The sequence below is a fragment of the Cyprinus carpio genome, chromosome A14, assembly GCF_018340385.1.
Source record: "Cyprinus carpio isolate SPL01 chromosome A14, ASM1834038v1, whole genome shotgun sequence".
Taxonomy (NCBI): Eukaryota; Metazoa; Chordata; class Actinopteri; order Cypriniformes; family Cyprinidae; genus Cyprinus; species Cyprinus carpio.
In genome coordinates, this window is record NC_056585.1 from 24,674,587 (window position 1) to 24,818,765 (window position 144,179).

At 36.2% G+C, this 144,179-nt stretch overlaps 1 protein-coding gene across 1 annotated transcript; it reads left to right on the forward strand.

Annotated features, from left to right (window-relative positions):
* The first annotated feature begins 24,985 nt into the window (after positions 1-24,985).
* On the forward strand, positions 24,986-121,461 carry pcdh11 (protocadherin 11). Its single transcript, XM_042770333.1, is given in 6 exon segments — positions 24,986-25,374; positions 32,470-33,054; positions 38,318-40,379; positions 40,382-40,803; positions 90,783-90,842; positions 121,117-121,461. Coding segments are annotated over 5 exon segments (3,297 nt in total). The 5' UTR covers positions 24,986-25,374; positions 32,470-32,514; the 3' UTR covers positions 121,330-121,461.
* Positions 121,462-144,179: the final 22,718 nt, after the last annotated feature.

Below are 144,179 nucleotides of genomic sequence, written 5' to 3' on the forward strand. Positions count from 1 at the left end.
AGACAGTTTACGTACCAAACAAAAGTAGCAAAATTTAGAACACCTAAAGCAAAAGTTCGCTGGTTAAAGTGGATATTTACCTATAGACCACAGCAACTAACCTAGAAATGCATCTTATCGATTGGTGAAGCTTGTCGAGGACCCTGTAATGCAGGTAAAGGCACAAAAACACTAACATATACAAAATTAGTACATTACCAGAAAGTGTTTTTTTTTTTAGGCACAAAAACTTCCCCCTTTTGTTTGGGGTGGGGGGGGGTGGGGGGTGGGGGGGGGGGTGTGGGGGTGGGGGTGGCTATAACCTACAAATGATCTTTTTGATACAAAAATTGTTTTAGTACATTACCAGAAGTGTTTTTGTGTTTAGCATATGCCATGCATAAGCTAATGTTATCTTTCTTTTTTTTTTTTTTTTAGCTAATGTTATCTTTCTTTTTTTTTTTTTTTTTTAAGAGGATGGGTCAATAATTATGTGAACGTATGTATTTATTTATTTTACATAATGGGGTGCCTACTCTTCTGAAGACATATGATAGTTAAGATGCTGTCCCAAATTAATTTTGCTTGACACAGTGGCCACCATTTACTTCAGTTGAATGGAAAACAGCAGTGTGGATATTCTGCTATAAATAACTCTGTGTGGAAAAACATACATGTTTTGGAAAACATGAGGTTGAGTAAATAATGACAGTTGCATTTTTGCATAAGCTATTGCTATCCATTTGAGATAAACACAGGACTATATTTGCACAAAGCCTCCAGAAGCTATGATGTTTTCAAACAAATATGTCACACCATGAGAAGAATTATACAAATTTAAGTAAATGCTGTAGGTCATTTACATGTTACATGGGAGTCAATCAATCATGCAAGGAACACTCCAGTGTAGTGCTGCTGAAATATACTACAAAACACAAATAATAATGCAGCCATTTTTAGATTTGGAGTTTGTGTTGATTAAACCAACAATCAAGCTTGCATTTGCAGGACTCTTGACAGCCACTGTACAAGCTTTGTTTACATGTTTGTCAAACACTAAAAGGATGAGGCAAGGGAAGCCAAGAAAAGTGCCACAATCTCATCAGCATTCCAGAGATCTGGCTGGTCATGTTATCTTTGATAAAGAAGCCTGGAGTAATTGGGAAAGATAACTTTTATTTCAGCCATCATTATCTCCCCCTCCTTTCTGTTGAATTTTAATTGTAATCATTTCCTCCACAAAATACAATTGACCTTCATATTGTCTATGAGGTATCTGCAGCAAAATCTGAATAATATTAAGGTGTCCGACAAGGTACACTGGGGAAGAAAGGTTTGGGATTAGGAAAACTGAATTGATTGTGTGTTTGGAAAGGAGACAGCGTGCAGCAAATGCATTTTAGCTGTGTATATTGCATTTTAAATACCTTTGTCTTGAGACAAACGTTTTCACCCAAAAATACAAATTTGGTCATTTTAGGAAGATTTTTCGAAGAATGTTGGTAACCAAACAGGTTTGTCTACCCGTTTACATTGTATGGAGAGAGAAAAAACAAACAAACAAAAAAAAATTATTTTTCTAAAAACCTTGTGTGTGTGTGTGTTCCATAGAAGAAAGTCATACAGATCTGCGACAATGTGAGGGTGAGTAAATCATTTTTCATTTGAAATATTTTGACCATCTAACTTTCTAAAAAACTAAATATAATTCATTTTATCAAAAAAAATAGCCAGGTTATAATACAAAATTACATGCAAAACAGTGGCCAGGTTATTATTCAAAAGTTCACCATCTGTATTCCATAGATGAATGAAAGTCATACAAGTCTGACATGAGGGAGAGTAAATGATGACCAATTTTTTCATTTTTGTTGAACTGATCATTTAAAACAAAGCTTTTATGCATGTACAATTAAAAAAAACAATGCCCGGTTTATATGACTCATATCATAAATCACTTCAGGGGTAGCAAATGATCATAAAAGTCACGCCAGGCTCTGCGTGAGTGCTTTAGATATGTCTCACCATATGAGCAAAATTTATCAAGGTACTAAAAATCATACCAGTCACCTTCGACTTCGCCCTGCTGAAATATGCACATGTCTGGAGGACACTATGTAAAGCACAGGGACAGTAAATTAATCTAAAATACCACCTAGAAAACTACCACTAAAAATAACACTAAAAAAATTAACAACAAACACTATACAAATAAGAGATCCTCAGCAGAATTGAGATGGAACATATATTGTAAAACCTGATTACTTGAGCTAAGTCAACTTGTGGAAAAGAGGATTGTTTTGACCTTTCTCACCTCAGTTGTATACTCATAGCACAAGGTACACATACGCAGTGAATGGGGTTACTATGGTGAACTGCAAGGTTTTTTCCAGTGCTTGGCAAATAAAATAGACAGGCATTTTCCCACACAGAAACGATGCTTTAAAGAGGGAAAATTTGTTCTTTTAGGTTTCTAAATATGGGTTGAATGACTAATGTACATATATCTACACCAAGGACATTTTTTTTCCCTAAGGAAGCGAGGAAGGCTATGGAGGACTAAACTGCACAAATTGAAAATAAGTTAATTAATATATAGATAAATAAATAAATGTAATAAAAGAAAAATAAATAAATAATTAATGTGATAAAACAAAAATAGTTCATTTGTAATAAAATTGAATCCTGAATTTATATATTAAAATACTTTTTTCCTTTATGTATTTTATGTATTTTTTTCCTTTATGTATTTTTTCCTTTATGACCATCTCTAAGGTTACATACATCATTGGTATATGCGTTAGATTTTTTATATTTATAAAATAAACTCAAATCATATGTAAATATTACTGAAAATACCTGACTCGTAGATGAACACTTTACAGTTGGTTTTGTGACTGTAAGCTATTTCTTAAAATGGTATTGGAATTAGAAACGTGTATACTAATGTTGTATTTAACTTTAGAGATGGTCCCTGGAATTTGCAAATACCGAGCGTCTAATATCAAGCCAACTTTATGCTAGTGGGTCACGTTTCCAAAAAGCAATGTGAGCCTGAGTAGACCGTAGAGACCTTAGGTATAACTGGTTTATGATAAAATTATGCTCACAATGCTTTTGGGAGTGAAGATTTTCTCTGTGATTACAAAATGAACACACGCCATAGAAACCTCCACCGAGTGTGTCTAGTACTATTTTTATACAGTCTATGGTCTAGTAGCGTCATCAACTTAGACCATTTACGATGTTGATGGTTCCGGGCTAAATGATGTAACTGAGGATAAGTAACTGAATTCAGTCACTATTAAATAATTCAACATAATAAATGGGAATCTGTGAAAATATATTGGATCTCTCCAGTTGATCTGGCACATCCCACTCTCAAACTCTGATCTCTATTATTAGTTTAATCTGAGTTCTTAATTCTGCGTGAGCTCTTAACCAACGATTCACCTTCTCTCCACAAGGACCGCCTCCCTCATTTCCATGTTGCACATGGAAAGTAAAAAGAAATAAATAAATGAATAAATAAATAAATCTGGAAATAAATACATCTGGGAATAAATAAATACATATAACAAATAAATAAATGCAGGAATAAATACATTTTAAAATAAATAAATTAAATATAAAAATGAATGAAAGTAAATAAAACTTAAAAAGAATAAAAATAAATGTAAAATAAATACAGAAAATAATACATAAGAAAAAAGTAATTTAAAATATAAATTCAGGATTAAATTTTATTACAAATGAACTATTTTTGTTTTCATAACATCTTTTATTTATTTATTTTCCTTTTATTACATTTATTTATTTATCTATATATGTATTTTTAATTTCTGCAGCTTTGGTCCTCCATAGGGAGGCAGTGCATCCTTAAATAAATTGTATACCATATACTGCAAAAACTGTATATAAGTGTGAAAAGTGTTTTAACCACTAATATTTACTGAGATTAAACTTTCCAACAGCAACACCAACAAACAGCCAATTCTCATTGCGGTATATCAGACTAATTGCATTAAACTAAACAAGTGAAAATGAATAGAGAAATACAGAATTAAGAACTCAAGAGTTTTCTTTTCATCGCTTTTGATCACATCTGATTGTAAATGGCCTTGTTATATCTCGAAAAACAATAAGATTTGTGAATGAATCAATTTTATGCAGCCAAATTAAATTGCAGCTATAATTCCATTTTCTGTGTTTAATAAGGATTAGTAGAGTAATGCTTAGAAAATAAAAGTGACTATCATTAATAATAATTGGGCAGCAGCTAGTAGTAATAGTAGTAGTAGTTAGGCTATTTAACCCACCATTATTAGAATTCCAATGTAAATCATATTTTTACCTCATACATGAGTTAATACTTCTAGATCATAATTATATTGAGTATCTTTACAAAGAAAAGCATTTTATTTTAAGTCATCATAAAATGACCACAGTGATGCACAATTAGCTGACTGACATCTCTGTTTGTTGCATGGCATAAAAACAATAAATAAATAAATAAATAAATAAATAAATAAATAAATAAATAAATAAATAAAATGATTTACAGCACAGTAACAACATTTTATATAAAATATAGCATACATAAACCTTCACTGAATAAATGCACAAAATTCCTGACCCTGACACTAACCCAGCGGCTATGTAAAACAAAAACCTCCAAACATTGAAAAGTACCATTCCAAAAAAGATGACCTCACAGGCTCAACCCAGCATTTGGGTAGAAAGGGAACTCCTTCAGTCCACTACACACCACTGATCAGCAGATAAGGAATGCACACTTCTCCAAGTATGCAAATCAACTCACCACTACTCATCGGGCGCAAGGGTGCAATGCTAAAACAGTCCAAAAAGGTCAAAACTGAAGGATGACTCTGACATTTGAGACCTGCGGCTTGGACCAGCGATACCTACGTACAGTGCTTAACATTTGCATGGGCAGAAGTTCAGAAATATCTTGGTGAATTCGATTACGCTTGGCTTTCCCACCTCCCCTGTTTTGTGAGAAATACTGTGTGTTTTTCCCTGCATTTGAATCCTTCCCTTCAACTTGTCAGCACTTTGATTCCTTGACAGATTTCCTTGCTGCATTTTTGCTTCAGTGCCATCATGCTCTGTTTTCTCCGTACTTTCTGGATCTGCCTCATGTCTCATCTGACATGTGCGCAGAGACAGCACTCTGCTCATCTGCTATTTTCCATATACCGTGTACAGGATTTGGCGATCTGCTATGCAAGCAAAAGTGTAAACGTCTTTCCTAACAAGTGAATCAGTGCCAAATAACAACTGTATGCCATGTCTTACAATGCATCCCGTTGTTGGACTTTTTCAGGGAATGTTTGACGGGCAACAATTCTATTTTGGTCTTTATAAAAGTTGTGTTTTGTTTATAAGATTCAATTTTGCTCAGCAAGAATCTGTGATATGTTTCCACGCTGCTTTCATCGCACCACATCAAATAATAATCTAAGGATTTGATAAAAACAAAAAGATGTCTATGTTTTTTCCCCCAAGCAAAACCATTCTTTCTATTACATGTCATTTGACAAGTATTTGCTCCAGAATGTTGTCTCGTGAGATTAGGAAGGAGAAGTGAGAAATAGTCACAGCATCGAATCTGGGGCACTATTTCACCTGCTGAAGTCTGCCGTCCCAAAAGTAAAACTTTCTTCTTTTGCTCTCTTATTTTCTTTTAGTGATTACGTGGATTGGGGTAAACGACAAAAAGATGCAACTAATGCACTACTTCCATTTACAGTGGAAAAACCAAAACCTGTAACAGCAAACCCAGATGTCAGTTAGTGATGTATTCTGTAATGTTTGGTTTAATAATTTGAGAGCAAAGAATAGGACAATTTCAACTAATAAACAACAAACTGACAGAATCAGTGCGCTTTCACTAATAATGAACAAAGCCGTGTGGGTGTTCTGCGATGAATTCATAATGAACTGGCAATAACACGGGGTCAGTGAGGTGACTGTGACAAATATAAAGGCATAGCAGCCACTTTTTATGGACAAAAGGAGTATTTCAAGAAATAGGGTGGTTGCAGAGAGGTAGGAGTGAAAATAGGTCCAAAAGAACTTGTCAAATGATTTTTAGGATGCATACTGTGAACCACAGAATATTATATAAAATGAAAAGCTTATTCAAACCTAAGCACATAATTAATATGACTGTCGATCAGTTTGCATGTCATTTGGTTGCTTTGCTGTTGTCACTTCTTATATATTAGAGTTATGTTACTGCCAAACATAAGAGAAGGTTTAAGGCGATGTAGCACAATTTTACACAACTGCAGCTGTACCGCAGAGAGCACCGCAGAGCGGGTGAGGGGTCAACACAGCAACAGTTGGGGAATGCTGCAGGGACGTACATAAAATTGAATCTGTCATTTCTGAAAATTGTAGAGTTGATTTGATCCTCCTCAGGCTAGAATTTGTGTAACCAGAGATGTCCATACAGGCTGACGAAGACAAATTACAGGTATTCTTACCATGTAAAATAACATAAAAACTCTTGCTTTTAAATGCCTATATTAAAAGTTAATGCCACTTGATGATGGAGTAATAGGCATGATTCGCATTGTTGATCAAATGATTATAGAGAAATAAAACGAACTTGATTATCTTGTTATTTCCGTAACTCATTAATTATAATCATCTGTGTTCACAGCGGTAATTCATCAGACGTGGCTCTACAGAAAATATATTATAATAAAGCAATAAGCCACAAAAGTGATTTCTTAGGCATGACAGAAGGGTTTTATAAAACGGTGGCAACAGGAATATGATAAAAGCCACTAATGTTAAATAGACGATTAACTTTATTATTAGTGTTATTATTAATCATGATCACAATAAACAATTGTTTCACAAAGTAATATAGTTCTTTAGTTGTAGGTTGTTTACAGATTCCCTTTATCGTTTTGTGCATTAAAGGGAAAATTCTCTCAAAAACATTTTTTTATAAAAAAAATTTCTCCATGAAACATAAAATTATACATTTTGAAGAATCTTAAGGCAGATTCATATAAGGAGACTTCATTGAGACTGTAAAGACTTTGGGCCCTATTTTAACGATCTAAGCGCATGGTCTAAATTGCACGGCACAAGTGCACTTAGGGAGTGTCTGAATTCACTTTAGCTAGTTTAATGACAGGAAAAATGGTCAGTGTGCCCAACGCATGGTCTAAAAGGGTTGTCCCTATTCTCTCAATGAGTAATGGGTGTTTTTGGGCGTAACATAGAATAAACCAATCAGAGTCTTATCTCAAGTTGCAGAAATCTTTAAAATCAAACGTAGGAGCCCATCCTAAACCTAACAGTTGTTACAATTTCTTGTATACACTGTAATCAAATGTATAATTTCGAGTATGTGGTATAGAAACTGACAAGTACAAAGCTAAATTACATTGAATTCAACTGATGCTGAGTTCACAGGTGTGCATATAACGACTGTGTTATTATTATGGCTTCGAATGTAGTTTAACCAATCAAAATAGTTCATACTTACAACTCAAATCAAGCATACAGTAAGGGTGGTTTATGGTTTATTCCAGTATGAATGTCTAGATGTGTTTTGGCATTCCTACTGCAGGGCATGAAACATCCAAAAATTCTGCACTGAAGCTTGACTAAGAAGCCTTTCCACAAGTCACATGTTTATCTGTTCAAGCTGTCAGTACCACATGCTGCGGCCCAGCCTAACATATGTACAGCATTTACAGACATTCTTCTTCATCTTTGTTCTTAGAGTTTTCTTTTCTTTTTTTTCTTTTTTCATTTGAATGCTTCAACCAATGTGCAAAACAGAAGTGACAGAGAGGTGATGAGAAGAAGTGTGACATAAATGTGCAAATGGGGTGTGGTTTTTGGTTTTCTGTGCATGATGTTCTTAATGGCTCCTTTAAAACATAATATAATAATGGGTATAATCTTTCGTAATATTTTATCATCATTTTTCCTTTTTTTTTAAAATGAGAATATTTCACAGAATTATACATTTGTTTATTGCAATGGACACCGTGCATAAAGGTTGTAATGTAAGCCAATAGCAATTTTTATATATGCAAAAAATAAATGTTGCACTTGATGTGAACTTAGAAAATAAGCTTATGCAATGAATTATGATCTGAGAACTGAAAGCTGCATGCATATGCAATCCCTCTCCCCCCATATGCAAACACACACACACACACACACACACACACACACACACACACACACACACACACACACACACATATTATTGTGCATCTATGCTGTATATCCTTATTTCTTTTTATTCTACATAACATGAACATTATAATTTATCAGTTACAAGTCTTTATTTCCAACTAATTATGGTTAGTATTGTTTATTTCAAATATCCATGGAAAGTTGCATCATTATTTAATTATAAACAGCCTTAGTCACAGTAGATTTGACTGTAAATTCCCTTTGAAATGCAGTGAACAGATACACTCTTTATGCATGGCATCCACCGTAATAGACAGATGTGTTTTAATGTGTATTCACAAATATACTAATAATACCAGAATCAAATTTTCCTTAGATCTTATTAGACGACTCTTGACTAGAAAACTTTCTGATTGGTCAGTTTAGGAGTTGAGTGGTCATCCCTGCATAACTGATTGCTCATACAGAAAACCTGTTTCTTAGCTGCATTCGATCACTTCAAAAGAGCATCAAAAATATATTCATCTGTGAAGAAAATGATGAGCTAATTATTTTGCTTATTAGCAGGGTAATTCTTATCTGTTGACAGAATAAAGTAAAAACAAGAGGAACAGAAAGAATGGAAATTCATGTTGTTGTGTTATTAGGCCAAACCTCTAATTAGAATAAATGTACAGAATGAGGTTAATACTAAGCCGCAACAGAATAGAACTATGAGCTGTTCAAGAATAAGAATGCATAGCATTTGGAATATTCCACTTTATATCTTTCAGATTTATAGAGTAGACTGGGGCAAGTTGTGACAGTCTTTGAATAGCTAATAAACATGTAATTCTATGAACCTCGGGAACTTTGGTGAATACAGCTGTTAGATACTCTGAACTGTGCATTTGTAGCCCTAAAAATGTGTCTACTGTTCATTTGGATGCTGACATTACAGACTATCCAGTTGTCTGTGTCATATTAATTTTGTGTACCATGGGAAAAATTAGCACTGTCTGTTTTTTATTTGAGAAAATATGATTCCCAGACAGTGTACACAGTCCCAATTACTGAGTACACTTGTTTTTTGTTTTTGTTTTTTGTGAAAAATAATATAATAGGATTACAGAGTCAAGAAGTTTCTATGTAAAGTAGAAATCATAATGATATAATCAATAAGGCAAGTCAATATAATTTTTTCCATTACTTTCAGTTTCAACATTAAGTTATGCAGTATTCAACTCAGTTATTTTTAAATTCAGTTTAATATAGTTTAAACTGAAATGAATTGCACAGCAAATTTGGTTATACTCAAACATTTAAGGTAGAAACTATTTTTTTTTAAGTTGAAGTACAGTGTATATTTATTCATTTTTCTAATTATTCATTTCTATTTTAGTAATTATATAAAATGTGTATACATTTGATTGCAACAGTTGTTAGGCATGTTATTTATTTATTTATTTACTGAATAATTATTTAGTAATATGTTAGGTAATTATATACCTAACATATTTATTTTCTGAATAAAATGGTGTGATATCACACATATTCAATAACATGCTCTCTAAGATATTGGCATCGACATTTGCCGTCAGAAAAACCATATTGGTCGATCAGTGGCCAAAATATGCACATGCTGCTTTTCATTTTAAAGAGTGTTAAATAAAAAAAAAATATTCTTGTGAACTCTGTACTCCAACCTAAGATCATGCTGTAAAAACACTGCATTCAGGTTTTCACATTTTTATTGAGACAGGTCGTCACATTTAATAGCCTGTAAAATGTATTGCAGTATTTGTTGACCAAACAGTTTGATATTTTTTGTTACCTTGTAAACTTTTGCTGTTTAATGAGTTGATTTGTGATAATGATATAACTACTAAATTGCATAATATTTTTTTTTATATTTACAGTAGCTAAAAGCCAAGTAGGGTGTTTAATGGAAGGCAACAGCCCCGTATAATGCGGCAGCATGCCATGCTATTGTGTGTAGTAGGCTACTGCATCTTTTTTTCCTGGGCACTAATGGTGGAAAAGTTCAAAACATTTTTTGTAGTCAAGGTACGTGCCTTCAGAGAAATTGACTTTCAAAAACAAACCCTGAGAAGCATTCAGCAGAGTGAAAGTGTGATAACTAGCCCAGCTTTCTCCTATATTTTTCTTAATTCGTGGAGTCTATTGCTATGGCAACATATGGACGATTTTTTGATCGTTGATGACGTGCCATGCAGGTCCCGCTCACGCTAAACAGAGCGTCTCCTCGTTTCCATCTTATCCTTTAAAACACAAACGTTTCAGCACATGATTTATTGGCGTTTTCTTGTGCGGGTTTAAATGGGCTTACTCTATTAGAATCACAGAGGGCCGAATCTTTTCCTCAGTAGTGCACATGCGAAAGCGAAGCAGTCCCCAGAGCCTCTGTTTACCAACCAAGTCGGATTTACTCCTTTCATACCCAGACATACGGAGGCTCACCTTCTCCCCCGAGGCTTTCATTTTGTCTCACATTCTAACTCCACTCCAGCCACAATCCGCTCAAAACTTAGCAGACTGAGGGGCATTTATGCAAATCTCTGCACCAAAAACATAGTCACAAGCCCATTCCTCATTCTCAGAAATACACACTTCAAAAAGAAGCCATTTAATTCTCTGATGACAAAATTGAGAACAGTTCCATTATTGCCTGTTCCAGCTAGAGGGGACAACTTAAGAAGCTTGTCTGTAAACATAGCCGTGCAAAACCGCTCTCAAGGAAAGCTTCATCAGACAGGGAATCATTTGCATTCTTTTAAACAAACGTTTTGATGGTGAAACAAACAGGCCCGCCCTGCCATGTTTGATTGCCATCATTTTCACAAAGCACTGACACTAAGTACAAAAACAACTTAAGGTCATTTCTCCGTGACTATGACAGACAATTATTCAGCTGCATTTTGTATGAGGAGCTATGGGGGCGGACACGGGTGATGGGTGAATGGATACTGAGATTACCACAGCGTTTCAGCAAACTGACCAAAACAAAGCCAGATTCCTCTGTGTCTAATGGTGGCCAACAGAAAAGCTTTTGAATCAGATCACATTGAGGATAAATGAAGCTTCTTGAAATGGAATGGTGGAAATGTGGCATGGATTGCAAAACGGGGACCACGGGGAACGGTAAAAAGGGTTCGAATGGCAGCTAGATTCATCAAGTCATTTATGCCATTCCTGAAATATGTCAAACGGCCATTAGGAATGCTGTTCTGATTACTAAAAGGGAGAATTTTTTTAATGTATGAATTTGGGATAGTGGGTGTGGGTTGTGAGCACTGCATTTAAAATAAAAAAAAAATGGACTTGTAACTGTCCTAATCAGCCAGATCAAAATACTAAGTATATTCAGACTCCACCAAAAAATGTTATATGTTTAAATTCATTATAAATAAAATTGTCTTACCCAATTAGCACCTTTTTTATGGCATAAATCTAAGAAGCTAACTTTTTAACCAAATGTTACCTGATTAAGTATGAACTAAAGTAAGTAATTAAGTTCATAGTTCTAAAAGTAGAAGAACCATTAGATGGATGAAACTTTAACATCCATGGATCCTTTCCATTGCACAAAAGGTTCCTTAGATTCTAAGATTCCTAGACTTTTAAAGTATTCTTCTCACTTAATTATTCTTGTTTTATTTATTTAAATAGAAGCCGACAAAAATTCTGATTAAGAAAATATTAAGAATATGATTTTTGTGCTTGTGTAACATGAACATAACATTTAATAGCATGTGTAACATGTCTTTTCCAGTCCAAAAGTACTCATATGCCATTTGTTTATCAATATTGTGTATATTGTAAGAATCAGCTCTTTGTACTGAATGACTGACGGCTGCCAATTGCAGCTTGTGTCACCAGGAAGCTGAGCCACAGCCTATCACTTCCAACTGTTCTTTCTATGGTCACACGACATGAAATCAATACGGTGCGTTCTGCAGATGATAGGGACACGGTGAAAAAGAAACATTCCTGCAAACAGACTGCACTATATTTAAGTCCACTGAAGCACATAGCATGACTGATTTGACAGAACAAACCGTAAATTATGCTGAAGATCAGCCTTTTTGTTTTTTTTGTTTTTTGTATCTTTACAGAATAATTATCTGACGCTAATGTTGGTGGCTAAAAAACATGGCTGTAGCACAAATCTGTTAACATCGCAACAACATCAAAATTTTATAATTTGACACAAGCAACTTTAGAGATGAACAATTGTTCATGAATCCTTTCAATACATCACATTTATTTAACCCATTTTCCTAATTTGATATTTATAATAGATTTATTCTTTAAACAAACAAACAAACAAACAAAAATCTATATAATAATATATTGTACCTAATGATTGTCACTGTTTTCTGCACATTAGGTTTTCAGTATTGTTGATTCAAGTATTTTGTCTTAGGGCCTCAGACATGTTTGTATATGTAATAGTAAAATAGAACCACACTGATGTATTCAAAATATAAAGGATTTTTTTAAAGACATGTTTGCTTCTAAAGCCTTTACATTTTAAATGCTGTCAAGGCATCCTTGTTGTACATTTCAGAGTACAAGCATGCAAAAATGTGTAAATATATGTATGAAAAAGAAAAAACATTCTCAATTGACAGCTATTTAAAAATAACTAAAAACTGTATGGCTTGCATTGAGATTGGAATGATAGCAGATAACTTTCTCCATCTATTATGTACTGTTTCTGTCAGTTTAGGTATCAAAACTATTCGCTTTTTTGTCACATTTGTACCAAAAGGGTCCAAATTAGTGCTTCTTTTCTCACATGTATGCTATTTGCTCAGATAACACATTTTAAAAAGTGACGAAAGTGAAAGTGACGTGACATACACCCAAGTATGGTGACCCATACTCAGAATTCGTGCTCTGCATTTAACCCATCCAAAGTGCACACACACAGCAGTGAACAAACACACCGTGAACACACACCCGGAGCAGTGGGCAGTTGGGGGTTCGGTGCCTTGATCAAGGGCATCTCAGTCGTGGCTTTGCCGGCCCGAGACTCGAACCCACAACCTTAGTGTTAGAAGTTAAACTCTTTAACCACTAGGCCACGACTTCCCCCAATGTATGATTTTTAAAAGATTAAGAATATGGTATGATCACTATATATGGAAACACTGAACATTATAGGCGGTCTATTTAAGATATTTTGATCATTTGTGTATTGGCAATGTTCTGGAAGTTTAAAAGAACCACTATATTTATGTTCAAAGGCTAGAAGAATTAAGATGTCAATGAATTCAGTGTTTAATGTGAGCAACATCTGTCTGAAGCTCTGATTTATTTAGTAGTACACATCGATGGCTCATGTGAAAGATTTTAAATGTCATCGTAAGCGTCCCTCTGAGCATTACATGAGACTGTTTCTTAAAAGCCGAAAGAAACATAAAAGAGGCTAAAGTGATTTCAAGAATAAGACAAGCAGTCCCAGAAGACCCAGTTTAAGTAGGGCTCCTTTGGTAGAGCACTCATACGCGATACCTACAGTTGTGACCATTGTTCAAAATCTTGCTGCACCGAGCTCACTGTCTGTGACTAAGAGCCTTTGGAAAGCAGTGGCTTATTTCATGCGTTCCTGAGGGAGTATGCGTCACATATCAGATTTAAAATCAGATGAATGTTATTCTGTAAGGAGGAAACCTCGACACATAGTAACCCATAAAGATCTCAGAACTGCAAAACAGACTTCATTTCTTTATTTTTAAGTTCTAATAAAAGCTTATCAACCACATCTTATACAAAGCGTGGGAGAAGAACTAGCTTGTGAAAAATTTGATAGCAAAGCCTTAAGCCATTTCAGAGGTCACATGCATGGCACCGCTATCCCTTTAGTGCTGCGCGTGTACATCTTATGAACCTGTCACTCACCCCTTTGGCCATAATGACAGAGAAAAGCGAAGCCTCGAGCTTCTGGTAATATCTCAAAAGGTCATTCTACAGCTGATAATGCATTCATCAGCACTAAAGGAAATTAACTATATAATTTCACATCCGTAGTTCTAATGTGGAGATGAATTTGTGCCACAGACCATGGGAGAGAAATATGCCATTAGTTTTGGTTGGCCAAGTGAGAGTGCTTTCATTGTGTCTAATGCATACCTGAGTCTAATAATTGTAAAAGTTTAATCTTACTGAAAGGGTTTGGGCTTTTTAAACAATGTGTACTTCATGGCATATGACTTTTTACTGTCGCAGTGCCATGATTTGCAGGCAATTGGACATGAAAAGCTGTGCGGTGTAGAAGATCCTTCTATTCCTTCTTTTTTGGGTGGTTACAGGTACGAAATCATTAGTTCATTAGCTGAAAAATCACATTAATCTTATGAAATGGACGTTTTTAGAAAGCGCCAATGAATACATCTTTCTGTTTTGACACTATTAACTCTGTTTTCTTCAGAAAAGGCAACCGGAATTTCTGCTGGAACCTTTAGCTAGAGTAAGGGTCAATTTCATAAGTAGTCATTAGGCTTTTCAAAACCTCACAGAATTCATGGGTGCTAGAATCATGAATAATGCTACTTGGAGCACACTATTAATCTTACCCTCTCTTTGAAGTATTCTGCTAAACTAATCCACAGATTTTCTAATAAAAGTCACCTAAGGAGTTTAGATTGATCTGAAAAGTCAGTAAAGACATTTACAAATGCTGTTGTTTTAAACTTTCTAACAAAGATTCCTGAAAAATTCCATTCAGACATAAAGACATACAAATGCTGGTTGTTTTATGCTGTTGTTTTAAACTTTCTAACAAAGATTCCTGAAAAATGCGCATCTTAATGCGCATCTTGTCAGTAAAGCCGGTTCTCTAATCAGGATTCCTGAAAAATGCGCATCTTAATGCGCATCTTGTCAGTAAAGCCGATTCTAAAATAAAAACTGTGCAAATCCACGCTGATGATTTCACATAGAGCAGCTGTTACTACACAGAGCCGTTGTTAACTGACAAGCTGCGCAAATCCACGCTGATAATGGATGCACATTAATTATCGGCCGATATTTATCGTGCACCCTTAATTTAAATAGTAGTATATTTATGAGCCTTTGTGAACGTTCATCTCAGGGCAATAGTCACTAAAGTGTGATTTTGTTTTATGAAATGAGACCTGGTATGTGAATACCATTCATAAAATGCAGAATTGTTTTGCAACTTTCATTTAAAAAAAATATATTATTGTCTCTTTTTAAAGTACAAAAAAAAAAAAAATGCTAGTACAAAAACATGGAAGATTGCTAGATTTGATCCAAAAGAGTCAGCAATGGTGTCTGTAGGCAGTGACCATGATGTGTGGCATTGGCATGCTAGACTCTTGTAAGTGAATATTGTAGTGGCAAATAGGCATTATTTCATTGCTTTGCAAATGTGTTCCAGTTAGTTTCAGTAGGTCTCAGAGGATTCACAATTAATGCTACTAAGTCTACTTTTACTTTCTTAATAAAGTAGGCAACTGAATGGAAATAATGTCAGTCACTTTCTATGAGGATCAATGTTTTGCAACCAGTTGGTCCTGCAAAGAAACACTGGAAAGGTGTTAATGAATTCAGGATGGGGTAATAACCAAGATGAAGGCCAGAAGAGCTGGTGGAGGTCAGTCCACATGTGTTCCAAATCAGTCATTATTCTTGGACATAATGAACAGCAGGTTCCCGTGAAATATTATATATGCAGATTCATATTCACCTTTGAAGAAAGGAAAGCGCATAATCCATGAGATAAATATAAGTAAAACTCAACAAGCAAAATCAAGTTTTTTTTTTAATTATACACTTAATAATATTAGCTAAAGTACACTGCAAGATGCATATATATATGGTATTTTAAAATGCATATTCGTTTTGATCAGTAAAATGATTTGTTTATTTACAGTAGTCCCTTTGTGTAACCATTGCAACTGAAAGTTATGGGGCCACACGCTGTACCTCTGAATTTGTGTATTGTATTACCTTACATATCTGCTGTTCTCTCTCTCTCTCTCTCCTTATTTACAAATTCCCAAAAGCCACAAAAACAAAACATTCACAAGCTCTCACCGCACCATATAAAAAGGCTATGTTCTTCCTCTTCAGAGGAAATTTGCATATCTTGCAGGTATTGTCTGTCAGTTTCTGGATTCCTAATGTGCAAAGTACGTTAAAATTTAAAGCAGGCGAATGGAAAATAGATTTGAGACTAGTACTTACATGGTAATTCAACTGGTGCAGGAATGATTAATCAATAGTCTAGCTGTAACATCTTTGACAATGCTCTCATCTATAATGCATAACTCATGCAAGTGTAATGAATCAACAAATAATTTGTATTATATTACAGGTCTTGTTGCTCCTTAGTACCGTGCAGCAGTTACAATGCATTAAGATGTCTTAGGCAGCGTGAATTATCGGATTGTTGCATGAATATATGTAGGCTGTTGCGTTGTTAGAATATATATCACACTTTAAAACGGCAGTGGCACCGACTAAAGAGCTACAAAATCAAATAAAGTTGCAGAAAACTCAAGGGATATTAGCCAGTACTAAAAGGGTTGACCCCATAAAGAGTTGTAGCCTAATTATGATTTCATTAAAGTTTTTATTCAATAGAGGAATAGGGACGAGATGAAATTGAAATGTATGATAAGATGATGACAGTGTTATATTGAAGCTCAGAGTTGAGTTGGGGTTTCATCCTATTTCTAGGTTAATTACATGGAGCCTTCACTTCAATTGTCAGAGGAGGAGCATCGCTTAACCTAAATTACACCAAAACCCTGAAGAGAAATTGTCTCATCCATGTAAACCCAAGTCCTCTCCCTCTCGCTCATCCATCTCTTCCCCCGCCTAAGACGCGCCACCGTCTCGATCCCAGCACGCGCTGCAATCATTAAGCTTACTTCATTCGCAAAACCTACACCTCAGAGGCTATTCGCGATCGTCCCGTGCAAATCACCCCGTTTCCTGCATCAGACGATGACGGTTTACACGGCATGCCTTCAATTTTCCTCCTCAAACAATGGTTGTGTACACAGCTCATTCAAGGTTTGGAAAACGCAACAAAACGTGATTTGAACATCAAGCGTTGGACCATCTGGGCCACATTACGAGCGACAAATAATGACCAGTCCTTCATTGCTCCTCTAATGTGTGTTGTGTTTCACTCATATAGAGAAATATTTCCATGTGATGATATTTTCAAGCAGTTGTTTGTATATGCGGCCGCCTTCATCTCATCTGTCCCTAAACCACAAAGAAAATGCTCCATTAAAATTTCACACACACAAAGACAGGGCTGCCAGGCCTGAGGCTCAGTTGATGGAGAATCTCCAGTCGCCACATGCCATTCATTTCACCAGCTTTTGTTGTTATCAAGGCCAGTCTAATCCCTGATCTTAGAGAGGTTATTCATAAAGATTGAGATCTTCAGCACATAAAACAAGTATTTAAAATCAATTTGGTGTCCTTCCTATGCAAAGACGGGTCACTTAAGTTATTTTTTTGAGCCATACGCAAGTTAATTGGCATCTCCCGGGCACATTCTGAATTAAGCGTGTTTATATCGAATAGCTTGTTAATTGTAAAATGATTATTATTATGCATGCTATTTGTTGGTGTTTTATGCTGCAAAATCATTATGTTCAAGCATTTTTTCTGTCTGCTGTAATTTAGTCAAGAACCACTTGATAAGTTCCTTCCTTCATTTACTTGTGATTATCAGTGGGAGTTTAATGCAGCGGTCTGAACCCTTTAAATTCATGAGTTCCCTCCAAGAAAGAAAAGCATTTTGCTTACAATTGGTACACTGATCCAAAAAAAACAAAAAAAAAAACAACATAAAAAAGACAAAAAAACAAAAAACAAATACATATTTCAAAAGCAAAAACACAAATAGAAACAACTCATATTAAAAAAAACCATTTTCTCTAACGTTCAAACCCAACAAATAAATGCCGCAACCAAATGCCTTGATTTTTTTTCAAACATGATTCATCAAGACAAAAAAGTATTTTAATGTAACCCCTCCTATCTTCAATTGCTCTTTCTTGCTGTCACCCTCTCTTTCCTCTCCCTCTCTCTCTCTCTCTTGCACGCGCTTTAGTTCTCTCAATCCTTCTTTTTTACCCTGTGTGTGTGAGTGTACACTTTTCATCATCCTTCGCAGCAGACAACAACTACGGGGGGGAACAATGTGATAAATTAGTTATGCATGCACACAACAAATTGATCCTGCTCTGCTCTGTCACAGAAAGCAGATGTTGCATGCAGTGATGTATGTGGATGAGCAGCATGACTACAGTGCATTAATATTATTTCTTATTCAAATGTAATGCAAATTAAAAGCAATATCTCCAAACAATAACAAGATGTACAAACAAATATAATCAATAATTAACCAACACATGAAGTATGAACTAATACATCACAGATTCAGAGAGACAAATTTGTTTTTTGCCTTCTATAAAGACACGTTTTTAGGACAAGCCATTTTCTCACTGAACGTATTTTCCTCTTCATTAGAATTAATTTGTTTACGTGGCACACTAAGTTATTGTCTGTTTTGCATTTCCCTTCTGATTTTTCCTATTACTCAATACATTGTTGTGAGACGTTTTGATGAATACCAGCAAAAAAGAGATATTTTCTATATATTAACTCCCATTTACTGCAGCCAGAACTGATATTACAGGAATAGCACGATAGCTCTCCTGCCATGAGTGTATTTGTCAATGTAGCGCATATACGGCATATAAAAATCTGAAGCAATCAGGAAGCAAGAGCTGGTATGATTTGACTTACAGTCATAAACCAAATGAATAGCCTCTTGTCAGAATCTACAAAACCTCTCTGAATAGCTGTTAAAAGGACGAACAAACATTCCAAGGTGTTTTAACATCTCATTAAAAGTCCCATCCAGCAACATCTGGACAGTTGGCATAAGGTGTCCTTGGTATGCCATAATAATTGGTCCATGTACATAATTTGAAGCCTCTTATTAGTCTTTGAGGCTCTTCCACACGTATCCTCTACAGTTCAAGCCCAGGATCATGGAGAACATCCAGTACAGCACAAGCATAGCTGCCACGGATTGGTGGAAGCGGGCTTCGGGACAGATGCATCCTTGCTGTCAGATATCTCCTTGGCCTCCTCACCTCATAATATTCCCCAAGGACATGGCATAGATCCACTCCATGATTCCAATCAACCTTGACTTCCACACAAACAAACAACTATCCTTCACCCAGACAATCGCCAAGCTTGCTCATGCCAGGCAATTCACCGAGCACCAGCATTCAACTGAATCGCTTCATCTCATCTAACTGAGAAACCCCATGGCCTGTGCAATTGACTCTTCCATGAGCCGTACAACAGCTCGGCAAGACTCGGAGCTGACAATAATAGAGAGCTTTGTGAAGCTAGTGTGCATCAAACTCTGAAATCTTTTATTTCAGACTCTCTCCTAATAGCTGGATGCATACCCCTAATGCTCACCCCCGATGGTAGCAGTCATTGACATTTTGAGAGGCAGGCAGGATTACCCTCACTCCCGTTCTGCCTTCCTCCTCTTTTGTAGGCAGAAATGCATTTCATACCTACCTGACAAAAAGACAGTATCCAGCTCAAATGGCTTAAATCCTTACATATTTCATTCGATTCCAAAAGCCCTTCATAATTCATGGCCCTGACCATATTACCGCCCACTTTTGTTTTACGTTTTGCCATTTTCCACCATGGTGGAACGACAAGCCAGCGATCATCATGCCTAAAGGGCGCTTTCATTGAATGCTGGCTTACTTTGCCGGGTTGAGCCAAGGTCTTGAATGTTGCATGTTTTGAAGGCAAAGGGCAAGATATGGAGCTCCTTTCAACCTCAGACACCTCCGTGTCTTTGTTCATCATGTTCGGTAGATGATGGCAGCTAGCCAGTGTAGGATAAAAGTGTCAGCCTATATATGCAGGCATGTCTTAATGTACAGGAAATAAAGGACTTCAATTACAGTTGATGATAATTTAATCATCCCGTTAAGATGTAGAAAAAAGCAGTGGGCCAAAATGTTGTATGCGAGATTAATAGACTAATGATCGCTAATAACGAACACAAAGATAATGTCCTAAACATCCTTTGAATACAAGCCTGTTTATTCGACCCGCATCCATCAGTATGCTAACAGAGAACTAACGTTGATTCGTCTGAATAATACGTATCCTCTGCATAGCATGACAGGATTTTTAAGAGTCAAATGAATGCCTGGAGGAAGAGGGAACAGTAACAGGTCATTCTTTAAAGGCAGGTTGGATAATACAGAGGCATGGTCATGTTTTATAGGGAAGAAAGATCAATCCTCTCTGAAAGAACTTGAATGTTAATATACTGAGACACACCTTGCAATTTACCTCCCTGGTTTTCAGCACCATTCACTGCCAAGCTGTGCTAGACTGATAAGGTATATTAGTGTGTTCTTTCCTCCAATGATCTCTCTTTGTGCCGTTAGTAATGAGTCATGGATCCGGTAGGGGGGCCAGTCGCATGCAGACTAAGGGATGAATAGAGGAAAACCCCATTTGATCATATCTGTGAAACAAAACAAAACCAAAAAAAAAAAAAGAATAAATAAACACAAAAACATCAGTTTCAATACTGTAGACTTTTTATTCACAGGATTTCATATTATACACAGTACCTTTTTATCACATTAAAGAAACTGCATAATCACTGAAACATTAGTTTGGATTTTAATACAAGAGGTGTAATTAACACTCTGTGTAGTCATCTTGATTACATGTGTTGGTTCGATCTGATTTGCCCATGGGAAGTCGCAGCTTGATGTGTTTTATACCAGGAAAAACCACCATGCACCACTGATTGTAATGTTAAAAGCTTTTATAAAACTTGCTGTTAATGTTCCTGCTAAATTATGATGCAGAATTTTTATTTTAATTTTTTTGCCATATATTACTGTACTTATGTGCTATATCCTGACATACCTTTTTGTACAGTAAAGTATATGAATATTGTAAAAACATACAAAAAGTATAAAATGCATGGACCATGACAATTCAGTTTTATTAAGCAAGTTGGTATATTAACATTCACAGCTTTTAATGACATACAGTTATAAACTCTATAAGTTAGGGATAGTTAGTCTTTATGCTTGTAATTTCATCAGTATATCAGCTTAGTTATTTTTTTACTGTAAATTAGAAAAATCTATCTATCTATCTATCTATCTATCTATCTATCTATCTATCTATCTATCTATCTATCTATCTATCTGTCTGTCTGTCTGTCTGTCTGTCTGTCTGTCTGTCAATCAATCTGTCTGTCTGTACTTGTTTATGTATTATAATATTATTGTTAAAATTGTGTAATGATGATGTGCCATAAATAAATAAATAAAGCAGTGGGAAATATTTAACTGCAGGCTTTTGTACTTTGGAAATGAATATGATGTTGAATTCTGAACCCAGCACAAGTTAACCTGTGAGTTTTTAATTACTGAGCACAAAGCAAACACTTCACATCGTTAAATATTGTAATTCTGTCCTTTATGTGGCCCTGAAAATTCAGACACAGGTATCCAGTGTCACACATCATTAGATTATCATGGTTGAGTTAGTGGAGAACAGCTATCTATAAATGCTTGGCATACAGTTCTCTTGAAAGATAATATGCAGAGACGCAACAAGGACAACAGCAACGACTCAGAAACTATAAAATCATCATAATTCATTCACACTCAACACACATAACATTTAAGATTCAAATCACATACCCCACAAAACAAACCCTCACCTCACCGCCCCATTTACAGCAGGAAATAAAACAATGTCCAAGATTAGATGGGCAGCATGACATTTAAACTGCTCTGTGCATTTGGTGGATTCTTTAGCCCTATCAGAAATGCATAACTGGTTTCTCTAAAAGTTCATTTTGAGGGTGGCAAAATAGCCCTCTGAATAATTCATGAGGTATTTTGTGCCTTTCATATTGCTTTAAGGCTTTCAGATTTGCATTTCTTTAACATGCCTAGGAGAAGTCCTTCAGTGACAAGAAGTATGAATCTTAAAAATATCAAGGGATCAACCCTTTTAGGTATAGCTCTCGGATAGCTACATTACTTGATGAAGGAGAGAAGCTCCCTGGACACTCCAAATTCCTCCAAAGATGTAGGTTTCCCGGAGTAGATTGTGCAGCTTAGCACAAATATGTTATCTAATTGGGGAGCCATTTTTCTGAGGTGCTTCGAAGGAAGCCATTGTAAATGTTGCCCTAAAATAATGTCTGGTAATAGGATGTTAAAGTAATGCAGCTATGATCAAATATGCATTAGCCTTAGAACAAGTTCAAGAAATAGCTTAACTGTAAACATGCAATTGTACACCAGAATTTAATGTTTTTTTGTTTTTTTTTAATGCTAACTTTCCAAGCTTAAGGGCACGTTACACTCAATTGAAAGCGTGAGCATTTAAAAGCGTGCTGAGGTGAAGCATCAGGATGTGATTGATGTTACGAAGGTTATGGCTTTTGGTAAGAAAAACTAGCTTGAGGGGACCACTCAAAGACTGTGATTTGTTACGTTGCAGCAGTGTAAAAATTAATGGGAAGATCAATGTGTACATGTTGTGTGGGTGACCTTTATTGAATGTGGGACTGTGCAAGATTTTCAGCCATCCCTGGCAATAGAAAGTGTTAGATTGTGCTGACGAACCATTGCTCTTTTTACATAGGTAAATTGACCGGTGTTCCTGCTTAAATTTCTGGTTGTCTGGTTTGAATGCTTAGTGGAAATGGAGCATGCTGTGCACATTTTGTTTAAAACATCTGTAACTTGAGTTTTTGAGTAACTTGTCTCAGATTTTGATACTGACGCCAGTATGAGTATTTAAAGCTGCAGTCTGTAAGTTTTGCCTCTTTGTCGCCATCAACACAACACAGTACCCCACACACACAGCCTGGGTTCTTGGTTACGTTTATCTATGTTTGCACAGTTGTGCAGCATTGGTTCCTTGGTGGGAATGATATTCATCATCTATGGCTAAGTTTTGCCTCTTTGTTAAAATTGATTGCAATAATGATAACAAGTTTAATAGTAAAACCTTAGCAATAGGCGTGGGCAGATCTTCTACTGTGCTAGAATTCTGAGCGCGAATCGAATTTGTGAATAAATCACAAAAACAAAACAAAACATAAAACAAAAAATAATAACCACAATATCAGAATTCTGAGCGATAAACGAACAACATTTAAAACATAAAAATTATTTTCAACAAACCAGGCTGGTAGTGTACTTGTACTTTGTTAAACAACATCCGCCACCAGCTGGTAGGTACTTGTACCTACTTGACATTCATTAGACAATTAAAGCCCCTGAAGTAGCCGGAACAACTTCTTTATGTTTACAGACGTGACGTGATGACGCAGCAGCATGCTCGAATTTCCCGCTAAAACCTACCCATATCAATCAAATTAGAAAACATTATTATAAGCTAACCGTTGTGAATCGGGCTGAAGTAAGGCGGTAGTTTTGAACACTGGCTGGTTATGTACTTGCTCAAATATTGATTTTGGATAATTTTTAAACAAGAAAAATTATAGACTGTAGCTTTAAATTTTGTGCATGAATTTATTGTAGTAATCAAAGTACATTTAAAATAATTGTTATGCCTATGTTTAAAATAATTGTTATGCCACATATTTAATAATGATTTGCTCTCATAATTCACTCCCCCCACCCCCCCACCCCCTTTTTTTACTTTATTAATCACATGGAGGAGCACAAAAATCTTTCTGCTGTCAGGTCTTCATCAGTGTGTGAAGTAATTAAACAACTCCACGCGCTATTTATACAATTAATACTTTATTATCACAATCAATTAACAAGTTTACAAGTTTAAATCAATTAATTGAATTGCTATAGCTAGTTAGTCTCTAAAATCACAACAGCCACAAATGATGAATATCGTTTATCACCATATACACAATACAACTGTACAAAAAATAACCAACATACTTCATTTACATAAAAGACGTAAAACACTCAAAAATTGAGAATTTATTAATTAAATATCAGGAATAGACCAACATATATCTCACCATAGATATACACATTTTTTGTCCTTGTTAACGTGTTTATCCATTATTAATACAATGGCCTTCAGGAATTAGGTAGATATTTACATCTGTCTGTCTATCTTATCTGTCTGTCTGCACATTAGTAAAGTGTAATGAAGTAGTTTGACGATGGACTTTGCACACAAGCTGGTGGTTATAAGCAAAGCGAACAGTGCCCCCTTTTCCTCGCAGGCGAGTCGCGGCGTTGGTGTGAGGTAGGCTATTAGTCCGCGGTGAGTGCGAGCGAGCGAGCGAGCCGGGATCTGACTCCAGCAGCAGTGCGGCTTTAAGATGATGAAGGCTGTGAAATGTATCACTGGCTCCTCCTCCCACGATGATGTCAATCGGAGGTGGAGAGGTGGGCAGTACTAAGGAACTGAGTTCATACAATACAACAGAGATTGCTAGAGCTCTGCGTACAACTACGGCTAAAAATCTCAGTGTGTGGAAGTGATGCTGCACCTATAGGCACACCGTCCACCTGCTCCGTTACACTGACAGTCCATGAGTATTTCTCAAAATAGATATTTTGCTCTCCATCACTCTGCCAAACTACGGGATGACATTAAATGGCGTGTCCGAGGATACGATTTAACGTTACAAGTTTTTATACCCTAAACAAACAAAAAGAAAAAAACAAAAACAAACACACTAAACAACATTCCCATAAGCCTACACACGATTAGCGTTCCAACCTTGATTATTACATTTTTTTCTCCTGTGATGACTGTATGAATGCACTGAAATAAGAAGTACTGCACACTGACAAACCCATTTGGAGCAGCACTATCTCTCCGCGCGCGTGGGATTCAAGCAGTAGCCAGGCGCGAGACATCTGAGGAATTACATCGACTCTCCTAAAAAGTCATTCGCAGATGTTTTTCGCCGTTCGTCAGTGGACCGTGGACTTTTTCATGGACATGGATCGTTTTCTCTAGTTGGATACCGACTGGTCACTACGTGAAGCTGTTTAATTCTGGGATTTTCTTCGGTCTGCTTCACGGCACTTCATCTCCTCTAGCAGTGATGCCGATACGTGACGGGAATTGAGAGTTTCCACATTCACAGAGAAATCCGAGGTAAGACGAGTCCTCTTTATGCTCATTTATGGGTTATTTGTTTATTTATTTTTCTATTTTATGCTATGTTTGCGAAGGAAATTTTGTTGAATTTCGCCGCGTTCCCTAGTTCAATGAAACGATCGATCGTAGCTACTTTTAAAAAAACATCGCGAATTAGATTAAATATGCACTTACATGCACTTGCACTGTTCGAGGAAAAAACGCAAAAGTCGAAGGGCCTTTGCGCACAAAAAAGTCGGTGTTATTTTATGAATAGAACAGTTTGCCTGAGGAAAAAATAATAATTGTAATATTTACAAAATAATAATAATAATAATAATAATAATGACACGAACTGCAGAATTTCCAAAAGCTATCCTACGGCTTCACTTTCCGACTGAAGATGCGCTAGTCTAGTTTGTTAGTGTGCTGATATAGCTTTATGGCAAAAGCAACGCGTCCTATATAACGCAAAGGTAAATTCATGTTGAAACGTTTCATACTGAGAGAACATCTACAGCCAACACGTGAATAACAGCAAAGCGACTGCTCTGAGATGCCATCTAACAACTTCTGAAGCGTTCTCCTCAATCTTCTGGCTTCAGGAGGCTTTGTTTTGTAACTATTCAGAACCAATGAATACAATATTAATATATTCCATAGTTTGCTTTTTAAGGAAATGGCCACATCGCATAGTTTAGGCTACTCAAAATGCACGGCTGTATGCAGCTTGCGAAGCAGAAGAGCATCAGCAGATGAAGTCGGAAGCTGATCCAGGAGGATGCGTCATTTTCTGAACCGGTGTGCCGGCCGAGGCAGAACAGAAATACTTAGTTTTGAACAAAAATCCGGTCCTTTACAAAAATGTCATGGTAGCAATACTTTTCCGCTTGAATACCATACCCTCTTGAGAGAGAGAAAAGATTCTTACATGATTTATCAAAAACCGTTTTGTGCTGTGTAGGAGTTATTGATGAATGCACGGTTTTCATTGGAGATTTAAAAGTTATTGATGTTAAATTATAGGTTCTTCATATCAGTGTATAATCAGTGTAAATAAGTATATAAATAGTTTTCTCAACAATTAGAAAATAATAGCTAATAATAGGCTAATACGAAGTTTAGCTTGTTTGTGTAGGCTAATTTAAAATGCTCACCAATTAGATCATGCTAAACCTTATGGTTCTAACTGGATGCTTTATTATTAAAAGTGTAGATACTACATTTATTGTTACTTCTGAAAATGAGTTGTATCTTAATATTGTTAAACTGTAATAGCTACAACAACAATATAATAAAATAACAAATATTCTTAGTGCGTGCAAGGATCCCACATTGATAAATTAGACTTACCTTGGTAATAACTGTAGTAACATTGGTATTTTGGTGCAAACTACTCTAGTTACCATGGTAATTTTAAGAGAAGTGTCCAAATGTAGCATACGAGTGCACTGGGGAGCACAGTGTAGATGTAATCCATTCTGCTTGCATTGTTCACATTCTGTTATGCACCAGTTGACCTTTGATGACAGGTATGAGTGTCAGATCTGATTAATTTCTAATTTTGATTTTCATAAGGACAAGATTCAACATTGTTTCATGCTTTAAGGCAAAATGATGCAATTGGTTTTCAGTTTTACAGTGCATATCTGGTGGTTGGGCAACACTCAGATATGGAGAAATTCAACAGGCCTTTCTCTATATAACCAATTGTTAATAGTAATTTTTTACTAGTTTTCACATTTCTTCTTGGAGTGCGGAAAGCACTGAGCCCCTAGAGAAAATCATTCATTCCCTCTAGACAATAAACAAAAAAAAAAAAAAAAAAAAAAACAACAACAAAAAAGATACTACCACAATCAAAAAAAATATATAAATTTATTTATCAATCTATTAATTCACTCACTCCCTCTACACTCTTGATCGGCTGCTTAAAGTATGATGATGTCATCGAACATGAAAGCAATGTACTGTACAGTTGTGACTGTAATATAATTAAAAGTTAATACAAAAAAAAATCTCAAACTGCACACAATTCAATATAACATAATAAATAGCAAAGAAATAAAAAATCCTCTAACTGTTAAGACTTAGTAACATAAATAAGTCTTGATCGGCCACTAAAATAATAAAGTCAACGAAAAAAAAAATAAATTAGCATGAAGTAGTTAACAACAAGCTACTAGTATCGTCAATGATAAGTAAGAACAATTTGGGTGGAGAAGTTACCTAGCTAAGACTGATGATATCAATATTATATCAATTGTACAGTTGCCCGCAGCAAACTTAAAATGGTAGTTAATACTAAGTTGGCAGAAAAATAAAAAATAAAATGTGCATCAACAATTTTTTATGTCATTGCCGAATACTGAATGTGCACTGCGGTGCTGGTCAAGGTGGTTACACTTGATACAGTGTGCTAATATATTATACAAAGTGATCTTGCATCATCTGATAATTAGAATAAGATTAAAATGAACAACTATGTAACCAAAAATAATAATTTTAATTTAAACAATACAAATTCCCTATATTTTGACCACACTACGTCACCACTACATATCCATCTATTTATTTATGTTATTTATTTATTTATTTATCTTGCCTATCACTTTCAATATACAGATTAGTAGCATAATTTGTCTCCTTTTACATTTCAACAATTTACAATCTGTGTTTGTGTGCAAGGTGAGCTTAAACAATCTAATTTAAAATTTTAGAGCAAGGTGAGATTAATTAAATTTGTTTAAATTATTTTTTTCTTCATAACTATGTCCTTTGAAAAACAAATATTGACATGTAGTTTTTATAAGTACTCTAAATATATAAATCATAAAATGTTTAGTGGAAAAGAAGTGATGCAAGCATATATGTCTGTCATCTTAAAGCCTGCAATAAATGTTATCCTTAATTTGTGAAATCCCCTTGTGCTTTAAATTCCTGTCATTCATAACTTATAGACTTAATACATTTATGTATTTATTTATTTATTAAAGAGAAAATTCAGAGGGGAAGAGTGAAGATGAATGGTGCATCGCAGGCCAAATACCAGCCTTTAAGATTTAGAGTTTCATTGGCATGTTATACACTTTGCAATGTTTGTCCATATAAAATCAATTTGGGAGAATGATATATCAACAACTGACATGTCGTTCCACTGAAAGTGCCCACAATAAATTGCCTGATGTTGGTCAAAAAAAATAAAAAAAATCAAAATATCAACAATTATTACACAAAGAAACATAAAACACAAAAATGACTTGCACCATTTTACGCAAACAAAATCACTCTCGGTTCCTTCTTGGCTGAAGTTAGCCATAAGTTATTTTGTCATCTGACCGCATGGAAACTTTGATAAATTGATAAATGACAGACATGACTGTTTGGATGCATAATCTTTGCTGACAGACCTAAATCGACTCCATCACGTTTGCTACATCTGTTTATCCATTGCGACTGGCAGCCTGTTTGGTATGTTAATACCTCCCTATTGATCATTCAATTGATCATTGGTTCTTAGGATCAGTGTAGTCGTCATCAAAGCTACTCAAAGCCAGACTGTGTGTTTCAAAAGGATCCTAACTTTATATGACACATCAGTCTAGCCTGTTCAGATACATATGAACAAATAACAAATAAGACATGAAAATACAATAGTGATGTTGCAGAATAACAACACAACAGTAGTAAAAGTAATATTCATGTTTAATTATAACACCAGATGTTTTTCATTACCACTTATTTGATTTTAAAAAAAGATGCCTTCCTGATACATAAAGCCTGAATAAATTATTAAAAAACATGTTTTCTGTTGATGAAAAGCCTGACATCCTGACAACACAAGAATGACAGCAGGTAGGCTGGCGAACAGCTGGCAGGGGGGTTATGGGTCTCAAGCTGCTGATGGCAAAAGGTGGAGGGCGAACTCAAACAAGACATCAAAATGTCAAAGAATCGAGCACACACAGGGTTTCTTTAAACCGATAAAGAGAGCGATGCTTCTGATAAAAATGAGTTAAGTGACACGCTTCAGGCAGTTGTCCCAGTTTAACTTCCATAAGCGGCTTTAATCATTATTCGAAATGTCATTTTGCTTTAATTACCGTTCGTATTAAATTTGATCGTTTTAATCTGATGCCCATTTGGTAGGTTGAACCGTATCGATTTTTCCACCTCTGATTTGGTTCCTGCCGATTCATATAGACAGAGATTCAGCATGAACTTGCGGTTGACATGTAGAATTATTTTCTTCCTTGACAGCTCAGCTCGAAATCAAAAAACAGGCAGGCTTGTCCATCACGTTGTCACGTAAAGCGCTCCAAAGTCTGTGTGCCGCTCACTCCAGGCTCCAGAGGGAAGGACGGCTTTTGCATACTCCCTGGAATGCATGGTCCGCTGCTCAGAATAGATCACTGGAACCCTGCGCAAGCAGGGAGGAAGTCACACCGATACCCATGTGCGCAATTTTCCCCAGCTAATTCTCTTTATTCACTCTCGAGCTGCAAGTTTCCAAAGATTGGGAAAGTTGAAACTCAAAGCTTTGCAAATTCATCCAGAGTATAGTTTTGAAAGAATCGCTCCCAGGAGTAAATCTGAAAATGGCTCCGCAAGTTTTCGCAACAACATAAACTGTCCTAAATATGGGGAGGAGTGACATGTGATCTCCCGTGTGGAATTGTCTAATCCCAGCACCACGTCCCTGGGTAGCAGAGCTCCATACAAAATGCCAGACATCACTTACTGAGAGCTGGAGCTTATACTGTCTACACTATTTGGTGCTATTTTGGGTTATACAGGTTCATCACCATTCTCTCTCTCCCCAGGACGGCGTGATTCATTATTTTTGACAGTAAACTGATTATTTAAAAATGCAAGGGAATTTGCAGAACAAGAGACCCATCACCCTTATTGCGCATCAAGGCCTGTCTGCGTCATGGCTAATGTCAGTTGGAGTTATTTAGATGTAGATCGTCTTTTCATCTTTTATGCACTACTCTGCAATGCACTCCTTAGCCAGTAAGTCCTCTTCATTATGCATTGTCGGATACAGCCTTGGACTCTTTCAGGCTTATCAGAGTACAGTAGGTGAATAGTAATTGCTTTGCTCTAGCCGACTCAAAAATGTTGCAATCTTCAAAAGCAAACCAAATCATTTTTCACTACTTTATTCAAATAACAACATAACAGTCTGAGAATATGTGCAGATAGTAAGCTGGCCATTGATCACTGTCATGTAAATACTCTGAGTGGTGCTCGTCTGCCCAACAAACCTTTAATGAGTCCCTACAGTCCAGCCGGAGTGTTCACTGTGAAAAAACAGAACATCTTGTGAAAAGACTTGAGAGGCTAAAAAAATTGGGGCCTTTAGCTCTCTGTATGTTTAAAGGAAATCAGCCTTTGTGATGAATTTTTGATGTGTGAAGCAAATCTTCAAGGTACACGATCGTGTATCTCTGCTGCGTTCGGCTTTGCTTTTAAACAAACATCCTTTTGGCACATACTGTAGAAATTACACATTAATGACTTGACGAATGGGGAGTCACTGTTAACAGTATTTTCAGGATATCCCATTTCAAAAACATTATGCCATGAGCTGTAATTTTTCTTTGTCGCTCTAGTAACGTGCTATATTTGAGTAATTAATTTGCTGAAGCTATATTGGATACTCCTACTACTAAAAAAAAGTTTAACTTTTATTAATGTTCTAGTTGTATATTATCACAATCACTTTGATTTAAAAGAAAGTCAAACTCTTTTAGTTTGGAGTTACTGATGTGAAAGGCACTACATTTAAACAGAAATAGCACTGCCTGGACAGTTCTGTAAACTAACAAAACCCGGAGTCTGGAAGTGTTAGGCATCTCCCCCACTAGTTCTCTGTGACCTAGTTGAGTTGTTGGCACATTGTGAAAGCCTCAGCCCTCTGGCTACTCTTATTTATATAATGCCCTGACAGGATTTATGTGGCCATCGAGCAAGTTGGCAACAAACACTGAAATGCTGATTCATAAATCATGTATTGGTGCTTTTGAATTATGGCTTTGTCAAATTCTTCTGAGGGATATTGACAGTCATTTGGGACTCATGTCTTTATTCTTAAACTTTAAATCATAAAACTCTTACTCACACTACAATTACATCTCGGCTGCTCAGAATATCAACATACTGTAATCTGATATCATGCATTGTAGCTCTGTTGAGTGTTGCCAATGGCATACAAGAGTCCATTATGTGCAGTAAAAAATCAGAACATCCCCAATAAAACAATATTATGTAGCATTTGGTAGAATTTCACCAATTTAAACAATTGTAAAAAAGTGGTTAAAGTGGTAGTTCACCCAGCAATGTAAACAGTGTCATTTACTTAACCTCATGTTGTTCCAAACCTGTATGACTTTCTTTCTTCTTTGGTGTTCAACCTGTACTTTCTTTGGTAGTTCAAAACCAGAAAAGAGTCTCTGAAAAATGTGTTTCTGTGTAGTTTCCCTCATGTTGGCAAATAGTGTTGTGAGTTTTCATTTGAAAACCTATCCAAGATTTCAATGAAAAAAGTATTTTTGTTCACATTGTTTTGAGATGTTATATATTTTTAATGGAAAGACAAAGATTTTAAAGGATTTCATTGCAATGTCATTAGTCTGTATGCAATACAATGGAACTTGTGAAGATCCAACTCAAGATAATTTGTTCACATTGCTACTCCCACTCACAGTGAGAACTTGAGAACCGAACAAGTCCAGTGGCTCAGTTTTGTGATTCATTTGAAAAGATCCAACTCAAGATAATTTGTTCACATTGCTACTCCCATGCACATCGATAAAGACTTAAAACCTCAGTCTCCATTATTGTAAGTGCATGGAAGAAGAGCAACCAGCACTTTTTTTTTCTTCAGATTTTCCCTTTTGTGTGTGTTCTCTTTCTTTTGCACAGAAGAAAGTCATACAGGTCCCCAACCACAAAAAACAGAATTGCTATATAGGGCTAAAAAATATCAAAAATTCAAAAAAAAAAAAGAGTTAATGTTTCAAAGGATCAAAAAGCTATTTGTATCAGAACTTTTTCAAAGTTGTGAATATGACCATCTTTCTTTTTTCCCCACTTATCTTCCTCCAGCAGACCTTGCAGATCTTTGAAGAGAGTGCAGCACCTACTCTGAGTATGGACTTGGCAAGTGAGGCCCACGTTCTGGTGGTTTTAGTCACCTGCCTGTTCTTGATGTGCCGGGCTCAAGAGAAGGACTACACCATAAAAGAGGAGCAGCCGGAAAATATGCGCATCGGAAACCTGCGCAAAGACCTAAACTTGAACCTAGATCCAGACATTAAACTGTCTTCTGCGCTGCAGTTTAAACCTGTCTACAAGACGGGTGATGTGCCTTTGGTCAAGGTAGAAGCAAGCACGGGAGAGATTTTCACCACAGCCAACCGCATCGACCGTGAGAAACTCTGTTCCAGAGTCTTCAATGATAAGCGCTGCTTTTACGAGATTGAGGTCGCCGTGCTACCTGACGAGATTTTCCGACTGGTCAAGATCCGCTTCCTAATCGAAGACATCAACGACAATGCCCCGCTCTTTCAGTCGACGGTTATCAACATCTCCATTCCAGAAAACACAGCCATCAACAGCCGCTACCCTGTCCCTTCCGCATTTGACCCTGATATAGGGATCAATGGGATTCAACACTACGAGCTTGTCAAGGTGAGTTCAACGTTCAGCTGTGATTTATTACGTGACATCACAATTTAATGGGCCCTTAATGTCCAGAATAAAAATAGCACAGTAAGCAATAAAAATAAGTTTTTGGCTCAAGGTTTTAAAAGTAATTTCCTCTGTTTTGTGTTAGGTAAGTTGTTAATTGCACCGAGATAGATATGAACAATGGGGAGAACAGTTCTTTCTTCAAATTGATGTCTTCTGAGAAACTAGCGTAATATTCTCAGAGGCTTAATATAGTCCGCTCAAACTGAAAAGTAGGATAATGGTATGCGTGCTATTAAAATATATATACAGAAGGTGATATATTGCATGCGTATTTAATTTAGCATTTTATACAGTGTCAGAAGGCCCATTAACCCCAGAAGTGGTAAAAAGTCACTAAGCACACTCGCATGCATCTGGGCTGTCAGTCACAGCACGGAAGATTACGACACAGTATGTAGTTCAATGAATGAACTAGTATTCCCTAGAAAGATCGCCCTGTGTTTTAATTAAAATTCAAATACAGTGTGAAATTCAAATACAGTGTCAAACAATGAGTCCAAGACTGTCATTAAAGTGTGAAAGAGTAATTTGTACCTTTTCTTTTGAGAATTAGGCGAATCCTTGCTTTTCATGTCTGATTAAGTTACCAATTTGCATGTTTAAAAAGTCTCCTTCTCTCCCTCTCTGCCAAGCCTGCTGTGGCTCTCTCAAATGCCTGTGCTTGGAAAATGACCAGTGCATTGCCTCATAAAATTACAATAAATATGTAAAGGCTCTATTGCCTTTCAGATGATTTCATTTGTTCTTTGTCTGCAAGTGTAGTGTTTCTTTTTATGAATCATGCACAGAGTTTTGGTGAGGGTATATCTAAGTAAACAGAAATGGAAAGGGAGGATATGTTTCATCCTCTGAGATTGTTGAAAGCATCCCACAATCAGCATCTGGCCGTGAATCCACCTCTTGGACTGCGTTTGCATGGTCCTGTGAGAGTTCGAATCTCTGAAGCTCCCACACAGTAATGGTTTAGACCGGCTCACCGTCAGCATGGCGCTGCACGATTAGCATTGTGGACCACAGCTGCTGCGCGCATAGCTTTGAAAGAGCTCTGATAGCAATCCCTCTTCTGCTCTTTACTTATTCCAGTCATGTCTCCTAAAGAGGAAGCCCTCGCTTATGACACAGAGGGCCGTTATTGCCTACCCCGGTTTTAATTGCGGTGCCATATTAATTGTTCCATCAGCATTAGTGTTGCCATGTCACCTGGAACGATGCACAGAAGCACCTCTGGACACTATCAAGGTCAGCCTACAGAAAGTGATACCATGCATGGCTAGAGGAGTGCTTTCCATTAGAAAAGATTTTATCACTCAAAGAGAACCTCTTTACAAGTCCTATCTGGAGGCATGTGGATCAGATCAGGCTCATGGGATGAGGATATTGACTTTTCTGTTGTGGGTTCCACCCAACTCATTGTTATTTCACCCTGCCGTTTAAGCACTCTAACCTCACATTAAGAAAGCCGTTTCTCTCCTTTTGAAGCCATTTGTGTGTTTTTAATCACCTGGAACCACTGGCATTGTCATTTTAGATCTGCGCCACATTTTAGATCTTTCTAAAGGACTTTCATTGCTTCAAAGTCTCCATAGGATTGCTTATTTGGGGAGTCAAGGTCAGCCTTAAAGTTGTTATCATTTAATTTCAATAATTCAAGAGTATTTTGGTTTTCGTCTGTGTCTGATTCTGATTTGAAACTAGCTCGGCTTAAATAATTTATCCTAAAAGTATGATTTTATTTTATTTTTTAAGCTCTCACTTCTCACTTCTCCAGTTATTTCACTTCAAGACAATGAGAAAAGCCAGCTGAATGATGCATTAATGATCAAGGGCTGACAAGTAACATGTCATAAAGAGTTTCCTTGAATATTGCACCACAAAGGCTTGCGAATGATTCTAGAGAAAGATATCATCGTCTTAGAACAAAGTAATTGTTCTGCCTGAAGTTGAGCTGAAGGATTCTGACACTTCTCACAAAAGGTTTGTTTGCCAGGAAACGCTTACAGTTTATAAAATAAATACTATTAATTATAACAATTAGCTTATGAGAGTATAGATGCTCATTAATCCAAATGTTTATTTTTTTTGTTTGTTTGTTTTTTTTCTTGGGAATCAGTCTGAGTAAAAGACCATTAACTTTAAGGATGAGTGGATAAGGTAAACTGATTCCTTCAACTGTTCGGGACAAAAGTGGATGCTGGGGATATATTAGAAGATTCTAATCACATTACTACCAGTCATTTGGTTCCAGGTTTCATTTGTGCCTAATTTCTGGCTGACTCTTTAGCCAAAGTTTCACCAAGGAGACAACGCTTGTGTGTTGGTTACTGGCAAATGGCTGATTATAATTCATAGTGAATCAAAAAAGGTGACAACATTTTCAGACAGTTTAGTGTAAGTGAAATATTTATGGCTTTATATGTTGTATTATATGTATTTAACACTTCATACAGTGTTCCAACACAATACAATGGTGCAAGGATCTAAAATATTCAGTTTCTCTGTTGTTGATACTGAGTTCATTCTGAGTCGTTGCTGTAGAAGGTCATCTCATTGATTCATACAGCAGATACATCAGCCAGTCTCCAAAGCTGAGAGAAACTCTGGGGTTGAACTATGCAAAATGAAGCCCACTGATACCTAATATTCTACTGTAAAGATACCACTCTCTTTGGGTTATTTATAACCGACATTCGCTTTTTCATATATTTTTTGATTACACCAGGCAATTGGGTTCAGTTTAAGCAAGTTTTTTTAGCATCGTCTCACACCCCAAATCATCCCCTGTCAGTCTCAATGTGAACAAAAGAGATTCATCCCATGTGTCTCTCATAATGCTCTATGGGTCAGTTGGTATGAATATGTAGATTCATATGCACTACCTGTATTAATTTCAGACATTTGCAACTTCCCTTGGGACTGTGATTCATGTTCTTTTTACTCTACCTGAGTCTGTCTGAAGATAATCAGAATTCCCCAGCCTCATTTTCTATGGGCCTGGCTTGAAAAATTATGATTGATCTCCTCATTGCTAGGCATTTTAAAACCAGACTCATTAACTAATCCACGTTTAAGCTCCCTGTATAAATCTGAAACAATCCAAGATAACTAGTGAAAAAAAAAATAAAAAAAAATTAAAAAAAATTTCCCTTATGGTCAGCATGCATGCATTTGTAACTGACAAACTGTAACCCACCTTTATCATAACCACATGTGCACCAAACAGATCCGCTTCTCCGAGATTTTCGTGTTGATTCTTACATAAACATCTTCACGTCAGTCACTTTTGTTGAATTTTGACTTTTTAATGAAGAAAAAAACTGTTTTGCATGTGCTAATATATGTAGGCATCCAAATGGTTCCTTTTGTAACCTTTCCATTTTAATGCTTATTATGTACTTGGATGCATTTTGATATGTGTGTTTTTGCATGTGTTGGTAGTACTGACAGTAGACCACAGATGGTCACAAAAGTGTGCCAAGAACCACCAAAGGGGGATATTACATGATTTTAGCATGTACAAAGCTTACTTTGTCAACCCAAAATATAAACTGTAATTTGCCATTGTAGTTAATTTGAGGCTGCATGCAGTGTTCCAATAAAAGATGTTTTGTTAGTGCCAGACTAAATGATTCAAGATTAACCATGGCATGGGAAATGCATATATGTATCGTAATCACATTTGAAATATGTGCCTAGACAGAGTAATCTTTCTCAGCTTTATGTGAGGCAGGAAGCTTATCTCTTAAGGAAGTTGCCTTTTCTTGTTCTAGCATGAAATGTTTTTGACTGAAAGAGCTTCAAAGAGCCTCTTTGTTTCACAAATGTGCTTGACTCTCATTCAGGCACTGTTCCCCTGTCTCCCTCGCTCACCAACCGCGGAAATATAGAATATGCGTGATATTTTGCCATACCATCCAGCCTGATCTGTAATCATAAATATTAGGGCTAGTTAGGTAGGAAGGCAATTATTTTAAAACAATCGAATGTGGATTCTCAGAGGGATTACATATGCATTTGTTTTAATTTTCCTCAGGCTTTGCTGTTGCCAAGATTTAGCTCCTTGCTGGGAGAAAAGCTTTTTTAAATGTTCAGATTCTTCACTTTTCTTTAATCTGTGGTGGACTTGCAGTATATTTAAAATGGAAGCTTATCTCTTTGACTCCTTTTTCAGCTTCTTTCTTCACATATGAACTTGAAACTGCACAAGCTGTCTTCCATATACTAAATCAGAGTCATGCTAGTTGGATAAAACAATAAGTTGTGTGCATCAAAGCAGAATACACAAGAGAATAGGGCTAGAACTCACTGTTTCATTATTATACTTTGAGATGCAGTGTGGCTTTGTTACTTGTAAACGTTGATAGAAAATATTGTTTTTGAATGTTAAATCTGCACTTTTCTGTCAGACTGGCAAATGGTTTTTACATTTTTAAGAAAAGCGTGCTTATTAAGGAGTCAGCAAAGGTCAGGGAAGAAAAAAAAAAATTCATAAGGGTCAATAAAAGGCTTGCTGTAATATTTCCAGACAGGAATATTAACATTGATTTATAAATTGACTTATGCCCACCCAAGTAAATATGGAATGACACAAGGTAATTTCCTCTCCAACAAACAATTTTTTATAACCTATCAACGTATCAGAACTATAACTTATAGCTACATGAACCCATCACCCGCTTTATGGCACATAGCTTAGTTTTCAGGTGCTCGATGAAGCGGTTTACTGTGTGGGGATCCAATGTTTGCTTTATAGGATCATAACCCCCGGATGGGCTTTTCAAGTAAATATTTTGAAGACCTTGCGCACACACTAACAAAAAAAAACAACCCCAAACCCAAATTCTAAAGCTAAAACCAAAACCAACATAAATCTAAAACAAATAAAAATCACAAACACAAAAACATTAGTATTTGTATGTGTTTTACTTCTGTACTTCTTAAGTTCTGTCTGAGAGAATATCATAGCATACATTTCCACATACATTAAAAGTAAGAAAAATTAGTAATAGACACAATAATTACAAAAATATTAATAACAACTGGAACAGAAGGAAAAATGCACCATGGGATTTTTAGTTCAAGTATAAACATCAAGTGGAGGTGTTCTCCTACTGACTTTTAGCTAAACATTTTAAAGATTTACTGCTCTTGGTCAAATATACTGCAAAGAGTTTACATGGCTGCTATTTTTTTTATCTTCCAGAGTGTGAGCGAATTTGGCCTGGACATCATTGAGACGCCTGAAGGAGACAAATGGCCCCAACTCATAGTCCAGCAGAGCCTCGATCGGGAGATGAAGGACACCTTTGTGATGAAAATTAAAGTAGAAGATGGTGGCACCCCTCCAAAGTCCAGCACAGCCATTCTGCAGGTCACCGTCTCAGATGTGAATGACAATCGGCCAGTGTTCAAGGACAGCGAGGTGGAGGTAAACGTTCCTGAGAATGCCCCAATGGGAACATCTGTCACTCACCTTCATGCCACAGATGCTGATCTGGGATCCAATGCACAGATTCACTTCTCCTTCAGCAACCAAATCTCCCCTTCCACCAAACGACATTTTGCTATTGACAGCACAACTGGACTGATTACCATCAAGCAGCCATTGGATAGGGAAGTCAACCCGGTGCATAAGCTTATAGTGCTGGCCAGTGATGGAAGCTCTACCCCTTCAAGGGCTACAGTGACAGTCAATGTTACAGACATTAATGACAATGTCCCCTCCATAGATACCCGTTATATAATGAACCTCGTTAATGGCACTGTGCTGTTGTCTGAAAATGCCCCCCTTAACACAAAAATAGCCCTAATTACTGTGACGGACAGAGATGCGGATCTGAACGGTAAAGTGACTTGTTACACTGATCATGATGTACCTTTCCGACTGAAGCCGGTCTTCAATGACCAGTTTTTGCTCGAAACCGCTGCACCCTTAGATTACGAGACCACTCGAGAGTATGCAATTAGGATAGTTGCATCTGATTCTGGGAAACCACCTCTGAACACTTCAGCAATGGTTCTGATTAAAATAAAGGATGAGAATGACAATGTCCCAGTTTTCCCTCAGCCTGAAATCCAGCTGTCCATTCCGGAAAACAATGACCCGGGCACACAGTTGATAAAAATCAGTGCAACAGATGCAGATAGCGGTTCTAATGCCCTTATTATTTATAGTCTTGGCCCAGATGCTCCTGATGGGTTTAACATAGATCCCCGATCTGGAATCCTTTCTGTTGTCAAAAGGCTGGATAGGGAGAAGCAGGAGAAGTATTCATTCACAGTCATTGCCAGGGATAATGGTTCTACCCCTCTCCAAAGCAACGTCACAGTCAAGCTAATAGTCCAAGACCAAAATGACAACAGTCCAGCCTTTACCCATCCTGAGTACAACTTCTATGTGCCTGAGAACCTGCCTTTGTATGGGACAGTGGGTTTGATCACTGTCACAGATGCAGATGCTGGCGACAATGCAGTCGTCACTCTCTCGATCATAAATGGGAAGGACAATTTCATCATCGACCCCAAAACCGGGGTGATCAAACCAAACATTACCTTTGACAGGGAGCAACAAAGTTCCTACACATTTGTTGTCAAGGCTGTGGACGCAGGTCAAATGCAAACCACCTCCTATGCCAAGGTCACCATAAATGTTGTTGATGTGAACGACAATCGACCAGTGTTTGTCATCCCCTCCTCAAACTACTCCTATGATCTAGTACCTTCAACCACCAGTCCCGGATCAGTGGTGACCAGAGTATTTGCCATTGACAATGACACTGGGATGAATGCTGAGCTGCAGTACAGTATTATTGGAGGGTCACCGAGAGGACTGTTTGCCATTGACAAAACAACAGGCAACATTACTCTGCAGGAGAAGATTGTAGCAGCAGACCAAGGACTTCATAGGCTAGTGGTAAAGGTCAAGGACTTGGGACAGCCTGAGTCCTTACACGCAATCGCCCTTGTTCATTTGTTTGTAAATGATACTGTCTCCAATGCCACATTCATCCAGGAGCAACTTCGCAAGAGTTTGGAGACTCCTTTGGAGCGTAACATTGGGGACAATGACGTGACACCCCAGAACAATGGCTACGTAATTGTTGTTATTGCCATAATAGCTGGAACTATGACCGTTATCTTGGTGATCTTTGTGACTGCTTTGGTACGCTGCCGACAAACACCGAGACACAAAGTTGTCCAGAAAAGTAAACAGAGTGGCGAGTGGGTATCACCCAACCAAGAGGGACGACAGATTAAAAAGAAAAAAAGAAGAAGAAGAGATCCCCAAAAAGTTTGCTGTTGAATTTCGTAACCATTGAGGAACCCAAGACCGATGACCCTACTCATGAGCACATCAATGGCACCTTAGACCTCCCCGTTGAACTTGAGGAGCAGACAATGGGAAAGTACAACTGGGCTACCACACCAACTACCTTCAAACCCGACAGTCCTGACTTAGCCAAGCACTACAAATCCGCTTCCCCTCAGCCAACATTCCAGATCAAACCAGAGACCCCTGTTGCTCCCAAGAAGCACCATGTCATTCAGGAACTCCCACTGGACAACACATTCGTGGTGGGCTGTGACTCACTCTCCAAGTGTTCCTCGAGCAGCTCCGACCCCTACAGCGTTTCGGAGTGCAGCTGTCAAGGGGGCTTCAAGGCACCTGGACAAATCCACACCAGACAGGTAATTCACAACTTCCTTTCTTAAACCACTCGCTGCTCCAGCTCCCATTTGTACTGTCCTTCTGATAGAAAGATGTAGAATGGAAGGTGACAGCCACATGTGCTGAGCTTCAACAAGGGCTCAAAGATGCATGCATGTCAGGATGCAGTATGCAAATGTAAATCTGAAACTTAAAAACTGGGAGGTTGTTGGTTTAAAGCATTTCACATCAAAAACAAAGAAGAACAAATTAAAAAAAAAAGACAATAAAAAAAAAATGCCACAATTTACCACCTGAAGGAACATTGACAAAAATAGGAAAACATTCACAAATACCTAGATTATGGAAAGCTTTTATTTCTTCTTATTCCAATCTCTTCCAATCAGGTGTTCAATTCTAAAGAGTAATTATAAGCAAAACAATTTTTTTGTGTGTACAAAAAAACAAGAGTGCTAGCTTGAGATTACAGCTATGTTCACTCTTGATTGACATGCCAAAACTCAATCATGCTTGACAGAAAACCAAACAAGATAGGGTTGCGTTCCACAAGAACAACTGAACAGATGCACACTGCTGAAACAATTGTTTCCCACAGAAATGCTTGATAGAACTCGTTAGAGCTAAAACTTGTAACATAGTAGGGAAAGGCTGATTATTTTTAAATAGAATTTCGAACTCAGTCCAAAGGAAACATTATAAGTTGTCTCTGAGGAAAATGGCTGGCATTAATGAGATGAAGGTTCATTTGAATACTAGTATTCTAGTCTATGGTTCCAGAGGAGATGCGCCAAATGCAAAATAGCTAATAAATAAAAGCAGGTGAGAGACATAAATGTAAATTGGGGTGGAGAGAGAGGTGGCCTCGCTGCGGCGACTGGTCTTTCTTGCGGAGTGGAAGACTGAGCTGTGCGATTGTAGGTCAGAGAGATCAAGGTGAAGACAGAGCTGTGGGACCGTGAGACTTAAATAGAAGCATATTCACTAATAGCTTGAAACACCATTCATTTTACCTATCAACTGCATGTTTCTAATGACCAGGCATCGAGTCTGCACCGTAGCCATTTTCTCAGGCAGGTTAGAAAGCACAGGACTGGGGTCATGAATTTAAGTTGAAGAGACTCCAGGGGCCTAAATTCAAACAAGACTGAGCATGTAGATAGTGATAGAACATATAGGACACTGTCTACATGATCAGTGACTAGCTGCTCAAAACTCATCTTCTTTATAAAAAAAAATATATATATATATATATATATATATATACAATCTTGTTTTTTTCTGTAATATCATGTCATCCACTGTGAGCTCTTGTCCTTATTGAAGAAATATCATGTCATCCACTGTGAGCTCTTGTCCTTATTGAAGAAAATCCCCCTCTGCATATTTCTTACAAATTACAGTATATCCACTCAGATACATTGTGCGCATGGTAATTTAAGGTGACACCCACACATAGCTGATGTTACATTTTCACCATGAGGCCTTTATTTTAAAATGCAGTTAAAAGCAACGCTCTGCCATGGTTCATTATACATAAGCCTGCTTACATAGTGAGATTATGGAATGACACATAATTCAGGTTAGATTTGTAATTCACCCTGCCATAGTTGTCGTCCTGCTTCTGTATATTTTGAAATATGCAGAAATATTTGTTGAAATTTTTGAAACCTTGCATCAGACTCTTGAAATGTTTTGATTAAAATCCTATTCAGATGGTGCCTTGTGGTGCCTGGTATTGTCAATACCTAGCTGCAGCAAATTAATGTGTGTGTGTGTGTGTGTGTGTGTGAGAGAGAGAGAGAGAGAGAGAGAGAGAGTGTATATATATATAGATTTTACTCACTTACTTATATTTTAACCAACTTACAAAAATATATCAATCTTAAAAAAACGAGACCATTCCAAAACACAATGACCAGTTCAAAACAGCAGGTTTGGACCGCATATATGATTTCTTTCTTTCTTTCTTTCTTTCTTTCTTTCTTTCTTTTCTTTCCTTCCTTCCTCTTTCTTTTTCTTTTTCTTTTTCTTTCTTTCTTTCTTTCTTTTTATTTTTTTTGCAGAAATAAACCTAAAACTTTTCAGTTAACATTGAATACTTTAGACAACCTAAGTCTCATGTATGTTTCTACACATATATATCCTGTATGTTTTGACACATATATACAATATAAAAAAAATAAATTAGAAACAATTTAGACAGTGCTAAATCATACACTCTGAATTAAAAAGCAAATTACTCTTTATCTTACAACTCAACACTCCAAACAAACATAAAATCTAACTTTTAACTTTCATATATTAGCTATTGTCTATAATATTTATTCTTACTTAGTCATTTTAAACCACAACTTGGATATCAGCTCAGAGCCATTACTGATAAATATACAGTGGAAGAGAATCTAGAACATCAGATCATGTCTTGTACCCACTGGCCCCATATTTGGTGAAAAATCTCTAGTGTCTTATGTTTGCTATAAAGCAGTGACACAAATGTCAGCATTATTTAACTTTAGCGACCCCATCTCGATGTTTGAGAAACATCATGTCTGAATTGGCCATGATGAATAGGTGCAAGAACATTTGTAGGGACCATTAAAGGATGCATTTCTCCCAGGAAACACTCACTGATGAAGGTCAATGGGATGCTTAGCAGGGCTGGGAATGATGTCAGCATCAAAGAAAAGCTCGTCAAAATACAACATATTTATGGGCCATATGGCTCATAATACCATCAGAGGTCCATTCTGCATTCCAAGCACCACCACGAATAGTTTACCCCACCCACCCAACTATCCCTTCCTTTCTTCTACCTCTCCTCACACAGTTCACATAAAATGACAATCACATCTCAATCCCTCCGGTGGTGGTGATGGGTGGGGGGTGGTGATTCTTATGTCTGAATACACACTTTAGTTGTGGCAGATCAAGTAAATTCCACTGTACTTGACTGATCCCTGGCAAGGCCATGAATATGCAAGAACTTAGTCAAATCAAACGCTAAAAGGCCTCTATATTCAGAGCAGGGGTGTATTTCAGGTCAGTAGCTTCGCCATTCTAACCTCATGTTACTTGCAAACCCGTCTCCATTTGAATTGGTATGAAAATGCCCTCACAGTCTTATGGGGCCTCACAGTCAAACACATTTTCTTTGCATCAGGCTTCATGGTGCAATTCAGCAATTCAAAAACATCATAAAATATGAGAGTGCATGTCCTTGAGTCCACAGTTTGTGCTCTCAACCACCCGCGTTTCAATAATTCAAATTCTACTTCATTTTTGAATCTCACCGGGTTTAGGGCAGATGTGCCTAGATTTATAACCAAACACATTTTTTAGAACATGGAGTGATTGATCTCTCTCGAATTTCTCTCTCTCTATTGATTACATCCAGTTGTGTCAAACCCCAGGCGATTTCTGCAGCGTTTAGCCCATCAGCAATTCTTGTGCATCTTGGCCTTTAGTAATATATTCTGCATGTTTGCTTAAAATTCTCAAGTTTTATGTATGTTTATGCCTTTTTTAACCATCTGATTGTGCCACAGATAATCCTAAATAAAATAAAATTTTACTTTAGGTTCAGCCATATATGTATGCATGTATGTGTGTATGTGTGTGTATGTGTGTGTGTGTGTGTGTGTGTGTGTGTGTGTGTGTGTGTGTGTGTGTGTGTGTGTGTGTACGTATGTATATTATGAAAAAAAAAAGGTGATTCAAATTTTTTCAACCAATTAACGCACCTGCCCCGCCCCATATCTGTACATTATCTTACATTTAGGGATACATAAAGGGATAGTTCACCCAACAATTTAAGTTCTGTCATCATTTACTCACCATCATGTTTTGTTAATTACTAACTGTCACTGTGTGAAAATTATAATGATAATAATAATAATAATAATAACACTGAGATATTTCTCAAATTATTCTCTTTTATGTTCTATAAATTATGTTAGGCCACTGTAGCTTAAATGTGTAATACATTTAAAGTTGAATCAAACTAAATATTTCTTTCTAAAGCTACTTTTTGTAATGTCTACTTGATACTTTTCTCATTTAACACAATAACGGCTTTACATGATCTTTTGGGGGTATTTTTACAGACAAATTTAATTTGCAATTGATTAGATTAATAAAACGGCACATAATGTAATTCATTACATCGATTGACAGCCCATATATATATATATATATATATATATACGTGCTACATATATAATATATACTCCATATACTTTTACTCAGCAAAGATGCATTAAACTGATTAAGAGTGAAAGCACCGGCAGTTATAATTTTACAAAAATAAATGCTTTTTTGAATTCATCAAAGAATCCTGTTTGTGTTTTTGCATTTCTAACCCCCTAAAAGAAACCTGAATTCATTCGTATACGTTTTATCGGCATGTGTGTTTCCTAGGAAACGAACCTGAATTTATTCGTATACATTTTATCGGCATATGTGTTTCCTAGGAAACGAACCATGACCTTGACATCACTGCCATTGTGTTCTACAAGTGAAGCTGCACCGTAATATCAGTTTTTTAAAAGTCACTCATTGTTAATTTAACATTGCTGAAGAGTGAATCTACAGTACAAAGAGCTCTGAAATGGTATTTTCCTCTTGCACATGCTCATTACTGCTTGCTGATATATTTCAATGATGAATTTAAGAGACTGATTAATAATTAAGTAAATAAAACCTTATTAGCTGAGTATTATCATATTTTTTAAAACATGTTCATTAAAGTGTTATACCACTTATCCAGATATCTTAAAAAGAAATGTATTTTAGTCACATGAGCGTCCTGTTGTCATCAATGAATGAGTGTTGCTGTAGTGTGGTGGCTGTCACGGCACTTTTGGAGCAAAAAGCAATTTGGTTTACCTGCATGCACTGACTAGTCACTTTTTCCCAGCATTCTCCAAGGTAAATCCGACCAGAAAAAAAGAACACCAACCTCTCTCGGTCTGTTCCTTGAAGAATGCTATTTCTCCCCCTCTCTCTATGTATGCACGTGAATGTATATGTCCAGAGAGAGAGGCCTTCATTATCATCTTACACAGTACATAATGCAGCTTAGCAAGCCAGATGATTTTGTAACTACAATCTCCCTATATCTGTCTGTCTCTCTATATTACAGGAGACGGCACTGAAACCACCACTCTATGGCACACTCTGTGGCACAGGTACAGCTCGCTCCCACAGGATAAAAATCAATCTCTAGCTGCCATTTCCTAAAGAGAGGGAGGGAGGGAGAGGAAGGCACTCACAGAAGAGGTGAAAACACGAACTGTACACATTCTCCAGCCTCAAACGAGTCCTAGAGAGTAACGGCAGACTAATTTAACCATCCGAAACTCTGCTTGTGACATGTAGGAGGTTTGAAATGCTTTGTTTTCCCCTTTTGTCCTCATTCACCGGTTGCACCGAATAGGGCACGAGAGACACCTCCACTCTGCTTATCCAAATGGAATATGAATATGGCAAAGACCTCTGTATAGGATGTTTATATAGATATGTATTTATGTATAGCAGCAGCAGCAGCACACTCCTTGTTGTCTGTGTGTCTATTTATTGATTTTGTTCACTGATTTTCTTTATTGACACATTAGACAAAGTTCGATGAAACTTCGATGTGCCTGGTGGTTGGTTCTTTTTTCTTTTTTTTCCGTTTTCATATCTTTTGCTCACCTGCTTTTACTGTTTCATTTGTTCATTCTGTGCTCGTATCTGATAGATCACTCCTCATCACTGATTGCCACGGCTCTCCTCGCACCATCCCAATGCTTGTTAACATTGAAATGCATGGCCCTCCATAGGAGGTACCAGCACTTTTTAGCTCTGTCACTGAATTTGGGATGTGGAAGATTCAAAAAGAGCCCTAATTCTTTGCTAAGCTGCAATCATATTGGACAGCACTCCCGCTTCCTAATCAAAGAAACCCCTTGTATGCAGTAGAAAGGGACACCGGGTCTGACCTTTATATGTTGTCTGTTGTAGTCAGCTTTTACCAGAGCCAGTATAACTTGTGAGATGTGTTTACTGATTTTGAATAGAAAGCCTCCGGCAATCTTGTCATACAAGATGGTAGGTTTTAGTTGCATCACCTGGGTGTTTGTATATTCTGAAACTGACATGCTATGTATTCTTACAACCGAGACGACAAAACAAAAAAAAAAGTATATTAAAAGTAGAAAATACAGTACAGAGCACGAGAATGCAAAGTGGACTATTCAGATTTTATGTCAACAGCAATAAATTTACGATAAATCGAGAACTCACCCTACATGAGCACTTTAAAGTTGTGATAATAAGCATCCCACAGCTAAAGCTCTCTTCTGTGGAACTCAACAGTCCATCTTGAATGACTATTACATCACTAATAAATAGCTTCAATGGATAGCACTTTTGTTCGAGCAGTAATTTACTCCTTTTTAGCAAATGGACTGATTTGTCGAAGTGTCTTTGGGCCCAAATGTTTGACCTCTTATTATTGCGGAGGTATCAGATGTCTTAATGGTGTCAAGTGTAACGCTCTGGAGTAGGAAAAACAGAATGACTCACACAGAAAACTGTAGCACTGTGTAAGAAACAATTAGACATGCCTGGATATTTTCCATTGACAAAGAATGAGAGGGGAGAAAAAAAAGAAACACATTGACTTTTTTCTTTTCATGTAAGGAGTTGATTAAATCACTTTCATTATAAATGAAGCACCTTACATTATCTTTGTATCCTCTGTTTATTTGCCAACATGTGAAGTAAACTGTATATAACTGTTTTATGTATGTTCGAGCTTTGGAAGTTTATTAAAGTCTTTTGCATTGTACTGCACATTTCCAAAAAATTGTGCGTCCATATATTGTGGGGTCCAAAACTCTGAGATGACTAGCGTTGATGCATCTGTATTGTAGTGTTTTAATGTTATTTACTTTTTTTTCATGTTATTGTTGATTTACTTTTATCGCAAAATTATGTTGTGGTGTGTGTTATTATTTGTTAATTATTACATTATTTACCATTATTTAAGGCAACTTTTATTAAATATATTTGATTTTTTATTTTTATTTTTCTTTTTTTGTGTTAATTATTACTTGATTTATTTTCTTTTACATTTTTATTTTTATTTTTATTTTATTTTTTAACTGTGAAGCTGTAAGCTAAATGTTGCAGTGCACATAAAAATAAAAATCAAACAAAAAACACAAGTCATGCCACACCACATCGATTATATAAACTCATGACTAAAACATCACACCCAGCCAAATCAACCAAACTGCACCGGAATTTATGCATCTTTTGAAATATAACTTTTTTATAAGACTGAACAATTACGATTTTAAGGCTCACAGATCACACAACTGTATTTCCTCAACATCCATTTGTGAGCAGGCCTAAGAGCCAGCCATTGTTCCCATGTATGTGGTTTCAAAGCAGCTGTTCCAGAAGTTCACATGAAAGAAAGGAAATGAGAGGCGCAATGGAAAACAATTTAATTGCTTATCAAAGTTACTTTAAATCGCAAGACTGGAGAGCTAATCATTTCCCTTGAGGGAAATATGTCCTTGGTGATTAGAGAAAATGGTGCACTTTCACTACGTTGAGCTTGTATCTTTTTTCTTCCTGAGGTGGTGTGCAAATGTCAACCTGCTATTAATATCGCAATGTAAACTCTCTATGCACTAAACTCTGTGTACATTCATGATGGTGTTGGCATGCACACTTCCATAAGAACTGAACAATAAGACCATCACCAAAGTAGATAAAACCATCCTTAAAAAAGTCTTCCGATAAATAAGAAAGAAAAAAATCACAACAAACAAACAACAAAACACCAAAAACAATTAATTGACATAAAATTAATATATAACCCACAATCAACATCAAACAGCATCTACACCAAAAATAGTGATTTGAGTTAATAACACTTTATAATAAAATAGCCCAAAAAATACAGCACAGCGCTAGCAACACCAAGGTCATGTGTTCAATTCCCAGAGAATGCATGAGCTGATTGAATGTAGCATGTATGCAATGTAAGTCACTTTGAATAAAAGCGTCTGCCAAATGCATAAATGTAAACATTTTATCAGCTGAGAAAATACAAAAGTACAAAGCGCAAAAGACTAGCACAGTTATGTAAGAAATCATTTGCCTTGCACAGTGTCCAATTATAGGCTATACTGTTAAGTGGTCATTATACAAATCTGAGTGCATGAATGCCGCAATCGACCAATCGCAATCAAGTATTCCAGAAAGTCTTATTACTGTCTTTGGATTTAAAGAATGGGAAAAAATCTTCCAACAGATTGGTCTCCATCTGCTGGCAAATTATGTTTCTTAAAGATATGTAATTTAGCCATTGTTATTCTTCAAATTGACTGTGACAGCTGAGGAGAGATTCTTGTGTTAGCTTTGCTTGATTTGTGACATTGAGCTTAAATGTATTATTTGTTTGACAGCATTTAGACGAAGGAGAATTCTCGTTGAATCAAACGCTAGAAATGCTAGCCACACGCTGTGGATTATGTGGCTCCATGTGGTGTGCACACAGCTAACATACCTGCACGTTTGCTCATAATCTAATAAAGCAACTGTCAATAAGAAGACTTATTAACTGAGTCTGTAAAGTAAGTTACGGCCTCAATAATGGAGATGCCTCAGCTATTGACCTCATTAGCCTAGAACAACCTTCAACATATTAAAGGTGCAGTTCACCCAAAAATTGGAAATCATTTACAAACAAAATTAGGTAATGTTCGTTTACACTACCGTTCAAGAGTTTGGGGTCAGTACAAAAGATTTCTATTTCAAACAAATTCTGTTCTTTTGATTTTTTTTTTTTATTCCTTGATTAAAATGTATCCTGGTTTCAATAAAAATATTAAGCAGCAAAATGAGTAATACTTAATGTTTCACAGCAAATCATGTACTTGTAGGTCATGTGACACTGTGATAATAATAATAATAATGGATATAATAATTTTATTCAGCAAATGAATTTGAATTCATCAAAGAATCATGATAAAAATGTATCCTGGTTTCCACAAAAGTACTAAGCAGCAAAACTGTTTTCAGCACTGATAATAATAATAAGAACTCTTACATCTGACCTTCCACAGTGTCACAACCCTCAGAAACACATTGTTTGCTTAATTTTCACTTTCACTTTCTATTTCCTGTGAGTGTTGGTGGGAAGAACAAATGCATAAATACATAAATTATATCTAAAAATAACTAAAGAGTTGCATTTAATTTTGATTAATTTAAGGAAACCTGATGATTTGAAACAAGCTGCACTGCCAGGCACAGCACAATGAAAGTGAGACCAGTGAGGAATTGCATTACTTGACTCTGAATGCCTATGAAAGTACCTCTACAGGCAGGTGCTGACTACGAGAGTACCGCACCATAGGAGAGCTCATGAATTAATAAATCACCTGGACTTTAGAATGACAAAATGTATCTCGAGGAGGACAGACTAGGATCAGATTGCTGAGAAAGTGCAACAAAACATATGTCTTGAGATCGTATTTATAATTCATATCGATCATATCCTGTGTCCTAAGTATTACATCACACACAGAGAGGGGCAGAATGGGGCCGGGATTTGAGGGTACATGAGAGTCGTCCATCGTTATAAATGATCAGGTACACCAGGGAATTACTGCAGACTGAGAATATTGTGTTCAAGTCCCAGAAGGTTTGCTGATTATCTCTATGTAGTGCTATTTATGCATTTCAGTGCAGCGGTGTAGGAAACAGGAAGATGGTCTCTGTTATTTGCACTCAAGGCAGTGCTGCGTGCTCCTGCTGCCAAATCTCTGCCAAACTGAATAATTCAACCATTCTCTTCTTTTTGCACTTCTACATTTGTGTGTTCAAAAATCGGTGTCTCAAAGACACTGGTTGTCGCTGTGGCTTGTTAAAATGTGCCCATTGGTTAAAAGTACAATGGTATAAATATTCACAAGCCACACAATGATGACTATTTTTAGCCTGCATGGATTTGCATACAATTGCTCTGAGATGGCTGATATTAATGTTACTGATTAAGGATGTGGATTGTGATTCTGTATGTATGCAGACGTGTCTTTCAGTGTCGAACTGAGCTTTTTTTGTGTTTTGCCAATTAGAAAGTCTGTTTCTCACATTCGAATGCATTCAAATGCAGACAAGATTGTCCTAAATGGATCTCTGCAGCCATAGCCTATAGCTTTTTGTTGGTTTTCGGGAGATTAGGAATTGCTTTTAAACATGATTGTCGTTCTTGTTTGTTTTGTATTGCTAGGTTGTATAGGCTTATTATTCCTAAGAGAAAATGTAAAAAAGCTTCAAAATGAATACACTGCTGTCTGATTAAATGCTCTCGAAATTCAATTGAAGAACGTTGTTGTACACTAATCTTCAGGAGGACGCTGTCTTAGAAATACATTCTTTTAAAACAAGGGATCAGAATTCAATTTCCAGGGCTTGTTTTTCATTTTGTCTGCATAGTCATTCTAGCAAGGTAACTTTTGTGTGTCACATCTTTGCACTGCTCTGCCACACATTGTTCACAATGCGGTATTTATTTAGAAAAGGCATGACATTATTAAGGTTTTTCATGTATGATGAAAGGGGACAGTTCACCCAAAATCAATATTGCCATCATTTAATCATAAACCTAAAAACCCAAACTATAATGACTAACTTAGAAGATATTTAAAAACAAATAAAAAATTTAGATAAAATTTCACAAAATAGTTCAAATACCAACAAACTTAAAAAAAAGTTGATTCTTAAAAAAAAAAGATGTCAGTAAAGTCATACAGAATATGGAAAGGCATATGGCTTTAGAACAACATTGGGTTAAGTAAATGAATTTGCATTTTTGGATGACCGCTCCCTTTGACATTCACCACTCTCACATTAATCATTTAGCTTTGTATTACATAAAGCACTACTGCATAAACCAACACTCACTTAAATTCAATTTAATTAAATTTAATTACTGTTAGTGCTGCTTTACGAAATACCTTGCCATGTATACCTTGGTTTATATGATATCAGTAAAAAAAAAAAAAAAAAATACAGATGTCTCTTAAAAAAAAATACTTGCAACACAAAATGTATTTTTCCTTTTTTACTCTAATTTCAGTTGTAACAACTGTAAAAAATAATGTCAAAAAAAAAAAAAAAAAAAAAAACTTTTTACAGTGAAATTTGCAAGTAGAAAGACATAAAGAATAGTATTTTTTACTTACTCTAATAATCTTTAGAGTAAGAAAACAACAACAACAACAACAACACTAAAAAAAAACAACAACAAAAACAACACTAATAACATTAACTACCCCTGTAAGTGATAAACACATATGCTAATTTTCCTTAGAAATCAGCACATCTTACTGAATATCCTAATAAATCAATTAAACTTTCTACACAACTTACAAGTCAAGTTGAGCTTTATTGTCATCCCCTGAGGACCAGCTGAATGTTGCACAGAGCTTATCATGTCTAGGAAACGTCGACAAATCTAACAAATTACAAGAAAAATCGTCCAGGACTTGACTTGACTTGACTCACACGTTTCCTAGATACAATAAGCTCTGGAGATAGAAGGACATTTGAACGAGATCTTTCCTAAGTAGGTAAGCAGAAGATCGGCTAAAGTCAGGTTGGGAGGCGTTGATTTACAGACATTGTTCAGAGCCACTGTAATCCAGGTAATCCAGCACAGATTTCTAGATTTGCGCTCGTAAAAGAGATTGAAGGACGATAAGAGCCCAGCCCCTTCTTAGAATAGCTGGTAATCTGGTTTGGACAGAGCACTCGGGGGTATTTACCCAGCCTTAACATTTGCTGAAGCAGATGGTAAGAAGGAGGGGTTGGAGCTACCAAACTTCTTCATCCATCTACAGAACAAAAAATAAGGGGAAAAAAGAACAGCGGATGATAATCAATGCTGTTTATTTTGCTGCTTGACTCCTAAAGTACTGTCAGCCAGATTATAGGCTTTCCTGGGGATAATCGGAGACAGCAGACAATTGCCTTTTCTCCATCCTGAAAGTATCCCCTGTGACGGCGTAAAGAAGGCGGTTTAGGGCGGATGCCGACTCTTAATTCCTGATTAGTCCTGTTCCAAACCTTGCTAAAATTAACTGGGCAGGGTGCTAATCACTGAGCCTCAGACACTCTCTGCTCTGCCGCAGAGTTTACGCTACATAGCTGACATGGAGTAGACGTCTCTAGAGTGAGACCCAATTAGGGCAGGCTTTTGAACCCTGCTCCGAACAATGTCTGACCACACAATGGACAAGCGATTTGCTCCGAGCCATTGTTACTTTGTTGACTTCACAATAGCCCTTCAGCAGAGCTGTCCCTCAACGTGGCTCACGTTTGTCGCACTGAACAGACAGTCGTTGCTCCTAAGCCTGGTTTGAATAGTATTTCGGATATTTGAAAAGAAATAAAAGGAATAATGACATACAAGACAGTTCAGAAGTTTGGGGTATGAATATTTATAATTTATGTGTTTATTTATTTATTCCTGTGCTCAAAGCTGAATTTTCAGCATCATTACTCCAGTAAAAATTTTCAGTATCAAAACAATAAAATTCAGAAACAGTCACATGACACATAGTGCTTAATAATTCTAATATGATGATTTGCTGTTTAAGAAACATTATTATTATTAACATAAAAAAATGCTGCTTAATATTTTTGTGGAAACCATGATACATTATTTTTTTTATTATTTGATGAATAGAGAATTCAAAAGAACAGTATTTATTTGATATAAATATTTACCTTATTAATATCTTTACAAATTTGATCAATGTAATGTGTCCCTGCTAAACAAATGTTCCATTTTAAAAAATCTCACAAGCCCCAAACTGTTAAATGGTGGTGTATAACCTTTTTTTTACAGATTTTTTTTTTTAATAAAAAACTATATATATAAAGAGATCTGAAGACAGAATATAATCTTAGAATTGTTTAAAATTCCATGTCCTCATACACAAATAAGAAAAAATAAAAACATAAAATAGATCAAAAAACTCATTTAAAAATCCATGTCACAATTCAGTTTTTCACAATTTGACTTTTTTTTTTCCCTCTCTCAAAACACCGCTACATCGAACCTTTCAGTTATGCTTCCAAAAAATTAACCTCCAACCAATACAGCAAGGAAATAAATCTATAAATAGCAAATATTTAACTACCTCACCATCAAGGGATGGACAACAAGTGCAGCCAGGACATATTTCTCTAATTAGTCCGCATCAGACTCATTACAGCTTGGATCAACAAGAGTGGATGACGTTTGGACGTCACGTAGCCAGGAGACCATATAATGCACTTTAAAAGGTTAACCAGGTGCTAGACTGGAGGAAAAAAAACTGTTAACAGAATAGGACAACATTGTATAACGTGGTCAAATGGTGAAAATGGAATTTAATTCAATTAACCTTCCTTTTTAATTGGACAAAAAATGTGTGATCAGGGGCCAGATTGAATGGCCAGTGCTCTTGATTTAATATGCATCTCCAGCAGGCGGCCAGACGCATTCAGAGGACGCTAAACAAAAGCGGACAGACTGTAAAGTTTCCAGGAAACAAAGAAATTAGAATTATACAAGCTTGTATTGACATTCTTTCCAGAGGTAACTTGCTGCCACAGGTTATTAACAAATGTCAATATCAGGGCAGAAAGCTTGCTATTTTTAAGTTCGCTATTCATAGTATGGATCATCAAATATTTATGACATCCAAACTTTGTGTTGCTTTGGACTCGAGTATAAAATCCTGATCTGGAATGTCAACAAAATGTCAGCTTGGTATTACATTGCAAAACAGGCCCTAGAAGATTTCATTATAGGATAGTGTGTGTGCCATTACGCTTTCATTATATTAAATTTGGCTTCAAGCAGTTGAATGTAAGAGAGGCAGGCCTGCTGTTCAGGGGAACGCGAGCAGGAGCTGGAAACATACTGTTCGTACAGATTGTCGGCCCCAGAGATCTGCCCTGTAGACCCCGCATGCCTTCGGATGCCTGCCTCTTGCCTAGTAAGCACTTTGAAAGCTACTGTATTGTTTAATACCTTGCCGAACTCTTTGCCTCCTTCCATCTAACAGCAGTGGCTTTTGTCACACATGATGGCTGCTTGAAAAATTGTATATATTTTCTAAATAAATAGGACAAAGAGGCGCTAAAAGATAAATGACTTTCCTCGGCTGCAGTCTTGCGCTCCTTTATGAAACATTTTTTTTTTTTAAACCGGTTTTCATTGCTAAAATGAAATGAATGCTTTTTCAAACCAAGCATAAGCACTTCTCTAAATACACCTAAAGCGCTCCTTTCAAAGTGTTTGAGATTTTAATATTTGAACAGGCTTGGATCGTATTTCGAAACTTTAACAAAAACGAAATCATAAGACCAGACCAAAGACCTGCATTTTTCAAAGCTCATTGATGTTTTGAGATCACATAAAGGCGTAAATATCTCATATGGTCATTGCTGTTTCAAATGTCGTATTTTTAAAAAAAAAAATTGTTTTATTGCTAGATAAAAGACAGTAGTATTCTCTTTTGTGAGCCATGTACTTTCATATTGCTTTTTTATTTATTTTTTTTCATCCTGACATGTTTAAATGCAAATGGGATTTGGCTGTTCTGCAATCTGTCTGCATGGGGCGAAGCCTTTGGAGTGCTATGGATGGTGTGCATGATAAATCTCTATAAGCAGAAACCAAGCACATGGACAGATAATGTTATTCCTCCCTCAAAACATTGAGCCACTGTCCCTTAATGTGAACAGCTGAGCTCATGCGATCAAGTGAAACATGCTAAAACGCTCTGAAACAATCAGACAGGGAGTCATAACTGATTCATTAGCTGAGCATGTGAAGTCTACCTTTGATAAATCAGTTAAATGGATTATTGCATTTGATTTCTGCCAACGCTGTAGTTATTTGTGATGTTTTTGGCTGGTTAGATCTCACGAGATGAAATGTATTCACCTCAGCCTTCACCAGAGCAGATCGTCATTTTGCTGCAGTCACACGTAGTTTGAAGTCTGACTAAAGTGCTGTCAAGCTTTAAGTGCAGAGTATTTGCTGTGCTTGTTTTCTATTTGTTTGCGTGGCAGGGACCTCAGGTGTAAAGACACATTGGTGACACAACAAAGCCGTCATACTGAATGATATTAAAATCATGGGATGTTGAATGAGGGATGTTCAAGCCATCACTCGCAGTCTTTCTTTAGCACGTGTCACACTCCAATGAGGGAGTCAATCTGTACTAATTAACCATAGGCGAGTGCCTGTGGACTGGCAGCTCTGTCTAACTTGATTTACAGCCTGATAACTCTAAATAAAGACTACAAAGAGTTTACAGAAGCACAGCCGCAGTATTTACAGGAGCCACAGTTCAGGTTCTCTAAAATAGCCGTTTTATTTATTTTTTAGAGACAAAGCTTTATGTGTAATCTTACATATAATAATGTTTTTAACACAATAATAATAGCAAGACTGATTCATCTACAAGAATTTGTGATGGAGATTTCTTTGTTTGTTTAAAATATTTTTCAATTATTTTTAATTTTTAAAATTATAATCTAAATATATCTATGCATTTTAAATTTATTAAATGTCAAATGTATTAAATGTAGATGGGAATAATAAAACTAAAATTATTTGTTTATTATAGCTGACTGAAACTAAAACCATATAAAAAAATGAAATAAAATAAATTAATTGTGTATGTGCATGCAATATATATATATATATATATATATATATATATATATATATATATATATATATATATATTTGTATATTTCATTCTTTCTTTCTTTCTTTCTTAAATCCCATAAAATCATCTAATGAGTTTGATATTCTGTGTATAGTTCAAAGTATTATTTGTAACCATTTTATTTAAAATGTATAATTTACATGCTGTCAGTATGTTTATATCCAAGCATAAATAAGTGTATATGTGTCTGATCCACAGTTTATGTACGAATACTAAAGAGCTCAGATTGGCTGACATTTTTCTGGTTCTGAATTGTAACACTTACCCATTTGAACCACATGAAGTCCTCCTAGAAATAATACCACTGAAAGAACATGTAATCTATATAATGTAATATATTTATTATATGCATAACGTCAATAACAGGCAGAGCAGACAGAGCGTCTAGCCATAATAGCAAACCATAACGCACAATATGACTAATATAGTCTATTTTCCAGACACTGGTTTTGATGTTGGTTCAGTAGAGATGCTGTTTGATGGGTTGTAAATCTGCTTTGTGTCGAGGCAATAGCGAGCAGACCAGGACACATTCCTCACGGCTAATTCAGTTCATAGATAAGCATGTACAACGAATACATGTGTTCAGCCCAGGGAGATGGACAGCACTTGAGCGCATTGTGAGAACAGAGCTCATTTCATTGTGTGGATGATTGGGTTCTCCTGCTGGAGATAATGACTGTGCCCTCCTTTGACTTTGAGGCAGTGACCTGAAATAAGGCCCACAAGTGAAACCGGAGTCCGTCTGAACCTGTGTGTGATTAAGGTCACCCAGACATACCACATTTTCTTGACCCTCTGCTCACATCGACCACAGCATGAATTCATCAGCGAGTCTTTTGTAGTTCTCATCACAATACAAACATCAGACCTCAGCTGAACGGCGGGGGCGAGGCTATGCCGAGGCACTCGAGCCGTCCTGTAGCGGTTGCTTTTCTTTTTGGCCTATCTATTTTCTGACAGCTTGATAATACTCGCCGGGGAATTTTTAAAGCATATTCGGCTTGCTAACTTACCAAGGACAAGCATTCAGTCATGACCACAGTGCTAAAACCGGAATGTCGAATAATTAGTAAGATGGCTACTCATGAAAAAAGACACTGGGCTGCAGCTCATGCTGAATGTTCCCAGATGAATATGGCCTGTAATGTGAGATTTATGAGTTTCAACACAGAGTTTACTCTCAATTCATCTCCTTGCTGTGCCCTATCGGGCCGTCAAAGTCAGCCTTTTTTTACTTTTAAAGTGTTCTGTCGCCGCTGACCAATATTGGGTGGTGGCATGGTGTAGTATAACAGATGACTCTTGCACTTTTTCACTGCCGCTGCTGGCGATGTAGGACAATTTACTGATGTCGCGGTTACTCGTGTATGGATGAACAGTAATTCCTAGAAAGGTACTTACATTTTTAAGGCTTCTACTTAAAATACTTTCCCATGCTGTGTGATTTGATTCACTTAATGTAAGACCAGAATGATAAATGATTAAGCATAATGCCTAATTTTCTTAAATTTTCCTACCATTTCATTATGGTGTAATACGTGTCTTGTGCATAAGCAATTTTTCAAAGGAAAACTGAAACGACATCTATGCTAGAATATGAAGATTTTATCTCCAGCTGGGTTTCTAGAACTACAGTAGCATCTAATGATTGATTTTCAGGTGGCAGATGATAGGAGGATATAACTTTATTTGTAAGGTTTATAGAAAGCATTGATCAGAGGTAAATCATGTATCTAGCAAGGTTGAATAGGCAATGGGAAATATTTGAAAAGAATGGTGTGGGTTATTTTTCTGCAATCACAATGTTGGGTTTCAATCTAAACAGCTCAGAGTTAAGTTCCAAACAACTTCCCATCCAACTCTTTTTCTTTTATGCTGCTGGAATGCAGCATAAATAAAACACAATAGACAGGTAGTGGAAGTAAAAATCCCATTTATTTTCACCATAGGGTAATTGATTTTTAACAATCATGTATGGTATAAACGGTATGAGATCGTTAAGAAAAAGTTGAGCCCAAGGTCTGTATGCTTTAAATTAATCTTATAAAAGAAAGTTTTATTGTCAGATGCACAGTGAAGAACCACACTACTCATAATCACAAAGAGCAATCACAGATCATGAAGACAATCCAAGAAACAGAAAAATCAGTTACTATAGAACTGCATATTGTAATTTAATAGAAATAAATAGTGTCGAAAGCACTCTGTAATAATGTTACATTCATGCAATCAGTTCAGTCTCTCTCTTGAACTGCTTATTTATATACACTACTGTTTTAAAATTTAATTTTTTTTCTTCAGAATGTTTTATATATATATATATATATATATATATATATATATATATATATATATATATAATATATGGTATGGTTTATATATAATATATATATATATATATATATATAGTTCTGTGGTTTCTTTATAGAATAATATTTCTTTATATAAAATTTAAAAAATAAAATAAAATTATATTAATGGAGTAAATCTGCAAATGCAATTGGATATTGAAAATTAAGTGTCTTCAAAACCAGCTGTCCTTGACTGCTTAAGTCCAAATAGAAGACATGAAAGACAGAGCAAGTCAAAACACACATTTCCCGCAACGTGAGGAATCCTGCCTCTTATCTGTTTGATTTTGCACTTGGGGAATTTTTCTTCATCTTATGCTTCAAACGTCAAGTGGCAAATTCATTTGCATGCGCTTGAGGCTTGGAGAGTTAAAACAAAGACGTGTGACTGGGCTCGGTTCAGACACGGAAGCTGTTGATGGAAAGGCAGTGCGGTGGGAGGGGAACCTGGAGGGAGGAGGGGTTCTGAAGGCAGCAAATCACATGAAGAGGATAATTTAATCTGACTCAGTCTTTCTGTCACTTCATATAAACTGGTTAGTTGGCTAGGCCTCCTGAAATGAATTAAAACGCATGAATAATGAAACATCTCTGGCTGTGAAAGGAGCTGTGCTTTCTGCAACATCAAAGTTGGACAAAGCAGCCTTTATAATCAACAATTTGCCGTTTTGGTCTTATATTAATGCCTCTGTTTGCCATAAGGTAATGAAAATGCAATTATGTTTTCAGAAAAAAAACTATTTCCTTAATCACTCTGCGACGAGTGCACTTGTAACGTTAACAGTAGTCGTGCGCAGCTGCTGCCACCGTTAAACCGGCCGCTAAAAATGCAGGACAGAAAAACAGAATTAAGCATTCGGTTTGAATCCAGACACTTTGAACTCGAAAGCTAGTCTATTTCCTTGCAGCAACTGGTCATGTGATTTTAAGTAACTCTGACATCAGGGATCTAATGTCGATAGCAAAAGTATACTTTTGCACTTTGGAAAAATCCACACTAAATAATAAATAAATAAAAAACTACAATGCCCAATGCAGCAAAATACTTTTACAGTTTTAGTGTTGCCAAGGTTAAGCTGCCTGCTGTGGACTGCTGTCTTTATATCATTGTTTACTGCTAGAGATAGACGTGATATTCCTTTTAATGTCAAGCTCCCATAGAGAAGCAATATGCACATAAAACTTTGACACAAGTCTCTACTTTAACCCTAAACTGGAGTTAGCAGTGTACTTTAATATATTGGTGCCACATTGTGAAGAATGGAGGAACGATAATGTTTTGTGATCTGCAATCCTTTCGGAGATCAATGCTCCGGCAAATAAAAGCATGAGGCCGGCAAAGCCAGAGAATTTATAAGCAGCTGAAAGTATTGCAAATCAAACCTCAGAGGCATAAAACCAGAGGTGAACAAGCTTTCTGGCCTGGCCTGATGTCCTACTTAAAGGAATAGTTTATTCACCCTTATGTTGTTCCAAACTCGGATGACATTATCTCTCCCGTAGAACACGAAAGGTGATTAAAAAATAAATAAATAAATCCAACATTATAAAAGTGAATGAAAACTGGGACTGTCAAGATCCAAAATACTGTATATACACTACCGTTCAAAAGGTTGGAGTAGTTTTTTTTTTTTTTTAAACTCATACTCACCATGGCTGCATTTATTGAATAAAAAATGCAGGACAAACAGTGATATTGTGAAATGCTATTTAAAAAAATTAAAAATAAATAAATAAAAATAAATTCTTTTTATTTAAATATATTTTAAAATATAATTTATTTCCAAACTTTCAGCAGCCATTACACCAGTCTTTATAAAGCATTCTAATATGCGGTTTAATATGCATTAATGTTTAATATCATATTTAATGATATAAATATATATGACCATACATATATATATAATATTATTATATATACACACACACGCACATACTGTATATATTCAGTTTAAAGCAGTATTGCTAATTAATGCTAATTAATATTAATAATAATGTATATACACACACACACACACACACACACACATATACACATATATATATATAAAGCTATTGTATGTATATAAAGCTATTGTATGGCTTCTGAAGATTTGGAATATTGCGTGAATTGTATAGGTTTTTTTTTTGTTTTTTTTGTTTTTTTTGGTGTAATTTCCAAATGCATTTCAGTCTCCATTTATTGTGATAAAATATTCTACAAATACACCAAACAAAACTTTAAACCAATTATGATCCCAACAGTAATCCAAATCAATTTCAGGAAACTAAACCTAAAAAACAACAACAATGGCATACAATATAAAAGCAATGTCACAGAAGAGATTAGATGAGCAATATTGATTTCAAAGAAAAAAATTAAAAGGTATATTAGCTCATTTGTTAGATTGGTCTTTTCTCTAATCTGATCAAACCAAACCAAAAGAGCACTGATTAAAGTCACCCTCTTATACAAAAAGCCAGTCTAAAGGAAAAGCCTATTGCTCTGAACAAAGTGGAGCTTAACCAATAGACAAAACAGAGGCGGCATGCACTTTTGTTGGATGCAGGACAAGATTAATACAATCATGTTTTAATCACTGACCCAGCTGATTCTAGAGCCATCCCGCCCCCGTCAATGAGTTTGGGCTTGAATGAAGCCAATTGATCTCCACCAAACTCTGTGAAATCGATGTGTGGTGACCATCTTAAAAGGAAAATAATGACTGGCAACAAAGTCTGTGATCACTTGTTTGGCAACTCAATATTATAACTATAATTACTGGATATGTTGGTCTCTTTACAGCTTGCATAATTAACACATAATTAAGTGTTGAGATTATGAGTTCTCTGAAAGTATGACAATCCTAATGTGCCCAACAAAGTCGAGACTTTGCTGCATTGCCTTAATGAAACACAAAGCCGAAGCCAATATAGCTCATTGCCATTGGATAATGGAAAGAAGATGAGTCACAACCATTCAAACAAATTGTTTTGTGTCTCAGTGGTTGATTCCCATTGGTTGATTTCTTTTATAATAATACTATTATTCATTAAATCAATAAACCATTAAAGTACAAAAAAAAAAAAAAACATTTAAAATTCATTCATATTTGAAGGTAAAATTAAAACTAAAACTTCTTACAATGACTTCATCAATTTAAGTTTAATACTATAATTAAATTTTATATCTAAATAAACTATAACTATACACCTATCCAACAACCAAACTATCAGTCCTAAACTATAGAATATCATAATTTTTAAACTATGACTGTGTAAAAAGTGAAATTAATCAACCACTCCAATATTTATTGTATTAAAAATTATGGCTGGACCTCAGACATCATTTGCATCTTAAAATGTTTTCATTCATTCATTCATTCATGTACACAGACAAAACGTGTCCATAAAATGAACAAGGGATTTTATTCCAGAGATTTAAAATTTTATTGTTGTACATGATGGTTGATTTGTATATTGACTGTTGAACAGTGAGCTGATATGAGAAAAGCATGTTTTATTGGAGTTCTTTTCTTTCTTTAAAAAATAGTAACACAAAATGAAAGTCAATCTGAGCACAGTATTTCCAGAAGGGGTACATATATTTTATGTAAATATTGTTTATGAGGTGTTTTGTTTGTCAGAAAATGTAAGTCAAGGGGAATGTTTTTCTGTCACAGATTTCCACCCATCCATGAATATCTAATGCATCAATTTGTGTTTAAAGAGGCATACAATGTTGAGGAGGAAAGAGCATTATTTGACGGGGTAATCCTTTATAAGACTCACCCTGAAGTTGCCTGCGGGAGAATAGAACAAGGGAGCAGATTCTCGCTTCTGGCTGAATTCACAACTGTTATCTGCCTTCCCTATCCTCTTGTTTAGTGATATTGCATTCTGCTCTTTGATATTCCAGTTAATCCTTCAAGTAAAAAGATTTAACTCGAGATTATGCTATTTCTATGAACGCTGGCTCTTGCTCACTCTCGCGTGTCCGAGCGAATGCTCCTGAGGCGATGTCATAATTCGAATCCCACAAAGAGAAAGCGGAAAAGGAAGCACGGGGTTTCCCATTGGTGCGTTGTTCGCATCTACATCATATATGAAGCCTAAATCTGTGTATAACTCTTAATGAACATGTCAGATACATTTTAAATCTCCATTTAACAAATTGCTTAATGGCTGAGAAGCATTGTGAAGTCATTTTATGTCATTTTGACATGTCACTCTCATTTTTTCCCCCACTTTCTTTAGAAAACAGTAAAGTGCTTGGCTCATGATAAGTGTTGGGACTGATAACCACTTATAACACTTACCAGCTTGATGTTAGATTAGACACTTCATCTCCCAGCTGCATTTAACTCTCTAAAGCACGTAGTGCCACTGTTCACAAACTAACCCACTCCATTATTGCCATTCCATTACTTCATAAAGCACAAGAGCCACAAACATACTGCATGACATTGTTTCCTATATACTGAGGTCTTGAGGCAACAAAAGCCTGTCGTCCTTTATAAATATATAATGAAAGATTATATTATTATGATTTAAAATTACTATTTTAATATATACTCAAACATTATATATTGATATATTTTAAAATGTAATTTATTCATGTGATGGCAAAGTTGAATTTTCAGCATCATTACTTCAGTATTCAGTGTCACATGATCCTTCAGAAATCATTCTAATATGCTGAAAGAAAGAAGAAAAAGAAAAAGAAAAAGAAAAGAAAGAAAGAAAATAAAGAAAAAAATATATAAATATATAGAATAAAAGAATAAAAACACTCTTGTAAAGAAAGAAAAATTATTAATAATATCGTGGAAATTATCAGTGTTTTGAAAAATACATTTTTTTTTGTACAGAAACAAAAAATTTTGTAACATATACATTAATTTACTGCCACTTTAGATCAGTTTGAGGCATCCTTGCTGAATACAAGCAAATAAAAAAATTTCAAACAAACAAATAAACAAATAAATAAATACTAATTAACATGCATACAAATAGCACATCACATTACTTTCTACATGTTGTTTTTGCAAATTGGACTGCACTGGCACTACTTCATGTTATTTTCACACAACTCATGAGTATAGCTCTATACAAAAAAAATTTATTTTCCCCAATAATTTCACGGAACACTAAATTTTTATTACATCACATTCAATACAGACTGCAAACTCACATACTATCAAGTAAAATATGATTTATTTTGCCATGGCACTGAAGATTAAAGCAAAGTGGTGCAGGAAATGCTGAGACATGAGCATGACCAGAGACACTACAGGAGACGGGGCGCTCTGAAAAATTAATGGTAGAAATCGTGACACTCTGTATGTAGGAATGGAAGTCCCGCCTTTGAGGTGAAAAAGTCAATTGCCTTTTACTGTTTTTTTTTTCCATAATCTTTGTAAACAGTTCTGGCAATTTTGAAAAACATGCCAGGCGCCGATCTTGTGTTCCTATTACCTAAAAAATAGCTGCTGAGGTGTTACCAAAATGGCTGGCGTGTAGATTGACTTGCCTTAAAGGGACTTTAGTATGACATTATCATATTAAATTACAGTGTCAGGTTTTCTCCTTCTGAAACAAATTGAATGCTGCATATTTCTCTCACATAATAGCCCGAGGGCCTATCATTTGGCAGCTTGCAAACCAATGTGCTAAGGTCTATCAGGTCTGCTATTATAACAGCTTCTCTTTCTTGCCCTGAATATGAACTCCTGCCTTACTCATTGTGATTCTCTTCTCATGGCCTGTTGTCAGCGGCTCCGCTGAAGTCTAAACGGCTGAAAAGCGCCCGTGAGTCTTATAAAGAATGATACCTGTTCATTTGCTTCGCTGGATATATGAGTTGGTATTTTGGTCATAGTCTTAGCCCTCTACTGTTAAATCTTTAATGCTTTTCAAATAACAACAGTTGCGAGACAGTTGATTGGCTGTAGTGTGTATATGTTGGCTCATGGGGTGGTTGCCTAGTAACATCATCTGTCTCTCCAAAATATATTCACATTGTTATAAAAACTCTAAAAAAATAACATTCCCCCCTTTAATCAATAAAAACATTAAAAAATACAAATGGTCAATAATACCATTACCTGGGAGGAGATCTTGAGCGCTGTCACAGGTTATTATTGTCTGATGTTTAGTGGTTTGAAGAGCATCTCGATATATTAGTGGCACCTAATTGCATTACCTGGGGGGAGACGGATGGCGCCAGCTAAAATGGTTGGCTGTGGCTCAAGCTGTGTTGAAGGCAAGTGCATCTTTACAGCTTTCACATCCATTTCCAGCTGGGATCTTTTATTGATGACTAAGTGATTTTCCAACAGTTTTTTTCCAACACTCATGCTTCATCTTAGCAAGTGTTTTGCCAGTCAACGTCTAGAAGCATATTAGTGGGTATTCTACAATGTTAAAATGTATGTTACCACTTGGATAGTATTACATGCTGGAAGCATTTGTTTACTTATTTATTTTTACAGTCAGTTATTGTTCTTTATGTGACTTGTACACTAGACATCTATATCAAAGACTATAGAATACCCAAGACATGTCACTCATATAGTTTTGAATGGGGAAAAATGAAAGAGTCAATTGCTAATCGAAAAAGTCAGTGCGTCACTGCAGCTGCCGTTAGAAGTCCCGGTTGCTATAGAAATAGTCAGCGCTCTGAGACGTGCGCTAAGGAGTGCGCATGCGCACTGGCTGATCTAGCCTGAATAATAAGCTTTTTATAACGCTATTTGAGCAAAAGTAACAACATTTACTGTGGGGAAGTCGTGGCCTAATGGTTAGAGAGTTTCACTCCTAACCCTAAGGTTGTGGGTTTGAGTCTTGGGCCAGCAATACCATGATTGAGGTGACCTTGAGCAAGGCACTGAACCCCCAACTGCTCCCCGGGCGCCGCAGCATAAATGGCTGCCCACTCACTGCTCCGGGTGTGTGTTCACGGTGTTTGTGTGTGTGTGTGTGTGTGTGTGTTCAATGCTGTGTGTGTGCACTTTGGATGGGTTAAATGCAGAGCACGAATTCTGAGTATGGGTCACCATACTTGGCTGTATGTCACGTCACTTTATGACACAGTTGTTGTCAGATTTCTTTGGTGATTTCAAATATAAAATTTAATTGTAAGCTTAGTGAACAGTTTTGGAGTATTTGATGTTTCCCCATTCAAAAAGATACTGTAGGAGTTGCACTTGCACGCCCAAGAGGCGTTTCAGAGATGGCCGTTGAGTGAGATGACTTTTCTTAAAAGGACTTTGACTATAGTTTCACTGCGCATGAAAAGAGGGTATCACCTAATAACCAGTTTTTGCATATTATTGTTAAAGTACACTGTGGCATTTTCTAACAGAGATAACTAACAGGTCAACTTTAGCACAGCAACGGTCTTACTTCAAATACTCCATATATATCAACACACACTGGCCCTGGACTGACCTGACCAGAACTGAACAAATATGCAATATTCCACCCACACAATTAGTTGTATTAGACACGTTTATCATACAATATATATAAACTAAATGCTAGCAATATATAAAATAAAATGAATGAATTTTATTTATTGCTATAAATGTATATATATATATATTTAGTTGATAATAATGTGCATCTAAAAGTGACTTAGTACTGAGGTGACGTTTTATGATTTAGATTTTTGGTTTTGTAGATGGTTCTGATTATATTGCACTTATGAAGACAATTACTGGACATGAGGATAATATGCAAAACAGCGGGGACAATTATAGTCTAACAGCTTGACAATATTTTCATGTTTCTTATGAAACTTTGTTCTGTCCTTGTCTCTAAACAGAGCCAAAAATATGCTGTGACAATCCTTTCAATAATAATAATTTAAAAAAAAAACATCCTAATTGGGCTTTAACAACAAGGCTAAGTAATTGTTTTTTTCACAGACAAAAGCACTAGCCCTTTTCAGGTGTTGTTCATTGTGAAGTGAGAAAACGTATGTTTCTTTTGGGAGCCGTACCTATCGGGACCATTAACCTTACGACACACAGCTGTATAGCAAGTGTGTTTCATTAAAATGCATAATGCATCAACTGCAATCATTGCATGCCATTGATCAGCACTTGAATAAATTGAGTTTGAATTCTATTAACATAACCAGTTAAGCATAAAGTGAGATGAATATTTAACAATAGTGCAATATTGCATATGTAAACCCCTTTGCCTCTCTGAGTGGTATTTAAATGATTTGAAAAGACTATATGTGTCTGAACAGTACGTGTTTCCAATTACCGCATAATAATCATTCAGGCAATATTATTTTCGATCCCCTCCACAGACTTAAGTGTTTCTTTCATATGGAATCGTTAAATGAACCCTGATCAAAAGAACCACCAGCACTAACACCATGTAGAGTCTGACGATCGAGTTGTTTCCGGCCCTTTTTAAGGCCTATTTGCTGAGCGCATAAATTTGTCACTATGAAATGTGCGGTGCGGTGAGGTATACTCGGCGGCTCCTTGTTTGTGGCGCCTGTCTCTGTTCACTCTTTGTCTGTGGGCTACAGCCCGACTCCCTGCCTCTCCCCAGTGGCCACCTGGCTCTCTCCTCTCCTCACCACAATGCATTTGCATGTACTCGCATTTAAAGCAATTAGGCTCTAACCTGTCAACCTGACAGTTGGCCTCCATCTCACTAAATGTACCTTTAATGTTTGTGTCTGAGTTAAGTCTTTGCGGGCCTGAGTTGACAAACCATTGCGTTTCTGTATTGTGAATAATTAGGCCAATTATTTCGAGCGGATAGCGATTAAACATATGCGTTTTGCCCATTCAATCCAGCAGGGGTCTGTCACTCCGTTCCACACGGGCCGCTCGCTGACCCAAATTAAGGCAGAAATCCCTCCCTCTGCTCCCCATCAACTTCCACAGCAATGGCAGGAAGGAGATTCAGCTAGCGTACACTGCCTTAATAAAACAGTAATGATAATGACTATTGGTACTGCTGTGCCACGATATCAGGCCGAGGGAGTCTTGTTTTATAGGATGGCTAGTCGCGGCCGACAGCCTGATTTATCCAGAGTTTCATTTAAACCTCTATTTAGCAGATAACACTAATTTCTTTAGTGTTATGGGGTTTCCACTGATTGTTTTTTGTGTGCGTGAGGTGTTTTTGCCAACCTGGTCTCATAAAAATACGTACCTCTGTGCACTTTTTGTGCAATGCCGATTTTACGTACCTTACGGCACGTTTTGCCGCAGTTTTAAAGAGAAATGTCCACTGAGTGGCGCTAAAACACTGGTTTAATTCATGAACCCTAGGCATGTGTTTATTACGTTGAAATGGGTATGTATTGTGGTGTTTTTATTATGTTGCTTCTGGTACGTATTGCGGCTGTTCAGAATTCAAATATCCGTGGACTGTCGCTAAAAGTTAATGCTCTAATTGTGTTGGAAATATGCCTCACACCAACCCAACCCTAAACCTACCTGATAGTGTTAACAAACGCAAAACTGATATAAAAACTCATTTGCTGATGCTACCGTGCCATTTCATCTTCCTTATATACAGATTTGAACTGCTTTGTCGAACCGTGGTTACACTGGATTCAAACCGGAGCTCCTTGCCTCTCAAGTTCATCTCCTTACTCCGTGAGCTACCGAACAAACTGACTACATATGAAAACCCATAGATATGAAGCTGGATATGTGCGATGCTAACATTCAAAGCATCAGTTTTCAAATCTCCCAGCATATTAATATTGTTTTGAGGTCATAACATTATATTCTTCTAGTAATTGTGCGAAAATTACGCTTTATTAATTAAAACTATGTAAATTTGTGTGAAAATGAATAAAAGGTGTCAGAGTTTTACTGCCTCTAGTGTTCATTTTTTTTTTCTTTTTAAACTGCAGCATATTTACTTATTGGTACATATTTTGCGTCTTGCTAAAAAGTGCACCAAGATACATTTATGCCATGAGACCAGATAGGTTTTTGCTGGTGAAAATGTTAGGTTAAGCAGCATTAGTTTGTCTAAAGAGTCTTAGGTCTGCTGAATTATTATTATTGCTACTGGTCACACTTCATTTCATGAACATAATGCTCTCCTAGATTAAGCTGTGTTTTCTTTTGTGAAAAACACGGCGTGGATAATCTTCTCAGCTCGTCATAGTCACTTGTAAATGCTCGATTCTTTGACAGGTCATGTCCCTGTGCCCCGCTAGGGTCACCAAGAGCTTTGAGCAAACCATCTGTCAAGAAACGTGTCAGGAGCTGACCCAAATTCAGCCTAAGTCAATGAAGGTCTTTGTTGGTGCATCAAGCTTCCTCATGGAAAAAGTGCAGTTGTTTCATGCCAACCTCCATTTGTTAACCCCATGCAAATGGCAATGCAAAATAATGCCAGTTGACGCATGCAAAACGCAGTCACGGTAGAAATATCAACAGTTTGTTTTGCCTGTAACTATATTTGCATCTAACGTTAATTATGGCTCGCAGGTGAGCCTCCTCGTGATGTTTATTATTATTACGGCCGTGCAATGGCATCAGCTGACGGTCTGAACTCCAGAGTTGGGGAGTTAAGATATTGCATGCCATTTTTTAAAGGGACTCCCACGCAGCACTGCGAGGCAACTAATGCTGCCTCTCACAGCAACAGAGATAGCAGGAGAGGGAGCTATCAAATGTGACTGTCAGTCAGACTCTAGGGAATCACTTCCCCATTCATGACCATGAAAAGGTTGCCAGTACAATGTTTCTTAGCAAGTAAAAAAAGCATCTGTTTTTACATTTTTTCACTTCATGTCAACCTTTTGCCTCCTCACTGCAGGCTAAACACAAAACAAAATGCGCTAAGCTCCTTTAGCATGGAGAGAATAAAGAGAGCAACCAATGCTTTGTGTATCTTCATCTTTGTATTCTTGTAGGAGGGGTAAAAATAAGAAAAGCTCCTTTTGAACCTACTTTTTCCAACACATATAGGAGACATTGAAGCTTTTTAGTGCACAGATGCCTTTGCCTGATGCTCTATGTGGGCGACACCAATGCAGACTCATTTATTAGACGACTGTAATTAATGTGTTTGTTGATTCCACTCAAAAAAATTATAAGAATGCCTTTGTTTTAATTCTGGTGCAGTTCAAGAGCACAATAACTGGATTGTGTGCTTTATTTGTGGAATTCTGTTTTCTCCTGTGAGCCTACAATATTGGACGCTGTGGGAGTGTCATTAGGAGACAGGGCAAAGCTACCTGAGATACCCTGAGAGTTTGTGTCATCTTTGTCAGATCAGGCCTATTTACACGCAACTGTTATCCACAGTTTGTCATGTGGCAGGTGTGGGATCTTCTCAAAGCAGACGTAATGAGGACATGTGAAACAATGTTTGAGGAGGAATACATTTACATACTTTTGAATATTTTCGTAGTCTTCTAACGTTTCTGCCAAATGTCGTATTAGAATAAGTCACACCTCCACTGGGAGCAGGTAGCAGATTTAAATATGCACATGCATGACACATACAGTAGATACATACAGTACTGTTAAAAATTGTGAGCGATGCCATTTTTTTTATGTTTTTGAAAGAAACCTCATGCTTGCAAGGCTGAATTTATTTGATCAAAAATATAGTAGCACAGTAATACTATAAAATATTGTTGCAATTTATTTTTTTATTATAATAATGTATTTAAAAATCATCATTATCATCAGTGTTGAAAACTGTTGCTATTCATTCATTCATTAAATTTTGAATTAAAAAAAAAATAAAAAATTTTTTTATATTTTTATATGTGGATCCACCAACTAACTAACTAATGGGGGGGGGGGTAGTATTCTGAGCTCAAACTTTTGAATGGTGGTGTTATGAATTTAGTAAATAAATAAGATGGAACACCATACTGACCAATACTGTATTTTTTAAATATTAAAATCAATAAATATTAATATTACATTTCTCATTGAGATAAAATATATCATTAAGTCTATTTCCTTATATTTCCTTACATTTCCTCAAAAGTGTATTGTACTTTCTATAGCTTTATTTGCATCTACTAACTTTTTGTTGTATAATTCTAATTATTTAATTCAACATTCACCAGATGCTTTTATTCAACAACAAGTAATTCATTTTAATACAATAAAAGTAATTCATCCTGGGGTACAAAAACATGAAGTAAGCAAACATGATTTTTGGCTATAATTTATTCATAGTCACCTTCTTTTCAAACCATTAGTCAACAAATCTTCAGTAAACACGAGAGATGTCATAATGGTGGCAGGCATGGAGATGCACCCATTGTAAAAAATGATACACTGAACTTTGCAGTGGGGCAAATTTTTGGGAGGGAAGTGGGGTTTGGGATGCACCAAAGTGGTTGAGGTTAGTACACCATGTTATTTAGAAAGCATATTTCCATGAGTTTCCCTTTTGGCACACAATGAGTATGTAAAAAAAAAAAAAAAAAATCTACCCAGGGAAATTCAGAAGTTATGCATAAAAATATTGTATGGCGTTTCGAGTTGTTACATCAGAAAACAATGTGGAAAATAGAGTGAGGAAGACATACTTATTTTTTTCTCTATATAGGTTTTGAGTGTTTCCGTAGGGGAGACCAGGAAGTGTTGTAACATGCAGTGAGTTGTAACACCATTAGTTTAACAAATTAGAAAAGAGCTACAGGGGTGATATCACAAACATACATGACCACAATCCTCCTGATGTGACTGTAGAAATTGAAAGTCTTCTTAGAAATATAAAGGACAGAAACAGTTTGAACTAAAAACATATAACTTTACATCTAATTTATGAATTGGTTTGCAATCATGTTAATGTATGTCAAATTTCACATGATCTGGTATAAACTTAGCCAGCAGACTTTAATTTGATATACATGTTAATTTCATATACTGTTTAAAAGTCTGGTGTCTTTTTACATTTTTATGAATGTTTTATTCAGGAAGCATTAAATTTGTCAAAAAGACATTTATAATGTAACAGAATATTTCTATTTCAAATAAATGTTCTCTTGAATTTAAATTCATCAAATGTATCATTTCTATTTCTAAAAAAAAAGAGGAAGCAGCACACACTGCAGCCTCCCTCTGTCTCTCTCTCTCTCTCTCTCTCTCTCTCTCTCTCATCTGCACATAACCTCTCTCCAACTCACTACTTGTTCTTTTACTGTATGAAGGCACTTTAATCACTAAAAAACCTGGAAAGTGCTCTTTTTCTCTACTGTTTTGTGCTTACACGTCTGTTCAAGCATGTGCCCTGCTGATCTTTGATATCCATGTATATAATAATTAACAGAGTTTCTCTGAGTAATTTTTGGGAAACAGTCTGTAAATTAACATCTCATGAATTTTAAAAAATAAAAAAAAAAAAAGTTTCAACTGTAATAAAAAAAAAAACGCAAAAAAAAAAATACCCAAGAAAAAAAATAATACACAGCTCCTATAAATTACAAATTTAAGAGATTTTAACAGATTGCTTTCAGCAACACACTGGGTGAGCATCATCATTCAAATGTGTGGCAAATGTATCCCTAAAAACAATTCCATTTATATACAAGACTCAGTTTCAAGAAAATATTTTTTTGTCTATATTCTATGTAATATGTTCAGTGTTCAGTATTACAGGCATTGTAACATTATTACATCAAGAGTTTGACCCATATTACAAGTGAATAGGATAATATTATACAATAGAATTATATACTAATTGTACTAAATTTAGTGATTTGTTGAAATGTGTTATGTGAAATATAGCTTCTTCAAAACATTCACCCTCTCATCTCACTTGCGCAAACTCAGAATATATTGCAAACATGCAATAATGAAATATGTTAATTAGCACACACATTAATAGCTAAGTTTCCTTCAAACAGAGGATAATTCATTTCACTTTTGGTGTGAAAGGGCTTTTACATTTGCCATAAATATAACTTTTTTATATTAAAAACAATCAAGCAAGGCCGGATTAGATGAGAAAAAGTAACGCAAAAGTAATGAAACCCATTACTTTCTATAAAAAGTACAATTAGTTACTTTTGTAGGGAGTAATGCAATATTGTAATGCATTACTTTTAAAAGTAACTTTCCCCAACACTGCTGCTTAATGCATAAATGCAAATATACTTTTCATGGCCCTCTTAACCCCAATATTGAGTTTTGATGTCCATTGTGAGAATTTAAGATCTAATTAGTGGGTCAGACAGCCCCCCACCAACCCATCACCCCACCCCAAACGCCAAAGTTATTTGCACTCTGGTTTGGTACATAAAATGCATTATATGCATGAATCTGTCCTCATCATCAAATGCAATGTGGATGCTGTGACATAAACATTTTCTTAGTTGTCACAAAACCCATCCATCCTATACAGTAGCTAAACAAACACTCTATGTGAACTATATTAAATATGCCTTTTCAAAAGCTAATTCTGCATTAGACCGGCTTGATTTTAAGCTTATAGGCAGAAGCTCTATTCTGAGGAAGGGAAGCGTATCCTCAGTTTTAACATGTCAGACTGCCGTACTGTTGCTCAGCAAGCTCTTTGTATTCCTTGTAAGTAGACAGCCGTTTGACAGTTTTTTTCAAAGAATGTTTCAAAATGTTTCAATACCTAAGGGGAGGTGTGCAAGGAAGGAGAAATCACAGAGGCAATTCAGTTATGCAAATCACATCACACTGTTTTCATTAATCCCACCTGAACATTGCAAACTGTCTGTGCAGAACCTGCAGAGAGAAAAAGAGGAGAAAAAAAAAAACACATGAAACTTTTTCAATCTATCTATCAATGTCTTAATGTGACAAAATTATGACAGAAGGAGTTATGTGACATTTTTGATGGGCTCCGTGATAATAAAAACATCTGGCAGACTTTGACTGTCAAAGGAAATATTTTATAGATATATTTATTTTGACATGGAAATGGCATCTTATATGAACAGTTCAGGGTTAACTCTCTCGATTCACTGATTCATATTCGCGATTCACATTTGAAGTATATAATTTATACATTTTGAAGGGTTCACTCTTCATACAAACCAAGTTTTTGACTTGATGTTCCATTTGGTCAAGAGGTGCAGATCTGTAATTTCTCTATACCAAAATAAATAAATAAATAACTTGTTTTTCAGAATATAAGTAAAATAGGTGCGCAAACCCACACATTAACACAACTCAATAATGTGTGAAAAATAAAAATATATATATATACTTTGATTTAGGAAGGACATATTAAAATTGATCAAAAGACAGTAAAGACATTTATAATGCTACAAAAAAAACCCCTGAAAAAAAATGTGTTAAACATTGATAATAATAGGAAGAAATGTTTCTTAAGCATCACATTATTTTTGAAGGATCATGTAAAACTGAAGACTGGAGTAATGATGATGAAAATTCAGCTTTGCATCACAGGAAAAAAAAATACATTTTATGTATTGCTATAGAAACGGTTATTAAAAATTGTAATGTTTCAAAATATTTCTGCTTTTACTGTATTTTTGTTCAAATAAATGCAGCCTTGATGAATATAAGAGACTTCCTATTTGTAAAATCCTCATAATCCTCATAAATATTAATAATAATAATAAAAATAAATACAAAAACCCCCAGTTTTTGAAGTTAAAACCATTTTATCTTGCTCTAATTGATGCTTTCATCAAACATTCTCACAATGCTGAAACGCCTCTCCATGTACTCTTCTGCTGATGTCTTATTTATTTATTTGTCACTCAATATTTCCCTTTGAAGTGTCAACTGTGGGATCAAGTTGTAAAAATATTCCAGCCAAATCCCATCAAATACTCTATAAACAGGAGAACTGAGGGAATATGTCATGCTAAAAGCATAATTGGCATTATACATTCTGTTTAAAATCTACATCAGGGGATCCGGACTGACAAGTCCTCATTAAGCCTCTGGCCTCTGCCTTGCTGGAGAAATAAAAGTGATTGCTGTAATTATACCAGTGAGAATGATGAGGAGGAGGATGAGGAGGAGGAGGAGGCACTTCTGGCTACAGGTGGCTCTGATTAAGTTTGATCTGGCAGCCCTCCTCTTTCCATCTCTTCTCTAGGCTCTGTGCCTCTAGGTGCAAAGGCTCGGAGGCAGCCTACCATAATGAGCTCCTCAGCTACACACTGGATACCCTGGAGTACAGTCCCTACAGAGCCGTAATGAGCACTCCAGTCCAGAACTCTGTACTCGCAGCCAAGGGCTCCAAGCCGGCCTCCCTGTAGACAATGGCACACGGGTGGGCACGGCTTGTTCGCCATTCTCCTCTCAGCCGGTCCCCGGGGTGCTTGTATGGAAGGTGGGGAGGGGTGGCCGGGAGCCTGCAGTTGGCAGCGGTTGCCTCGCAGGGAGAGGCGCTCGTCTTGGCCCGCCGACAGCCCTCCTTCACATCCAGCGATCGTGTGGGGTAGCGAGCGTAAAAAACCAATGCGGAGAGGCGTCCCGTTGCTCGGGGCGAGCAGAAGGCACGTGAAGATCTTCTGGATGGACTGCATGAGTGGTGTGGGGAAACAGTTTACTTTCCAGACGCCATTTAATAGACTCTTACATGCCTTGTTCTGTTGAGAGAAAAGTCTCTTATGTTCAACAAGGCTGCATTTATTTGATCAAAAATACATTATTACAAATATCATTACAATTTAAAATAACTGTTTCTATTTGAATATATTTTAAAATGTAATTTTGTAAAAAAAAAAAAAAAAAGATAAAAAATAATAAATAAATACAACTACTACTACTACTAATAATAATTAAATCATTACTTGAAATAAAATAAATGTTAACTAAAATAAAACAATATATAAAATCTTATTTTAATTCAGCTAGTTTCCTGGTCAACATTTTCATTTTCACTTGAATTTTAACTTGATGTAATAAAATAACTAAAACTGAAACAATAATAAAAACTATATAGACATACTTAAAAACAAAAAAACTGAGACAAATTACAAAAACATTCTAGATCTTTAACTAAAATGAACATTAAAACTATATTTAAAAAAAAAAAAATCTAACTGAAAATATTAACAAAAATTATAATAGTATCTTAATGATAATAAATAACACTGCTTTAGTGTCACATGAATCATGATCTTTCAGAGATTACTCAAATATGCTGATTTAGTGTTCAAGAAACATTTATCAATGGTAAAAACAGCTTTTTTCTTCTTTCCCTGCATTCTTTGATAAATGGAAACTTTTTTTAACATCATACAGTTTTGTTGGGTTGTTGTTTTTACTGTCTTTTGATCAAATTGTTGAATTAAAGTATTAATTTAAATACTTTTATAAAATAATAAAAAATAAAATATTGCTGATCCCAAAAGGTGGTGTATTGTTTTGAAAGGTAGTGCATTAAAATGTTATATTTATGTATTTTTTATAGAGAAATTACAGATCAGCACCTCTTTATCAAATAAGGAACAAGTCAAAAACTTGTTTGTTTGTATTTTTTGCTGGGTTCATTGCTGAATGTAAGCTCAAAAGAACAGCATTAATTTCAAATAAAAACCTTTTGTAATATTATAAATGTCTTTACTATCACTTTTAGCACTTTTGTTCAATTTAACATGCCCTCGTTGAATGGAAGAGAGAGAGAGAGAGAGAGAGAAAAAGAGCATGCAAAAGTGGAGTGGTGTGGGAAAACTATTTACTTCCCAGACAGCCTTTAATAGACTCCTGGAATCAGAAGACACCCACTTTTCGTAGCGTTTGTGATGCATTTGCTCTTAGTCTTTTGATTATCTTCGTTACTTAAATGGATTTGCATAACAATCAGCTAGATTTTATTAGCCGGCGAGATACAGAAAACAATCAGTGCACTGCAGTGTTGATGCAAGACTCTTAATTACAATGCTGAATAATGTCAAGCAAATGAATCAAGCCAAGCACCTCTCACATCAGCTTTCATCAGGATGGAGAGATACAGAGAGCGCGCTCATTACTCTTGCAGAGTGTGTGGGTCGTCAAACAGGGGGCCGAGGTGATACTGAAGTGCTCTGTAGGTTAGCTTTTCACTGTTCCACAATTACAGATATAGAGGGAAATATGATAATATTGTTTGTGTTGCGACTGGCAATGGCCGACTTTTTATTTATTTATTTTTTTAATTGCTCTGTATTTTAATGAGCTCACCTCTCTTGATCTTGGACAGACACGGTGTTGGCTAGCGCTGTCTTTTCTGAAACAGCTCCATCTGGGAATGAGGATTACATAGTTATTATCTTGGGGGAGGATTAAGGATTTGTGTCTATCACTGGGTGGTGCAGCCAAAGACAAATAAATCTCAACATGCTGTTAATACATAGTCTCTATTGTTCCTTTTGTAATAATCAAGAAAAAAAAACAGGCATGACGGTGATGAGGGGTTTTTGGGTTTACTGCTGCATGTCCTGTTTGGGAGGTTGGATTTATCTGAACGATGTTTCATCATCAGGCATAATACACTGGATTCTGCTGTTCTGGAACACTCGAGCTGTAGAGAGATCAGAAAGTAAATTCATTCTCAGAAAACAAAGATTGAAAAATGAGAAGATGATACAAGGTGATATTGCTCCGTCGCTGCTATGTTATGAATATACACGGTTTTATGTGGCACGACAGATGCATTGTTTGAGTACAACCCAAATCCTAAATCAAATTTTGATACGTTATTCTGACATGTTTTCTCATACAAAACTATGACACTATGAAGGGTCAGAGTCAGAAAATAAGAAGAAAAACAAAATGCTTCTAAAAAGTAAAATGCATATACAATTCAATATGTAGGTACATTTTTATTGTATGTATGTATTTATTTATTTATTTTAAGAATGACTCATGCTTATAAAGCTGCATTTATTTGATCAAAAATACTGTAAATAACAGCAATATTTTGAAATAGTTTTACAATTTAAAATAACAGTTTTGTATTTTATTATATTTTCAATATAATTTACTCATGTGATTCAAAGCTGAATTTTCAGCATCATTACTCCAGTCTTCAGTGTCACATGATCCTCCAGAAATCATTCTAATATGCTGATTTGTTCAAGGTTTTTTTTTTTTTTTTTTTTTTTTTTTTAAATCAATGTTGAAAACAATTGTGCTGCAATTATATTTACTAATAATATTTTAAGGAAAGCCATGATACATTATGTTTCAGCATTATTTTAATGAATAGATAAAAAGAGCATTTATTTAAAATGCATCCTTTGACAGACAGACAGACAGACAGACAGACAGACAGACAGACAGACACAGAATCTTTTTATAATTAATTCTGAGACAGATAGATAGATAGATAGATAAATAGATAGATAGATAGATAGATAGATAGATAGATAGATAGATAGATAGATCGATCGATCATATTCAACCAAATTGTTGCACCTAAATAAACAAATAAAGTTTTTGGCAGTGCTAGGGGCTCAGCTAAACAATTAACCTTTTTTATCCTTTAGCAATATTTGACATTTTAAATTGTTAACATGAATCAATATAACCGTTTGCCCTCAAACATGTCAAAGGTTTGTCTACTAACACGTAGACCACGAATGCCCCTGGCCACAAGTGACCTTTGGTAGCACAGCAACCTGATTTTATCCTCTGTGTTGTATGGAAAACCAAAGCCCACTCTTATCCTCATCTAAACCTATTAGCTCACCAGGTTACAACTGTAGTGCTCCGCAAGTAGAGATACAAGTAGCACACCTGTTACCACACCCTTAACTTCATTCTTACCAAAACTTGTAATTAATTTTGAAATAATTTAAAAAAGTTTACAAATCCAAGCTATGAAAACCAAGCAACGAAGCAAGCACACAACCTGATTTGATAGCCCAGAGTGCGAGCTGTAGGATTAAGGGGAGCATGCTGCTAGAATTGGTTCAATCGTCATGAAGGACGTTGCCGTAAATGGAGAAGACGTGACATTGTCTTTACAAACAGCCTCTCTATTAGTGCTGGAGGGTGCTGTAATCCAGAGAGCTACAGCCTGCCAGCGGTTCCTTTTTGAACGGCTTCCCTTTGTGCCACGCACAATTGCTGCCACACCTTTGGTCCATCCTAAGAGTCCACGCCATCACAACAACCATTTAGATGATTCAGTATTGTGCAGACAGAAAGAAAATGAAAAAGAGTGAGTGGCAGGAGAGAGAAAGGAGATAATTAGTTGCAAGAAAACTTAGAAAAAAAGCATTAAATACCTAACATCTTGTGCAAAATATCAACATTCCATAAAAAATTCATGTGCATCACATCCAGTTTTAGAAATGATTAGGTACCAATTCCATGAAAAACAAATCCAGTTTTAGATATTATTAGGTCCCAATGCTGTGAAATATAAAGACCTTTTTAAATCGTTGCTGCATTGGCGCAAAAATTTTCAAAGGTTTTAATAGTTGGGATTTGTGTATATATATTTGTATATATATTTTAAAATGTAATTTATTGCTGTGATGCAAAGGTGGAAACCTTTCATATTATTACTTTTAGTCTTCGGTGTGTAGATTACAATATCCAGTATTAGAAATGATCAGGTACGCATTGCTTTTGAAATATAATGGCCTCTTTATATCCAGTATTAGAAATGATCAGGTACGCATTGCTTTGAAATATAATGGCCTCTTTAGTAGTCACAGCATTAGTGTAAAAATATTTGTGTTTTATATTTGAAAACATGATTTATTCCTGTGATCACAGATGAATTTTCAGCATAATTTACTCCAGTATTTAATGTCACACGATCCTTCAGAAATCATTTTAATATGCTGATTTAGTGTTCAAAATGAGTACTTTATCTTTTTATTATTAATGTTGAAAACAGTTGTTCTGCTTAATATTTTTGTGCAAACTATGGTATTTGATTTTTTCAGCATTATTGTAATGAATGGAAAGTTCAAAAGAACAGCATTTGTTTCAAACACAAACCTTTTGTAATATCATAAATGTATTTATTTTATTAGAAATGACAAGGTGTGGATTGCATTGAAATATAAAAATAAGTACTTTTTTTTGTCGTCACTGCATTGGCACAAAAAGGTCTTAATGATTGGGATTTGTGGTTCTCAACATAAAGATCACTATTTCACATCTACAGCAGCATTTGGACTGAATGCTGTGTAATGGAGTGAACAGCCTGCAATTTAAATATGAGGTTACCAATTTCACTTCAAATTTTGACTTCTCTTTTGTCCCAAAATTGAATCTTTTAGACATTCAGTGCCCTAATCTGACCACTACGGTGTTAAATGTCACAGAATGGCTGTATTTAGATGCAGTACGTCAACCTGCCAGCGTTTGATCAAACGGTTGTGTCTTTATGCCATACAGAGCTTTTTAGCAGCTAAAGAAAGGGAAATGAGAGCAAAGATTTGCATGAAGGAGAAAATACAAAGAATTAAAATCCCACCTAGTACCACCTCCCTTTTAAAATCTGCTGTTATTTGTCCATTTGAACCTGACATACATACTACCACAGGGTTTTTCCATCTCAATCTTATAAGCCAGGCTCGAGTTGTTCCACTGACAGTGGCTTAAGCAACAGATGACTCAACCGAACAATATGCTTATAAACCACTTAGCCTCAAAAACAAGAACCAAAGAAAAGCCTCTAAGTGTTGAAGTGCTCGTATTAAAAACAAAACAAAAAAAAACAAAAACCCACTATAAATTCAAATAAATAAAACCGTGTTATTACGTTTTGAGTTTCTGTGCCACATTTTATCCCAGAATCAAAATATTAGTAAAAGACGCAGGGTCAGAAAAGTATTGTTTTCTTCATGAATCTCAAAAGGTTATGAATTATTCAGATCAACAAAATTACCAGTTAACATTTTCAGAAACGAGACAATAAATCACAGCAGAGACTCCGCCGCCATTCAGAGAGAGCTGTATCTTGTCACACACATTCTTCTGTATGAGCTCTTTTCTGGAAGAGTTGCGCGCGGCAAAGCTGGTTCTTCAGCTCCACTAACCAAGAGAACAATACCATCAGGCAGAATCCTTCACATATCCCAGAGTTTAAACACTTGAACACTTCCCCCCGCCCCTCCATGATCACAGGATCAGAGTTGCGCGAGGCCGTGGTCTCACTGCTGGCAACACACAAAGCCGGCTTGGAATGACAAATTGGTCTGAGACACCACCAGGCACATGCCAAGAAACGCTCGCAGAACACACCACACCAAACTGGCAATCTCAACTAAGTTTAGACAAGCTGAACACACAGGCACAAATCAAATATCTGCAGGGTTTTGTGTGCACACGTGACTCCGTACAGGATGTTCATGCATAGTTACGATGCGCTTTATTTCTACCGTGTGTGATTTTACGTGAAGCAGGCATTCCTACTGCTTTTATTTTGGATGGGACAGGGTCTCTAAGGAGTCTGAGGGAGGTGGCCCATATATTCTTTCTTTTGTTTTTATTCATGATATGGAAAACCAGTTTTTGTTTGTTTTTCAAAAATAAGATACTATTTGTTTTCTGAAATCTACTTCACTACTCATAAAACAAAGCCAGTTTGTGCCTGAGTTCATATGACGATTAGACTCTTTCTATACATATTAAGCATAACATACAACATTTAACTCATCATAAAGCATACGCTTTTCATAAGTGTACTTGCATAATTTGACATACTGTATGTTTCAGTTTACAATCATCTGCGTAAGATGCAGCAACTGAACTGACCATTTTTTTTAATGAGTAATGTTAAGTTTTATATATATATATATATATATATATATATATATATATATACATATATAAAAATTTAAAATATTATCAGACTTATTCAAAATAACCAGCTGTGATGGTGTTGCGATGGTGTTCTGTTCATTTCACAGAAGCTTAGATTTAATTGGCAAATTTAACTTTTGTGGCCCGAGCCCCAGTAAAACCTTACCGATAAACATATTTTCCCTCCAAAATATATTACTAATCACATCATGTACAGTGTGTCCTGGATTTTCTGCCTTCTGTTTAGAATCAGAACTACAGATGCCTGATCTGTGAATGAATCACTCTTTGAAAATGTTTCTTTTCTATGAAAATAGTCTGAATCGTCAGACTTGTTTCAGTCAGTGTGATTCAGTCATTTGGACAACTCACTCACGCATGTAAATGTGTCAACTTATCAATGTACTAGGGGATTTTGAGAATTTTAGAGATGGTTGTCGCCCCCCAAAATTTATGTTACTTTGCACTCATGTGAATTTTTTTTTTAAAAAAATGCTGCACACATAGTCACCTGAAATTCACAAACGACATTTTATTTCATTCAATAATACAATAAAAAATGTATTTAAAGCTTTTATTAAAGCTGTATTTTCATTCAGATTCATTTTGGCCTTTATTGTGATATAGGCCAGTTTGTATTGAAAGGAAGTGAAGTGGACGGGATCGGGAAAGGTCCGCAAACCGGGACTCAAAATCGGAAAGCCCGAATCACAAATGCACTGTATGTTGACGCTCTTTCCACGAGACTATAGCCGCCAACTATTTATATTTTCATTTTTGAATATCTTTGGTTGGGGTTGAACTTTAAATATGCAAACGTGCAAGTTTGTTATGTGTTATGGTTATGCCTTTTTACAAATGCACTTTGCATATCCTACCATTTTTGTTCACGTAGTGTTGCTTTATGAATTCTAAACAAGGGCAATGGTTTGTTTTTATACTCATTATTGTTCATTTAACATTAAATTAAAATAAGACAAATCCTGATGCCAAATGGCAAACATTTAACATTTAATTTACACAGAACCAAAACTTACCTAAAACTTTAACACTGTTGTTTTGGCTCCCTCACAGGCACATTATATTTCCTTCAGGCAATGCAAATGTAGTTAAACTATGTGGCTGTTATGATGTTATGTTCTAGTTGGTATGTTCCACATATAGGCCAAAAACAACAGAAATGACAGATCTGAATCTTTGAATTTAGACTGGATATGAATGACAGGACTTACTTACTTTGCCTGCCTGGTAGGGTTTATTTTATTTTTTTATTTTTTTGCCATTAAAATGATACTCGGCCTGTCCTTGATGGTTTGTGCCTGAAACCGTGCCTTATAATGATTTTAGGTGGACCACTCAAATTGAAAGCATCCGTCGCTCGAAGCCACATCAAAATAATTGTTTCGAGTCATAGTGGATTTTATCTAGGAGAGAACTTACTCGAAAATTATCCTGAAGAACAATAAAATGCTTTTCTTTTTCTACGTCTGCAAAAATGTATGACACTCCGGCTCACAGTTACTGAATTCAAACCCCATATCAGTCACAAACTCAAATACCCTTTATTTCTTTTGGGGGGTGGAAGTCCCAAATATGATAAATGTACAGTGCGGTCCTCTAATTGTATGGCCGAGGCCACCGCTAAATTATACTGCTCAGTTTGAGGGCTCTGAGTTGCCTAAAGCTTTTAAATTGCTAATGATCAACTGTGAAGAAGCACTTTGATAGCAGTGCCGGGGGACTTTAAAGCAGATCTACTGTTGTGTGCAGAGCACCCGCTTCACACTGGAAACCCTGTACCATTACTCTTTCAGAAATAAGGGATGTCGAAAATGGAAACAGGAAGAAAGATCCAGGAAAACAGAATAAGTTGCCTAACCCACTCCAAAGGCAGACATGCTGCATGCATAAGTATTACAACATTAAACAACCAAAACCTGACAAAACCTAACATAGTATCTTTACCACTTCAAAATAAACCAGACATGTTAGGTTCTTTATTTTACACGAGTGTCATCACATTGTCGTTTTATGTGGTGCCACTGCTACTAAGATGTTTTCATTTTCTTTTTTTTTTGTGTCGCAAGATCAAAAACATGGAAGTCACGTGATCGAAAGCATCTGATAATCCTTAAAATACAGACCTCGTTTTAATCCCACAGAGAGAAATGTGAGTGTTGTTGTTGCTTCCTCTTATTTCTCCATATTTTTTTGGTTCGCCTTTTCACATTACAACAACAACAACAACAACAGAAAATGTCATAAACGGAGACAACAGAATCAAGAGCATGCGAGGGGTGTGCAACTTATTTAACGCTCAGTACTCTTGAGTGTCAGCCAGGAAGTAACACGTACAAAGTCTCCCAGTGTGTGAGGAGAATGTTACTGGGCCAGAGCATCCTCGCTGTGCCAGGCTGCCAGAAAAGCCCTGCTCCTTATTTTGCCTTGGGTGAATAGTGCTCTTGTTTGTGAGTTTAAATGGGAGTCGTCTGAGATCGCGGTGAGTCTTCTCCACCTGGTGCGTATCGGAGAAGACAAGTTAATGTGACGACGTCAGACCCTCTCTTTAAGATTGCTTTTAAGGTGAAAAGTACTTCGGCGCTCGCTCCTGCCAATTCTCAGCCTGAGGCTTTTTATCTCATGAGGGCTGGCTGAGAGAGAGAGAGAGTAACAGAATTATTTGCGGGTTCGCTCGAGAACTGTGTTGCCAGCGCCATTAATATCAAACAGAAGGCACAACTACATTAGGAACAATTGATTGGCTCATTTTTTGTGACTTTGCACATACGCTACCAGTCAAAAGTTTACAATCATTAAGCTTTTTGTATTTGAGGTCTCTTATGCCCACTAAGGCAGCATAAATTTGATTAAAATTAGAGTAAAAACAGTAAAATTGTGGGAAAGTTTGTACAATTGAACAGTGCTATTTTCTGGTTGAATATATTTTAGAATGTAATTTATTCCTGTGTTGCAAAGTTGAATTTTCAGCATCATTACTGAAGTCTTCAGTGTCACATGATCCTTCAGAAATCATTCTAATATGCGCATTTGCTTCTCAATTATTATTGGTACTCAATGCTTCTTATTATCTCTTTTAAAAACAACTTTTCTTCTGAAAATCATGACTATTTTCTCTTATAGGATTATTTGGTGAATAGAAAATTCAAAAGAACATTCTAAATGTATCTACTGATACTTATGATTATGATTCATTTTATTAATATTATTATAGTATTTTATTATAGCTTAGGAATAACAATGCTGAAAATTCAGCTTTGACATCACTGGAATAAATTATATTTTAAATATATATATTCATATAGATAAGATTTAGTTGAAATTGTAATGATATTTCACAATATTACTGTTTTTACTGTACTTATCAAATAAATGCAGACTGGTAAGCATAAGAGACTTCTTCATCAGCATCAAAAAATTTTAATCATTTCAAAATTTTGACTGGTAGTGTACACTGTATCTGTCATTTTCTTAAATTTTCATAATAAATGCATGCAAGTGTACGACCAGATCAGATTAGCTGTGATTAAATATTCATGCTTTGTATTTAAACCCCTGCAAAGCAGTAATAAATGAACATGTTTGCCATGAACTGCTTTGTTTTGCTCAGTTTGAGAATGAAATGTAATTTTTAATGCAGCTAATCCTTTTAAAACACATAGCAGGCACATTATGGCCTAGGGATACAGTAGTGTCAGTGTGAGAGAAGCGTGTGCGCGGCCGTGTTTCCTCACCTAGCTCTGTGTATGTGACAAAATTTGCTTTATCATTGTTGGCAACCGTAAATAAAAAAAATATATCATTCCAAATTAGATCTTGGCTATTATGTGGCCCACAGCACTTTTGAGCGAAACAGGTTTTATCGTTTATTATAAAGAGAAGCACAGTCACGCATACCTGGGTCATTTTATGAAACAAGTGCCTTTACCAGCTGATTTTTTAAAAGTATTTTTCTAAGTTTTTTAAACATTTTATCATGCAATTAATATGTTTACATTTTAATAAACTGCATTGTGTCATCTGAAGCTAAATGGATCCATTGTAATGAAATAAGTTGTATATATATATATATATATATATATATCTATATGTATATATATATGTATATGTATATATATATATATATTACTATATATATGTATATTTAGCTATATACAATAGTTTAGTATGTGGTCCGTCTACTCTTATCATAACAACATTATTCCACGTTCAAAGTCACTTTCTGATATTATATGTCTAGATAAATGCATATAGTATATGTGATTGGCTGATATATGTGTGTATATATATATAAAAAAAGCGGCTGGTGATATATATAATATATATATGTATATATAATATATACATATATATATATATATATATATATATATATATATATTACATATATATATATATATATATATATATACATATATATATTATATATATATATATATATATATATATATATGTATGTATAAGTATATGAACTCTATGCATCACCAGCCGCTTTTTTATTTACACCTATTCAGTTGCTACACATACACAAATTGCTAATCAGCCAATCACATGGCAGGAACTCTATGCATTTAGGCATCTAGATGGTGTGAAAGAAACAGAAAGTGACTTTGAACGTGGAATGGTTGTTGGTGCCAGACGGACCACACCGGGTGCCACTCCTGTCAGCTAAGAACAGGAAACGGAGGCTACAGTTCGCACAGGCTCACCAAAATTGGACAATAGAAGATTGGAAAAACATTGCCTGGACAGATTTCGGTGGTGTAATGGTGTGGGGGATATTTTCTTGGCACTCTTTGGACCCCTTAGTACCAACTGAGTTTATTGTTGCTGACCATGTCCATCCCTTTATGACTACAGTGTACCCATCTTCTGATGGCTACTTCCAGCAGGATAATGCACCATGTCACAAAGCTCAAATCATCTCAGACTGGATTCTTGAACATGACAATGAGTTCACTTTACTCAAATGGCCTCCACAGACACCAGATCTCAATCCAATAGAGCAGCTTTGGGATGTGTTGGAAGAGGAGATTCGTTTCAAGCCGACAAATCTGCAGCAACTGCGTGATGCTATCATGTCGATATAGACAAAAATCTCTGAGGAATGTTTCCAACACCTTGTTGAATCTATGCCACGAAGAATTAAGGCAAAAGGGGGTCCAACCCGTTACTAGCAAGTTGTACCTAATAAAGTGGCCAGTGAGTGTATATATAAAATGTTTAAAGGTAACAGTTTAGAGATTAATTTGTTGTGAAACTACATGTTGCTTAACAAAAAGACTATTTAATTTAGATATTTCAACAGATATCATGGTATAAATGTTAACATTTTTAGATAATTGCTAATAACAAATTCAATAAAACCTAAGAAAAATGATACACAATGCTGTTTAAACATTTTTTTTTTAAATAATACAAATTATACTTTTCCCCCCCAAGAGTCTTTGATTAATAGAAAGTTCATAAGAACAGCATTTATTTTAAAAATAAGTCTTTTGTAACATTATAATTGTCTTTATTGTGTATCTCTTGATTGATTTAATGTGTTCTTGCTGAACAAAAGTAACAATTATCTTTTTTTTTTAAATCCTACCGACCCCAAACTTTTGAATAGTAGCGAATTTAATTTCCATCAAAACAGCATATTCACTGATACAGCGAGGCATATTAAAAGTTGGAATCAGTTATTATCTGTATAAATGGTACACAAGGGGCTGTGCTTTTTGTGGTCACAGCATCCAGACGCCTTTTTTTTTTCTTTACGCAGACTGATGCGGGTGTAATACCAGAATCAGATCCAGCATACCTGCACCTCCAAGTCATTACAGATGTCTAATTGAGACCTCTTCCAGCTCTCAAGACCGGCCTAAAAGAAGGGGCTTCACGCTGCTTAGCAAATGAGCACACCAGGAGCAAGAAACCTCAGTGTCTTGATGCACTTGTGGGAGGCTGTCATTTCAAAGAGCACTCCTTTATAGCAATGGCACATTGAGCATCAGTCAGCCTCAGCACTGCTGGCAAGGAGATTACGGCTCTTTGCAGCCTACCGCTTGCTCTCTTTCTCTCCCAACTACCATTTGGAGAGGAAAACATTCAGCAGAGTGAAGTGTAGAAATCACTTCCATGGCTTGTTTTGGGGAGGAACAGCAGAGAGGTTTAATATTAGCAATTTGGCATCTCGATAAAAACTAATTTGTCTCTGTACTGTGAAGCAGAGACGTAACACGTAATGAGAAGAGATAATAAATTTGCCTTCTATCTGGCATTTTCCATCATGTTTATTTGACTGCACTTCACAACCTTGACAAAATCACATTTTGCTTTCACAAGTTTACTGGTGCTGCATGAATTATGGAAGGAGCTGAGAAGGATGGAAGAAACCAATAAAGATTTTTCTTTTGTAAAAAAGCGACTATTTGAAAACCATTCCCTCCATCCGCACTTATTTTATAGACTTATCCGCTCTCCAAAATAACAGCAGAGCATTGAAGTCATCTGCTTTTACCAGTGCAGTTATGTAGCATTTGCATAGCCTAGGCTTTCAGTGCAAGGTATAATTTTGCAGCACATTACAAAAAGGCCATTCAATCGAACACACTGGGTCAACCCCGCATGATAACAGTGCCTGTGTACCTGCAAATGAATAAAGCCCCGGTGGCGTGTGTGTCTGTCGTCTATGTCAGATTTTAATGGGATCATATATTATTTAAACATGCAGGACAAGTTAATACACTCAGCGCAACATACCTGTCATATTAAATAATTAACCGTGGCTGAGCAAAACATTAAACAGGAAATAAAGCATTAACACAAATGCAGTTTGTCCAGAGAGATTTCTCTCCTGTCCTGTATGTTTTTGTTTCATAACTAATCCACAGTTTAATTGATAATCACACCAACAAAAAGCATTATTCAATAATACCATTAAGACTACTATTAAACAAACATCGGCACAAAGCCAGAGGGTAACTGATATTCATTTTTATATACTTTATATACTGATTCTGTTACCGTAGAATCAAAATTGTAAAGAAACCAAGCAACACACAAAAAAATGGACTTTGTCTTTTTGTAGTATTTAAAGTTTAAATGGAGGCATCAAAAACAATGCTGACACTTTCTCAATGTTTGTAACTCTGTCTTTTCTTGTAAATCTTTTCTGTTGGCAATTTTTCCAACACAGTCTGCCTACCAGATATGTTGATGCTAAATAACCGTGTCATCAGCATACAGCACATTGATTTATTAAGGAGCAAGTTATTGAATAGTTTACTTGGCTTATTTGTTCAACTACACTGATGCTAAATTCAGAACTAATATACTACTCTTACTATTTTTTACCATATTGTTATATGACAAAAATAGCCAGAGTACTATGCTAATATGCTGATCCAAATTTAGCATGATTCATTTAGAAGTAAGCCATTGAATCATTTATTCAACTGATTCCTTTAACTAAATTGATTCATATAAAAGTGAGTCATTGAATTGTTCACTCAGCTAATTCATTAAATTACACTGATTCATTCAGGAGCGAGCCACTGAATCATTCATACAACTGATTAATTTAACTATATTGATTTGAAAGTGAGTCATTGAATCATTCACTCAACCAATTTGGTTCAGTGATTCATTCTACTAGTAAACTAGTAAACACAACTGCTGTGTGTTGCTTAAAGACATGACAGTTCTGCTTCACAGGTGGCACAAAAAATAAAAAATAGAAAAAGTAACCATCATCACTAAAACTAAAATTCAAAAAAATAAAAATAATCTTAATTTAAATTTAAAATTAGAAATAAAAATCACAATCGCAATGTTATTCAGAAAATCAGAATAGCCCTGTTGCTCTTGTACCATGTGGAGCAATTGAGTTCAAATTGCACTGTTCTTAACAGAGAGCTTAATAGATGTTTTGACTGATCAAAGTAGAGCAGACACAGGTCAATGTGAGCGATGCTGACAGCGACTCTCCTGAATAAACATGTCATGTCCTCTGAGCTGCCCTTGCAACCAGAAGAACATGTGCTTTATTAGTCTCCCCATACTTGAGTTCCTGAGCCAGCTCTGCTCAGCTTACAATATCATGTATTGTTTAAAACTAGCTCATTAAAGGAAAAACTGTCTCTAGGAGTGTAAGAATCAGGTTGAAAAGGAAAAGGATGATTCCATAATTGGCCAATTGCGCAAAAAAATTTAAAATCTTGTAACCTATGTCTATGTAGAGTTTTGTCCCTTCAGGAGTGGCACAAAACTCCTTTCTATTATCTCAGATGCCTAGGGCTGACCACGCAATGTGTGTCTTTTACCCGACAGCGGGTGTGAAGTGAGGTTACCACACAGCCGATGCTGACTCCTCTAAGTGCTGATGAAATATAGATGTTGAAGTCTGGACCGCTCAATGTTTCATCTCTCTTGGTGATACCATAAGGAAGCCATTAACAGTGTCAAAGAGCATTAGTCCTACAAAAAGAAGATAACTCGATGTAAGAGAATGACTGGCAGCACCTGCTTGGAATCAACTGAGCGTCCCACAAATATTAGGGACAGAAGTTTGTCCCCTGCTGTGCAGGCTTTTTTCCCTCATCATATGTATGCGAGGTCACTTCAAGATGGTCATTTCCCCCTGCGCTGCCTTTGTCAGTGCGCAGAGGCCCTGCATCATGCATAATCGCAAACAGCAGGACCATCTGTTGTTACCTTGTTGATTTACCTACGTGCAACCTTTTTAGTGTTGGTTTTCATGTATCAGTCTGATGTAGCACCATATTTACAATATGCTAATTGGTTAATGAAATCCTGTTTGAAAACCTTTGCATATGTTATGAAGCATGTGCTATGTGTTACGCCCGTGTTTTCAGCAGTGGACACAAAAATAGGCTTGTATGGAGAAGGTTTGCCGTAACCATCTGTTGGCAGTATATTCCACCAGCGCAGATTGATGACCTTAACCTTTATTCACTCAATTGGCTTTTCCATTTCTTCAGAATAAGTGTATGTAATAGGTAACTTTGTTCTCCCTTATTACGAAACATGCAATTTATAGAAACCGCGCTCGAATACAACAGTTTTATTCCAACTAAAATAACTAACACAGAGTGATTTGTTTTTCTTCTAGAACCAGAGCCAGACTCCAGATAAAACATTCCCTGTTGTCCAAGCCACGTGCCCCCACAAGGTAAGTCACTGTCTTACTAATGGTTCTGCCTGTTAGAGGCATTGTATTTTCACTGTGTGATAAAGCCGTTACAGTTTGTTGCATCTCTGTGAATCAGTGGTTCTAAACTGGTAGATCACAAGCCCAGAATTTGTCTTTTCTAACATGTAAACAGAAGGGAAAAACAACGCAAAAATGTGTATTTTGTTGTTGACGTCACAGGATTTGCTTTTTTTGTTGGAAATTTCTCTTGCACAAACATTCTCTGATGCAAACATCACCAAAATCATAGGTTCGATTCCCAGGGTATGCATGAACTGATTAAATGTTTACCTGAAAAAAGCATCTACCGCATGCATAGATGCAAATTATCCCCTCAAATAAGCAAATAGCGATCTCGGCACATTGCTTTACATGCCCTTGTCCATAAAACTATTGTAAAAATAATATATTTTAGTGATAAGCTGACAAAATAACTCATAAAATAAATAAAAAACAACACATAACACATAATACTATACTACAAATACAAAACAAATTAAAATTTTTCAAAAATTATTGCTTTTAGTTTTTGGTGTTTAATGATTAATTTTGGTCATTTTGAGATTGGCTAAAGATTACATTTAACATTGCCACCAAAACACCAACAATATCGATCTAATATTATGAAATATATCATATATGCTGTTATTTGAACCCACAAAAACAACCACAAATCACCCATACAAAATCACCAAAAAAAACCCCCAAATACACCAAAAGAGGTTGATCATTATATATGAACTTTTTCATTATGTTTTGTACCGCGCTCATATTTTGAAATATATCATATGTGTGTGTGTGTGTGTGTGTGTGTGTGTATATGTATATGTATATATGATTAGTGCTCATGTATCATGGACATTTTTATCTGGGAGATCATTTTATTCTGTGAATATTTGTATTTTGTTTTTTGCTTGAATACGTTGAAATAGAATAACATGTCTATTTCTCCACGCCGCCACAAACCAGAGCAAGGAGGCATGACAGCAGATATTTCCTTTTTATTGTGTCTTATCTCAGGTTGGAAACAAGGCCCTGAATTAAACCATAGTATTGCTACAAGATGCCAAATTATCAGTGATTTCATGCTTTTTGGGCTCAAGATTTACAAAAACAGTGACAAGAATCAGTCAAATTCTTTGTGCAGATGAACAAAAAGAAAGTACATTTCCTACTTGAAAGCTGGCTGCCTCTGCTTTTCAGCAGTTTAGCTTGGGCTTTTTCACACAGCCCTAACCCCAAATGTGCCAAATAATGTGTTATATTGCCAAACCTCGCACTATTGTCAGTCCACTAACCCCAAATGTGCCAAAATGCTCATTTACTTTTCTGGTTGACTGGGTGGGTCAAGAGTAAATACCGCGCAGGAAAGTCACTGAAAGTCAGGCACTAGCACGTCCGACAGCCTGCCAGCAAGCAATCCAACCAATCAGCCATCAATATAAAAAACACAATCAAAACAAAATTTAAATAAAGCTGCAAGAGAAAGCGGCAAAATATTTATATAAATCACCCAGGTGCCCATCACAAGATGTACGAAAAAGGCAATCAGCTTTGTCCTGAACCTCTCAGCACACAACGGGGCTCTAATTGCTGACCTGTCCTTCACATAAGCCCGCTGCGCTTCACCCCTGTCGAGATCACCTCTAATAACACGTTATATACAGTGCTGATGCGCTCGAACTCACCTGCTGCAGCGTTTTGTCCTTGAAATATGGAGAGCGTTGCAATTCCCGTGTTGCTGTCAGCTCTCCTCGAAACAGCTGATCTGGATGGAGGTAATGAAGGGATGCCACCGATTTGTGATGGCGTTAAAGTTTCCCCGCAACCAGCAGAACATAATCTCTGTCTCGTCGCTTCCCATTAGCGCCTGTGATCTGCACAAGCCAATATGCAAAGAAAGCAATGGAGCAGTGGAGTAATTCGGCATGTCACTCAGCACCGAATGAAAGTATAATGGCTAAACGGATAGATATGATTTCTATAATAGGAATGTCGTACTGTGTGGCACTAAGACCGGTCCTGTTTTCTTTGCTGGCATTGTATGCATTCACAATGAAAGGGAGCTAATGAACAGAGAGCTTTTAAAAGCTCCGTGATTATATGGAAAGGAGAGGGGAAGAGAAGGATGGCGGGAGAATGAGAGAGCGAAGCCGAGGGGGTTGGAGAGAACACTAAGTATACATAATTGCTGCTTGACACATTGGCCAAATTCTGCTGTGCCAGGATTGCAGTGAAGATGATTAACGGCTGTCCGTGTGGGTGGGCAACTTGGTCACCCAGGGCTTCTAGTTTCCATAGCAATTGTACTCCAAAAGCCATACATTACATCGTGAGAGTCCCTGAGGCCTGAGCATTGTTAAATTCCCCAATAATATCTTACATTATGCGTTTGTCCTCTCAGCGGTAATTCATTCCAGCCACTGTGATTCACAGTAGGTCAGTAGTGAAAGTGGAGAGATTCACAACTCCAAACAGAACGTGAAGAACGTCAAATACGTCACATCTCCGCGCTTAACGTTGATCAAGTGGCACCGACTTGAGGGAAAGTGATCAATTGTCTGACATTACAGCAGGCACATCTGTTCTGCCGATCCGATGGACGACCCAGCTGATATTCTGCAGGTATTTAAACGCCATTCACCAAAGCTTCAAGTTAACCCTAGCAGGCACCACGTCGCAGAGCCTCCCTGTCGAGCCGCCAAAGCAGATGGCAGATGGAGCGCAGAATTTGACCCTTCCCTCCCTGTGTGCGATGCATGTGAAACCCTGGCACGAGCCACCCGATCCAGGCACAGTGCGACCACCATACCCCCCACATCCTATTTCATCTCTCCCCGTGATGTCACGTTACCCCGCCGCTCCGATACAGTACCCCGCCGCTCCGATATTGGCCCTTGTGACCGCACACTCCTCCACATCCTACTCCAAATGGTGTTTTGAACTTGGGAGAACCGGTGGTGAATAAGCACATCTTAAAAATGATTCATACTAGATAATAAATGGAAATCCCTCAAGCCATGCAACAACAGGCTAGTCATGCAGCAATTAAACTACGTAGCATGCAAAACTCAAGGCGGTGTGCTCTGCGTTGGGGGCTCCGCTCGCATATATGCGCCATTCAGGAGGGAGTAGGCGTGATGCTGGAAGACAAGCAGCAAAATGCCTGAACCCATACCACCGTCTCAGCATAGCGCCTGAGGATGCTTTGGCAGACATCTTTAGACAAACATGTAGTAGAGCTGGAAAAACTCACAATCGGAAAGGTCAGTTGTGACCTCTGGGTGCAGGGCTATGCTGAGCCTGTCACTAGCAAGCACAGCATGTTCATGTCAAACAGAGAAAAGGTACACCGGCCGCCCCGCTCTCAAGTCTGCCGTGCAGCAGGTTGCGTGTGCGTGCATCTGTGTTGAGGATATTTATAGCTGTTTTGATTCATCAGTAGGGTCGGGAACCAAAAACAGGTTCTTATTCAGATTTCTTTTCCACATGTATAGAAAATACCAGGACTGTATGACGTTTGGTTCCGTTAACAGATCTCGAACATGCTTTCGTTTTGATTTTAGCGAATAAAACATGTACAGTGCAACCAGTGTTGTCTGATTGCCGAACGAATCGCTGAACACTCTATCTTTCAATAGTTTGACATCAGTAATTTTTTTTAAGAAGTTAATATTTGTATTTAGCAAAGACGCACTAAATTTATCAAATGTGACAGTAAAGACATTTGTTACTTAACATTACATACTATTTCAAATAAATGCTGTTCTTCTGTTCTTTCCATTCATCAAAATATCCAGAAAAAGTATCACAGATTCCTCTGAAATATTAAGTAGCACTATTGTTTTTACAAATAGCAATAAGAAATGTTTCTTGAGCAGTTAATTAGCATATTATATTGATTTCTGAAAGATCTTTTGACACTGAAGACAATTCAGCTTCTATATCACAGCAGAAAAAAAAAAAATCTTACAGAACTTTTGAACAGTAGTGTTTGTTGCCACAGTTTTTGTTTGTTTGTATATAATTAGGGATAATTATTGCATTTCATTCATGCCTCCTCCAAAAACACTGAGAAAGTCAACTGTAAACACAGCTTTAACAGTAATTGTTTAATTATATTTATTATTGAAATTTCTAGGCATTTGAAAATTAAATTAGACATATTTTTCCTCAAATATGTAATTATTAAAAAATATCAAAAAAGTAAATTAAATCAATCAACACTATAACAGTTAAATACCCATTCTTAATCATTTTTTTTCACATTAGCACATTAGCAAATTTATACCAATCTCTGTTGCAGAGAAGTGATCGTGGTCCTCCATTCGCTTTATTCTGCTCCTACATTTGGCTGCAATTACAAAAGCAGTGTTAATGTGGTGTCTCTTTAATTGGCAGACTTGTTGGTTTTTTACAGCCATATTAAAGCGGGGTCTGTGTACAGGGTACTGCATTTATAGACTTGCCCCTCACAAGGTCCTCTGGCTGTGGTTGACCCAACTAATGAAGAAATGAAAGGAATACTAACCTCTGGAATTACAGCCATAAACCCACACGGATCAGATGATTTATGGCATTAGAACAAGATTAATTTGTCCCATTTTTCAAACACATTTCAATATTAATCAGTCATACTTAAAAGAAGGCAGGAACTAATTTTTTTTTCCCTCTTGTGCGTGGCTTTTTCTAAAACTATGGCAGGTTTCCTGCTCTCCTAGTTAAACCAATCAGGGATTTTGCCACATGCTGTACAATCAATTAAGTCAAATGTGTGTGCAGCCCTTTGATACAGAATCATTTGTCAAATCAGCCGAGGTGGCAGAGTGCAGTTACCCAGGAGTATGAGGCTCTTGACTCCCGTCCACCTGGAAATCTGCTCAGCATTTGGATTCAGGCATTCCTGGTGTCCTCCATCCCGTTAATGGGGTGTCATTGTGTGCGCTGGATTTAATTCAGCTAGGGTCCAAAGGCTTTTTCCATGCATTAGCCTCTTAACTACATAGCTTAACCTCTTAATTTTTTGAAAGCTCTTCCCAGAGAAAGCTCGATATTATATAACAGAATGGCAGCCATTAGGATTCAAATGATTTGCTTTTTGCTGTTGCTTGGTTATTGCATTTAACGTTACACGATACAACAACCACATTCATCGTGACACAGGAGCATCAAACATAATCTGGTTTTCCGCCATTATTGTGTAATTTGTGATCGGAAGTGAAAGAATCCCGAGTTCTTCAGGTGGAGGTAATCTGCTGATAGTGCTGTATTGGAGAAGTAGCTTAGCACTGAGGGGTCATTTAGTTCATATGTTGCACTTTTTAATAATGCCCTAATTTCCCTCTCAACCAATCTAACTCAAAGCAACCCAAAGAAAAAAATTCAGACATCAAAAAAATTCCTACTATATTAAATCTATTAAATAGAAGCCGAGATGCAAAGGATTCTTATTTTGTGAGATGGATTAATTGGAAGCCTTCAAAGAGCAATGTTTTGTTTAATTATTCAATATATATATATATATATATATATATATATATATATATATATATATATATATATATATATATATATATATATGGAATTCTATAGTTTGCCTCAACTTAAAGCTACCACTTTCCACAACAATATAAACATGTAACAGGAAGATAATTGTACAAACTGTGATAAAAAATAAAAACGAAGAATGCAATTGTGTGAAGTTTCAACTTTCAATATTTTTTTTCAGAATACAACATAGATGACATATCAAATGTTTAAACTCAGAAAATGTATAATTTTAAGGGAAAAATAAGTTGATTTTAAATTTCATGGCATCAACACATCTCAAAAAAGTTGGGACAAGGCCATGTTTTACCACTGTGTGGCATCCCCTCTTCTTTTTAAAACAGTCTGCAAACGTCTGGGGACTCAGGAGACAAGTTGCTCAAGTTTAGGAATAGGAATGTTGTCCCATTCTTGTCTAATACAGGCTTCTAGTTGCTCAACTGTCTTAGGTCTTCTTTGTCGCATCTTCCTCTTTATGATGTGCCTAATGTTTTCTATGGGTGAAAGATCTGGACTGCAGGCTGGACATTTCAGTACCCGGATCCTCCTTTTACGCAGCCATGATGTTGTAATTGATGCAGTATGTGGTCTGGCATTGTCATGTTGGAAAATGCAAGTTCTTCCCTGAAAAGACGACGTCTGGATGGGAGCATATGTTGTTCTAGAACTTGGATATACCTTTTAGCACTGATGGTGCCTTTCCAGATGTGTAAGCTGCCCATGCCACACGCACTCATGCAATTCCACACCATCAGAGATGCAGGCTTCTGAACTGAGCGCTGATAACAACTTGGGTTGTCCTTGTCCTCTTTAGTCCGGATGACATGGTGTTCCAGTTTTCCAAAAAAAGAACTTCAAATTTTGATTCGTCTTAACACAGAACAGTTTTTCCACTTTGCCACAGTCCATTTTAAATGAGCCTTGGCCCAGAGAAAACACCTGCGCTACTGGATCATGTTTAGATATGGCTTCTTTTTTTACCTATAGAGTTTTAGCCAGCAACGGCGAAGGCACGGTGGATTGTGTTCACGGGACAATGCTTTCTGGAAGTATTCCTGAGCCCATGTTGTGATTTCCATTACAGTAGCATTCCTGTATGTGATGCAGTGCCGTCTAGGGGCGAAAATTGGTGATCCTCTGCCCGTCTTGACTTCCGAGAGACACTGCCACTCTGAGAGGCTCTTTTTATACCCAATCATGTTGCCAGTTGACTTAATAAGTTGCAAATTGGTCCTCCAGCTGTTCCTTATATGTACATTTAACTTTTCCTGCATCCTATTGCTACCTGTCCCAACTTTTTCGGAATGTGTAGCTCTCATGAAATCCAAAATGAGCCAATATTTGGCATGACATTTCAAAATGTCTATATTCTATAATCTATATTCTATTGTGAATAAAATATAAGTTTATGACATTTGTAAATTATTCCATTCCTTTTTTTACTCACAATTTGTAGTGTCCCAACTTTTTGTAATCGGGTTTGTACAGTGACTTTTTTTTTCCTAATTGTGTGGTTTTTATTTAAATGACTGTATTTCACACATGAAAAACTGCACATACTGTATATGACACATATTTGACTATGCACATATATGACAAGATGTATATGCACACATTTTATGTATAGATATATTCCCTTTACTGAGTAAAAAATTCAAGTTGATTGCATAACTTTGATTTGTATTAACTTTAAAACAGCTGTGAAAATTATTTATTCACCTCATTATGAATCCGCATTTTTACTTAAGTGTGTTTGACACTTTTGAGTTAAATTTTGACACAGTTCCCATAATATAACTCAATTACTCTGTACTTTTGACACCACTGCTTATCCACCTCATTATGAATCCGTGTTGTAAGGTAAATTGAGATTAGTAGGAGCCGTCTACTTTTTGTACTCTTTAAAGTGCTTTTTATGTAACAAACACTTGATGTACCTCCATAGGAACCACTATATAAATGAGTTTCCTGCCACAAACAAGGTCTAGTTAAATTAAAAGAAGTGCACAGAATGAGCATACTGAGCTATATCAAAACGCAGTTGAAGTGTAGGACATCAAGATAATGCTAGAGTGGTTTCAGTCCTATGATTCTTATCTGATCTTCCATACTGATCAAAGCCATTCGACTCGAGTGCTAAATATTTCAGTAAGAATTAAAAACAGCGTGGCATGACCACGTGATTCATTTCTGGGCTCTAAAATGGCTTTTTCTCTGTATTTAATCTGCAAATAAGAGGTCTTCAGACAATGTTATCGCACTCATGCTGCCAAGTGTCATGTAATTAATCAATCATTTGGGTTCGTGATTTGTGCGGCTCCACATTTCGTCTTGTCCTGTTTTGACAAGGAAGCCAATCTTCTTATTCAGGAACAAAAAAAGCCATCTGGAGCTTTTATTGCACATGCTTTCCCCACATTTATGGCTATAAGGTATTCCCTATAATGCAGTATAATGATCCACCCATGGAAGGCAGTCATTTTCCTGATGTAGGGTGAGATGCTAATGAGCCTGTGTCACAGGCACTAGGAGTGGTGCTGTACCTTTACAGTGGGTGGCTAAGCACGGGGAGCATGGAAGAATCTCCCATAAGCTTAAAAGCAAATTAATGCCTCTCACCTTCATGCAACCTTTCCCTCCCTCTCCTCTTCATGCTATTATTCATAGGACTCTCACTGTCAAGTTTGGCAATAATTTGTATACTTTTCTTAAATACATTCCCAACCCCATTCCAAGAGGCACTGGGTGGAATAGACAAGGGAATATTTAAAGGTGATTTTTTTTCTGCAGCGATGAGTGAGTTTGGTGTAAAATGTAAAATTTATGATTTCCTGAGACCCTCGGACCCTCCCACATATCCAAATATGTGATTCTTAATTCTGGAAGGAAATGATGAAAAAACGATGCTATGATAATAATAAGATAGCATTGCGGAATATTAAATTTGCTCCAAATACTTAAAAATAAATTTGCCCCAAAAACAAAAATAATACTAATAAAAAAAATAATACTAAAAATTAAAAGAGTAGTAAAAAGGAAAAAAAAAAAAGGTTAGTAAAACATTATATCTACCAGATGACCTCATTAGAATATGCTCCTCCAATCCAGAGCTGCTTTTGCACTGACATCTGATTTTTAGCATCTCCCATACAGCAGAGAGCTTGATAATAAGACATTTACTTGTAGTCTGTTCTCTAAAGGTCCATATGGGGCTTACAGGTCTTGAAGCAGTCGGCTTGACACTCAATATAAACAAGCTCTGGAAGATTTCAGACTGAATCAAGCGCTGGAGATTTCTAGCACTGTTCACTGTTGCAACATATGCTGCGTTTGATAGCCATAGCCAGAAAACAGTGAGAGGTCTGGAATAGAAATAATGTTAGGTTTGCTCCCTTGTTACACTGGCTGATGACATACACTATATTTTCAGTCACGGACCTGTTTTAATAGGGCATTTTTCATGTGCAGACGTGTACTGTTATCAGCGGTAACATTTTGTATCGTGTTTGTTCTCATGCATTATTAATATCTAGTTAGTCATAAATATAAACAGCTTTTGTTTCATGCCTGGAAAGCTGTCTGTCATTGGTGTTAAGGGAAATTCATTATTCCATCACCCTCATGTAATTTCCTACATGTATTATTTCCTTTCTTGAAAGGAATGCACAAGGAGATGTTTAGCAGAATGTCCAAGCTGCTCTTTTCCATGAAATGGAAGTAAAGAGGGGCCTCAAATGTCAAGCCTCCTTTCCACTATCTCAGACATGTAAAAAAAAAAAAAAGCACTAAACTTTCAAACTGGCCGTCCACCCTCTGATTATTCTCCACTAAAGTACATAATAATGAATTTATATTTATTACAGTAGACCAGCTCGAACTTCATTATGATTGCTATTTTACAGAAATGTGAAGAAAAATTCAACCAGCATAACAAAAATGTATTCATTCATAGGCTGTTTGTTAATCACCAACCATACCTTTAACACATACTCTTAAGGTTTTATATTGATCGAAATACACATTGATTGTTCATCCACTTGGCTGTTTGTTTCTTTTCAACTAAACTTTGTGCACCTTCCTCGGGCTATTTTGTTCCTCTTTCTAGGTTCCATTAAGTCATGTGGTGCTGTAAGGTAAATTTTTTATTTTTCATTTTATTTTATTTTATTTTAGTGGACACACTCTGCCTTCTGTAAAATGTTGATACCTCTTAGCTTTCAGGATAAAAAGGAATATCCTCCAAAGTCGAGTCTACATCACACAGCCAAAGCAAGTTCCAGGCCAGCAAAATACAAGCACATCAATCCCAGAACATTTTCAAAATATCAGATAGTGTCTGTAATAGCGCTGCCATGTGCTTAGTGTTCCTGGAGTAGAAAATCCATATTGAAAGGCCAGCATGGGAATCTTTTTATGAAGTGATTTGACTGCAAACACCATTTTTATGGCAGAATTTCTACTTTAATATTTTGTACGCCTTGATCCCTACGGTTTGTACCTCACCTTTTCAGTGAATCACAAACCCAAAAAAAAAAAAAAAAAAAAAGGAACAGTAAGAAAAATATAGTTTACAATTCAAGTCACCTGCCCAGAATCTGTTTTACATGTTTTTATTCTCATTGCTTCTTATCCTTTGTTGTCCTTCTCGGACTATAAAGCTTTTTACTTTATTTATTTATTTCTACTGTTTATTAGTTTAGTTTTATTTCATTTTCATGTGAAGATAAAACACATGACCTTGTCTTTCTATTTTCAGCTTTATGAGTTGCAGTCTCATCTCTTTGCCGTTTTTCAGAAAGACTGTGTGCAATCAAAACACAAAATTTTCAGATAGACTGCCCTTCATTTGTAGTATTGAAAAGCCTCTAGACAGGCTTTTCTTGACAACTGCAATTATGTTTCTGTAGAAAAGAGCTCAAATTATAAGAAAAGACCTGTTCTGAGACTCGGAAGGTCCATGAATACTTGAAATGCGGCACATGGATAACTGTTATTGAGTTAATTAGTCTGAGCTTATTAGGATCTACCCTTTAGTCTTTCTCTCTTGATATAAATTACTTAAGTCCACCATGGGTATGCATCTATTTCCCTCAGTTTAAAATCAATCTTGACAATCAATAACCATTGCTATTAATGTTAGAGAAGGCAAAGCCAAGTCAATACCTTTAAGTGTATCAAAAGTGTAAATAAACACTTGAGAGGCTCATATCTAAAATAAGTGAGAGTTGTCGTCCTTAATTACTCAGCGATTAAACTTAAGCATTTATGCATTCATAAAGCTTTTTAATTGCACACTTTTAGCCATAGAGTATAAACAGACATGGATTTTATGGAAATCTGCAGTAATGCAGCGAGATGCCTAGTCTGGTGAGACTTTTTATGAACTAATATTTTTTTTTATTTATTTATTCGAAGAGTACTGTAGATAAGAGATATTGTGAAGCCTTTAATATTTAAAATGTGAAATGTCCTGCTTTTGTTAGGTGATGCATCATATGGAATCTTTTTAATTACCATCTATATTTGCACAACAACTTAAAAAAGGCCTAAAATATGACACCTGCAGGTTCGCAGTGGTTGGTTATCGTATTTATCGGAAACACTTAGATCCATATGGTGTCCATATGCTTAAATATGATTCAGATGGAACCTGTGTGGGGTTCCTGCTGTGTTCACAAACTTATCCAGCATCATTAATCAGTGTCACCATCAGGTGTCTTGTTTGCCAGGCAAGGCCTAAGTGACATTGATAAGTGATCCTCCTCTTGTTCCAGCACGAGCCCTAATACAGTGGGCTTTTCACATTATCAGCCCCAGACAAAGACAGTGCCACTCCGAATGAATGGAAGTGTCAAGTTATTCAATAATGAATAGAGTGAACAATCCAAACCATTAACAATTTAAATGTCATGCTGAGGAAGCTAACATTGAAGGTTGATGCAAATTATTAGGTCCTTACTTTTCCCATCACCCGCCCGTCAAAGCTTAAAGCTCGAACAACCTTCCGACTCTCTCTTTTCACATTGAGCTGCAATGACAGAAGCCAGGTGCATGGTGAGACCACATGTAGACCGAATTTTGACCTTCGGCCTGATGAGGGATTTCAGGAAGCATGGAGGGCAGAGGGCAGAGTTGTAGACTGATGGGCAGTTAAACGTGGACTCCAAATGGTTTTTCTCATGAGTGCAAAAATATTACCTTGCCCTCAGCTGCCAAATCTCTTTCTGGCTTCTCTGGCTTCTTAATGCCTTCACTTAATGTATAACTAATGCATAGCATCAAAAATTGAAGTTGTTTAATCAATAACTAGATCATGTTTCATCTTGAACCTTCAGACTAATGCAATCAATAAGATCTAATTATTAAGTTAACTCCAACAATGTAATTGAAGATGTCCTTCAACTCCACCTGCATTCTAGGGAGCGCTTCAGAAAATTCACTTTGAATTTGCTTGAAAGTACATGATTGAATTTTAATGCATAATTAAATCAAGCAGTAAATCAATTCATCCCCCTCTGAAAATGAGAATTCAACACTCCCAAGCATCAGAAGCCAATTATGATGAAGTTATTATCATAGAGTCGTATGATGGCACAAAATGACTGCATTGGCACCAAATCGGCGCTCGTCAATAGAGAGGCGAACGAAATTGCAGGTACGACATTGAGTGCATGTTGCCGCGCATGCTCTCCGTCTATTTCACTAAAATAAAGATGGCAGTTTACCCACACAAAACCTCTGGGGGGGACTTAGACTGCTCTCTTGATGAAGAACCAGATCAAACTGGTCTAATTTCCTAAATGAATCCTCCAGAACTATTACCAGTGAGCCCAGCCTCTGCATAATGTGATGAGCAAAGGGAACATTGATGAACTTTTTTAATTATTACGCCGCTTGGGAATTTGACATACCAGTACGGGGATCCACACCATCAGGCTTTGCGCTGTTTTTCAGCTCCTTTTTAATTCACCCAATTTGTCGGTCCAAATGAAACACTGAAAGGTTAGAGTGTGGATTAATTAACAGCACCGGGCCTAATGAAATCAGGAGGGGATGGCATGTACCATGAGGATCAATACAGGTCTTTAAGTGTGAGTTGGGTAGGAATTGTTCAGGGAAATAAGGAGCACTTAATAGTAATAAGTTGATGAAAAGGCTACACGTCTGCATGTGCTAAATAAGAATCTGCTGGAACACAGGTAGAGGTGTCACTCGAAGGTGGCAACGTATCGAACTGCGATCATGTGGCGATGTGTTGAGCTACGCTAGCATGTTCTCAGCTAATCAACTGAAATGTATGCTCCGTGCCTTGGGTTTTAAAACAACGGAGAACGAAATGAAACTGCCAAAGGGCGGCGTATTTGTTGATCTTCTAATAGGAGACTAATATGCAAAGTATTTTTGTGTTTGTCCTAGTAGTGGAGGAACAGATGCTAGCTGTAAATATGTGCAGCTCTCCTCGCATTCCTGAAGCAAGAAGAAGAATTAATCACATGAATACTTCCACTTTAAACTCCTGCTGTCTCAGACATTAATGAGCAGCACAGGATTGATAATTCCACATCTTGCGCACAATTTTTCCATAGTGGGAGCGAAATCTGCAGTGGTGATGTGCCAAAACACACTTAGCAAAACTGGGCAGAGTTGACCTTTAAAAGTGTGAGGAAAACATATTTAAACACAATGTGAAATGATAAACGAGTGTCCAGAGCAATTTTTACTTCAGTTAATATTTCTCAGGGTATATACAGGATGCTTCTGAAAGGCATATTATTTGAAAATTTTTGAATGAAGAAAGATAATATATCTAAATTATTAACAGATCTATCTATCTATCTATCTATCTATCTATCTATCTATCTATCTATCTATCTATCTATCTATCTATCTATCGATCTATCCATCCATCCATCCATCCATCCATCCATCCATCCATCCATCCATCCACAACATTTTTAGTGAAACAAAACTCTTTTTGCATATCATAGTCAATGTTGATTTTTACTTACAATTGAATCTTTGTTTTATTTATGGTTATTGATATTGGATATTTTTGTTTAGAGCATTTAGGTTGATCAAGTCAGGCAATTATTTAGCATAACAAAAAAAAATTCCCCTTCTAACAGTTCAAACAAAACAAAACAACATGGAGAAAACATCGCTATGATTGGTGAAATGCCTTGAACTTCCTCTTCTGATGGTTTCTACATAATTGCATCTGAGGGAGAAATTGTCATGTGATACAGAGTGTCAACCAGTTCCCCTCATTAGTCCGATTTATGCCCAATTACAGTTTATGATGTTGCTATGTTTGGAGGTGGGCATATGCTTCAACTATACGTGGCTACGCGAGTGGGCGGTTGTGCACATGCCTCAGTGGAACAAGGTGCAGTGAGATATTACACAATGAAAGCTGTGCTGTATTTCACCCGAATACAAGCACATAAACAAGGCTCCCTGGGCAACTGTCTGATGGCAGGTCACGTGATTCTTTCACCTCCACTTAACAGCTGAGGTGGAGGTCCAAGGCCTGCCAGACAGTTCTGCACGGCTGAGGTACTACGACAGCTTGTGCTTGACCGTCCTGTCACTGTTTTAGCACATTACATGGCACTTCCTGCCAAGGAGCCCCCAGTCATGAGAGCAGCTATTTGAAGCGTTGGATACAGCAAGAGAACACTGTTCCTCAGACTCCATCATGGTTTAGACAGAAGACAGAAAAAGACTTCATTGAGACAGAGATGAGAATAACATACATTTAGACTTTAGTATCTTCTGAGAACTGGTTTTAGAACAGTACATTGGGTCTAAATGTAAATGTGATGTTTTTTATTAAATTGACTCTTATAATTCCAAAATGTAATTGTGAGTAAAAATCAGTGCTTATAATTCCAAAATGTAATTGTGAGTAAAAATCAGTGTTGACAATTATATGAAACAGTTATACTCACCAGTGACTGACTGCTGGCTGCCTCGTGTTTGAGTGAAGCATGGCAGCTCATGATCCAATGTATGATTGTTTATGATTATTATTGGACCAATTCTCACTATTGACTTATTAGGCACATATTAATGCCTTATTCTGCATGACCATATTCTAGATCCATTAACCCGACCCAATATCTAAACTTAATAACTACCTTGCAAACTATTAATAACCATTAATAAAACATCACATTTAATATTAATAAATAATACCTAATATAAATTATATTAATAATCACAAATTTATAAATAATAAATAAATTATATTTTATATTGTTTTACAGTGCAATAATATTATTTATTTATTTATTTATAGTTTTATAATAATACGTTCTTATGCAGCATTTATTTATTTATAGTTATTATTAATAAGTTGTTGTTGTACAATACGTTGTTTTTCTTTTTCTAAATACTTATTTTTTTATATTAATCACTTTCTAAAATAGCAAATCAGTTTTATGTTTATTAAATTACAAACAATGTATATCAATGCAAATAATTACTGATTAATAATAACAAGAAAAACCCTCAAAAATAATAAAAACCATCAAAACTCAATAACTTATTCTGTAAGAGAAGAAAAACCTTCAACAGTCTTTAGCTTCATTGTACCTTAATAACTTCATTATAGGATTTTAGAATATTTTTGGTGATTATTTTGTACCCTAATAACTTCAGCATTGCATTGTAGGATTTTAGAATATTTTTGGTGATTATATTATAATGTTCTGGGATTATATATGATGATGATACTAGATTTTTCCAGCCACCTTTCTTTTTTCCCCAGATAGGATCGATATGGAAATATTGCTGTCACAGTAATAGCAGCCCTCCGTCTGCGCTTGTTCAGTCCTAAGGGCAAAACGAAGAGTTCTTTGTCTTTGCTGAGGCATGAGCTTGGCTGCAAACAAGCAATATATTTTAGCTTTATGGAAGGGGTGAACACCGTGGAGCATCATTCTTCAAGGCCAGGCATAGCAGGGTGACTGTTGAAGAAGGTTATGCTCATCGTAGGTTTCGTCCTATATTCCAGGACACTTTGACAAGACTGCATTTTTTTGTTTCTTTGGCCAAAGCATTTGGTTTTATGAAGACATAAGCTTTAAAGCAGTGCTGGGATTTGACCTCCCTGGGGTGTGAGCTTAGTCCAGCTATCAACAGTGCAGTTCCAGCCTGGTGGTGGGTCTGAAATTAGCCCATAATAGCACCTCAACACGCCAGATCCACTGAGACAGGTTTGGTATAGAGAGCGATTGAAGGACAACACTAAACAAGTGGTCCGCTGAGGATTGAGAGCCCAAAGTGAATGTTTCCTCCTCATCACAGACATCACAAGAGGGCTATGACCCCAGCAAGGACATCTTAAACAACAGCAATGCACCACAAGGCTCAAGTACTTAAAACACCTCAAACATATGGCTCGCTAAACGAGCGCTCTTGCAGTGTTTATTCATGTACTGCCAGAATACTAAATGAAGGAATGGGGAGCCAAAAGGATGGTGAGTTTATATGAATAAGCATTAATTTGAGCAACTATTGAGCAGGATCCTTAACTGTGAATATATTAGAACTTGTGTTTAATTCGGTATAAAGCAAAAAGGAGTAGTGCAACTGGGTACAGTTATAGCAGTGGAATTACAAAATGCACAAATGTTCAAAATGCTGATGTTTTAAGCGATCTGATATTTTCAGCGATCCGTTTGATTGCAGGAACTCAATTTAAAGGCACTGCAAATGAATTCACTATTTGCATGATTTCCAGCAAACTGGAGTTCCTCTCGCAAAAGACAGTGACTTTAAATAAAACAAGTAGACACATAAAATATACAAATAATTTAAAACTAAAACCAAAAATACAACATTTATCATTAGAAATAAACTAAACATTATCTTAAATAATATACAATTTTTCAGCTAGTTGAAATGGCAACATTTCTAGTTCATTTAGTCCACTTAATGTTCTAAAATAACTACAACTAAAATTAATATAAACTATATAGTTGTCAAAAAAATAAATTAATATTAAATTCAACATTATCATTCATTTAGTGTAATTTGATGTTCTAAAATGACTCAAAATAAAATGTATACAAACTATGCAGACATATTAAAAAAATAAACAAAAATGACAAACACACACACACACACACACACACACACACACACACACACACACACACATTACTAAAAATAAAAAAAAAAAATAAAAGTAAACCAACAGCAAAAAAAAAAAAAAAACCCAATTAAAAATTAAAAAAAAACTATAATAGTATCTCAGTTATCCTAAAATAACACTGTTTCACTTATTTGTTTAAAGAAAAAGGCGACTTCAAGGTTGAAATAAATTGGGATTCTGAGACGCAACACAATAAGCCCTGGTGTTTTTAATCAATTATTAATTCAATATTTTAATGATCAGAAAGATGGGGATGATCAAAGGCCTGGTTCATGCCTCTCTGCCATTGCTCACTGAGACACACTCCGGCTCTTTGAAGTGCTGCGCCAACAAATGCACTTATCTCCACATTTTCCTGTCAGGCATACATGTGGAAGCCCTGTAAAAACACTGACTCGGAGATCCACTGCGGCGAGGCCAAAGTCGTTGACCCGTCCTTTTGCCATAGATTAAAATACAACAAAGTACAATGTATACCTTTAGATCTGTGTTGGCATTTTAGCTGAGAGAATTCTGATTCATTTGAAGGTTTCTACTTTCTTCTGAATCATCAAGAATACTTGATTATAATTCCTCTGTTCGTCATTCAGACTATACATTATTTTGGATTTCATTCTATCATGTCTCTTTTCTACATTACTGCCATAATACAACATGGTCATTGTACAATTTGTTTTTCCTTTAAATATAGTCCATATTTTGCACAACTAACAACATTCATATATTTTAGTTATGACAACTAATAATTATGTTAAAAAAATAAACATTAACTAAATAATATAAAGTATAATCATAATTTTAATTTGATTATTTAATCTTTTATTTAAATTAGTAGAATAAAAACAAACTGATATAATACAATTAAAATAAAATAGAGTAGTAACCAATTAATCTGATATAATTCAGTTAAAATACAATACTCTTTAGCACAATAATAACCACAAAAACTTACATAATATAATTAAATCCCATATATCTAAAACATAATTACATTACCTAAACAAAATAACAAAAAAAAACTCCAAAACTAACCACATTGATTTAAATGCCAAATGTCTTTCCCTTTACTACATAACAACACCCAATTTCAACATGTATTCTCTTCATCTAGTCCTCTTCAAAGCATGCTGGGAACTAAAAACCCAATGCCCAATTTTCAAACAACTTCATTAAGTTTTCATGAAGTACAGTACCCTTTTTTAATTAATTAATACAGAAAGCTGAGTCTAAATTACACACAATATTAAGCTGATATAATGATCAACATTATTATATCAACAGAACACATCAAAATAATGCTTGCAACTTAAAAGGTTTAATTAAATCAACAAATTAGAACTGTTAACTTACAACCATTAAGTTAAGCTGTGGTAATAGGTCCAGTGAATTTCTTTTTAGTTGAAGAAAATAACAATTTAGCTGATAAGTAGAAAATGTAACCTTAATTCAAAATATTATTAATTTAGGTGCATCAGCATTTCATAAAAACAACAAATGAGAACTGTCCTTGGTGTGAACACCTAAGCTTCTGAAATAACATAAGGCAATATTTTGATTATCTTTATGCTTTTGTAATTTATTGTTTGTGTTTTGACAGCATAACATGACATTATGACTAGTGCATAACACGTTCATCATCACAGTTCAACATGTTTGTGCACATGATTTTATGTCAATGGTTTAGTTGACTACAATAACAATGAACATGACTTCAGTATATGAATTATAACAGCACATTTCCTTCAAACATACGTCTGTGGTTTCAATCTTTTGTCAATTTCCGTGCACATTACACTCTCAATTAAATCTGAATAGTACATTTTGGTCACCCAGTGCAAGGGCAAAGCTCACATTAACTCCCAGCACATGCATCTCTCACTAAAAAGGGCTCCCTGTAGTGAAAGCATGGTTCCATTCATGGTTTTAACCTAATGAGCTAATTAATTTGTCGATTATTATTTTCAGCCTCAAGATGGATTGGTGCACGGCAGTGTTTGTATTCTCAAACAACCACATGATTCAAGGACAATAAATTCAAAAGCTGAGATGTCTCAATGCCTTCTGATGAACCAATTCAATCTGTGACAAGAGTAGAGGTGTCTGGGAGACTTTCCCGCCACCCTGACAGCCTGTCGATGACCTGTATTTATGGACGTGTGCAGTCTGCCTTTGGCCACGCAAATCCAGGCTCCTATTGTGTTTGTCAAAGTAATAGGATATATTTTTCCCTTGTTTGGATAAATCAGCATGGACAGATTCTGGCCAACTGAACGGGTTGTTAATGTTCCAAGATAACTGCTAAAGAAATGCTTTTGTTGGGCATGATATATAAATATATATTGGATGAAATAGGGCTGGGTGCTGTATCGACTTTGTATGGTACATCGATATATTTTCAAAAACGATATTGGGTAGAACAGTATAGTTTATATTGATACAATAGTGTGATGTTGCGAGTGCATCTGAAAATTTGTGAGTACATGGAGCAAGTTGCTGTGGGGAAAGTGCATAATCCAAATTATATTATATGCTTTAAATTCACTTTATAAACAAATAGTTGAACGCAGCTTGCCATGTCAAGTGCTCTGAAAGATATGTGCACTGATACATACGCTGTTCTGTTTGAGATGTGGTTTTCTCTGAGCATAACTTTCATTTCATGTGTGTATTCTCTTGGTAAATGTTGTAAAGCTGTTTTATTAGTATTTTTAATTTATTTTGTTTTTACATTTTTATTTGTGCTTTAAAAGCATGTAATGTTTATATTTTAACTGCTGCTTTCCGAATTATTTTACACTCTCAGAAATAAGGTACAAAAGATGTCACTGTGGCAAAAGGTACAGCTTGTAAACAAGTTACCCTTTTTAAATTTTATTGCCCTATTAGCTACCTATCTTGTCCTCCAAACAATTTTATTTATTTAATCCATCAAAATAATCAAAAAAAACAATAATAACAAAACATAAAATAAAAAGATAAAATATATATTATCAATATATATATATGATCAAAAGTTAAATTATTTGGAGATTATTTAGATCTAAAAGATGAGCAGCAAAAGCATAAAATATGTACATAAAAAGCAAAAACATCTAAAAAATGAAAATCAAATGCCATCCAAAAGTGCAAAAGCCTTTCATCTGTCATAATTAGGTTGCATCCAAAAGTGGAAATATTTCAAATCTCTTGCACCATTTACAGCAGCACCATCTACTGCAGTACAAAGAGTGTAAAACATTTTGAAACCCAGCCACGAAAACCTTTACAGCCTGAAAAGTCCTCTGCCCTGAAATAAAGTGCTTTGCAAGCTTAATTTAGCCATGGTGTGCAGAGAAAACAGTACATTTAGCCCACTTTGTAGAAATACCGAGATATATATGGTACGTCGCCATTCAGCCTAAAAATACCAAGATACGATTTTTCAATATTGCCCAGCCCTACTGTGAAAGCATTAGTTATTAATCTGTTTATGGGGCTAAACACCACCAAGCAAGGCTTTATCCTTAGCCTACTTTCCAAATTGAATGGAACCATCTATCTACAGTAAAAACAAGTATATGCTTTTTAAGACCATCTACCACACGTTCCATATTGTTCATCTTGACACCAAAGTTGGCCGTCCCATTCCCAGTGTGTTCTTGTCTTGGAGCTCAACTCGTGTAATGGTAGTTGGCTGAATGTGAAACTTTGTAGGAGCCGTTCCACTTCTAACACTGCCAGAAGATATAACGTTGTTCCATGTTGAGATCTACATCTTGTTTTAAATGGGTATACCAGAGGCCAACGTGTAAATATTTAATTGCCTTGATGAATCTTAGTTGTTTTCCACGACAGAAGCAATTACGTCGGTGGCGTCTGAAGGGGTGCTTTTCGCCGCCGTTGTCCCACGCTACTGTGTAGCCACGTTGTCTGAAGCCTTGAAGACCTGACAGGCCACATCAGTCAGCCCATCCCGTATGCTCGGCTAATGCGTCCGACCTCTGTTACGAAAGCACACGGGCCCATTTCTCTGTGTGAATTGTTGATTTGTCGACACAAATGCTTGCTTTCCGTTCACGAGCGGATCAAAAGACGCAACCGTCATTCTTACATCCCGTGGTCCTCACCATTTCTTCATCACCGTTGCTACTGCGACATCACAATCCTGCTTTTCTTTTCAATATCAAATTGCTCATTTATTATCCTCGAAACAAAGAAAACACAATCTGTGATTAAAAATTAAACAACGTTATCTCTTCCTGAGCTATTACAGAGTCCCTCGGGAGAGAATGCTATTTTGCTGCCTTGCAGGCGTCTTTTGTTCTCGTTTTGGAGGCATGTCACAATTTATTGTTAATTTTTGATGCTTCATTTGATATGCAGTTCTACCCGTGACATGCACGAAAGTCTTCATCTCTGTCAATGACTGCCTGTGAAGTCCTGATTTGAGGTTCACATAGAGCAGAGAATGTATTCCACCACAAGCTCTGTCAACCTGCTAATGCTGTAATCATAGCTGACTGCAGACTCACTCTGCTCCACCACCAAAATCAATACGTAATCAGACACATAATGCAGAACCCATAGAAACACTTTCGCAGAGGTAAATACGTGTGATGTGGCTTATCAATACATAGGGGTCTAATTTTGGGAGCTGTGTCTCAACTCCATAAATATAGTTCAAGAAAAGCTCCTTCATAGCGGCTGTCTAAAGCACATGTTGCTTTGTTACTGGACAATAATTGGAGCAAAGGACAACTGTCCTCATTAACAGTCTTTGCCTAATCCCTTTAACCCCACTGCCAAAGTGTCTAGGCTGCAGAGAGCCTGTCGTAAACTCTAATCTGAATTTACTTTATATTAAAGCTTAGGGCAGTGATCTTGACCTTCTCTCTTAAGAAGAACTGTCACAAGTTGCACTTGTATAAAAAAAAAAAAAAAAAAAACTGTGCCTGAGGTTGCCTACACACTTAATTAAACAGAATTTCATTTTATTACTTTTATTTTGTTGTTATGAAATTCTTGCATCAACACATCAAATGAATGCCTTCTCTTTTGATGTTTAAAAAGGCACTAGCATTTTATGCTAAAATGTTTTCAGGCACAAATGCATTTTGACACTTAAGCTACATAGTAGTATACATGATAGTTCCCAATGATTGGAGTCAGTAAGAGGTCAGAAATGATGCATTAAATTGATCAAAAGTGACAATAAAGAAAGTTTCTTTAGCATGAAATCAGCATATTAGAATGATTTCTGAAGGATCATGCTGAAGTAATGATGCTGAAAATTCAGCTTTACATCACAGGAATAAATTGCATTTTAAAATATAGTAAAATAAAATTAAAATCACAATATTACTGTGTTTACTATATTTTTAATTAAATGAACCCAGACTTGCTGAACATAAAATATTTAAACTATTTCAGTCATCCAGTGCATGAATAAAATTATTACACATTTATTTCAGAGCAGGTTTTGAAAGAAATGCAGCAGTTTAAAAGCATTGTGAGCAAAGAGAGACTTCTAGAAATAACATGAATCAGGTTCTTCAAAAGACCTTGTGAAATGGCTTGACGAGCAGCTCTCCTTTCCATGTTGACGTTCTTATTAACTCAGGATGCTCGAGCAGGACCTGTCAAAGGGCTTGTCATTTATTTATTGTTTTTTAGACTTTAGTTAAACCAAAGCTATTAACCCTGGTTTGCTCTTTGCTAGTAGGTTGCAGTTGGTATAAGGGGGTGGGACATTATAGAAAGCCATTTGATTGGACAAAAAAACTGCAGTGCAGGCTGAGTCATCGGTATCTTTTTTCCATCTTCTTCCCACAAGTGACATGACGTGTAGCCAAGTAAGGTAACCCATACTCAGAATTTGTGCTCAGCATTTCACTCACAGCAGTGAGTAGTGAACACACACACACACACACACACACACTGTGGACAAACAAACAGAGCAGTGGGCAGCCTTGTTGTTTGGGAAGCAATTGAGAAAGACTGTAATTTCAAATGCATATATCCCATATGAACATTTAAATTTAGTGTATTTGGCGTCAAAGCTAATACAGATGGACCAAAAGCCACAGAACTCCAATTTTAATGATTCAGTACATCAAAAAATCCTGCACTTTTGAATGACTCACACTCATTAGTAACCTCTGGTTTGCTTAAAATTTCAGGACAGTTAGAGTGTAATGACTTCAGTGCCTTGGCCATCACATGCCTAATGAACTGACAGTTGTTCTTGTTTTTTCATCAGCTCTTGTCAGAACTACAACAGATTTAACAAGCAATTTTCTGATTCTGCTCCATCAAAAGAGCAAATGTTATTCTGAGCAAATGTCACTTGCAAATGCCTGGTGAATCAGTGTTCTTGATGCGTGGAAGGGGCTTTCGGCAGGGCTGGAGATGGTCTTTTTTGTTTCTGAAGTGCTTGCCCCAGCATGGATGATCTTTTCATTATCATGAAGTGCTAACCCAGGGTCAGCGTGCACAAAGTTATGATTAGAGCGATCTGTAATCTTCGGCATTTAGTTAATTATGTTGCTCTCAAGCCGGCCATCCATGTCAACTTCAAATCCCTTGAACACTGCTGCCGTGTATTTTTTTTAATCGTTTGAGGTGTAGTCATAACCTGCTGTCCCTGTGAGCGGCGGTACCATGAAAGCAATGTTCTTAAAACTAATCTCCGTTGTTCTAAATTCAGTGTCATTACTCACATACTTCACTGAGCCCTTTGGCAACAAAATGAGAAACAAGACAAAGCGTTTCACCTTCAGCTGATGAGAACCTACAAGTCTGTCAATGACCTTTGCACTCGCTGGTCGTTTGTCTTTTTTGCATTTGTATTTTTTTTTTTTTTTTTTAAGAACATACCTCATTTATTCATTTTGCAAAACACATGTGGTTTGATTTAGGGCTCATCTAATGATTCATTTTGTTGTTTTTGTGGTTTTGTAGAACTTGGGTCAAAGCAAAAGGGTTAAAACAACATCTCCCCAGTCTCAAAATCAAGCATATCACTGTGTTCAGGCCTTGAATGTTCAGTTTATTTGCAGGAAGCGAGTGAAAATGAGGAGAGGCGGCTCATGTTTCTGAGCTGAGCTTGTGCGCAGATCTGGAGAGATGGCTGTTGGTTCCTTACTGGTTCATGAGCAGCAGCAAACGAGAAAATTAACCATAATGCTATTTCACGGTACTCCACTGCTGGAGATCACCCCTGCCTGTATCTGCAGAGCTGGGATGATGGGAAGCAACTGCAGCAGCTCGCGGGGTCACTCCACGTGAGCACTCACATATTTGTTAGCCTATTCATGGGCACTCTTAGAAACGAAGGTGCTTTTGTGATGCCATAGAAGAATATTTTCATATTTAATACATAGAGCTTTTTAGAACCAATTTATATATATATATGTAAAATTTACAGAAATACACATTAGCGTTTATTTTTTTTATGTTTTTAACGAAGTTTCTTATGCTCACTAATGCTGCATTTATTTGATCAAAAATACAATATAAACAGTAATTCTGTGAGGTAATAAAAAAAATTCAGAAATTATTTTAATTAACAATATTAAAAACAGTTGTGCTATTCTGTATTTTGGTGGAAACCAATTTTGTTTTTTGTTTTTTTTATTCTGGTTTTCTTTGATGAATAAAAGGTTCAAAATGAAAGAAGAAAAAAACAGCACTTATTTGAAATAGTGTGTGTGTGTGTGTGTGTGTGTGTATATGTATATATATATATATATATACACACACACACACACACACACACACACAAAATATTGTGAAATAAATTACATTTACTACTGCTAATAACATTTACCACTGCTAATAATTAGGGATGCACGATATTATCGGACTAACATCAGAATCGGCCGATAATGACTTTTAATGTAAATATCTGCATCAGACATGAAAAATGAAGCCGACATGTCTTGCCGATAAGAGGAATAACTCACATGTGCTCAGGGTATGCTAGCGATTCGATGTCAGCATTGTGGCTCATTCTTGTATTTTGCCTGAGTGGTGACTGGATTCACTGTTTTGGATCGCTGCATTTAAACTAAGAATACACATATGCGTTCGGTGTATGATAGAGTAAACAGTAATAGAACATAGCAATTAGCAGCAGCGCAGCCTCCCCCGGGTCCTAATGCCTGCTCGGTAAGGAGTTTTAACTCCGTATGGGGCGCTGTTGGCCTACTTCTAATAAAATGAAAGCAAAACACACAAATAATATTTAGACTGTGTTTCTGATTAAATAAAGCAGTAACTAAGGCCATAAAGTCTGTGTATGTTTTGATGTAAAGGTCAGAAGCTATAGCTTACAAAAACAAACAAAAATGACATGACACTTAAATTAAATAATATATATACCTACTGATTTATTCATTAATGTGTAATTATGTTATATTTTTTAAACAAATTATGAGCTCTGAAATATTTTCAGAATTTTACAACTCTCTTCCTTTAGACCATTTACAAATGTTAAATCATAAAATAAAATGTTAAGGTTACCACAAAAATTCAGTTATTAATATATATCGGCCAAAATGATTTGGAAATTATCGTTTTTGGCAAAATCCAATATTGTTCATCCCTTCTAAAAATGTAATATAATATAATATTTAAATAAATAAATATGCATGTTCATATTATATTATGTTTTGTTATGTTATATTATTAAATATATTTTTAACAGAAGTAAATGTTATTTTGCTTTTTATTTCTGTTCTTCAAAGTAAGTAAATGTCTGCTATATCAAAACCGCATTTTACATACCCAGTATGTTGATAAATCTCTTTTCCTTCTGAAAACTGAAGGAAACACAGCACCTGAGATCCTGTTTGTTAAACAATGCAGACGGAATTAGGTTTTTCACAGCTTGTTTTTATAGATCGTATTAACCCTCTGTATAGACGTGCAGCTTTGGCTTGTAAATCCCAAACAGTGACTGTTTGTCACACAAAAGTGTGTGGTTGGTGGTCCACAGATACCTGGCTTCTTTCTGAATAACAGCGATGTTGTGACTTTGCCTGGAAGAAAGGACATGGTGGTGCACTGATCTGTAACTTCCCTCTGGAGCAGAGCAGCTGATGTTCTCCTTCCCTCTTCTTCATTTAAATATAAGCACCATCTAATTCTCTCAGTGAGCAATCCAGCCCCATCTGCACATTGTCTGGGTCGCCACCAGCGAGGGGCTTTGGCAGGAGTTGGCTTGTTACAGAACTTGGCTTATTTCTCCTCTTTTTTATCTCTATACACATACTTCTGATGGTGATGTTTTATCCTGTTGGACAGGCTTTGTTTGGTCTTGGTATCTCCTCTAGCAGCTTGTGTTTGTTTTATGGATTTCTGGCATGGGTCTTTAAACAAGTGATAATGTTTCACAATACGTGCACACCTTAACCCATATGAAGACAAGAGAGATGACACACAGACGTTTGCATATGTTAAGACAGACATTAAAACATCTCCCAAAATTTACAAATCATTTAAGTGTTTATGGAATTCATGGAATTTTTCAGTTTAAATAAATAGTATGTTAATATAAACTTTGCTTATTCTTTAGTTTTTTCTCACTATTACCTACTACTACTGCATCAGTAAACTCCTAATTTGCTACTTATTAATAGTTAGTAAGGTAGTTGTTCAGTTTGGGAATAAGGGATTTAAAATATGGTCATGCAGAATAAAACATTAATGCAATATGTGCTTCAACTAGTTAATACTAATCGTTAGTCTTTAAACTAAAGTGTTACCATGAATAAGATATTAGTCCCATTTGGATTCAGTTTGTTTGTTTTTTTCTGAATGTTTCATGAAAGTGAAGTGGTCTAAATAAGCAAAATGGTTTATGTTTTAGATTTAAAAACTTTTTTAAGTGTATTCAGACATTCAAAAACATGCATGTACAATTTAGGAACAAATATGTGGTCTGCATTGAAAGTATTCGTATGTAATGTCTTTAAAAAACACACAGTTAACATTTAAGTGTTCTTGTGTCTTTTTCATTTGCTTTTTGCGGTCCATTTAGACATATAATAGAGAGTGGAGCCTTGTGGCTGTAAATTCTCCTGAAATGTCCTTGACAGCTGTATTTAATCAATTAGACAGTAGATTAGGAATGAGCACAGCAATTAAAAGCATTAAAGTGATATTTGTGCACATTTCTGGACAGCTGACTGTTGTCATCCTTACAGAACTAAATTGCAATGAATTTCCCTTAAGGGGCATTATGATGATTCAAATCAGATCCTGATTAAGTATTCAGTAAAAAAAGAGAGAAAAGGAAATAAGAGCAAATAAAATAGCTTTTAACTTCTCATATGCAGTTACTGATAACTTATTCAAGACTCCAGGCTTCTAATGAATCCAGCTAGCCTCTTTTCCCAAATAAGGAGACAAGACATGTACAAGACATGTTTGGTGATCATATGCATGTTACTTTACATTCCAAAAGCAGCAAATAAACTGTTTTACATATGCAAATCAAGCCAGCTAATGTATGGTTTATTTTAAACAGGATCATGAAAAGTTCAGTTTATGCCTTATTGCGACTGCATGGCCTCTGAATTATAGATAGCATAATTCCCCAGCGACAATCTGTTGTTCTGTCAGCTCAGATCAGAGATGAACCACCTAACATCACACTCAGAGGTCAGAAGCTGCTTTCTGCAGCAGAGTTGTGAAAGCACATTGACTAACCTAATAATTAAAGCGAGAAATTAACCTTAGAAAACCCCAGATAGCTGATGACAGTAGTACTATATAACATTTGACAGCAGTCTTAGATCTGCATCACTCTTGCTGTCATTTATAAATGCTTAATAAGTTGAATGTTTTCAAGCTAATTGTTAACGTAATATCGCTTTAGACCGTTTTTACATTTGGGATGCCCATGGCGTGATGTGATATACTACATCTAAAATTATTTTAATCATCATTTGCTTATTCTTTTATCCATAAAGCTTTAATGATGGCTAAATTAAAGACTAGATGGAATATTTTGTATATTTTTTTTTTTTTTCATTTTTAATTATTTGTCGATCCATAGAGCCATTTAAAATGAACTGATGAGCACAAAAAAGGGGGAAAAAATGCATATAATGCCCTGAGATGTACATATGCTGGTAACACTTTAGTATAGGGACCATTTCTCACTATTAACTAGTTGCTTATTAGCATGCCTATTATTAACATATTGGCTGTTTCTTAGTGCTTATAAAGCATATATTCTGCATGACCATATTCTACCTTACTAACTATTAATAAGCAGCAAATTAGCAGTTTATTGAGGCAAAACTCATTGTTAATGGTTTGTTAATAGCAAGAATTGAACCTTAAAATATAGTGTGGCCCATATTCCTTTATAATATATTTAACTTGTAACCTATATATATATATATATATATATATGTGTGTGTGTGTGTGTGTGTGTGTGTGTGTGTGTGTGTGTGTGTGTGTGTGTGTGTGTGTGTGTGTGGGTGGGTGTGTGGGTGTGTTTCAACAAACCAAGTACATAACTTATGAGGAATGGTTGATATTCTTGACAACGTTCTGTTTATTTCTCAGTTTTGAAAATGCTTCTGATGTGGCAGAAACTGAAACTATAATGAACCTTCACAACTTTGCATTCAGCATGCCAACTGTAAGGATTTTGTTTTGTCAATCCACCAATTGTCCTTAAATTAAATAGTAAGTGGTTTGGAGATGTGTATTTTGCTTTTGGAAACACATGCTCTTTATTAGCGCCAAGGTTTTTTTTTTTTTTTTTTTTGGTTTATTTATGTATTTATTTTTACACACAACTATTCCTTTTCTCTGCTTTCACAAATATCACAATAAGGCCTTTATTTGTGTATCATAGTGACAGAAGAGAAGCATTCAAAAAAAGGCTGGTTTAAATACCCTAGAGCTCTTGAGAGCATGTGGTAATGATTAACTTTTGATTCTTGATTTCATTTTGCAATGCATAAGAAAATATGTTCTGCGTTTATTTTTGTTTTTAATTCCAACTGGAGTTTTAATAGAAAGCGTATTTGATACTGATAGTGCATGGATATATCTTAGGTATTTTTTATTTCCAGTCAAATTTGAATACTCATATAAATGAAATACTCACAGCCATAAAAAACAAACACAATCACATCAGTATCTCAGTATTATGGCTTTTATTCTTTGCAGTGAATTTGGCTTTGTGAATTCAATTGCTTTGCCTTTCATTTTGGCTATAATAATGTCACTGGCTATCCTTGGCATAAATATGTAAAAGCAAATAAACTGGTATTGGCATATTAGAGTCTAATGTGATATTAGATGATGAAGAAGATAAAGGCGCCCTGTTTTATAAGGACTCCACCAAAAGCAACTCAAGACCACTGCAAAAATCTCACCTCAAACAAAAAGAACAGACCGCAAAAAGACAAACTTACACACCACTTCTAACAACTGAAGTTCCCTCCCTTTGAACAAGAAAATCTACATAGTTTTCCCAGATCTGCCTGGTTAAAGCTACTTGATCCACATCCTACTCCGCCAACTAAATCGGGCCAGTGGGTCGAAAGCAGTGGAGCCTTGTGAAAAAGAATCACTAGTTTGCATGACTGCGGGCAGTCTCTATCAATCAGAAACACAATGCTTAGAGGGAGAAACCGAGGCTCCGATATTCAGCCGCTCTCTCCTGGCGGAGCAGCCGAGTAGAACCGGTGTCTCAAGTAGTGACGGGAACGATTTTATTAAAATGGATCAAATGATACTTTGCCATTCTTGCTGACAGTCATCTCATAACTGAAGTTTATGTTCATGTGATTTTGTTTATTCCTTCCAATGATACTTGGCAATATAATAACTTTGGCACCATGCAGCACACTCCACTCTCAAAATGTGTTAGTATTTTAGGTTTGTGATTTTTTCATATACCTGTGCTTGATATGTGCAATAAATAACCAGTTTTATTCGAGTAAACCTTTTTTAAATTGTTTTTGTATGTATTATGTTTGTTATTTTAAGTAATTTTATTATTTGCTTACTTTTTTCAAACCGATTGAGCCTCCCCCCACTTTTTTTTTTATTATTTTATTTACCCCATATTTTGTTTTATGTGATTTTGATTATTCCTCAGAATATTTATTTACACTAGTACAATAAATATGTCAATAGAACATAATCAACCTTGAAATATCTTTTTCCTGTTCTTGCTTTATTTTTATTTAACTAGAAATAGTTCCTAGACGTACATGGTGAAATATCTTTTTCCTGTTCTTGCTTTATTTTTATTTTTATAATTTTTTTTTGTGACTCCATTGGTGATACTAGTGATTTAAATATTAAACACTTCAACTTTAAGATAACATTTATGTTTTCACTTTCTGCATTGATTAAAAAAAGACATTTTAAATGTTTTTAATTTTAAAACACATACAGCTGCAGGTGCAGAGCTGTGATTCTGATGCACAGGAACAAATATTCTAAAATGAAGCCTCCTGGTCCTTTCTGAAAGCCTGAAGCCACTGCCTTCTCAGCTTGACTGCTGTGTGTTTTTGTGTGTGTGTATTTTAGCAGACGCAACGCCGCGTGACCTTTCACCTCCCGGACGGCTCTCAGGAGAGCTGCAGTGACAGCGGGCTTGGAGAGCAGGAGCCCAGTAGCAGTGCCAGCATCACCCAGCCTCTGCCCTTGGGCTTCCCTCAGGAAGAGTACTATGAACAGACCTCACCGAACAGCCGCACTGAGGGTGACGGCAACTCTGACCCCGAGTCCAGTAAGTACTGACCGCTGTCCTTTACCAGCACATTTTCAGCAGCAGCGCGAGCAAATGGCAGAGGACACGACTGTGACGGCCTCCATTTAGCCAAGCCTGATAAACTGCTAAGCAATGTTTTTATATCACATTTAAACTCATTTATTAATTCTTTATCTATCCTTCTAGCACTTTGATTTATACACTTTTGTTTAAAGGTTTGGGGTCAGTAAGATTATATATTCAAGAAACAAGTCTCTTAAGCTCAACAAGGAAGCATTTATTTGATCAAAAAAAATTAAAACAGTAATATTCTGAAATATTTAAAAGGTTATTTTATTTGAATGTCACATCACTTCACTTCATGTTGAAATCTATTCATATCTGTTAATATTTAATAATTTGTGAAAAAATGTTACTGTGTCATTAATGATTAATTTCTTTCTTTGTTACTTTTTGTGTAAAAAAATTTTACTTTTATTGAAATATTCTTTACAATAAAAATGAACAAAAAGGCTTTTTTATTGTGAGATAGATAATAATCTATAGATAGTTTTAGTAAAAAATAATGATAAAAAAATAGATAGATTAGAAAAGAAGGTATGATATTTGAAAAGTGTGTGATAGATAGATAGATAGATAGATAGATAGATAGATAGATAGATAGATAGATAGATAGAAAAATACTAAGAAATAAAAAAACTTCCATGACTAAATAGATTTTTTTTGTTTTGTTTTTGTAAAAACACAAAAGAAAATGAAAATAAGAAAAAGAAAAATAATATCTGTAACTGTTTTTCTTTTTCTCAGGAAAAAATATTAATGCATATGACCCCGAACTCTCCATGTTGTGATTGAATCAGCACTGTGTATTTCCACACAAGTTTTGTGTTTCATGCTTCAAATCAATGGACATCTACTCCCGTTCAAGTGCTGTCTATTCATTTAGATCTGATCCCAGAAATCACTACTTTTTCCCTAGAAATATTTGATTTGGATTGTTTTTCCGTCTTCGCTGGTACAGGATCAGAAATGCACACAGTTTATAGGGCACATTGCTGCTAAGTGAACATTATGCTGCCCTCTGCAATAGTGCTTTGCGGAGCAAATAATGCTTGTTTAGGGAGTGTGTTTATTTGCTCAAGTTGTTATTGTTTAATGAGGCGCAAAAGAGCTGGTTAGTATTTACTGCCGGGCTACTCTATAATGCACGGCCATTAGTATGACCGACTGGTCTTTGTGAATGTAAGCTTAGTAGATCTTCTTCATCATGCAGCATATAAAGCAGTCATTGTGTTTGATTCTCATCGTAACCCGGGGATGTAAAGCCTTAGTATCTGAAATATCGTAGGACGGTCCGGTGCGGCTGGTGGATCCTTTGATTCCAGGGTTCATTTCGGCATCATCATGAGGAAACTGTGGGGGGACTGTGATCAGCACAGATCTCTTCATCTCTTTCTGGCTTACACATCAATAATATGGCTGAATTACCATAAAGTTATTCATATTGTTTGAGGCAACACAAGTTTGAGGGAAAAAAGCACGGGAGTGAAATAAATTGGCTTGCATACACCTGCAGATATTCTCTCTGTCTGGTCCATAAATGAGACAGTAGCGTCTCTGACTGATGCTCAGATGTCTTTGAGTTCTGCACTGCAGCAGAGCTATGCCACTCACAGTGTTGTGTAAGAATGAATGCATTTCTTCAGCTATACTCCCGCCAAGCTATTTACATACACATGATGGCCAGTCTTTGCTCTTAGATTAGCTGTTGTTGAACCGGCCTTCTGTCTATGATAATGCAACATGTTCTCTCAAACCGAGCTCTATCCATGCATTTAAATCCCAGTATTATTTTTCTATGCATGCAAACACATATCTCCATTTAAAATGTTTTGACTGGATTTTTTATTTTTTTTTTACTTTGTGTGCAAGTAAAAATAAGGTTTGTGTATATATATATATATATATATATATGTATATATATATATATATATGTGTGTGTGTGTGTGTGTGTGTTGTGTGTGTGTGTGTGTGTGTGTGTGTGTGTGTGTGTGTGTGTGTGTAGTTGTGTGATTCTCCAGCCTTCAGCTGACTGTGTGTGTACTGTATATATAAAGAGACATACTTTTTATAAATTATTTAATTATCTGAATATATAATTCATGAGCAGTATTTGTCTGGCACAAAAATAGTAAGTATACTGGGGCGACACAATTAAAATAATTAAGTGTAAATTTACACTAAACGCTAAGCTAATAAAACTAAACAACAATGGCATTTATGCAAGTGAATTAAAAACAAAGCAATAAACAGGCCTACTTAACTAAAAGTTTATTTCACTGCAAAAGGAAGATGTGAAAAGACTTGTACAGTTTGAGTTTCATTTGAGTTTTGGGAACAACATTGAGTGATGATTCAACTAAATCACTGAACTATTGAACTGATCACTGATCTGTTAAAGATGAACCAGATGAATCAGAGGAACTGGACACCCCTAAGTGATTTCAAGGGTTAGTCCGACTCCTCCCAGAAATTATAATTCTGTCATCATTTACTCACCCTCATGTCATTCCAAACCTCAAAGAGCTTCATTCATCTTTGAAACACTAAATGATTTCCGTTCCTCCACTGAAAGCCATTCCACAAAAACGTTCACACTTCAAAAAGTTCATAAAGAGATCGCAAAATCAAACCATGAATCAAGGAGTTTAATCCAAGTCTTCTGAAGAAATATGATCCCTTCATATAATTAACAAGTTTAATTTAGGCTTTTATTCACATGTAAACAACACTGATCAATGCAAATACATAGAGCAAATAAAATATCGTCAACAGAAGCTAAAATGTTTGGGCGCAAAAAAACAAAAAAAAAAAAAACAATGAGGTTTGCTCTTGCACTTCAAGCATTCACATCTGATCTTTCATTTGCTATATTTGATGTATTTGTGTTGATCAGAAATCTCTCAAGTTTCTTTAAAAAACAGAAATCTTATGAGTGTGGAGCAACTTGAGGGTGAGCAGCTTTTCCATTTGCAGGTAAACTGTCCCTTTAAGAGAGAGATATTCTGTAAAACATGTTTGATTATTTCTAAGCTTTATGCACAATAAAATGTGACACCACACTGCTTCATTTTGTAAAAAGTAATTTTAGCTAGTTACTCCTCAACTATAGTAGCAAGTTGACACATAGCCATTGACTTTTTTTAATTAATTATTATTATATTTTTTTTTCATACTATGGAAGTCATTGACTCCCGTCAATTGTTTGGTTACCAACATTTTTCAAAGTATATTCTTTTGTGTTCAACGGAAGAAAGAAATTCATACAGGTTTGGAACAACATGAGGATGAGTAACTGATGACAGAATGTTCATTTTTGGGTGAATTGTTTCTTCTAGTAATGTATTTTTGATGTTTGAAAATATTACAGTCATTTTTAGGCTTAGTACTACTTACATACAATTAAATTATAATATAACACACCCCACATGCACTCAAACAAATAAACACAAAACTCAAAACACTAATAATTTCATATCTATCCTTGTAATTTTTTGTGTACTATTTTTCATGCACTGAAAGATAACAACAGGTTTGGTAATGGGCCACTCTTGTGCATCATCTTGTAGAAGGGAACAAACTATAACACTAGCAGTGATTTGCATATGCTAAGTGATTGCTCTGTGGCTCATTAATATTCTGCGATGGATGCATCTCAGGCTTCATAAAATCAGCCTTGTAAATGGGAGCACGACGTTCGTGTCATTTGGGAACTGGGTTAATTGGCAAAGTGGACACTTTTTTTAAATTTTTTGGTAATATATTTCTTTTCCCCTCTATCTGGAGGCTAAATTGCTCTCAGGTAATTCAGTTACAACAGACAGCAAATGATATACGAGAAATACAAGAGGGAATTCTGAAGTCAATCTTCTTATCGCACTGTTTCTTTTCACTTCAACTTCATCCGTTCAAGCATACTATTCTTTGTACACAAAATATATCATTTATTCTATTGTCAAAGCACAAGTTGAAAAAAACCTGAAAGCTTCCAAACTGACAGCCTCATGAATAAACATGAGCAATCCAATGCTGCTTAAAATGAAAAATACATCATGCACTTTCATCCCAAGATTATTTGCTGTTGTGAAAAAGCCAGATTGATAAAAATCATGTCATTTATTTATAATCAGCAGCACAAGAGCGGTTGGAGATGGCGTCAAATGGCAGAGAAAAGGCTGACGTCATCTCCTCGAGCGTGATGGGACCCCCAATGTGTGCTCGACGAGGACACATTTGCTCCCCATTTCCTAGCCCAAAAGTTCACTGATAAAAGCTGACGCCGTGGTTGAGAGTTCAAAAAGAGAGATAGTTGACAGACTCTGAGACTGTGAGAGGAGTGCATCGGAGGCGTAGGGAGCCCAAGACGGATTAGATATGGTTTTATCAATGAGCAGCAGGCAGCTGTAGCTGTGGCAATCGCTTATCTTGTCGTCTCAATTTGAAAAGAGTGAGAACAAGAGAGAGAGAGAGAGAGCAAGACGAAAGGGGGATTGAGAGAAAGAACAGAGAGTACCGGTGGCAGACCCAGGGAAAAGGTGACGTGAAGCGGGTTTACGTGCGGAAAGGTGGCCAGGCAAGATCTTGCGTGTCATCGTGGCTTGAGTAATAGCTAGTGGAAAGCAGAGTATACGACTTTTTTAAAACGGTGTCTTTATTAGACCGAACAAATTTGAAATAAAACACATATGACACTTATATTAATGATACATAAGAGACAGGAGAGAGTTCGTTTTATGGCTCCCTTGTGCTTTACCTCCTCGGGCTTTCTTTATCAAACGGCCACCAGTATAGTTTGCTCATTTTCACCACACTGTGCTCCGAGCAGCTCAAATTTGCCACGGCCTCTGGCCGATTGGCTAAAGACTCCATTCTGCTGTTGCCGAATCAGCATGGACGTTGTTGTCTGTCTGCCACCACCCTGTGCTTCCCTCCTCCCGAACAGCTGGCAGAGGGAAAAGGGAACTTCTCATGCAATTAACATTTTTTAAATCTCCGCTGTCCCTTTAGGCGGCCAAACCTTTGTACTTAACATCAAACAGTATTATGCATTAAACTGTATGTTTGGGATCAGTGCCGCCGTGGAATCCAGGTGGTTACGTGTTTGTTAAGCAAACAAGCAAACAAACTATTGCATTTTTTTTCCAGTTTGGACACGCAGTGTGTATAATACAATTATATTATTATTATTATTAAACTTTATTTTATAAAGCGCCTGTCTGAGTCTTGTTTTTGTAAGGAGGTGAGTGTCACGCACTACAAAGCTAATTTGCCATAATGGTGTGCTCCGTGATTGCATGAGTCACATTGTTTCCTTCCAAATAAGTCAAATTAATTACATAAGGGTTATTTATAGAGCTATACTCACGCAGCATTGCAGCGTGTTTTGATTTACATCCTTAATAACCCTCGCAGACGTTGGACTGGTGGAAAAAACTAGTAGCAATTGCATTATGTTTTGTATGGCCACCAGGTGACTAATGGAAAAGAGCAGCCAATGAAGATGCTCACAAACAAGCTGTGCTAAATGTTTTTTTTTTGTTGTTGTTTTTTCTGTCTGCATTGCGCTATTAAATATTGCCATTATTTGGTAATATCATTACATCACTAATAATAAAAGTCAAAATGTCTAATAGTGTAGGCTACCAAGATCTATTTGGTCATGTGGTTTTATCACGACTGCACTCATAAAGTTTTAAACTGACTGCACTGCATGAAAGCATTACACTTTTTGTGCATTACAATTTAAACTGTTTTCTAGTGTTTTTTTACAAGTAAAAACTGTAATATTGTGAAATATTATTATTACAATTTAAACTGTTTTCTATTTGAATATATTGTAAAATGTTATTTATTTCTATGATGCATTACTCTTCAGTGTCACATGATCTGTAAGAAATCATTCTGATATGCAGATTTGCTGTTCAATAAACTTTTATGCTTTGTTTGTTTTCAGGATTTTTTGATGAATAACATTTTTAAAAGAACAGCATTTGAAATAGTAACAATGTAACATAAATGTGTTTATTGACATTTAATTCTTCCTTCTTGAATAATGTAATCATTCTAATGCTAGTGTAAAATAATGCATTTCTGATACAGCTCTATTTTTTCTTCTTCCATTAATTTTAAACATTTTTCAGAAATGTTACAAAAGAATATTATGAAAAATTCTGAATGGATACTTTTGTAATGCCACATTCATGGGATTTGCTTTTAAGTGAATTTACGGAAAGTTTCATCTTCAATCATATATGCAAATTAAAAAATGCATACATTAAAAACATCCTTCATGAATTCCATTTAACATTTCAAATCAAACAACTGTCCAGACTAAAACATTAAACATTAACAGAGATTCTCTAAAGCATAATATTACCAGCTAAAAGCATGATGCTGCCGTGTCATTAGTAAAGTATTAGTCATTGAGAGAGATTTCCTGATGTTTAGCATATGTCCTCATGTGACCAGCTTATGTCTTGCCTTTCTAAGATCTAATCTTTATGTATAAAAAATAAACTCAAATAAACCAATCCATTTTATTCATTCTAAATATAATAAGATTAGAGTTTTAACAATGCCGATACACTTTCAGTGTAAGAGCTTCAATTTATACTTTCCCTAAGTGCATTCATGGGCAATTTTTGTTATTGTTTTCTACCGCAGTGTTAAGAACTGAAACAAGCATGGACTTGGTTTAGCCTAAGATATTAAATGCTCACTCTCTCTCTTTCACTTTGGCAGAGCATAGCTGTTATTGCTGTTAGTGGTTTAACAGATGCTAGGTTGGCCTTTTCGGATAATCTCAAGCGGAGCATTTAAAACAATGTTATAAACATGGCACAAAGTAATGGGACGCTGTGTAAAATGCATTTTCATTAAATCAATTCAGGCTGCCTATTATTTTATTCAGTTATCGGTAATGAATGTGTAGCTTAATTACACTACATTTTATTTTCCATTTCCCAATCAGAATCCTCCCTGGAAACCTTTTACTCAAAATTGTGACTTTTTATAGGTGCAGGAACTTCTTACATTCAAAAAATAATTGCTTAACTACCAGTGACTTAAGGTTAAATATATGAAACTGTTCAACGTTGCTTTTGTTTCAATTTTGATATATCGTGTCAGGTTTTAATGTAAAAAAAAATGACATTGTGAAATAATATCTGTGCTTCGGATGAAAACACATGTGTCAGTGACTGACTGCGAGTCTCTGGTTGATGTTGAGACATCCTGAAAAGCAAGCATTTTTAGCCGTTGTCCCTTTTCATCATAATAGCAATATCCTGACTGATTTAAGCGTAATATCTCACTCGGAGTTGTAATATGACACAACTGCATCAAAGCAATGCCTGTATCTCAACCATCATAGCAAGCATTCTCATCCTCGGCCCAGCATGCATAAATACTTGAGTCTAAAAGGAATAAAAACAATTGAAAAAGCTTTTTTTTTGCTTGCATGCTTGTTAAACACCTTCCACGGGACACCAGTAATCATATTGGGACGGTCACTTGAACCAAACCATATTTGCAAAGTTGGCTTCTCTCAAGCTAAACAAATAACTGATTTCGTGCTGCAGGGTTTTGGAATCTATTTCCAGCTGCCGCATTAAGACCGAGTTAAATTAAACCAGCGGCAGGACGAATGTACACATTTTTAGTATTCTCATGCCAGTTAATTGCCCTTATTCCTTTTCTGTCTTTGCCTGTTTCATGTCTGGCCCTGGTCAGGTGGGATTTGATTGGTTTCATCTGTTTTTCCATTATAGCCAAGAGGGTTTTAGGGAAGAGTTGACTCTTTGAGCTGATATTGAGGGGAACCTGTGTTTAGTCTACTTCAAATGCCATTGATAGTTGTCTTGGGGAGACAATGTATTGATCTGTAAAGTCAAGTCAAAGCACTAAAATCCCCTTTGTTTCCCTGGAAGAGTTAGGAATGTGTCAAACAAGAAAGCTCCAGAACAGTGTATTTAGTGTTGTGCTGCTGGGGATTGAGCCAAAAAAAATAAAAAAAATAAATGCATTTATACCTTTACATAATTTATTTTTAATGTTAATTTATAAGCATGCAACTGTTCATTGTTAATTCATGTTTGTTCATAATGCATTATCATTTCTACAACTTGAAATGTTAATATGTATTAGAAAATTATTCGAAATGAGAACGATTCATTTTGTATATTTATTTATTTAGCTTTGGTTTAACACGCTCGTTCTGATTGCTTTTTTTCCCCCACATTATCCACATAGAGGGAATTATATAAATCAGGAATTGCACCATAATTAACCAAATGAATTCAAATATTACAAATACTGGTGTTCTTTGTGTTAATTCAGTCTGTCTTTAAAATATCCTGCTAGTTTGAGTACACAGAATGAATTTCTAGAAGCTTTTATTGGATAGAAATCATTAGATTAGCTTTTTAATTAACATTTATAAAGGGGATTAAATAACTTTTTAATGAGGAGCAGATACCTTTTACCGACAAAATATCCATAACTACTTTAATCCAACATTCAGTAAGAAGATGTCCCACAGGTCATATTTGTTGAGTCATTTGAAGTGTTTACTGAATGAGCACAAGTTCTGTATGAAAACCTGCTGCAGAACTCTCTGACTGGGATTTCAAAGGCTCTGACAATTAAAACAGCTATTCAGCGCTTGTTAACATGTTCAGTAAGTCTCATGTCTGATTTGGAGGATGGATCAGTAGCTGTCACGTTTGATTGCATCTCTGGATAAAGCATTCTGAACTCTGTGGGGGAACTTCAAACACCCAGCTCAAAAGCACTTGCTAACAACTGGCTATCAAGGCGATGTGTCTCATTTTTCTGACAAGTAATGTGATTCTGAAAATCGAAATCACCTGTTCTTGAAAAAAAAGAGAAAGAAATACAGATTCACAAAGTAAAAGATAATTAAATATGCATGTGCTCTCTGCTATAGGAGAAATCCACACGCTATCAGTATCGACAGGTGCTAAAGATTTGGTAGTGAAGATTCTTTCTGAAGGTTGGACCTGATTTTTAAAGTAAACTCTGACACTTTATACTATAAAGTGTCAGAGTTTACTTTAAAAATCAGGTCAGGTTTTCTGATTTCCTTTTCCGATTCATTTACAATTTTATGAGTTTTATAGAAATACACAGAAGTCTAAAATTAATCTAAAATCAATCTGTCCAGTTTATAAGAAGTTTGGAACATAATGGACAATATTGATCCTATAAAGTTTATAGAATTTAGTTATAGCATATATAGAAGTTATAGCATATGAAGACATATGATGGTCCAAACTCTGGCATTTTTTATTTTATTTTACTTTACTTTACTTTACACTACACTATATTTCTCAAAAATATGTGTGTTTTCCCCCTATATATACACTTTTTAAAAAATAAAAAAAACTTTTTTTTATAATATAATAAAAAAAAAGACTTGTTTATATTTGTCATAAAATTTAAATTCACATCATAAATGCTAATAAAATAAATAAAATAATTATAGCATATTCAGCAGTTTATGTTTTTCAAAACCAAACTATAACCAAAAGTTCCGCATCTTGGGACCGAGGAGGTTATCGGATTACGTTTCTCCCAAATGGCATGATTTCAGTGGCCACTTTCACGTGTGGTTGCCAGAGAAATATGCAGAGCAGCTCATTATCAAAGCATTAAAATGCGAGGATGTATGTCTTGGATACACATAAATTTTTCATGCTCTTGATTCACTTTGTGAACAGAACCAGACTCCAGACTCCAGTTCCATCAATCAAACACATTTTGTTAGAAGTCCATCATCCTTCAGAAACACTCGCCTCCTTGACATCTACAGAATCCAGCCTGCTTGATCCGACATGGTGCAAGGGATAGGTACTAACAGCCTGCTTCCTCATTCAGATGCAACAGGAAAACACAGAAAACCACTGAAAATTTGATATGTTGATGTTTTATTAAATGCCATTTGTTGCCAATAGTTTGACAAGAATTTGTTTTCTCTTATGCAACAGTAAATCCTAAAAACCTTGGGTTTTGAACAAAGCTGTCGCATGGAGACTAAATATGAGCTTCAGAAATTGGTTGCATGTGTGGTTAGATTATGTTCCGCAATGAAATGTAAGCATATTATATTTTTTGTTCCATAAACTTAAAATTTATACACATAAAATATATTTCTATAAAAATTAATAAACATACCTCACTATATTTTTTTTTTATAATTATCCATTTGCTTAAACAGTTCAAATTAAGATTTTTTTTTATATTATTTATGTAAGACATTTTAACACAAATTATGCCCGATTACTTACCAGCGTCTATTGTTAGGACAGTTGTGTCTGCACAGAGAAGTGGGTCTCTAAAATATGCCACGGCGAATTGATTAAAATGCATGTCCTCACCTCTTTCTCATTTTTCATATGCAGGCAGTGCCAAGGATAAAGATGGGCCTCAGATAGGATTATTGACCAAAATAACCGAGCGTCAATATATTCTTTTAAAGCTAAACAGACTCAGCATCTTTATGGGTTGTATTTTTGGTGACAGTAACTTTATTGACCCGTGTCATTTTTTTTGGTGTCAGGTTAATAAACCACTGAAGCCATTTTAGATTTAGTATTAGTGTGAATCACATATTGCATATTCATGAAACCAGACATCATCAAATTCTTCTGTAAACTAGGGCATTCAGTCGATGAGGCATCTAGGCTATTTAAGATTGACATATTGAGACAAAACCTTAAAACGTAGCTCGCTCCATTTCCAATTTATCAACAAGGAGATTGAAACACAGCTAATATGAGACCCAACAATTGTGAATAAGTAATCTTTTTTAGCTCCCAGCCCTTTATCTTCACACGGGTCAGTAGGATGTAATCTAGGCGCATGTGCATGCAAGAAACGGATTACTTGGTGGCACCCTGTAGTCCGGTGATCAATGTAAGCTCCGATTCTTTGATAAATTGGTATTCTCAAACAAATGGATGACTTCAGAAAGAGCTCGGGGCCAGTAACACAGACAGATGGAGTGTGGGAACAAGGGAGCTTTGCTGAGTGGAGGAAAAAGGATTTCATTTAGGACACATGGAGGATGGATTAGACTTGCCCTGGAAGGAAGTGTTTGGGCTAACAAAATATGACAGGAGCTTTTGAGGGCTTGACACTGAACATGGAGGTCTGGCAGAGGCGTAGCTTGCGCGCAGAAGAGCTGGTGCATTCATCACATTTGCCATGGTCAAGTTCTCAGGCCATGCTGCTGCTACCAAGCATCTGTGGGACCTCCAGGCAGTGGAGCACCAGGAGGGTCAAGCAGTTGCCTGCCACTTTGCGCCATCTGCGTCAAGGAGAGCCACCAAAGTGCACCTCCAGCTGCCGAGGCGACCGGCCACGAGTGTCCCTGTGCCCTGATTCTTCTGCGCACCTGCTTGGTTGCATTGATTTGCTCTCATTCCAGGCGGTCCTAACTCCCAGGGGTTCCAGCTGTTCAGCATCTGTCACGCCATGCAAAATTTTCCATGTTGAACCAGATACTGTGTATAAATATTTATTTACCATCTTCCTGCCCTCTAGTTAAAGCAAGATAGACCTTGCTTATGTTCTCTGATTAAGTTTCAACATGCTACCATGAGTACAAACACTGATTTAATCAAGATCTACATATGGAATTATGCACAGTCACTTGCTGTTAAAACACTTGCTTTACATCTGAGTCATAATTTTAAAGTTTTCTGTAAAAAAAAGAAAGAAAGAAAGAAAGAAAATAATAATGTAATTTTTTAATAATAATAATATAATAATTAAAAAAATATGAAAAATTCAAGCATTACATGCCTATTTCTTTTGTTTATGATTATTTACATGTATGGTAATATTAATATACTTTACCAGCCTACTTGAAAATTAATCTAAATTTTATTTTAAAATGTACAAATAACAACCATCATAAAGTAGATCACATTATTCAAGTTCAAATTTGGGTTTTCTATATATTAATTTAATTTTGTTTTTTGTTTGGTTTTTTGTTTTTCATATTTTGCAAAACATTTCCTTAATTTTATACTTTTATATAAGTGCACTATTTTTAGTTGCGTTTTTACTTTCTTAAAATCTTAAAACAACCAAAAATAAAGTTCAACCTAACATAGTGTTTCCACTGCATGTAGTAAAATGCCCATTGGTAAACCACTTTACTGGGTTTTAATGTTGCGTTTTTACTTTCTTTTTCTGTTAAAATCGTGAAACTTCTAGTGTGATTTCTAAAGCAGGTCTGCAGCAGTTTGAACAGAGGCACCGTGTGTGTCCTTGATTGTGTAGCTGGCTTAACTATTCGGTCACAGCGGGAGGCAGATGTTGTCTTGCGGCATGGCCGTTCGCCTCTGCCACTTTGATGTCTGATGTCACTGTGCATGCAGGTGCTCTGCTCTTCTGTGTTAACTCTCTCACTCTCTCCCAGTCTCTCTCTCTCATGCCCGTGGTCAAAGCTGCAAGTGTCACACCAGGGGATATGCCCATTTTAGAGTCAGTGAGCTATAATAATTGATGATCAGACCTGCTGTCAGTGTAAAAATGCAACTCCAAACGAGGCACGGCGTACTAAGCATGGAAGCGCTGTTACAAGCGAAGGTATGATGAGAGGGCCAGGCATGAGGACAGCAGAGGCCTATTGCACCAGCTGATGAGGGTTTTGTCCTTGAAAATGTAGATTTGAATTCTAATGACGAGAGATGCTCCACTGATAATACACGCCTTGATGCGCTTCAGCTCATAGATCTCTTTTACACCTCCACACTCTACAGTTTCAGTTAATTATGCATGTCTTTGTAGAGACACCGTGTCTCCAATGGCAACCCGCAGGTAGAACCCATAAAGCAGGCCCCGTGTTTATCCAGTGAATGCCCAAGCCCTTATTTTCAGAGAAATGTGCCTGCTCCATATTGCTGTCTCATTTTTAAACATGGCCATGAAGAGGGTTTCATAAGTTAATAATGAGAGGACCTGAAGGAGCGAAAAACACAAGCCAGCTGAGATTCATATCGGCAATGCAACGTCTTCCGCTGCGCAGACGCCACTGATCCAGGCTGATTTTTCAGCAAGACGCATTACGCCGTGTTATGGTTCTGCTTAGTGCTAAATTAAAGCACACGTTTTTCAAACCGGCCTGTCCTGTGACTAATCGTCCTATTAAGATCTCTAGTAGGCATTTCATTATGCCAAAGGTATTTTAAATTCATAATTCTTAACAAACACGGTGTACAAGGTGTATCTAATTAGGCATTTTACACTCCATTTCTTAACAACACCGGTAAACACTCTTGAGCTTGGGAACTGGATCGCATATTTGGATCCCGGTGTGATGGTGCACACCTGTTCTTCCCCTGTCGGAGAAATACTGGGTAGCGGAGCAGAGCATCTGATTGCAGGTGGGAGACGCTTTTTAATCATTCTCAGGAGTTTCACATCTCTCCCTTTTTGCCGGGGTGTCTGGGTATGCGTGGACACGGACCCCTTCCTCGCTCGGTGACGAGCAGCCTTTTGCTTTTTAGAATGATTATTCCCATTATTCCTCAACTTAACTGCCCATAGCTGCACACTCCCTGAGTCCCTTCCATCTGTTTTTACCTTTTGGAGCATCTGTCATGGCTTGCAGGGACATCCACCTCTCGAGTCGGAGCGACATGAGGACATCTGTCCCAACAGACAGCCAATCAGGATGTGGCGACCATTCTGTTAACGCTCCACTGGGCCCCGCGCCACGCTCACGAGCATTCGACACGCTATATCCAAGCAAATTGCATTCCTCAGTGAAGTTAGTGTTTTTAATTCTTCACTCACAGCCAGTTGTGCCGGCAGATAATTTGATAAGGCCTGTCATAATGGTGTGTTGGCGAATCCTGATAAATGTGTCTAATGTGGCTGTGAGTACGGGCTGGAAAAAGAATACCCAGGATTTCCTGATGAGGAGTGCGAGCCAGGAAGTGTTCCTCACTTTCAAGTTACCAGAATGAGTGTTTGTTGTGTGGCACATTTCGAGCCACACTGTATGTTTTAATGCAGTCATGTGGTTTATTATAAAAATCAGTCACACAAATAGCTACACCAATTCACTCTCCATATTCTCCTACACAATGTCACTACATCACCTCCCCCTCTTCTGGTGGTGTACGATACAGTGGGAATTCATTAGACTGGCATAACAGTGATGCATTTATATTCCAATATACAATTTTTTTTTTCTTTTATATTCTCACACATAATATCCTCTCTCTTAAAGGGGTAGTTCATCCATTCTGTCATCGTTTACTCACCTTCACATATATGACTTTTCTTCTTCTGTGGAACACAAAATTAGAATTTTTGAGTTATGTAATGGTCATTCTTTTCCATGCAGGGATAGTGAATGGGGATTAGAGCTTTCAAGCTTTAAAAGGATGCAGAAAAACCATAAAAAAGAATCAAAAAAGTGACTTGTGTGCTTTGTTTTAGGCCATCTGATGATATACATTATGTTGTTCAATGATAATCTTCCCCTCCAGTTAACTGTTAACCTTTAACAAATTATTAAAACCATTCAGACTGGTTTTGTGTACTGAATCAACAGATTTGTTTGAAAAGATCTGACTCAAATGATTCATTAACAAATCATTGAAAAAATAATTGAATATGATGCACGCTGTTATAAGTACTACTTTTATGTTTGTTTTATGGTCCTTTGTTACAGTTCTTCTATTTTTACCCAGTTCTCATACAAGGAGGCCATGGAGCCAGGGGCCCAAAAGAGACCCTTTATTTAAATGAACAAATTGTTTTTTTCTTTACTTAAGTGGTTCTCAATAAGGGGGCCAAGGTCCCACTAGAGGCCCTCACTAAACTGTCAAGGATGTGATGTCTTCAAAGTATTTAAATGAACAAATTGTTTTACAAATGTTTATATTATAATTATTCAACTTTATTTTGTTTGTTTGTTTGTTTGTTTGTTTATTCTCCTAAATAACTAGTGTTTCTTCTTCTTATTATTATTATTATTATTATTACTGAAGAACATACAGTTCTTGAAACTTCTGGGATCACAAAAATGAATCATAACTAATTTATTTAATATATAAAATTATTTTTTGTTAATAAAGCAAACAGCTTTGTCATAATTCCAATGAAAATATTGAAAATATTGGCCTTTTTGAATATTGTGTTGGTCAGTGGAATGGCCTTCAAGTCATAAAGGTTGAGAATCACTGCTTTATTGTCATTTTGAGGCACTCTGTTCCCATTCACTTACATTTAGAAGAGAGTTGGGGATATAAAACAAAATCATCTTGTGGGTTTCACAGAAGAAAGAAAGCAGTCTCGGGATTGATAGAGGAAAGAGGATGAGTAAATGATGTCCGAATTTTCATTTTTGCATCAACTGTTCTTTGAAGTTTGTGCCCTAAGTCTTTTCATACTGATGATTTCTCAGAATGGTGCTGTTTGGGAAACTGACCAAGCACTGACCTATGAATGCACAAAGCCACGGGTCCTCCATTCTCCCCCATCTACTTATGGTTTAATCTGTGTCAGATTTTCCCCTTCTGTTAAAATATGCTGTCTGTGGCTGCCAGTCTCTGTGAGAGTCTCTGCTTAATCCTCATGAATACATGACTTTGTGCGCATGAATAAATAAAAAGCTGCTTGGCGGGTAATTGAGGTGCCGTGCCACTAACAAACGAGGACACAATTTGTAAATGAGATATTCCCCCATCTAGCTTGACGATGATTTATATCAAATTAAACCATTTACTAAAATCATGCAAGAGGCCTTGGAAACAATCTCCTTCTATCACTTTTCCCCTGTTTATACAGAAACAGCAATTGCGAAATGTCCTTAAATTGATCTGTATTTCTCTCAGTTGGTTAACCGTACATACAGAAATTAGATTTCTGGATCTTCTCATTCGCTTTTCCATTTACTTGGTTTGTTGCATGCTTTCATCTCATATCTTTACATTAATGACAGACCCCTGGCTGTGCTGCATCCCATATGGCCTAGCAATAGCGGTGCCTCTAATTTCACACACAGTAATAAAGCTATGATTGCTATGATTTCTACAGCTGAATACATCATTATGTTCATGTACTTTTTTCTACTATCCATACTTTGTACCAGCCACCTACTATTCCATTTGATAGTCTTCTTGTATATATAATAGAAATACCATAAACACAAATTGAGGTTTGAGAAGATCATACATGAAAGTTGTAGAATTGGCCATCAAACACATAGGGGCAAATTCTCTTAACAATCATGGCACAGATTATGTTTGCCCGATTGTGGTGTTCCCTGATTTGTGCAATTCCTTTAGCCCAGTAACTTTCAAACTTGAGTGCTTAGGGGAAGAAAAGTCTAAAAATAAGTAGGAGTTATTATGTAGAAATTACAAATTACTTGCTATATACAGCACATCTAGCAGCAATAGTGGGTAGAGAGCGGATGCGTTGTCAACAAAATCATGGCTTTAAAGCCAATTATTAACGTTTTGAAAGTATGTTGTCTATAATATTACAGCAAACATTTGTTTTATTCATTCATTCTGCATGCACATACTAGCTTACTAACTTACACATACTAATTGCATAAGCATACTAACTTAAATACAGATATTTAATTTAAAACTTTAATTCCACAATAATGCTCTGAATTGATCAGAAGTGACAGTAAAGACATTTCTAATGTTACAAAAGATTTCTATTTCAAATAAATGCTGTTCTTTTCAACTTTATATTCATCAAAGAATCCTGAAAGAAAAAAAAAAAAAATATCAATTCACAGTATGTATATATAACTGTTTTTAACATTGATAATATATATATATATATATATCAGCATATTATAATGATTTATGGAGGATCATATGACACTGAAGACTGGAGTAATGGACACTGAAAATTCAGCTCCATCAACTGATCAGCCTTGGTGAGAATAAAAGTTTTTTTCTTTAAAAAACAATCAAAAACCCTACCCCAAGCTGGTTTCATTTTGATCAGCCTTGGTGAGAATAAAAGTTTTTTTCTTTAAAAAACAATCAAAAACCCTACCCCAAGCTGGTTTCATATTTTAGAAAGGGGTTCCCTAGAAAAAAGACCATCTTGTTGGGAGCCCTTGGCATCAAAATATTTGAAAGTTGGACACAAATAATTAATTCATAGTGAATTCCATTTGGTGTTATTGGCTGCATCAGAAATCTCTCATACCTAGTCAGTCTAGAAAGCATCGCACTGGTCTGGAAAAATATCTCATTCCCTCTGAACGTTTCTTTAAAACGCCTCTGTTCTATTCCATTGATTCATAGGATGTTCATTAGGCTCAATAATTTGCCTTAGCCTTTATTGTGTTGCATTGTTACTAAAAAGAAGCGTAATGAGAAAACAGTTGATGAGCCAGACATCCTCTCTCTTGCCTGTGGGAGACCTCAAGGCAACAAAGGAAGTGCTAACTCCAGATAAACCTAACACAGCAATGTAAGGCAGATAACACAGTTAACCTAAAGCAAAACGGCTTATCTTTGGGAAAACACACCTGTAGTAAGCAGTGAAATGTTTAAAGCGCTGCTGCGAGTACATTTAAGGCTGAGAATATAAGTGGCAACGTGCCCACTGCCAGAATGCAATAAATAAATGATTTTAAGTCGAGGGAAAAGCACACTGCGACTCTGATGTGGTTTGAAACAGTGACATCTTGTCAGAGAGGTGAAATATCCGCCGGTCGGTGGGTACCTCAGGTAACTGTGCCAAATACACAACAGAGCCGCTTTGGCACCGGATTTCATCTCGGGAAATGTTTTCCATTAAAGCCGCAAATGTTCGTTCACCGTGGCATCATTAAACAAAGCGGGAATGTGGTGTAAAAGTGCATGGAATATCACACGATACTCCTCGCTCGCAGCTTTGTGCCCGGTGTCGCCAAAGTCTACACACAGTGAGAATCCCTGATTACCCACACGCTCCAAGGCTGGAGAAGAATAGCAAGGCAGGGGAGACAATATGAACCTCGTCGACTCTTATGTGTTTAAATGACTGCCATCACCAGAGGATGAAATAATCAAAGCTAAATATAAAAGGATATCACCTCGTCGCTGTCAGCCGCCACTCTTCTACACATTTTGCAGTGTTCGATATCCCACAAAAGTGTCTCTTGAAGAAAGCAGCATTGATTTCACAGGTCCTGTTCCATCCTCGTGCCCTTGTGCCTAGTGCTTGACCCACTTATTTTCTCATCTTTCCTTGCTGCCTCATGAGGGTTATGCTTGCCTACTGCTTTTCCCATTACAAAGTGGACGCCTGCCAAGTATCCTGTACGGTCTCTCTCTGAATGAGTTAGGTGATACCAGCTCAGTTAGTCAACATCATAAATCACCAGACAAATTGACATATGTGCCACAGGAGAGCCGATCCTTAAAGAAGGCTGAAGACCACACGCAGCTACAGAACCTCACGATCGTCACGGCGGTGAATAAATATTGACAAAGCATTAAGTTAAGATATAGCATCAAGCGTGGCATTTAGCCCATCTCGAGTGGATTGTGCTTAAATACATTAGATGTGCGATCGCCGCCTCTTCCAACACTCATTTAAATATGTCCTAATCCGACCCCTCCTTTTCTTTAACAATGTCCTAATTTCATGTAAGGACATGATTTACGCGCCAAAATTATTCATGCAACACTCTGGGTCAGATTCCCTTGCTTTCTTTTTCCAATAAAAATAAAACACAAAAGGTGACTTTTAACCGTCTGCAAATGGCCTATTAGAGCGATTACCTGTCTGCCAATAAATGCAGTTCTCTGTAACTTCCCAAAGCTCATTTTCTATCGTGTGGAGATACTTCAAAATAGCGTGAGATTTCATCCGGAGCACAATAACGCACCCAAATATATTGTTGTTTTATAGGCTTGTTACACAGTTATGGACAGTGAACACATAAGTAACAAGACACTGGAAATGTTTTGGATAAAGTAAAGTAAAGTAAAGTAAAGTAAAGACATTTTGAATAAATGAATAAAATGTAATAAATAGTTTGGTAAAACATACCTGTTCCTCATTCATTTGGTTATCTCTTGAAAGCATTTAAGATATAATGCTAAATCCCCCTGAAGGCTGCAGATGAATTCATAAAAGGAACAATGGTTGGCTTGGGGCAGGAGAGATTCTTTTATATATTCCTTGATTATCTCTTATAAGCTGTGTCCTTTCAGGACATTCAAAAGGATTGGTTTTGACTGGCACAGAAGAGACATGGGTTTTCATATCTCTCTTCATTGTGAAAGCAAAATGGCCCTATAAAGGCAGTTTAGAATTGTAAATGCAAACATCTCAGCAAGTTACACAAGTGACTGAACTGACTTGGATTGGTATGCAAATAGTAAGGCTGTCAATCAATTAAAATTTTTAATCAAATTCATTACTTTATTATAATACGTGGTTTAATTAATCATATTAATCACAGTTAATTGCATGTAGCAATATTTGCTGAAGAAAAGCCTGAAATGAAGATTATTCATTTATTCATTGTTGTGGCAGATGAGTAAATCATTAAATGAATACTACATAAAAAATATTATATAACTACAAAAATATTATGCCAGTTATAAAACATCAAAAATATTAAGTATATAAAAAAGTAGGTGTTTTGTTTTGTGAAGGATGTATTAAATTGAGCAAAAGTGACTGTAAATACATTTATAATGTTACAAAAGATTTGTATTTATGATAAATTATATAAGATAGGATGGTTATATAAAAGATAAATTAATAGTTTGATCTGCATGTTTAAAAAGTCCTGAACACTGATTTAACATTAATAATAATGCCTTTTTTTAGAATTTCCGGCTGATCATGTGACACTGAATGATGCTGAAAATTCAGCTTTACCTTTACATTTAAACTATATTAAAATTATTAAACTATTGTAATAATATTTCACAATATTGCTGTTTTTTGTTGTTGTTGTTTAATATTCTTCTTTTAAAAAGCATTTTTTTGCTGCATTTTTGATAAAATAATTGCAACCTTAGTGAGCATAAGAGTCTTCTTTTAAAAAGCATTTTAAAATATAACCGAGAAGGTAAAAGATTAAATCTCTTTAATTATGTCCAAAAGTGACCAATGTGATTACAAAATTAACTGGCTCCTGTCTATAAAATTAAGACAAAGTATAATTAATAGTTGCCATAAGCAACAATGCCAATAATTCAGTGAAACGAGCACTTACAGAGAGAGAAACTGATTTGTTGTGCATCGCTCCCATGGATAAGTCAATGCAGGGGTGTAATAGGGCAGGAGTATGGGATAATTGTTGTCTGAATGTACGGTTCCTTTTAGTACAGCACTGCACAGAAAAGCAAACCCATTTGCCTTCCCACAGTGCTTTTCATCCACACAGTACCAAAACATGTTTGAAGGCTCATATTCTGAAGAGGCCATTTGCGAAGAAGTAATATACATACATGAATATAATAATCAACTTAAAGGAACATTCTCAAACTCTGCTCAAAGTGTGTGTAGCAATCTTAAAAGTGATGATTCTTTGTATTGCGCTTGTGAAATCCTTTCTCTGTGATCTATTCATTGCAATGGGATTTGCATTTGGATTTGAGCAGGATTCCAGTAAAGAGTATGATCGCTCGCTTTGCTGGTTAAATGTTTAAAGAAGACATGCAATTTGAGTTGGTGCCGAGCTCATCAATATGACATTGGTGCAGAGCTGAGAGGAAAAAAAAATAGAATGAGACAGCCTGACACACCTCCCTTCCAAATCCAGACTCAATCCATTTTCCGAATCCTCCACCTGTCAAGATTAGAAATTGTGTGGAGACAAAACTTCTTACATGGATTTTGGCTTGCCTTTGAACGTGACGTCTGAGAAGGAGAGAGACGGGAGGAAAAATAAGAGTTCATCCGTTATATGATATCAAGCTTCCTATTTTGATTCCACTGGGCATATGGATGTCCTGAAAAGGTTGGCAACTAAGTTTTTTGTACTCACCTTGAACCCTAATGCTCAAATTAATTGGAGGAGGGCAAACTTAAATTAAACAAATGTACTTTTTATGAGTATTTAGAACTTCTCTTTTGAATTCACAAAAATGACACATTTTAAGTAATCTGTTTGAGTTTCTGTTAACTTTTTTGTTTTTAGACAATCTTAAATTCAACTGAAATTGGGCTGGGATTTATATTTCCCAGCATGCGGCATGTTTACTTCAAATTTTTGATGCAACTGATTACCTCAGTTTTTTGTGTGTGATTTTTGCCAACTTTTTTCGGGTTTACAGTCCAGAGATGACTCAAAGTGGGCTTGCTGTGACTCTAAAGGGGTTAAAATGAATAGTTTTGTATCGTTTCGCAAATTACTTTATGAAAGTGGCATATTCCATTAGTATGATTTAGAAATGTGATCTTTTTGCATAGGTATGAGGACAGCCGTTCGATCTCTGTCGTGTCCGGCAAAATTAGCATTCTAAGATGTGGCTCTCAGCTATATATTAATATGGATACACTGCATCTGCACTTATAAAAGACAATTTGTTCTGAATAGAAACTTGATATCACTTACAGTCCCACAAAACCAGATGAAAATGCATTCATTTTTGCCATACACAAATTCAGCATATAAAATAGTTAGGCTACACTGTTACAATATGCATTTTTTTATATATTGACGGAATACATATTATTACACATCCACTCAACACATATTAACAAAACCAATCGCTAAATTGCCTCGCTTGATAAAATACTATGACACTTTCAGTTGCTTTTCATGCATTTTTCTAGAAAAACACACACTTAGTTAAGATTTGTAGATGGCGTTCCTTGTAATAAAGTTCAGTCACAGCAAATTATTGTGCGCAATTGTCCTGAGGGTTGAACCTCATGCATAATTCTTGTCAAATGCTAATGACCACCTGATAGTTAAAAGAGGTTATAAAAGAAATGGCAGAGTGAAAAAGCCATACAGAATACTATCATTTTATATCAGCTTTATGTGTCATTTTAGTTTTGATGCCATCAATCACCGATTAGTTATAGTTCTGCTTGAGCACAGCAGGGCAAGCACAAATCAAATGTCAGCACTCGCTAGTAATTTCTAAAGACTGTCAAAGGCCAGCGCAGCCTCATCAAGTCCTACGGGAGATAAAAGGCATATGGCAGAGGAAGGAGACGAGACATCCGTTGTGTTGACAGATTTCATCGCGAGTGACTTTCGCACACCTACAAGGCGCTCGTATTGGGCCATCATGCCCTCCGTGAACAATGAAAGTGATGAATCTGCCGTTATGAGCTTTCATGATACCACTGAGGCCAATCTATGGGAACAGCCGTTAAAATAACACACCACATGACTGGGCCTTTTTAACAAGCTCCGAGACACGAGTTCAGAGAGGGGTTGTGCGGAACGAGGGACCCAGCTGCACATTTGTGTCTAAAAACTATACCCACTTCAGCACAACATGGTCATAAAACATATCAGTTCATCCATCGCAGTGTGCTGCTCCAACACAACGTGATCATGAGGTTAAGGCCTTCTTTTTAATTAATTGTTTCTTTTTTATGACCTCTTTCCACCAATGCTTTCCCTTCAAGCATTATTTTGTGAAACAAAGATTTCGAAAACAGGTTGTAAATGCAAAAGTTATTAATCTTATTTTTTTTTCTAGTTTACTTGAGAAGCAAGGTTGTGTGTGATAAGGTTTGTTTTCAGAGAATACATTTTGATTGAACTTTGTTTTCTTACTGAATTGGCAAATAAGTGTTCCGTGTTGTCTTGCTTTCACAAACTTGACTAAATTTT